The sequence below is a fragment of the Haemaphysalis longicornis genome, unplaced genomic scaffold (genome assembly GCF_048455015.1).
Source record: "Haemaphysalis longicornis isolate Haplotype H1 unplaced genomic scaffold, Haemaphysalis longicornis Haplotype H1 scaffold_1, whole genome shotgun sequence".
NCBI classification, from domain to species: Eukaryota; Metazoa; Arthropoda; class Arachnida; order Ixodida; family Ixodidae; genus Haemaphysalis; species Haemaphysalis longicornis.
In genome coordinates, this window is record NW_027526203.1 from 196,528,943 (window position 1) to 196,644,004 (window position 115,062).

The 115,062-nt window shown below is 47.4% G+C and overlaps 3 protein-coding genes across 4 annotated transcripts; 1 reads left to right on the forward strand and 2 right to left on the reverse strand.

Annotated features, from left to right (window-relative positions):
• Nucleotides 1-3,858: 3,858 nt before the first annotated feature.
• LOC144140808 (serine/threonine-protein phosphatase 1-like) lies at nt 3,859-7,554 on the forward strand. Its single transcript, XM_077672326.1, has 2 exons — nt 3,859-4,486; nt 6,584-7,554. The coding sequence occupies exons 1-2, from the start codon at nt 4,085-4,087 to the stop codon at nt 7,079-7,081; spliced, it is 900 nt and encodes a 299-aa protein (XP_077528452.1). The 5' UTR covers nt 3,859-4,084; the 3' UTR covers nt 7,082-7,554.
• Nucleotides 7,555-22,065: 14,511 nt separating this feature from the next.
• Nak (Numb-associated kinase) lies at nt 22,066-87,431 on the reverse strand. 2 transcript variants are annotated; one of them, XM_077672333.1, is made up of 17 exons: nt 87,395-87,431; nt 86,049-86,201; nt 78,870-78,988; nt 75,580-75,685; nt 71,827-71,966; nt 69,568-69,689; nt 66,979-67,060; nt 64,002-64,134; nt 58,466-58,569; nt 58,270-58,352; nt 57,762-57,943; nt 51,703-52,078; nt 48,761-48,931; nt 43,714-43,904; nt 39,228-39,317; nt 38,322-38,399; nt 22,066-24,860 (listed from the first exon to the last, which is right to left on the reverse strand). In XM_077672333.1, the coding sequence occupies exons 1-17, from the start codon at nt 87,414-87,416 to the stop codon at nt 23,278-23,280; spliced, it is 3,735 nt and encodes a 1,244-aa protein (XP_077528459.1). In that variant the 5' UTR covers nt 87,417-87,431; the 3' UTR covers nt 22,066-23,277. The 2 variants fall into 2 exon arrangements, with proteins under 2 accessions (XP_077528459.1, XP_077528463.1); XM_077672337.1 differs by lacking the exon at nt 87,395-87,431 and adding an exon at nt 86,445-86,793.
• Nucleotides 87,432-88,018: 587 nt separating this feature from the next.
• On the reverse strand, nt 88,019-93,219 carry LOC144140837 (treslin-like). Its single transcript, XM_077672348.1, has one exon. The coding sequence runs from the start codon at nt 92,959-92,961 to the stop codon at nt 89,341-89,343; it is 3,621 nt and encodes a 1,206-aa protein (XP_077528474.1). The 5' UTR covers nt 92,962-93,219; the 3' UTR covers nt 88,019-89,340.
• Nucleotides 93,220-115,062: the final 21,843 nt, after the last annotated feature.

Below are 115,062 nucleotides of genomic sequence, written 5' to 3' on the forward strand. Positions count from 1 at the left end.
GCACGAAGTTTTTTGGTCCCCGCAAACCCCGCCACCTCCTCCATCTGACGACTACATGGGTACACCGAACCCTGCGCTTGATGCCCCCTTCTCGATTCAAGAATTGAAGCAGGCCCTCACCCGCATCACGCGCAATACCACCCCTGGAAAAGATCGAGTAACCAACAAGGCCTTGCGAAATCTCGATGAAGACTCCCTCAACTCCCTCCTTGCCCTCTTCAACAAGCACTGGGCAGCCGGCACCCTTCCTCCTCAGTGGCGCCACGCCGACATCACCCTCATCCCGAAACCACACAAACCAATCTCCGTTGACAACCTTCGCCCTATTTCCCTCACATCATGCCTGGGTAAACTCTTCGAGCACCTCGTTCACTCCCGACTTACGGCATTCCTGGAGGACAATGACCTCTATCCTCATACCATGTTTGGATTTCGAGCACACCTGTCTACCCAAGATGTGCTTTTACAACTTAAAGAGCAAATTATCGAAAACTTAAGCAAAACGCACCCCAGTTCTATACTTGCATTAGATGTACAAGAAGCATTTGACAATGTCACGCATGCCGCAATACTCCAAGGACTGCAAACAACCAATTGCGGGGAGGCCACATACAACTTCGTCCGGGCCTTTCTCAAGAACCGCACCGCAACGCTTCGTATTGGCCCCCTCCAGTCTGACCCTTTCCCGACTCCGCCGAAAGGAACACCACAGGGTTCTGTAATCTCTCCGCTCCTTTTTAACATAGCCCTTCTTCAACTCCCAGCCCAGCTTTCTGCCATCCCCAACCTTCAGCACGCTTTCTATGCGGATGACCTCACGTTCTGGACTAACGCAGGATCCCCAGGAGATCAACAAGACATTCTCCAGCAAGCCGTTGATTGCACACTCGGGTACCTGCAGCAGCGTGGTCTGACATGTGCACCACATAAATCCGCACTCCTCGTTCTTCGAGCCCGCACCCGAGGCCGTCCCCCAAACCCCACTCCGGACCCGTCAGTCACGATCGATTCTACGCCCGTTCCCCAAGTGCCCTCACTCCGTATACTTGGTGTGACGTTCCACGCAGATGGCTCTGGGGCGGCGATTCTCCCACAACTTCATGTCACAGTCACCCAGCTCACACATCTCATCAGAAGAATCTGCACCCAGCGCCATGGCCTAAAAGAACCAGACACCTGCCGTCTTGTTCAAGCCCTACTGATCAGCCGCATTACATATGGTACTCCCTACGTCAACCTCAAACCAAAGGAACATGCCAAATTAGACGCCCTTATTAGGAAATCATACAAAATCGCCCTCGGCCTCCCTGCCTTCACGCCTACTGTCCGCCTTCTGCAATTAGGTATCCACAATTCCCTTTCTGAGCTCCTCGAAGCACAGCGGGTCCAGCAACTCACTCGCCTTGCCCTCACCCGAGTCACCCCTACGGGTCGCACGGTACTGCATAAACTAGGCTACCCCATTCCTCTTCCTTTAGACACCCCCCAGCGTATCCCTCCGTCACTTCGCGCTCACATATTCGTGTCTCCCATCCCCAAACACATGCACCCTTCCTTCAATCAATTAAGGCAGATGACAGGCCCGCGTCACCCGCCTCCGGGCCGAATACCACAACAAACCGGACACCCAATACACGGACGTCGCTCCGTATACATCCCGCCCTGCTCACGCACTGGTTGTCGTCGACTCCAAATCTGTCAATGTTACCTCCCTCAGCATTCTCCACGCAAGCACCATGACGGCTGAAGAGACAGCCATCGCTCTAGCAGCGACCACGGCTTCCTCTAACTACGTGGCAATCCTCACAGATTCGCAACAGGCTTGCCGCAACTACTGTACAGGCCGCATCTCTCCCTCAGCGCTGAAGATACTAGAGAGTAGAGAGTTTTAGCAGTCCGTTCGTTACGTTCGTTACGTTGCTACCGGGTTTACCGGGACCCGACTGCGCATGCGCCATTTGTTCCGTACGCGGCCCGCGTCTCTCCCGGCGATCTGCTTCCGTGTTACCGTATCCCGCAACCGGCTTGCGTTGCTCTGCTCGGCTCGGGTGTTGGAAACTTTAGGCTTAGCGTCCTGGCAAATATTTGATCGCCGCTATCTGTGCAACTGCGAATGACAATCCGTAACACAACTTTTCACCACACTATCATCCGCTTTCTCGCATGTGAAACTTTATTTGAGCTACAACTGCCGTGAGCGACCGGTGACCGAGACATCTGCGTAGCCTGTTTCGATGCTTCCGCGCAGGTATCGCCATCTCTCGGCGGCTCGGCGCACCGCGCGCAGCGGCATCCACGGCCGGTCAGCATAGACTTGCATCGCGGCAGATATATCTGATCGCCGCTTTTAAAATAAGCCCTGAGAACAATCACTAGCACAATTTTTCACCACACTAACACCTACTTTCTCGCAGGTGGAACTTCGTTTTAGTGATCAGATTGATTCGGAAGAGCAGCGACAAGCGGTTGCTACCGTGGTCTGCGCTGGTTCGAGCCGCTGAGTGTGCCGAGCTGGCAGGCGCGACCGGCGTGTGCGCGGACTGTTTCCGATGCAGAAAACGCTTCACGATTGCCTGCTTTATCCATTTCTTGTGTACAAACGCGCGGAATCTACAAATTCAGCTCAGCGATCGTCGTAGTTGACCATGGAGCAAAAACAGTGGGCGGAGCGGCGCCGACGAGGCATCGCACACCCGCATCGGGCCATGTGTCTCAAATTCACGCGTACGACTAGCCGGGGTGACAGTCGTAACGATCAGTCGCATACGAATCGCGTGTACCAATCGTACATGTGTTTAGCGCTTCAATCGGGCAAGGCCAATGCCATTCCTCTACGTGAACGGCGCGCGACCATGTCGTCACCTGCGCTCGCTCTGGTGCCGTCGCCGCCGCCGCCGCAGCCCCTGCCTCACAATGCGTCCGGCCGAGCGCGATTTATTTTAGATTTGCAATGCTTTAGGGGAAACTGCGTTCTTTATTTACGTATTTTTAGCGTGTGGATTTTTGCAACAACTCGGCTAATCAGCCGTCACACGGAACGAACGGTATACGGAAAGAGCCCAGTACGTGCGCGCGCATGCGCAGTCGGGTCCAGGTAAACCCGGTAGCAACGTAACGAACGTAACGAACGGACTGCTAAAACTCTCTACTATCATCAATCAAGGATCCACCCCACATCCAGATTGTATGGACACCAGGCCATTCTTCCCTCGAGGGAAACGAGGCGGCACACGCCGCTGCCCGCGCTCTTACATTCCGGGCGTTTTCGTCGACGGAAGAGGACCTTTCCGAACCCTCCATCTATCCACCGGTCCCTCCCCGATACACTGAAATCCTATATCATTATCGCCAACTGCGGCTTCAATACCCTCCTCCTCACCCATCCCTCAGCACACAGGCGGCTCGCATTTGGCGTCGACTGCAGACCAACACATTCTACAACACCACGATACTCCACCACATATCTCCCTCCACTTACCCCTACAACTGCCCTTCTTGCTCCGTCCCAAACACTACCTACCACCTAGTCTGGGAATGCCCCTACGCGCAAAACCCCCTCCCTTCCCCATCCCCTGAGCAGTGGGAGCGCGAGCTGGCCAGCTCACGGTGCGAGGACCAAGAACGCCTCATCACTCGCGCCCAAGCCCCAAGCGCCCAAGCAACTGCGCTAGCTCGCGGCTATCTGGACTGAGAAAGCCACCCACTTTTATGCTCATTAAATATTTTCCAATCAATCAATCAATTTCCTCACCTAAAGTTGAAGGTGCTTTTAAGTTTAAATCCAATTCGTTTAAGAGGTACGTTTAAATCCAAATCGAGCCACGCAAAAGAAGACAATTCAATCCGATTTGAGTCAATCCAATTAATTTTTGGCTTGCTGGCTCGCACCTGCCACACCTGCTTCTTATCCCTCTTCTTCTGGTTCGCTCTACTCCTCTACACTCTACCTAAATGGAACGATGCAGAGAGATAGAACGATACAACGATGGAACCGATCTGTAGCCAACCTCCGCCCGCGGAATGCGAAGCGCGTGGCGCCTATCCTGAGACAGCCGGAGACATGTTTAGCGGTCGTCAACATTGAATGAACAGCCATCTTCTCAGATTGTCGGGTCATAACCTCCTGTGGTCTTGTGGTCGCAAAATGGGAGCGCTAATGTCCGTGATGGTGTCAACGGCGAGAAACTACTTCAACGAGCCGGCCCGCCCCAAGCACCCGTTCGGTTTTCCCGTGCCGCCAGAAATCCACAAGACGCTGACTCCGGAGTACTTGGAATCTTTCAAGCAGGTCTTCGTCATCGGCGACGTGCATGGCTGCTACGATGAGCTCATGGATCTGCTGGCCGTGGCCAAAGCCAGGGAGAAGGACACCCTGAAGCTGTTCGTCGGCGATCTCGTCAACAAGGGACCGAGGAGCCTGGACGTCCTCGACTTCCTCATCCAAAATAGTTCCTCGTGCCAAGCTGTCCGGGGCAATCACGACGAGGTGCGTGATAGGAAGCTTGTATGGCCCCATCGCGCTGAATGGCCCGGGAGCATGCACTAATCTACGTAGATTTAGCTTTGGGCCGCACGCGCCTCGGTGCGTGTACAATTTGGAGCGTGGGATAAAGCACCTTTCTAGATGCGCGGCGAAACCAACTTCACCGCAGCTGTTGCAAAAAAAAAATTAGGTGATCTACTGGGCATACAGTTTCTTAGTAAGTATACTCTGTGCTACTGGAAGCCCACGTAGGCCTACTCCGACATTGGTCCTTTTATCTCAATTGGTTATTAATTGGCTGATCAGCCGCATTGTATATATTTGATCCTATAAAAAATACAAAACAAACGTCACATTGCCACTTACCCCAAAGCGTGGTTCCATCTATAAAAATAAGAGAGCATCTCAACCAGTGACTTATAGGAGTTTATAGTTTCTACACAAAAACAGGTACAATCTTCCTGGTTTTGCTTGTGCAAAAAAGCTACAAACCATTGCTTGAACAAAGACGTGTTGCAAAGAAAAGGACAGGTAAGCAGGATGGCTATGCAAAGGTGTAAGCGTCGCATGGAGTTTCAATTTGAAAGTGAGTCATTCCTTGATTTGGGGACATCATCCTGCTGACACTCGTGTGAAGCAGTACCATGATCCCTCCTTGCACGATACGGGGATGCGGATGCAGATATCGTAAGCTTTTACAGCAAGCCCTTTAATGTGCCAAGCATTAAAAGTCTGACATAGGCAGACGACATGCAATCCAACATGCCATAACGTTGCACAGCTGGTTATTCCTAGAGCTGAATAATCTAATCATAAGCTGAAACCATAACCTAGGCTGCTAGGTTACGGTTTGCAAGTGTTTAATACTTATAATCAGTGCGGGATGCTGCTCAGCTTGCTTCGCAATATAGACTAAATTTTCTGCAACCGGTCTCTTGCCATGCAATTTTGCTCCGTTAATATAGAAACCCTCAGTCCAGACTATGGACGGCTATTTTGGGGATGAAACGGGTAAATACAGGCATTTTTGTCTCGTTATTATGGACTCGGGTGCACAAAGCAATAAATTACTGGTGTCCCCCAGAGGCCCCTGCGCGTACCAGGAAACTTATATGCTTTGGCCAAAGCATACAAAGCCGAACCATGCATTATCTCAAAATGCTCCTCCTTCCAATACAAACCATTAAATTAGATCGACAATATTTGTGATCAGTGAACAACACTCTAGGGTAGTGACGGCAGGGTGACACCCTTTCCCTATCAAACAAAAAATTGCCCGGCGCAGCATACGCTGAAAAGAGCAAGTACTGAGGCTCAGGACAAGGTAACGTTACAATGAAAGTTCATGCCAGTATTCGCTGTGCATAAAAGGCAAGGTTGTATGTACGCTTCTCTGATCAGTTCGGCGGAGCTAGTGGTTGGTGTCAAGCACAAATAGAGCTGACGTGGTGCGCTTTTTGGCAGTACAGTAGGATCGAAGGCATCAGTGCAAACCTACATCTCGTTTTTTTTTAATAAGCCATGTTCTTTTTTGGAACGGTTATTTCTTAATGTTTGTGTTTTTTACCTGGATTCGTTATTATGGACGACTTGCATTATGGACGATTTTTCTAGGGAACAGAGGTGTCCATATCAATGGGACATGACTGTAACTTGAATTTTTTTTATTAGCATGCGCACTACTATCTTGTCAAGCCACCCCTACACAGACTTCTGATAGTAAACTGTAGGCATGGAAACAAGTAAATAAAAATTATAAAAAGTTATTCACGCAGGCTTTGCGTTGTTGCAAACAGGGCCAGAATGTCATTCCACAAAGGCAGCACTTCTGCAAGCGGTGCATGTGCCCCATAGTACTGTGCATGAAAATTTTCATTTTGAAAAAGGAAATCGATGTTCGCTGCAATGAAATGTCCCTGTCACCATTGGTTTCAGTCTGCCTGGGAGATGGTAACGAGGCTGTTGTGTTTGTAGCAGTGTGTTATACAGTGCTGCCGCTGCAGGTGTGGTGTAAAAACAAATGTGCAGCAGTGGTGGTTTGTGCTGCTCGCTGCAAATGGATGCCGACACATTTCTGTGTTCCCACCGCCCCCGATGCAGGTGGTTCTGAGGGAGTACTATTCCTCGCGCAGCCAGTCGTACGCGCTCGCTCCGGACAACGGCTGGATCAAGCAGCTTTCATTACGGCACATCCGCTACCTGGAAGACCTTCCGTACACCTTGCTTTTGCCAAGCCTCAACACGGTCATTGTGCACGCGGGCCTTGTTCCCGGCCAGGGGCTGAGCACCTCGGTGGTGAACATGGTCACTATGCGGAACGTCATCCTCGATGACTACTGGGAGAAGGGTGGCATCCACGCCACCTGCACGGATGAAGAGCGCTCCGAGCCCTGGGGCCAAGTGTGGAATGGTCCGCAGCACGTCATCTTTGGCCATGACGCCAAGCGCAAGCTGCAGAAGTGGCGTCACTGCACAGGCCTCGACACAGGATGCGTCTACGGTAACGCACTCACGGGCATGTTCATCATGGGGCCACAGGCAGGTGATCTGGTGTCTGTGAATGCCATGTGCGTGCACCTTAAACCGGGTGAGAAGTGAGAAACACATTCTGCCATCCTCGGCAATGGCTGCTGTGGGTTCGCTCCTGATGTACGGACGACTTGTTCCACAACTAAGATCCGCTCCTTTCTGTCTCTTCCTAGGCTGCAACGACGTCCACTTTTTGAGCTAGTCATGTCTTCGCTTCGAGCCTCTCAAATTCTTCTGGCAGAAAATCACTCCAGCTGTGGAGCTTAGTGGAGCTCAACCTATATACTGTGATAAGGACCTGGTGATATTTTTGTACTATCAAGCGGGCATGCACACCCAGAAAGAAGAAAAGGTTCTGCAAGATGTGTCAGTGACTATTGTTTGCACTTGTTTCAAGGGTTTCATGACTGGAGTACAAAAATTTATGAAGGTGTGCCTGTGAAGAGGGGCTTGTGCAGTATTGTCACAACCGTACTCCTGTTTCCCCTGGTGGACCAAAAATCTGCTTTGGTATGATGAATAAAAGCTGCTTTTCTTTTACAGTGACAGTTGATGATCAGTTTATAGGGTGCATTTGCCACATGCCTGTCGTACTGTGCGCGTTGCTGCGTGCCCATTGCCGCGTGGGGCATCGCCGGTGTTCTTGTGCATGCAAGGCCGAGCACAGAGTTAAAAAAAGTGCTTTTGCAAGTTTTCAGGATTGAGGCTTGGTCCACCCTGTTCCTGAAGTGGTAATCATAACCACTTGGTGTAATCTGTCTTCGTAGACTAGATAAGGCCTCAGAGGCAGTAAATTTCCCACGGCCTGTAGATTTTACAGAAACTGGGGAGGGGGAAAAAAAACAACAACTGAAAATTCACGTTGTTCCTGCTCTTCACCCAAGCCAGCACCCGACATATCCGCACGGAAGATTGAAATCCAGAGCCAGTATGTGGAAGGCCATAATCCTGATTTTAAATCGGCTGAAATTATTAGTTTAATCAGCCACTTCATCAAGCTGGTGTAGAATTTTGCTACTGTTTTGGTAATGTTGGAATCGAAAGGGGAAGAGGAGGAAAAACGATTTTGAGCCTGGTGTGGGGGTGGTTCCCGAGTCCTGGAGACCGTGGGGCGACCGTGCTGTCTCAGCCCTGGACTCCAGGAGTTGCTGGGCATCCGAGCCGGCGCTGGTCGTCAGGTTCTCCCACACCTCAGGGAGGGGAAGTGAGTAAAGGTAGGAGGGCGAAGTGAAGTGCGCACCCCAAGATCATATGAATGAGGTTGCATGGATGGGTTAGGGCAGAATTTACATGTGGCAGGGCATTGGGTGGGGTACATTCGATTTGGCCAAGTTGGGTGAGGAAAGGTGTTTGTCTGAAGCCTCCGGAGTGTCGCTTCACTTTTAGTAAAGCTGCGGGTGAGGAGGTGGAAAATGTCTTGAAGTGCGTGTTGGGTGACGTCTTGAAATCTAAGCAAGGGAATGACGAGACTGTGTTTCCTCAGAGGCCTGAGAGGAAGGTTCGCAGGCTTGTCTGTGGGCACCAGGGTCCACAATATGTCGATCTTCCTGTTGGAAGCGTGTTGAGCGAGGAGCTTCCATGTAGTAGAGGCCATGTTACCTGCTAAAAAGCTGCAACAGACCACTTGACAGTCCGTAATTACAATTGTTGCGGGAGTTTGATGGTGAGGGCTACAGCAAATTCTTCTGCGGCCCAGATACAGTTGGTCTTGATTGAGGCGCAGGTGATGATCTTGTCTTAGCTGGTTACCATGGCTAAGTGATGGGACGGAATGGAGTAAGGGCTGGCATTTGTGTACGAAAGATTAGAATTGGATCCGTAGATTCATTTTTGGGCTTCGCTACGAGCATGGCGACGACCGCAGTGCAAAGTGGGATGCATGTTTTTGGGAAGGGAGTGGATATGAATGGATTGACGTCAATTATGGGGAAAAGGTTTTTTGTCCATGGTCTGAGGAGTTAAAATTTTGAGGTCCTGTAAAAGTGCCCGGCCCGTTGGTGTTTGGTTAGGTGGAGACGCTGACTGGAAAGATGCCCTTCGACGAGTTCCGAGACCGAGTTATGAATGCCTAATTGGAGCAGTTTAGTTGTCACGGTGGACATACAGAGATTAAGAGCTTTTTTATAGAGCTTTGCGGATGAGGCGATCAATGGCTTTCATGTCACTTTTGCCGAGAGTTAGGTAGGGGGCGATGTAGATGACCCAAGACATGAGGAAGGTGCGGATAAGGTGGAGGAGGTCTTCCTCCTTATGCCGCGATGTCATTTGGAGATGCGGCGAAGCATGTGGGTGACTTGAGTAAATACTGTGGTGAACTTGGATGCTGTCTGATCGTTCCGTGTATTGGCCTGGATAGTAACACCAAGTATCTTGAGTGAATGTCTGGGACATATTCCCAGCTGGGACATTCCCAGTGAATGTCTGGGAATGTCCAGGGTAATTTGAACTGATTCTTTATTGGGTATGAATGAATGAATGAATTTGAATTTTTTTGGCGCAGCAGCCAAATTTGGCTATAATGCGCCAGACACAAGGTAATATATTAAATTTGAATACACTACCATAAAAGGCTCATGTAAATACGAAAAAGTTTCTGTAAAAGCTCGATTGCATTCAAAAATTTAAAAACCTTTTCCAAGGGAACTAGGGGTTCATCGCCTAGTAGTAAAACAGGGTGCAAGGGAATGTGAAATTTATAAAAGTGGGAAAAAAATTCACGCCGCTTGTTTTCGTAACTAGGGCACTCTATAAGTATGTGTATTACTGTAAGGCGCTTCCCACATTGCTCACATTCTGGAGGGTCTTCTCCCAGCAATAGGAAGTTGCGGGTCAAGCGCGTGTGCCCAATTCTTAGGCGACATAACACCACCTCTACAAATCTTTCTTTATGTCTGCAGCTCTGCCACTCTCTCAGGTGTGGCTTCACAAGGTGGAGCTTGTTTTCGTTAATTTCTGCCCATTCAGACTGCCACTTCTTTGTTATTGATAATTTTAGCCTCCTTCTGTAGTCCTGGTAGGGTAAACGAGTTTCCGTCACCTCAAGCTCTTTTGTCTGGGCTGCAAGGGCATCTGCCTTTTCATTGCCGACAATTCCTACATGACTCGGTACCCAACAGAACCTCACATCTAAGTGATTTTTGCTACAGTCCATCAGTTGGTTGAGCACTTGTTGAACAAGAGGATTTCTGGTTTTGTTTCCTGAACACAGAGCTGCTAGCGCGCTGAGAGAGTCAGAGAAGGTGATTGACTGCGGTGTCCTTTCAGTGCATACTTTGTTTAAAACGAGCTGTATGGCATGCAGTTCGGCAGTGAAGATACTAGCGTCAGGTCTGAGCCGTTGGCATTCTTCGTAATAAGGTCCAATTGCAGCTGCTCCCACATGCCTTTCTCCTTTGGAACCATCCGTGAAGTAAGTAGCACATCCGGCATACCTGAACTGGATATCTAAGAACTCTTGCTGCAGTAGTTCCTTGGGAGTGTTGTACTTATTGTACTTCAGCAAGAAAAAGTCACATTGTGGCTTGCGGTATTCCCATGGAGCATAACCAGTACTGTGGGTGACCAGCATGGCATCATCTACATAAAAAAGCGGTACCTGAAAAACATGGTTGGAATAGTCCGAGGCCTGTTGGTAAAGAGAGTTTCAAAGTGAGGTTTCAGAAACAGCTGTCGACAAGGGTGAGTTGTGCAGGAAAGAATTCTCATTATGGACATGTTTACGAGGAGTACTCTCCGTTTGTTAAGTGACCATTGATTGGTTTCTGCATACAGGCTTTGTACCGGAGATGTCCGGAAAGCTCCGGTGCTTATTCTCAAGCCCGAGTGGTGAACAGTGTCGAGCGCTTTGAGTACAGATTTGCGACCAGATCCATAGATAAAGCAGCCATAATCCAACTGGGAACGAATTAGACTGTTGTACAGCCGCAAAAGGCAGGTACGATCTGAGCCCCACGTTCTGTAGGATAAATGTTTTAAAACATTCATTGATTTCAGACATTTGTGTTTTAGATAATTACAATGGCTTTTAAATGTTAACTTTTGGTCAAATATTAAACCAAGAAATTTGTGCTCAGTTCGAACAGGGATTTGGGCCGATTGAATGTGCAGCTGAGGATCTAACACAATTCCTCGGTACAGACTGAAAGGCACACAGACTGTTTTTTCTGCACAAAAGTTGTATCCATTTTCCTCGGCCCACTGCACTAGACGGTTGATGCCAATTTGCAGTTGCCTTTCACAGGATGCTAAGTTGCACGAGGAAAAGCTGATCTGAATATCGTCCGCTTAAGCGAATACATAAGAGATTTCAGTATTACACGTGCGACTGAGTTTAGTTTGATTAGGAACAAGGTAACACTAAGAACACCTCCCTGAGGTACGCCATTTTCCTGAGTGTACACATCCGATAATACTGTTCCAAATTTCACTCGAAAGGAGCGATTGGAAAGGTAACTTTTCAGCATCCCAAGCATTCTGCCTTTTACTCCATAACCCTGCAGATCTAGCATTATACCATGTTTCCATGTGGTGTCATAAGCCTTCGACAAGTCAAAAAATGGGGAGATGCAGTGTTGTCGTTGAACAAAGGACTCCCTAATTTTAGTTTCTAAACGGAGAAGGTGGTCAGTTGTTGAGTGCCTTGCACGGAAACCAAACTGAAGGGAATCAATAACGTGATTTTCTTCAAGAAAGTGAGTGAGCCGCTTGTTGATCATCCATTCAAAACATTTCCCGAGGCAGCTTGTCAAGGCAATTGGCCTGTAGCTTGCTGGTTCACTACGGTCTTTACCTGGCTTCAGTAGTGGGAGCATAATGGTTTCCTGCCACGCTACTGGAAAGTAGGCTTCAAACCATATTTTATTGAAGAAATGTAGTATTACTTTTAAGGTTCCTGGGGTCAGATGTCTTAACATTTCATAATGTATTCGGTCCGGTCCTGCAGCCCGACTGTTTCCCTGAGCAATCGCCAGTAGTACTTCAGCCATGGAGAAAGGTGCATTATATGCTTCTTCATTACCCAAGTTTACCTTAATTATACTTTTTTCAGCCCATTCATTATACCTGAGGAATGATTCAGAGTACTGGGCTGAACTAGACACTTTGGCAAAATATTCAGCTAGAATGTTTGCCTGCTCGGCAAGGCCTTTGTTACCATCAAAAAGTGGCATGGTAAATGCACTGTAAGTTCCACTCACTTTCCTGACCCTATCCCAGACCGTTTTTTAGCTTACGTTACTACTTATGGAACTTACAAAGTCCTGCCATGAAGCCTTTTTCGACTGCCATCTTATCTTGCGCGCCTCTGCTCCGAGTCGTTTGAAGTTTACTAGACATTCGGCAGTGGGGTAGCGTCTGAAACGGGACCATGCACAGTTTTGCTTCCTACGGGCGTCCCTGCAATCAGAGTTCCACCACGGCTTTGACCTCCTGGGGAGTGTCCCGGAGGACTCAGGTATAGACACTTTTGCAGCTTCCAAGAGCCGTGAAGTTATTAGGCTGCAAGCTTCATCTGCACTCAAGTCCTGTATTTCGTGCAATTCGATTTCACATGCTTGTTCAAACAGAGACCAGTTGGCCTCCTCCAACTTCCACCTTTTGGTGCGCTCTGGTAGCATGGGTACTGCCGGTGTTGAGTCCAGAAAAACTGGGTAGTGGTCACTCCCGAGAGGGTTTTGAAGTGTTGACCAAGTGAAGAAGGCACTTAGGGATGGCGTTGCAAGAGAGATGTCGATGCATGATTCGGTGCGGGTTGATGAGCAGATGTAAGTGGGACTCCCATTATTGAATAAATGCAAAGGAGTTGCCGACACTACAGCCTCAATAAGTCGGCCTCGTGTGTCACTTCTAGCACTTCCCCACAGTAGATTGTGCGCATTGAGATTCGAGCAACAGGAAAGGCTCAGGCAACTAATCTATGAGTCTGAACAGATCATTCTGGGTCACTGAAACGGTTGGTGGAATATACAAGGAGCAAATCGTGAGGGCTATTCCAATGTGTGTTCTTATGGCTACTGCCTCCAAAGTGGTTTGAAGCTTCAGTTCATTCGTTGGGATCGACTGGGGAGTGACGATTGCCACTCCTCCAGAAGATACAAGCGAATTTGTCCTGTCTTTGCGGTAAAGATTGTGTTTCCTGAATGGATTATTGTGCATAGAAGACAGATGAGTTTCCTGCAGACAGATAATAGACGGTTGGGACTTCTCCAACAATTCGTGAATATCATCTATGTTGCGCAATAGCCCACGACAGTTACACTGTATGATTCGCACCATACCTGTCTTTTCGGGTTTGCTCTCCTGTATTCAAGGAGGTGTGGGTGGGGTCACATCCATCTCCTCCTCCGCCTCTTTTCTACTGCCTCCTGTTGGACGCTTAGGCTTTCCGCGGCCCTTCGGTATCCTTTGAGGGTTGGGGATTTCCCCAGGCCGTTGCCGCGTAGGAGCCACACCTGCAACAGTGCCAATTCTCGGCGGCGCCTTCTGGGGCGTGTCGACCGTCCCCCGAGAAGGGGAGGTCGATCGTGCAGCCAGGGCAGAACCCGCAGAGTCAAGTGTTAGCACCGAAGCCTCCTCCACCCCATCAACAGCTGGTACAACGGCTTCTGGCCAGACTTGTGTAGAGGGCTGCGAGACGGAGCAGTCCGCTGAATGGTCCACTCTGTCCACCTGCGTGGATCGAGTCAGTGCCGGGCGTTGGGGCAGCCCAGCCTCTGGGACGAGCGGGGGCCGTACCGCCGACACCAGGTCCCTTAGTTCGACCTGAGTGCCTACAGACACCAGAGATGGCGCCGGCCCCCGCCGCACCACCTCCGCAAAAGTTCCTTTTTGCTGGAAACTAAGCCTTCTCTTAGCCTCAAGCTATGACACATTCCGTGTGGTTTTGATCGTCACGACTTCTTTTTCATTCTTCCAAACCGGATAGGATCTGGAGTACGCACCATGGTTACCAGAACAGTTAACGCACTGGGGTTCTTTTTCGCACCTTTCGTTCTCATGCACTTTTCCTCCACATCTAGCGCATGTGGGTTTGCCGCGACATGATCCAGACCCGTGCCCAAACCGTTGGCACTGAAAGCACCGCCTAGGGTTTGGGATGTAGGGCCGCACTTTGCAACGCAGATAGGCTGCATTCACTGAGTCTGGTGGTGCGGTCGAATTGAATGTCAAGACTACATGCTTGGTCTTCACTTCCTCTCTATTTTTCCTGATCAATATTCTACGTGCTGCGATCACTCCTTGTTCTGCCAGTTCCCTCTAAATCTCCGCGTCAGAGCAGTGGAATAGCTCGGACTCGGAGACCACGCCTTTAGAGAAGTTCAGTGAGCGGTGAGTTGCCACTGTGACATTCATGTCTTCGATTTTTGAAAGCTCCATGATTTTTGCACTTTGTTCTCCGGTGTGCACTTCTACCAGTACGTCACCATTCTGGAGTTTCCTGGCATTGTAGTTCTTCCCTACTAGTTGACTGATCGCCTTGGCTATTGCAAAGGGGGATTTCGTCTGCATGGGTTCTTCAACTCCTTGAATAACAAAGAATCGTGCGAAGTTGTCACTGTTTTTTTGCGGGATGTACTGTGCAGTCACTTCGGTCCTGGCCCTTTTCAGGGACCGATCAGGAGGTGTTTTGCTTTTCGCCATGTGGATAGCTGGTGTTTTTCGGTAGCCACACTGGACGCCCACCACGGAGCCCAACCAGGGGAGTGTGCAGGTAGTCACGCTAGCCATACGTGGCCACTATAACCTTATGAAAAGTGGTCTAGGTAGGCCATTGCGCACAAAGTTAACCCTTGCCGCCTGAGGGTAAGAGGAAAAAACAGGAAAAGAGTAGATGACAGGACAGCCATGGAAAGATGACAGGACAGAAAAAAGAGAGTGAGGAAGATAGGAAAAGGCGACTGGCTGCTTTCCCCAGGGCGGGTCAATCCTGGGGTACCGTCTGCAGGAAGCAGGGGCCAAAGTGGCGTGTTGCCGCCACCAGGGGGCCGTAAAGGTCCAAAACAACCCTGGCTTTGGCTCAGCCACCAGGATGCCCTTTTCCCTGGACACGGCTAAGCCACACACAGCCGGGGCGTGGGTGGGTCCAACCCACATGGGCTCGGGGTCCGCGGTGTCGCCACTACCGTCACCTTGAATAGATAAGGTGCCCCTGCAGGCTCTTTATTGGGTGCAGGGAGACATTTTCATACAATGATGAAGTCAGATTCTTTAAGGGAACAGCGAAGGCCAATTGATGAGGCATACTGTTTCACAGTGTCAGTGGCTCTTTGACGGGTATCTTGAATTTCACCTAAAGAACCCGTGTCAGTCCAAATGGCAATGTCATCCACATACAAATCGTGATGAATACGGGGAATGGCTTTAAGCTGACGAGGGAGGTCTAGGAGAGCGATATTAAAAAATTGCTGTGGTTTAGTTTTGGTTAACCACAGCACAAAGGGGATATGGTTTGACCTCTAGCTCTCAAGGTCAAAACTGGTCACCCCGCTAAGACTTCCCAAGGTCGCATAGTGTAGCTTTCGCTACAAAAGTACAGGTGAAAGAACAGAACCTTGAGGGGTGCCTCGATCTCCCAGGGTGATGGGATCAGATTTGACATCGCCTGCCTGCTTTCGGCAATGTAGGAGTAAGTACCCAAGCCACAGCCTGTTTTGTTGAGACGAAGAGGATGGCAGAATGAGAGACGTTACGGAAGGCTCCCTTTAGGTCCAATGCAAGAATGGCACGAGGTGAATTTCAGGAGGCTGGTATGAGAATTTCTTCCTTAAGCAAAGGAGGATATCTTGCGTGCACAGATGTTTTCGAAAAGCATAGGAACCGAGAGGAGCCACTGTCTGCCTCTGCAATGGTTGTGGTCCAGTGCTGCTGGATTCTGCCATAAGGCACATTAGCACTTCTTTGCTACTCCTGAATTATGACAATGAAGGATGTTGTAGTATACAGACAAGCCTAGCTATCATCGAAACGGGCGCATCCAGCCTCGGCCAATAGCAAATCTTCTGCACAGGTAGGTGCCCTTTTGGTTTTGTTTATGAACAGCACCTCTGAGTTTTCTCACCTGAAGCCCCATTCAAGGATAGCGCTGCGGTACGAAGAACAAAAGGAGGAGACAGCACAAACGCTGCAGATTTCCATCAAGATTAGACTGATTTAGCTTTTTGGCTAAGTGCACGTTGACAATGACGACAGTCATTTTGTGAAACATGCGGTGAGCTCTCAACATTTAGTTAAATGCTGCTACTTCATGACACTATCCAAGTAAAAACATAAATATACATGGAGCCTAAATACTAGGCCGTTGAAATGTTCTCACTGAGTGATTACAACATCCCTATGGCAAAAGCCCAGAGCTGCAAGTCTTTAGTACATCGACAAGTGTTTAGTGCTCAAGCCAGTAAACGAGGGCAGCAGTGCACTGCTGTTACACAAGAAAAACCAGCGCAAAAATGACTGTTGAATAATTCCATACTTGCTGCAAAGAGCACAAAGAGTGGAGAAGGCTGGTAACAGGCAACTTGCTTTGACCAGATCCACTAAAAAAATTATTCCAAGCCTGAAGGAAATCTAGCAAAAATAAGTTTACAAATGATCACCCCAAGGGGATGAGATCTACAGTGACAGCTGTGATGTACAGCTGTGGGGTTACAATGATTTTGCAAGGACAACATTTTATGTGGTACATCCTGTAGTTGCAGCTTTAAAACGAGGGATAAAAAAACATGGGTGTGCAATGGGAGATGGGTAATGGCATCGTCCATGGCGGTGTATATTTACCTGGGGCAGGTGAACTTTCAGATCTATCAGTAATGTATGAACGGCGCCATTTCGGTCAACCTCTCCGGTGGAACGTTGTGGGCATGGGTACAGTGAACCAGTTCACTGTAGCATGGGTCTAGTGCTGCAGCGGCATGCACTTTTGGCACCCATTTGTGCCAAATTCTTCAATCCATAATGAACTCTTTACTCTACTTCCTATAGACTTAAAACAGGCCACAAAAGTTAAAGGGGCCATGCAGACAAAACACAAATTTGGTTCATTCGAAAGATTGGCCTCGTTAGAATCATGCTGATACCACTTTTAACGTAAACTTCGCTCAAATAAGCTATATAATTAGGAAAAAAGAGAATGGCCATGTGACTCGATCACTAGTGCATTTCCCACACTAGAACCTATGACGTAATATGCACAGCCGTGTGATTGGCTGACGCCAGTAAAAGCAAACAAAAGTTAGGTAGGGCTTATAATCTTGCAGAATGAGCTATTTGCACTTGGATGTAATGCATATTCATTTTATAGCAGTAAGAATGGTGGGGTAAACAATGGAAGTTACGAAAGCATACGTAAACATAAAGGCAGCAGTGTGTGCTGCTGTTGGTACTGCGTGCCCAATGCTTGTTATAGCTGCATAGCTGTCCGGCACTTAGGGGTGGTCTCGCACGACACTGGCCGATAGGCGTAACCAACGTTGTCTTACGGGACTCCGTTTGCCGAGCATACCCCATGTTTCACGAAACGATTACTACCCACCCGAACAAGAACAAGCCAGGTGCAAATATGGTCAGAAATAAAGCAAAGGCGGACAGCGGTCCTGCCCAGTATGGTGACGCCATCTAGGAGGCATGACGGTAAACAAGGTGCTCCGCAGTACGCCGCTGACTAAACAGTGCACTAACATTCGCTTGAATACCTATCCTGGTTACATCATCGCAGACGTCACAAAACACACAATTTGGCGGAAGAATCAAAATTTTAACGTAAACTAATAAATTTCTGAATAAAGCATCGTTTGCTGCCAGAGAAGTGCTGGGGGCACCACAAAACACCAAATCTTTCGAATAAAACAAACTTTTATTTTGTCTGCATGGCCCCTTTAAAATACAAAACCTTTGAAAGTAACAATTGTAAGTGAGGACTCCTGGCTGAGAAGACTCATAATTTAGCAGCAGAGGGGCCTAGGTTTGATACTCAGACTTCTCAAGTGACGGAGGAATTTTATTTTGCAGATGTGTGTTGTGATACGAGCACACACACACACTGCGGTGAATGCGTGACCATGCCAACATGGTGACAGCATCTGGATGGCGCAAGCCACACATCAATAATGCAGTAGCCTGGGTGCCACCACTCGCGCATCTAGCCCAGCAGAGACGTCCACTGTGGGCCTTCCGTCCAGAAAGGACAATGCCAAGTAGCTGCCAGGCCACTGAAATGCAGCATCATGTGGTCCTCACGTCACTATCGATACCTCGTAACTGGGACCAGATATCACCAGTTGTTTAGTTACTGGGACCAGTTCAAACCAGATGACCCATCATCACCAGCCTATCTATGCCCACTGCAGGGCAAAGGCCTCTCCCATTATTCTCCAATTACCCCGGTCCTGTGCTAACTGCGACCAATTTATCCCCGAAAACTTCTTGATCTCGTCTGGCCATCTAACTTTCTGCCACCCCCTGCAATGCTTGCCTTCTCTAGGGATCCACTCTGTTACCCTTAATGACCAACCCATAGATGACCCATAACTGGGACCAGATCAAACCACTAAGAAACCACTTGGCCATTTTCACCTGAATGGGCAAGGTCCATACGCTGCACATGCCCCGTGCTGCAGTTACCAACGCAGCAGGAAGTGCTGCCATGGGAGTGCTGGAACTGTGTTGGGCTGTGGGGGACTTCGGATGGGCACCTGCATCCCCACAGCTGGAAGGAGTGCTTTCGACGGCACGTGCTGAAGGCATCGAACTCCTCCAGCCTGTATGGCCACGTAATGTACAGACCTCCCTCATCGCAAGGGCCGCCTCGGTCGTCGTTGGGCTGATAACAACGACCACCAACTTCTCACGCTAAAGACAAGCTCAGTTTAATAACGTTTTCTCTCTCTCTCTCTCACCCACACCGCTGTCATATCATAAAGCGTGTTTTGCATTAGCATGGCAGTAAGATGGAGCAGATAAGACACAAAATTTGAAAATCTTGCGGATAGCAACATAGAAATACACGGGGCACTATTTCTTTCCAGGCCCTGCAGACCTAATGCAAGCCTGAAATACTGCAGTGTATGAGGGCAGCTGAAAAAAAGTACCAGATACAGTGCTAAAAGAAACTAATCACGGCAACTTGTTGCAGTAGCTCAACAACAGCTGCCCACCCTCCCCTGGCAACCAGCCTGATGCTACACTGGGCTGCCTTCGCATGTAGCAGTCCGGGTGCGCACCATGCCTTCAGGTGGCGGAACGTTGCACCTCATCGGTGCAGACGATGCTCTACAGTGCATGTGCAGTGCAAGTTGCCCCATTGCGCACACCAGGTGTGCTTACAAGGCATTCCTGCCGCAATCTGGCTCGCCTCTAGTTTCACCATTCTATTTGCACAGGGGCAGTGGCTACGGTGTCCTTGCACTGAACTGGTTGCGCTACTGCTGGACCTCGCAGCAAGGGGAGGCACCACCTCCTATGCTGTGCTACCTTTGGCAGTGCATGGACAGTGATTCCAGTGACAGCATCCTTGAAACACATGCTACCAGTACATGTACTCCCCAGAAACTCATAAAATTTGAGCACCCTGCTTCTGTGCATCACAACACACCAGTTGAAATCACCACACAACACACTAAGTTAGCTAAATGGCCATTCGGCAGCCCAACCCGCAGTAGGTTCGAGGGCCGCAGTGGGTATTGACGGGGGAAGAGTAAAAGAAATGCCAAGCTAAAAGGACACTAGGCAGACACACACTGGGGGTGACAGACACAAATCACCACCACAAGCAGAGAAAGCAGGCAAAGACTTGCCAGTTTTTTCTTTTTCAGACAAGGCCATTGGCAACTCGCCCTGACATTTGCACCTTGGCCTGCCAGCCCGTCTGGGTAAGTGCCTGCCTTTAGGGATTATGAAAATGAAGTGCACAACATTGGAGAGCCACATTTGGGTTTCTTAGTGGGTGAAAATCCAATGAAACAACAGATGTGGACCGAAAGCCACCCATTACTTGAAGATTGACTTGGTTGATAATGAGGCCGACGTTGCACTCAAAAACAAGTGGGGATCACCAAATGTTGCAAAAAAAAATGCTAAAGGTCAGTTGTCACACTTGCTTTGCTTCAAGTTTGCTTCAGTTTAGCTCAATTACATTGCATCATTGCATTTATGGAGAAAAGTTTCATAAAGCACATTGTTACATTGGCCGTAGGGAATTCTATGGCTACGTAGCATTTTCCGACAATGAAACCATTTGGTTGGTTGGTTACTTCCTGCCCCGATTAAGAGTGCACTCTTGCCAAGGAGGTCCACAAATGAATTGCCTATAGTTAAGTGACATTTAAATGGCCAATTGTTGAATGTGTCTTATCACTTTTGGCTCCTCTCGGTTAAGACTCGGCACATACCCATGTATGTATCGCGGTACAAAAACACTTCGCGGGAAGTACTTTGCTACTTCTGTAATTACCGTGCTTAAATTATTCGTGCAGGCCTCAGTACATTTTTAATGCAGGTTCCCAAGTCAGAGGCGACAACATATTCGCAAAGTCCACTTTCATCCTTCTCTTTGGGTCTTTCCTCTCTTCTCTCCATTACTATGATGTGGCACATGTGTCGGCACCATTAAGCAAAGAGGACATTTAGCGACAGTGTGCTTTGTTAGTTCTGTAATTAGTGTGCTCAAATTACTCGTGCAGGTTTGGGTACACGCCTCTGACACACGTTTCTGTCAAAGGCCAAAACTTGTTCACTAGGTCCAACCTTTAAGCAGCTGGAGTCGCCAAGCATGCCAGAAAGAAAAAAAAGGGGGGTGGGAGCCAGTCCAGCATTCCGGCCGCTTTAAGACAATTTACAACTAAAACAAACCTTTCCCCTGCTAAACAACATTTTTCACTCTCCTCCTAGTCGAAGCATATGCATCACCTGTGAAATTCTAAACACTACTGACCCCATTCCATGGACACACCATCAATTTCAAAATACAGATTCTCCTTGACACCCTTCCCATGAACTTAGACCGAGTTTCCTTGAATGATCTCCTTCATCCACCATACCCACCCAAATCAAAACCACTCCTTTGGTTCGAATCTCACACAGACTGGGACTTGCAAAATTTATTTAATTACACCCCCCCCCCTTCCCTATACTTGAGTAATGCTTTCACATGAACATTACTGAGGTCAGTACAAAACATGCAAAATTCAATTCAAGAGTACGTGAGTATCTGGTTGCACCAAAGGGAAATTTTGAAGGACAGACCACAGGATGTTACTGACAAGGCTTAACTGCAGGTTTCCAGCCGCTGCACTACCAGCTGTCTTTTTCCAAACTGTTGGCTTTGACAAATGCTATGAACGTATTCAATCGAGAGAGGCAGAAATGTGCAGAAAACATGGTACTATTGGCACTATCCCAGGCTCTTTTCACCAGCCTCAGGACAGTTCCCTCAACACTGCCGAAGACCTGGCCTTTTTTTTGGCATATATAAAAAAATCAGCATGCAAGTCCCACTGCCAATAATTAATACAAAATAAAATACCGTGTGATGACCTAGCTCGAGCAAGTTGCTGAAGGTTTTATCACAACGCCACAACTTTTCCCCTCGCACGTTGGTCAGCCCAGTCTAGCTAAAACAGAGTTGGTCTCGCCAATTTGTAACTGCCATGGGAACTGTCTAGGCTCCAGTATTTCCAAGGGCACTTCAATGGTTTCCGAAATCAAGGCTGTTTGTTCAAGAAGCTGTACCACTCCTGGCAATAAACCACGCAAAGCATCCAAGCACCCACAGCAAATGACCAATCGCACAGCAGCATTTATTTTATGCTGAATGAGGGCACTCTTCCGCATCAACCTGTTGATGTCCTCCGCAGAACAACGGCCTCTTCCGTTACGACATTAACCTTGCCACAGGAAAACAAGAAAATTCACCTGACCTGATGCTTTGCACAACCTCTGGTGCACATGGGCGCACAGCAAATGACTAAATTAATCCAGACACCATTTTGGTGCAGCTCGCTGTTGCTCAGTATGAACACGAACACATCATGACAGAAAAAAAAAGTGATTGCTGAACACACAAGTTCGATGGTTAGCAGTTTTTTATTAAATACCTACAACTAATCTATAAAACATAGAGCAAGTATTTTCCTATAATGTATACTCGTAAACTGATCTTTCTCGTCATATATAATATATATATATATATATATATATATAATCTTTTATTCAACATCCTATGGGGTCTTCCATTTAATTCAAGAAAAAGTCTAGGTATTGGTACAATCCTAGCGTTAATAAAACAAATAGTAGCACATGGAGCAAGCTGCACTCTTAAATTAAAACACAACAAATTGAAAGACACAAATCAAGAGCACACATTTAAAAAGCTGCATAGCCTAGATAAGTAATTTCGTCACAAGTGACATCAAAAGGTGCCCAAATTATAAAAGAAAAAGAAAATGAAAAGAAACACAGCGGAACACTTGACAACACCATCACTGAACTGAGTGCACGTGATTATGGCAAGCCGTCGTGTCTCTTGAGTGAACTGGCCCAAGGATATAGCGCACAAATCTGGCTCCCTGCCATGCCTGCCTTGTTAAAGAGCCCCTCCCCTGTCTTGAATACTTCATGTTAGCTCCATGTGCAACCACCTTGTGCACAAATAAATAAGAACCCTCGACATCAAGCTCCTGTCACAGACAGTGGGTTTGAAGTATTTTTCCAGTTTGGCAAACAGCCGCCAGTAAAAGCAGGCCCGTGCCTGAGACGGGCACTGCCTCGCCAAAGGTGCACAACATGTGGGCAAGCACCAATAACGGAAAACTCTGCTGCCTACAAGCAAACGGGGCTCACAGCCACAAGAACCCCCACAGGCCACAGCCCATAGCAAAAGCACCAGCCTCCAGAGGGGCACTTGTTCCTGCAACATCCCGTTACGGAGTTCTTTTGATTGAGCTGCGTGCTACCCCTATTTTCAGTAATGGCAGCGAGGATTACAAGACAAAGAAGCCAACGCATTTGAGCTAGTAATGCCGAACTGTTGTCTAGTATCGATTAGGGCAAACGCAAAAGATTTTTCTTCCTAGTAATAGAACCATGTAGATCTATGTGTATGTATGTATATATATATATATGTATAATATATATATATATAATATATATGTCAATGTGTCATCAACACAGTAATAGTAACAATAATAATACATATAATCATCGCAATGTACAAATAGTACTATCACATCTTGCTTCATAAGCTTGCACTTTCATCGCTGCCGACGGGGGCCGAGGATTCACTTGCTCAGTGCCGAAGTTCTGAAATGGACTTCGGTCACAAAGCTGCTCGTCACCGCATCCTCCTCGCTGCCGATGTCCTCAAAGCTGAGGTTGGAGAAGGCATTGCTGGCCTTCTCCGTTTTCCGCTTGTCCTTGCGGCTCGCCGAAGGCCGGAGATGAGCTGCGACCCGGCGGCTTCCTTCGACCAGATCCTCCGTCGCGTCTTCCTCTGTCCTGAGTTGCTGGTAGCGCTTCTTCTCCTTGCGGAACTTCCTCAAGCTGCCCTCCTCGTCGGAGCTGGCCGGGCTCCCAGGCGAGTCGGGCAGTGCCTTGGGAACATTGCCTGCACGTGCGGCCAGTGTGCTGGCCTCCGCCGCAGCCTCTGGCAGCCCGCCAGCGCTCTCGACGGCAAACGGGGTGGACCCAAACAGGTCCTGGTGGCTCTGCGTGCGTGTCGGAATGGTGGGTGCGGGCGGGGCTGTAGACATCGATGCCACAGAGTGGTGCCGGCCCGCGGGCTGCGGCACTGCGGACAGCCCTTCCCCAAAGAGGCCCTTGCTGCTGGCTGGAGCCCTGAGATGCGTGAAGGGGGCCGAGCCAAAGAGGTCGGCCTCGGAGCGTCCCCTGGTCAGCTCGCCCTCAGAGTTTGCATGCACGGCAAGGCGTTGGTAGTCTGCTCGGTAGTCCTGTGCTGCCACCCTGTAATCCGAAAAGACCGGACGCACGAAGCCATGCTGCTGCGTTGTCGGCAAGGCTGTAGCAACCGAAGCAGTCAGCGCTGCAAATGGTGGCATTGAAGACGCTGCCGGCTGGACCACAGAGGATGTGCTGGTGGCGTGTGCCGAAGGCCTGGCGGGCTCGGACAGCTTCCTTGCCGGCCGCGGCTTACGAAAGGGAGCTTGGGTGAACACGTCGGCACCGTCCCTGCCAGCTGCTACTCCTTCAGTCGGAAACGACTCGCGCTTCGGCAGAGGGAGCACGCCTGGCTGCACCTGGCCAACAATGAGTTGCTCCTCTTCTGCAGCCGGCTTCATGTCCGGCTCCGAGAGCTGGTCTTCGTCCTCCAGCAGCGGCTTGTCACCCTCCGTGTGCCCAACAAACATGTCCTGGAAGCCACGCGCCTGCAGGCCGCCCGCCTCTGGCACTGCTGCCCGCACGGGCCCTTCCGGAACAAGCACAGGCTTGCCCACTCCAAAAAGCTCCTTCTTGGGGGGCTCGGGCCTCTTGCCTGCCTTCTGCCGGCCAACCTCTGAAGCCTCTTCCTCCTCGCTTAGCTCAACCCTTGCCTGGAGGTCACTCGCCGAGCCTATCGAGTCCTTGTCGTCCTCCCTCGCTGGCTTGTCGCCGCCCCCCTTTCGGCTGGACTCGCCTCGGCCGTAGTCCTCGTCCACATCGTCTAGAAGCTTTTCGTACTTGGAGCGGTCCTCAACGGGAATCCTGGCGAATGCTCCGAAGGACGCCAACGCTTCCTTGGTTGACCGGCCACCCTGGCTGCCTTCCTGGGAAGCGCTGGAGTTCTCGCTGCAATGCCGGGCCCGAGTGACAAGTCCGTCGCTGTCGTAAAGTGGCACGTAACCAGCTGCCTCTTCATCTAAGGGTCCTGGAAAGTAAGACACAGCACAAGGTTGTGTTCACTGGTTGGCTGCACAAGTGCCACTGCAATAAGCAAGAACAGGTAAACACCCAAATGCCAGTGGTACACTCAACGACATTTCTTGCACGTGCCAAGCAATTGGGAAGCCTCCACAGCACTGCCACATAACACATAATAGAGCCAATGCATACCGTCTCACCCATGACGGAAGGTCCGAGACACAGATTAAAGCAGCCACCGCGGCCATTTTGGTTTGTACTGCAGCCTTGAACCAGCACTCCACACAGTGGCAACCTGCTCTAACAGCGTCCCATCCCTTCTACCACTCTCTTCTTTCACACGGATGCATCACGTGGCATGACACTCCCTATCAAAGATTTTGTTTATTCCGCCCTAGTATGTTAGGTGTGCGGTTGCTCTTTTGTGTACTTCCCCACGCTAGGCCTAGCCAACTCGGAATTAGCTGCCGCGATTTCCATGCAGTGGACTCGCCCTCATCACACACGGCAGCAGATCAGGCTTTGAAGCATGGAAAGCACTACCATAGGTTGACAATGCAAGGGAGGTGTTAAGAGTGGTGCTATGTGTTGAAGACCCCTGTCGGTAATGACGCCAGCAACTTTGTAGGCCCCTGCTCTCCTTAGCGCTTTGTTTTTACTTGTACCCTCACCATTTACACCGAATTAATACCAAAATAAAATTGTTTTCTGCGTGCACTCTTTTCTTCAGATAGCCCTGTTTTACAGCAGACAGCCCTATTTTTCAGACGTCACGGTCTCTAGAAAGTCGGACAAACTGATCACTGACAGTACAATTTATTGATAAATTAGCTTCTGTGCACAGCCACTAAATGTGCTTCCATTGAAATGCATTCAAGCACACACGCATGCCCATGTGCTCAACATCCCCCGCACATTTGGTTTATCTGCATTGATGTTGTCATATTGTGGCAGAAAATACGATTTTAACAGAATATGACTCCATTTATAAAGGACTGCTACTGCTTGCACAAAAAGGCACGATGTAAGAAGTTCAAGAAAATTCTTCCCTAGCATGCTAGAACTTGAGTTGTACCAACGCAACCGATATGAACACAGTCACTGGTGACGCTAACATGAGACAAACATGAGACTTATTTCTATCCATGAAGACTAAGTAAAAACGTTCATCTCCCTTCCCCGTATACAGACCTTAAGGCTTCCTCGTCAAATAAAATGTCTTCATTCATTCATCTTCAGTAACAATATCAAGACTAAGTAAGGTGCTTAATTACACAAAAGCTAATTAAACTTTCTTAACAAAGAAAAAGTGCCTCTATGCTTCCCTAAAAAAGAAACTGACAAAAGGATCACACCCGGCACAAAATCAATGCTTAGTCCTCAACCAGACTTGTAAAGATACAGCCCCACCCTGGCACACAGCCAGACAGGAAAGCTAGGCCTCTATGGTGCACAAAAGCAAAGTCCCACCCACCAGCCCACTTTCCAAGAAAGCTATAAAACGATCCTGGACTAATTATGGGTTCGAAACAACTGATGGTAACTGAGATCACAACAGTGCCCTTAACTGGCTGCTCAATGCAAGTAAACCATGCTTATTGTGCAGGGATAAGTGATACATACAACTCCAAACGCCTCACTCAAGTTAACTGTCTACTCAAGCAATGCCTTTGTCTACCTGCCAGATTCTCCCGGATGGCATTAGGGAGGTCTAATCGGGGGGGGGGGGATTAGTAGCAACAGAATGGAATATTTTACATGCATTTTTACTTTAGCTACAGCAAAGCAGGAACTGAACTGTCTCAACTAAACTACTAACAAGCTACACCACTGGTCACTTGCTAAACCTTCAATGTGGCTGCCGCCACCCTTACCAGGTAGCCCTAGGAATACTGCCGAGCATAACAATGTTTGCCCTGTAAAATTCTGCCAAAAGAACGTGGCCAATGGTTGTCAGACATGGATGCTCCAAACTGGGTGCAATTTTTTCTCCTAAGCTCAACTGCTTCTCGCATTCAGCGTTGCTGTGGTACTGACCAGTTCAACCTGTACGCATTGCCAACTATGCCTTTTAAGCTCTTCACTGATAACAATGCCAATTGGTGTAAGCTTGGATTGAATTGTCAGGTATCTCCGGCACAATGTGTCCAGACTGGGAGAAAGATTTGGCCAAACATAGGTGTGTTTTCGGAAGATATTTGTTTCTGCCGCGCAACCGCACAAAACCATCAAAATTCAGGAGTCTCTGGGACAAATCGGGAAACCTGGCAGGTATGCTTTTGTTTGGGTCCCTGCACTACCAAACATTTGATTAGGGGCTGCATGTACACAATGTACACAATTGCAGACGGAGCTAGATTTCGCTCTCACGTCAAAACATGCAGTTTTTTTTTTTTTTTTTTCACAAACAAGCGCAGATGTTGTTTTACTGAATTTAGTGTCACTAAAGTACATTAGTCCCCGATTTTAGTCCAGAACAGCCAACCGAAGAGGTTTTCCGGAAGGTCTCTGGGCAGCTAGTTGGGCAAGCAGGGCCGTACCCAGAGGGGGGGTTTGGGGGTTCGAACCCCTCCCGAAATCTTTTCCAGGCAGCACGTAAACAATACTTACTGTTGCTTTCAGCAAAAATACCCCCTTCCCAAAATTCATAACCCCCCCCGAAAAAAATTTCTGGGTACGGCCCTGTGGGCAAGCGACTAGCTACCCATAGCTGCAGAATGGCTGCAGTGCTCCATGCAAGACGACGACATGCACAAGGCATGGTGTGAGCAGGAGGAAGGGCAAGCATGTTCACAAGGCAGCACAAGTCAGTGCATCCACAGCACCCGTACGTCCCTGCAGAAACTAAGGGAGGAAATTCAGCTTCTACACTGTTTCTTCCTTTTCTCAGATTCTCTGTGGCAAGCCAGAAGAACAGCAGCAAAAGGCTCTGCAAAGCACTTACTTACAAAGGCATATCTCAAACAAAAAGCAAAGGGAAATTTTCCAGTACTTACTATCATCATCTGAAGAGAATCACGTCTGCACAATTAAGACTGTACCTGCCAGCAGGCTTAGGAGACTACAGACGTCAAACAATATACATTACCCGTAAGAGCAAAAAATACTTTAGCACAGAACAACGTCCAAGGGTTTGTATTGCAGAGCGGCTGAAGGCAACATAACTCCAGCAGCTCGCCTGCAAGCCAATGTGGTCAACAAAACACTGCACGTGCACTACATGCTGTTCATACTTTATTTTCATGATTATAGCAACTTTGTCGCGACTAAGTATTAGGGAAAACCCAAACAGGGAACAACAGGTTTACGCACATTCAACCCATCAGACATGCAGGGAGCATGCAAGCAACATGCCCGAGTTTGTGGGAAATACAGATCTGCATGCGATGTTTCCCAAAAATGTGAAAAAAAAAAACCATGCACACTGAGCATGACCAGACAACACCACATTGTGAATCTCAATAAAACAGGCTTTTTTCTTTGTTTTTTTTTTCCATGCACTCCAACCACAGAAAAAAAGCTTTTTTTCGCTACTAAAATAGCGCAGGATTTTTCCTGCAGGCTCGGGTGATTACATTCGGCAGCTCTTGCCAACCGCATTACTAGAGGTGACAAGTGCTCCGGCAAGTAGCTGAAGTGACCAGCTTAAAACAGCACTAAACCTACACTTGACGGATTACCGACCCGTGTCTCAGTCAGTTTCATAACTTCACTGTTTGACATGGATAACCAGTCTACAATCCCAGGTTACACTGAAACTGACATTAGGAAAACAGACAGGGTTCCACAATGATTTCAAAGGACGCACTAAAAGCACACTCATGGGTCCACATCACAGTATACAAGCAAGAGCTGTTAACCGAAAGCACTGCCGGGAGAGGGGCTAACAACACTGCAGGCTCTACAGCAGCATCTCCACAAACATTCACAACAGAAAAAAGGAAAGTACAGGCCGATAACAGAGTGTGATTGAATGCTTCCAAATGCAAGAGTAATGCTGCTCATTATTACCTGCTAAAGTTGTCGCGCTTCCAATGACTAGAGTTTGTCTGGGAGAGGAGGGAAGAGGACAATTCCTTCAGTCAAAAACAGCTTGTCATTTTTTGCTGTTTTACAGGTGACACACCGGATTTAAGAGCCGGGCTACACTAGGTACAGCTGGTACAACCCTGTCTGTTTGCTTCCAGCGCTGCAGAAAATCAGCTCGACACTAACAAATAAAAGCAGCGGAACACCACAGGACATAGTGAAGAAATCGCAGAACAAGGTGCTACAATAAAGCCTCCTTCTGCTCGTTTTTTGCACCACTCTGTCTCCTCACACTGCTTTTATCCACAAGTAAGTGCACTTTAACCCAAAACTACAAAACAGCAATTTTCTTTTAAGAAAACGTTAACGCAGGCTGTTTTCTTCCAACCTGCAGCAAAAACCTGGCTTACAGAAAGAAGCTGGTTCGTAATAATTTACCCCTAGAGTTTTCAAATTGGCGCACAGTACTCTAGTCATGCGTTATTCAAAGCGCTGACACAATTTACTTTTATAAAATGCCGCTCGTTATTCACTGAACAGCTTATTTAGAAGGTACTTCTGAGACTTCAAAACCGCTACTTGCCTAATGCAAAGTTTGTATTTTCGGCCATGATGGAAACAGGTGAGACCCCACCAGTAGCAAGAGATTGAGCCAAGATGAAAATGACTAGTGCACACGCACAAAAGATTAGGAAGACAATTTCGGTACTTAGAGGGCACACCCGTTCCAGGGCTGAAAGAAACGACAAGTGCCCAAGAATTACAGACAGCAGAGGAACAACTAAAGAGAGAAACAGGCAGTCTGAGTGACCCAGCTCAGTGCATGCACAACAGGTAGGCAAAGGCAGGCATACAAACTGCACAACAGAACCATGCGCTCACACAGCCCGGACACGATTTGGTCTAGTGCACCACTTTACTACGCAGCACTCACGAGGAGCCGCCTATAGACGAGAGTTCATTTCCTGCTCCACAAAGTAAACTGTGCTCCGCAAACGTACCACTGTTTTCAGAAACGCACCAGTGTGTGTGGTACCCTTGATCAGGCAGAAGATCTCAGTATTACGGGCTTTCTTTAGCAGTTTTTAGCAAATGCGCTTGTAGTGTAGAAGGACTGACCTTGAATTTTTGAAATTCACACAAATGAAATTCACCGACCAAGTAGAGATAGTGTGTCATGGTACAACAGATACGCAAAATCTGAAAAAAATTTTGTGCGTGTACGGACATCAACAAAAGGGGAGAAAAGTTTAAAAACACTAATAAAAAGAACAGCGCATAGGGGGGAAGTGGGTCATAAAACAACTCTTTTGCATTTTTAAGTAAACTACGTAAAACTTGTAAGTCTTGCTGCTTTTTACCCCACTCCTTTCAAATATGCCACTATTTTTTGAGTCAGCCAATTAGTTCCCACGATAATTAGAGATAATTAGCCATTTTTGGAGGAACAATAGACAAAACAGTGTTGGTCATAAAACTGTAATCTCCATATTTCCTAATATACTATGAAATCTGGTGACTGCCCTATAGGAAGCGGTTTTTTGGTGCATCGCTTGGACCCAGTTTTACAGCTCATTAAACTATGGTGTTTGAAATGGTTCCTTGCCCTGGTGCCAACAAGTTTAACGAGCTGTAAAATTAGTTCCCGGTGATACATAAAAAAAACCACTTCCTATTGGATTCACCAGGATTCATAGTATTAAGAAATATGACGACTACCCTTTTATGACAAGCACTGTTTTGTCTATTGTTCTTCCAAAAATGGCTAATTATCTCTGATTTTGGGAACTAATTGGCAAAAGCAGCAAAACTGACAAGTTTCACGGAGTTTACTTGAAAATTAAAAGAAGTTGTTTTAAGACTTATGGGCCCCCCCTTAAAGGGGTCACAAAGGTGGTTATAATAACCGCCTTCTAAGGGCACAGGACCCGGTACTACATTAACAGCTCTTTCTCCGTCAGGGCAAAGCATTGTCACTAAATAAAGACTTGGGCAAAGTAAACTTTTGATTAACCTAATGACAGAACCCTTTGCAGACGGACCTAATTTTATATTATTGATACCGTGACTGAAAGTGATGTCACTAGTGATGTCACTTACAGTTGCAGTGACATGCACACTATGCCTAACGGTGTGCAGTGCAGTGCAATGAAGCAGACGTGTGGTACGGTGGTGAACTAGTGGAATGCCAAAGAAAAACTAAAACAAGCAGAGAAAGCTTGCAAACACCACTGCACAGAACCACATTACCAGCATCGGAGGTCAATCAAGTCCTACCTAGGGAGATGACCTCATAATTTTCACCAGATAAAAGTAAAATCTTCAATTCAGCCATTTTTAAGTCGCGTCTGTAATATAAAAAAAGAATTTGGTATAATTTGTAGCACTTTTTGGGAATGTAGTATTTGCTTTAAGGCACTTCTAACGCACTGCTTCCCCACAAAACACCCAAAAGACCAACTCATTAACTGATCAAACAATTGATCACAACGCCGAGTATATGTTGACTCGAAAAATTGGTGTGCCCCAGGGAGCTAAGCATGCAAAGGATACTGCATATTATAGTATACCGCATAGTTTAGACTATATTTTTTCGGCTAATCATATGCTTATCACTTGACAAATTCCCTGTATTCTCCAAATTTTCTATAAACTCCAGCTGTCCTGATTCCGACTGGAACAATCCGAGGCACGGTAAAACTCGTAAAATACTTTGTAGTTATATGAGACGTTTGTACAATGATTAGCTTTTTTCCTGTTCCTATTAAGGCAATAGTTGCGACACTCCCAACTCCATCAGCAACTAATGAATGGCGCATAGGACACAGCCAGTATAAAACCACATGGCTAATACTGGGGTGAAAAAAGGACAGCAAAATAAATGGGCAAAACTATCGGCGGCAAAAAGATGCGTCTGCAATTTTCACAGCTTCAGAAGGAACGAGGAGTGCTCACTATGCGGGCACATATGGTATGCCACAATGCTAGGACGACGAAGGAGTGATGACTGCATACGTCCTTAGAGCTTGTGCAAGAACATAGAAAAGAGGAAGGTACGGCTGAGGCTGCATCGCCCTGTTGACTAGGTCTCTCCTGCATGTCTGTATGCATGTTTTTTGCTTATACGAAGGAAATTAACATTCACTTTCCCCAACTGAGACCTCACATTGCTGAAAGCCTCACACTCCCTGTTGGAAGGTGCTTCGAGTATTCCTACCGATCAGCGTGATTTTTTTGCTCTCCAACTAAATGAACACATAAAAAGAAACCTAAGCTTTGGTGAAAAAAGTGGTTAGCACAGAAAACAGAATTGCAAAAAATTATGCAATTAAATAAATGCTAGCAGTAATATTGGTGCAGTCTTAAAGAGTTTCCCATGACAGGAAAAGAGTAAGCCCTATGCTACCATTACAGAAGATAAAAAAAAAAAGCGCACGCGCCCACACACATACACGCCAGTGCATATGGGCACACCCACCGTTAATGCCACTTAGCTCAAATTCCGCAATGTGCCAGACGGAATAAAAACAGATACACGCACGCAAAGCTGATTCATTAAACATTAACGAGTACCTAACACTCATCACAGCACGTCAACTTTTTAATTAAGCTGTGTTGGCACCCAAGACAGGAATAAGACCTTGCAGTGCCCAAACCATAGCCAGCACTCAACATTTCCACTTGCTGCACTGCTCGTGAAATGAGAGAAACAGACCGAGGGCACGAACAGCCACGCCTCAGTAGACGGTCATGCCACCCCCACCTTAGCTCGTCTGCTGCCACAACCTCCGCGATTAAGCATACGGGACACAGGCCTCCCACTTTTTTCGGGGATGCACCTCACACAGCCAGATTTGTATGGTGCATTGCCGAAAAGCCACCTTGGCCATTCACATTTAGTGTATTTTTGAAAGAAAGACTGAGGAAATGTGTCTCATGCATATTCTTTGTAAAATAAGCGCAGGGCAATAACTACCTACGCAGTCCAACCTGCTAATAGCTTTTTGTATTTGATATAATGAACAACTGCAGCACTGTAAGCTGTAAAATCTGCTACCTGGCAAAAGAACCAACTTACTATAAAGACAGAACTTGCCATTATTAGTTACAACAATTTGATCTGATAGTGCAGGCTCTTGAGAAAGGTATTATTGGGAAGCAAATGCTAAAGATGTGGTGCACTGTCATGGGCTCTTATGTGAGACTGTGTTAACCAAATGAAGTATGAAATCTGACACAGCCACCGGTTGCTCACCCTGTAGCCCAAAAATTGTGCAGCCCAAGAAAAAGTCGCTGGACAGCCACAGCTCAAAATATGTTTAGGCCCTAAAAATGGAAATTATGAAAACAAAACAAAAACAAACAAAAAACCATGCAAAAAATAAATGCAGAAAAGACTGACGAATATTATCACTTATTTACGGAATGTGGCAAGGTTGAGCCAATACAGATTTCGTTTTATATACATTTTGCCAGTATCCTTTGCCCGTATCACTTGTTCCATAAAGGGAAATATTAAACAGGTCCTGGTGAGTTGCTTTGACAGGATGTCTGCTTTTGTCTGTGTACAGTTTTGTGAAAACAAGCTGTCCCCACTGTGATTGTTTGACGGTGCCCCTTAAAGGAGTGTGACGCCAAAATTTTGTGTTCCTTTTTTACTGATTTTATCAATGCTTAACGGCCCGGTGAACCCGAAGTAGCACTTTAAATACTTGAGGACGCGATAATTAATTACATTGAACGGCCTGAAAATCGTCTCTTTTGGTTTCCCGCGCTTTGAGCCTGGCCAAAAGGCGCGTGTGACAGAATCACGGAATTACCTCCCCATTCTGTGCGGACGTCAAAACACCGCTAAGGCCGGAGAAGGCGTTGTTTCGACAGCCACGCCGCCGGAGCTGAGCTGGCTGAGCGGACGAGCTGCCCGAAGGCGTTAGGCCTAGCACTGCGGCGGAAATTTGATTACCACTCTCAATAAGACTTGATGGCGCCTTCTGTTGCAATTCTGAGCTTTACTATCGGCCCCTTTCCCGCATGTGGAACTTTATTTTTGGCAAGAGTTTCTTTCTGGGCAGCGGTTATGCCTGTAGCTCTGGGTACACGTGTATTACTTTGTGAATGTGCCAGTGCCCAATCGCCGCTCGCCAGGCTGCGCGCGTGAAGTGACGTCACGAGTTTCTGACGAGCGTTACGAGCGTCGGAGGCAGACAGCTACGTCACTTCTTTTCCTCTCACAGAGTGATGTCACGCTGATGTCCCATTGCTGTGTACCGCTCCGCGTGCTGTTCCGTAGGAGCGATAAATCAGATCAAGATGAAGTATGTTCCACGCATAGCAGGCCGCTCATACTATTTCAGCCAGGGTATACTGCTGAGGAAATGAAGCGAACCGTGTAATAATATATTAAAACTAAAAATTGGTGTCAGTACCCCTTTAAAGAAACGGGAAAAATCTCTTACAGTGAACTCTCCCTCTACAGCATGAAGAAAACACTACCTCGAGACAACACATCAGCACATTAAAGGTAAACAATATCCACACAAAACATTGGAAAAAAAAAGGCAAAAACATCTTCCACTGGCTGAACAATTCTTCCCACCACCGCAGGTTAGGTAATCCACCAGACAACCAGCAGCTCTTCCATGCAGCCGCCATCGAGCATGCTATTCGATACAAAGACAAGCGCCAAACAGACAGGCTACACCTGCACGCCACAGAGCACAGCTGCGGGTGCCAAAAGTACCAAGACAATGCATGCAGCAGGCAGGCGTGCAAGTGCAATGGTTTCCCAACATCATCATGGGCCTATCTAAGTCCACTGCAGGATGGAGGCCTTTACCACAGCTCTCCAACTACTCCTGGTGGAATACTGCTACCTAAGTATTCTAGCCAGAAATCAAACTGATCACCCCAAGTAGCGAAACACTTATAATGTAGCACATATGGAGTTCGTACAGCTCGCGTTCAGTATTTGAAGCAATGAGAATTTTCATCTGTGTGCACTCTTTTAAAAAGTACCTTTGTGAAACAGCCCAACATTCTCGCTTATTTCTGCTTAATAACTTCAAGGGTAAAAGTAACTACACATGAAGGGCATAGAAATACTTGATTTTTCTCCTGAATGATATTAATGACGATATTTTGTGCTCTAAGGGAAACGGTTGATTTTTATAAAGTTATTTGTGATATTAGACAGTTATTTGCACAACAGGTACATTAAAGGAGCCCTGAAACACGCTTTGAACGTGGTAAATAAACTTGCACAATCATGATGTGTGCTCAACAACACCCCAGATGAATATCCCTCTCTCAATACTGATCGCATTAGAAAAAATTCTTGCAGGAGGAGATCACTCAAACAATACTGTGTGCAACCTCGTGTACTCCACAGCAATGGTGAAGGGTGCTCAGGACCTCTTCAGGCAACAAGTTTCAAGAACTTTCTCTTGCTCAAAATGATTTTGCAACAAAAGGAAAGTCTTGCGACTGGCAGCCGACAAAGTGAATGTTTTGCTCAACAGATTAAGCAGGTTGCCAAAAATTGCAATTACACACAAACTTGCCTGAAAAATGGAGTGCACTCAATCATTAAAAGACTACTTGCACAAAACTTTTTTTACATACGTTGCACCAAACATGCACCTGCCTTCTGAGGTAGACTGTACTGGAGGGCTGTGGATTAATTCACACTACCTGGGGTCCTAACATGCACCAGAGCCACCTATGCACGGGGTGTTTTTTGTTTTTCGATTCTCAGCCATGATTGCTGTTTTTAGGAAAACGACAGCCATAGCTGGATATTGTACCTGCAGCATCTTGTTTGGCAGCAGCACATGATGGGTGCACAAATGTTTCCAGGAATAACTTAAATTAGGTTAATACTTCAACAATATAGGTTTAATTGTTATGAAGATAGAAAACGGAGCCCTGACATCTGTGCTATGAAATGTTCTAATACATACTTATCCTTCTGATTTTTGATAAATTATTTGTGGTATTAAAAATGACAATTATGCTGTTATTTAAAAAATGAAGAAGAAAAAAGAGAAGAAAAACTAGCCACTCCTTTAACAAACACCTGATTCGAGAAAGGATAAACTGGTTTTATGCCCCACTGAAAACTTTCACACTATCTTGTAAAAGCATAGCACACTTTAACGCTCCACGAAACAGGCTGACAGACAAAGCAAAACCTCACAAAAATGGAGACTCACAAAGGTTTCACTGCAGAGGACAACCTAAGCACCCCATCAGTGTAATCCCAACACTTCACAGCCATGGTATACTTAAAGGCAAAGTCCTAAACAATATAGCTACATAGGTACCGTATTTACACTACACGATTGTAAGTCGACTGGAATGTAGGTCGAACCCCCGAAAATCGCATCTCTCTATCTCTCTCTCTCAAAAAAGCGAGCTTCGCCTAGAAAACTATCACAAAGAGAAGCTCTTCCGTCAACCCACATGGCGGCTCTACCATCAATGATCGATGCTCCCACAAGAGCCGTGCGCTTGCGGTATGTGTGGTAGATGTTAAAAAAAGAAAAGCTTTTGTGTAAGCACCCGGAATAACCATGCGCTGTGGGTTGAGCGAAAAGAATACATTCGCTGCGAGATGACAACCATCGAAGCAACTGGCAGTGGCCACTGCCGCGCGATACCAAAACAAACATGGCGGCTGACAGAAGCGGCCGCGCGCGATTTACTTTTGAGCGACTAACCTCCCACCATCGCGTTCAGAAGTGTACTGAACAATGTGATATGATTTGGGCTACGTTAGCGCCACGCATTGATTGATTGATTGTGGGGTTTAACGCGCCGACGCAACGCAGGCGATGAGGCGCGCCGTAGTGGAGGGCTCCGGATTAATTTTGACCACCTGGGGATCTTTATCGTGCGCCGAAATCTCGTACACACGGGCATTTTTGCTTTTCGCCTCCATCAGAAAAGCGGCCGCCGCGGCCGGGAATCGAACCCGCGACCTCGTGCGTTAGCGCCACGCATTGAATCAAGGGATTCGCTAATACTCATTTTGTTTATTAGAGACGAATAAAACGCTTCTTGACGCGTTTTTGCACGTGCTTTTGCATGCGATTCTTGCGCGTCGGCATAGCGCGGGCAACTTTTTGACACCCGTGTCAACGACTTCGCGCGCACGGCAGCTTCTACTGCTTCTAAGTTCTACCTCGGTATGACGCGTGACGAGCGCGGCAGTGAAAGGAGCCTGACGACTTGCCCCAATGGGGAGGCATGCTCTTCATGGCGGCAGTTTGAAAGTGCTCGGGACAGCCGGCTGGCGCCGCCGGAGATGTTTAGGCTTACCATGGTGGCGGATATTTGATTGGCGCTTTCCCTAGCGGCGCAGATGATGCTTTATAGTGTCGTTTTCAACCACATCATCAGCTCCTTTCCTGCACAAACGCCTTCGTTTGTGCCTTCAGTGATGTCTTAAGCGGTCACTGGTGCTACGCGCACCTCTTCGCGGCTGGTGACGCCGCCATGTTGCCGCCACCGATCGCGTAGCATGCGGGTGGTATTCACGGCAGCGTCAGCGCGGCCATTTTCGCGAGCAGGAAATGCCCCATATGGTTCACACTTTAGACCATAACCATGGGAACGAGGGTGCAAAGCTGTCCCCACCTCGTAGCACCCCCGATTTCTCGTTTCTCTTGCCGTTACTGGTGGTCGACGGTTCAATTTCGATTCTAAGTTGACCCCCCAACAATGGATTGTTAAATTTGAAAAAAAGGTCGACCTACAATCGTATAAATACGGTACATTTGATATTTTTAAGGTCGCCACAAATTGCTCACAAGCCCTTTGCACTAACCACATTCGCGAGTTTGGCATGAGCTTTTCATCGAGTAACAGTACAAGGCTCAAGAACGACACAGCAAGCAAAGATGAAAATTTTGAAAACAGCCCTAGAACAGATAGTGCCATCCTTCGCCTCGCATGTCCCTTCTAGTGTGCACAACTGTCTGTAGAGACTATCAACGAGGTAACGACGAGGTAGGCAGCCGAAACTTGATGCTTCCTCGTTCAATTCTATTCCAAGGGCACCTTGCTGTCCCAGCACCCAGTGAGCCTTTTCGATTACCAGTCCAAGACGCAGTCAGACCGCTACGAATGCCACCTGGCATTCCTTCCTCCAATGCATTACTACGGCACCTCTACCTTGGGCTGTCTGCGGGCTACCTACGTTCGGTAAATTGAAGAGGCCTAGTGTTTGCTTGACAAAGATGTGCCCACTTGGCTTTGAATCTTGACTAGTGTAATCACGAACAAAATTCCTCTCCACAGCTATGTTAGTGCAAACAGTGCAAGGCACGACAACCATCACAAACCCGAGCCATACATAACACCCATGCCAGAAGATGGTAGTTGAGCAGTCAGAGCAGCAGTGGTGCTGGTGGCAGAAGAAATTAGCGCCAGGGATTACCTCCAGGCTGGGATGGAATGGCGGACAGATGGGGCAGCAAAGTCTTCCCCGAGGAGTTCCTCGCGCGTCCCGGTTTACCTGGAGGAAAACACTCGGCAGCTTTGGTGACTAGCCCCTCAACTCTGACCTTTCCCCTTTCGCTCTGAAACGCCGACTCGACCTATACTCAATGAAGGAGCAGATCTGCTTCCCGGCATCCCCATTTCCACTGCCCCAAATTCTAGCCCCCAAAGCCTAGCTGCTGTTCTCTGGGCCAAAAGGACCAGTTGGCAACACCAGACAATTGCACCAGGCATTTTCCAGAATGTAGAGCATGGCTATATAACTTAAGGTTGTTCCAGCTGCTGTACATTACAGTCAAGCTTGGCACGAAGTTCCCAATGGGTGCCTCCAAATAGTACGAAAAAAAAAAAAAAATCTGTCGACGGTAAGGGGACAAGCTCATTCATAATATCCGAACAACAACAAAAAACATTTATGCCAACTGCACACTGAACTCTAAACTCCACTAATGGGTATGCCCAACAAGTGTTTTCATGTTTTTCGTTCTTTTATGGCTCAACTCAACTCGTGAGGCACCCAATTACAGCAAGCAGGTAAAACACCTGATGAAACTCTGGCAGTCATTGGTTGCCCCACCGAAGTTTTATAGAAAGGCTACAGATTAGCAGGTGACAACAGCCCTTTCTGAGAAGGCATGACTAACAGGATAAAGTAACAAAATAAAAGACAATAAGGTGGTTTGCTCTTCTTCAGCACGTTAATAGCGGCAGAAGCATTACATAAGCATGGGAAGAAGTATATTAGCTTCCCTCCCTGCTGACGTGGAGTAATCCATTACCCCCTCCCCCCCCGCCACTCACCCACCCACCCACGCTCAGACAAAAAAATGCACGGCTCCCTCACCTGAGCGGTTGAAAGGAGCAGCCCCAAATGGATCCACCAGGTCTCCACTGCTCATGACTAGACTCTCGCGACTTTTCACATTGGATATGCCTGCACAAGAAGAAAGTCAAAAAGCACACTTTTCCCAAGCATTCTGCAGATGTAGCAAGCACTGAGCCTCACGAATACACACTTTACTGCCCCTACAGGAACAGAAACAGCTACCATTAAAGGGGTCCCGAAAGGCATTTTGAGCACACTAAATGAACAAGCGCAGTCGTTAGATTGGGTGCTCAATGTCATCCGTGCCAAGTACAGTCAAGTCCGCTTATAGCTATACCGTCTATAACATTATATCGGATATAACGATGAACACCTATGGCACCGTCCACTTTTGTAAGCTTTCTATGGTAAAATAAACCGTTTATTACCATGCTCCAGTGCCGCGATATCAGTTCAGTCACAGTAGGCACCGAAAATGCGAGCTGCCGTCGGCTGTCGGCATGCGCAGCAAGCCGCGATGCGTCTCGCATCCCTTCCATCCCTCGGAAAACGAGTCGACTGCACCACTTATGACAAGGTGAGGGAGGAGGAGAGCAGTTTTCCCCTCTCCCGGCGCTGCTGCTTTGGCATGGTTCTCACGCCCGCTTGCGACCGCGCCAACCTCGCACCGCTCGCTCGCGCATTCGCTTGTTGTGTCACGTGCGCATCTCTTTGAATTTGACTGGGTGCCTCTTCAATTGCCAGTCTTTTCGCGGATGCAACGTCAGGGTCAATGTTTGGAAACGTCCAAGTGCCTCACTGAAAAGGCAATCGTTGTGCGGATATATGCTGCGGACAGCAGTGACAGTGACCACTCTGGCGACACAGTTGTGCAGCCTACTCAGGCAGTGTCTTCGCAGTAGGCCCAACACATGATTCAGTCCCTCAGGGACTTCGTTTCTGCCAAGGACCTTTCGCTCAGCCAGGTGAAGCCCGTATAGATGCTCTTGAAAAAGATGTGTAGCAGCTTTGCGTGGAGACAAAGCTGACCAGCTATGGTTTCTTCGCTGCAAATGAGTAGTATTACGACCTTGCTTTCATGCGAATGAAATGGTCTAAGCTCTGTTTCGTCTTTTTTTTTTTCGCAACCCGCTTATGACAATTATCGGTTACAACGATGGGATTTCCTTGGCAGTTGGATATTGTTATAAGTGGACTAGACTGTGTAACTTTTTTATGTGCAGCGGAAAGCTCACATTTTCATTGCAAAGTTTTTCGCCAGTTTCCCGCCTTTTCCTGCGTGTTTTTGGACACCGCCATTTAAACACATGTACATCATCGATACTCCCATGCGTGTCACGAAGCAGAAATCCTGCCGTTGGACGGCTTTTTCTCGCACTTCCGGCAAGAAGCGTCGTTTGCTTAGCGTCAGCACCTTTGGTTAGTGCTTCATGCAGCGTGCTGACACGCTATTGTGTTCATCTATATCTTTTTTACTCTATTACCATGCTTCTTGTTAAGGCGTGCTCACGGTAGGCAGACACGACGACGGCACGACGACGACACGACGGCGATGCCGCGAACCCAGTTGGCAGACCGCGATGGCAATGCCGACACAAACAAGTTGGCCCATCAAAAGACCGTGTAGTGGGACTGGCTCACCGACCGAAGACGCCGGCAAAACCAGTCAGCCGGAGGAATCAATATCAACAAGGAACCAAGATCTGCCAAAGTTTTTAGCATAAAGCGCAAGTACGGCAAGCACTATCCCGCAGTGCGAAATCGCAGTCGCAGATAGGCACACTTTTGCGATCGCTTGTTCTGCTCCGAAACAGTGCAGTTGCCAGTGATCAGCTAAGGTGGGGGCTGCAGGGAACCCTACTGCGCAAGCGCCATTCAATAACTTCAGTTTACTAGTCAGGAATTCTTGAAACCAAATAGGAAACATTGACGTTACATGAAGGGAGGGTAGCTATCTAGTATACAAGTTTTTTCCCCTCCTGGCTCTGGAATCAGGTGGAACAGCAGAATGAACAGCATAAGGATGCGATCTAAGTGGGACAGGATGAGGAGGCACAGCATCCTGTCTCGCTTTCTTTCATGTCCCGTCTGTGTGCCGTTTGTTCTGCCACTCGAAATGCATGAACCGGCCTCGCTCACCACCGCTGTCCGGGTGCAGATTGTGCACCTCTGTTCACCCGAAGGACTGCACACAAGACGAGAGGGCACTTACTGAAAATGTGAACGCCCTGTTGGGGCACAGCGGTCTAAATCGTCACTCCCACTCGGTCAGTGTGGCGGGTTTGAATTCTGGCAGGGTCTTGTTTTTTCTTTTTCTGGGGTGGTTTTTCAAGAGGCATGGTTTGCATCTCATACATGAATTCAAATCTGAACTTTTTGATTGAACTGTGGAACTACCATATCAAACGTCAATACATCGTTGAAGTCATTGGCACGATTAGTTCAGTTTTGAACTCGTGCTTTGTATACAGAAAAATTCAATTGTTCTCTCAGAGGAAGAAATATTTATTGTGTATTTCGCGAAATTGGTATGTCTTTATATAGATTACATATAGTTTTCTTCCATCCACTCAAAAAAGACACAAGGTATAGCTTTGGGGCTGGGGGAATGTAGGGCTGCGGCCGGCAACCAAACCTTCCACACATCGCAACTGCCAGTACTGAGCATGTAAAAAAATGAACGAACAGCCTTTATAGAGAGAAAAAGGCCTCTAGGAGATAAGAGAACGAGCGCGGGTGGATTAATTGCTTTGTGCGATCAAATGCAGGGTAGAACAAAGGGGCAGGCTCGGCCCCAAAACTCGCACTACTCTTCCGAAACCACTCGCATATAGGTTACGATGTACTCATCTAGTTGATAAATGCAGGGCCGCGTAGAAGTTTCCGGGGAAATAGATTCAGGGGAGATCGATTCAGGGGAGATCGATTGCACGATGCACGCTAGAAAGGAACGGCCCTGCACTGTATCGTGCAACATTTCGGCTGCTTTTTTTTGTTACGGTTATACATCTTTACAACTGATCAGAATAACGGAGGGGAATGCCACTACTGCCTGTGTACGCATGTGCATTGTGTCACTACTACACGACCAAGCTCGACATTGGCGCGAACGAGCGGCCAATTAAACATCATATAAACTGGCATCGGTTCGGAATGCATGTACGTGCTCACTTTAACCAATTTTGAGGCGATTCTTTAGTAAAAACGCTCACATATTTTAGACTCAAATACGTACCAACCCACGGCGTCACCACGTCTGCGTGGTGACTGACAGGGCCATTCTCTTTTCGCGCTATCTTTCGGCATGGTGCGGGAGCGCAAAAGTCCCGCCCCATTCCTTCTGCCAGCTTTCCCAGTCGAGTTGCGGTGTGCGTGATTCATAAGCAGGATGATAAAAATAAATACGGCGCAAATGGAGCTCAGAAAGTAAGACGGCCCCGTTCCAAAGCGATGCTTGTGGTGCAGAACTATTGCAGTAGCAGATGCGTGGAACTGGATGTTGTTGCAGACGTGATCAAGAAGTGAGGCATCATGGGCAAATCCGAGCGGAGCACTCGAAGAGGGCGAGCAGAAACACGAGACAAGGTGAAAACACACCGGGGCAAAAACGTGCTGTTTTGATTTGCAACAACTCCAGTAATACTCATTGCTTCAACAAAATTATTGAAGGACGTAATTACTAGAACATTGATTCACCTAAAAATGTGAACACCCATGTATCGGCCAAGCCTCTTTCATGACCCCTTTAAGTTCCAATAAAATGCCTAACCCAGAATATAGCCCACTTCCTTATGGGTTGAAATGCCGAGTTTACTAAAAGACCCCAAGCATCGCCCACCTCTAAAAATTGCATTAGCTTTGAAACCTTCAAATGTTTGAGAAGCACCCGGGAAGCAGTACTGCCGCCCAAAGTATGAATGAGTAGCGCCATCCAGCGGCAGCCAGGAAAGTCAGATGATTTAAGCACTTCCAGTGCACGCTGCCCGCTGTAGCCAGTTGCGGCAGCACCTATCTTCAAATTTTCGCTATTTTATACCTTAGTTTTTCAAAAAAGCTACACGTAGGAGTGGTATATTTGTGTTCTCAGTGAGCTCAATCTATCGGTTTAGAGCAACTTGTATTTTGACTTCAGTGTCCCTTTGATTGCATAGATGCTCCCTCCCGCCGGGCTGCACGGGCCCATCTTTGGCGTCATCGACTGGGCAAACGGAGCTGTTTAAAACTACTCCCAACAGCCCCTGGCATGTGGTTGTGCTGCAGTGCTCCAGACAGCGGCTCTGGAATCAGGTAGAACAGTGGAACGAACAGCACAGTGATGGGATTTAAAGTGGGATAGGATGAGGAGGCGCACCATCCTGTCTCGCTTCTTTCATGTCCTGTCTATGTGCTGTTTGTTCTACCCCTCAAAATGCATTAACCGGCCTAGCTCACCACCACTGCCCGGGTGCAGATTGCGCGCCTCTGTTCACCTGAAGGACCGCACACAAGACGAGAGGGCACTTACTGCTCTGCGAGCCCCGGCGTATCTTGTCAAACTCCTGGCCGAACAAGTGGTCCTCGGGGTCTGTGGGGTCCACTGCAGCAGGGGGCTCAGCGAAGGGGTTCCAGTGGGGGTTGCTCTCCTGCGGGGACGGTGCCCGGCCTAGAGAGACCTCAAAGGGCGCCAGGAACTGGGAGGTCTCCTGCACAAACGGCCTGTGCGACCACCCGCGGCAGCACACAGGTCACTTCATGCTCTGCCCACCACCTCAGTGACAAAAAAACGAATCAGGTGTCAATTCAAGTTCAGTGGCAGTGGCATGTCCAGCATGATCACCACCATACACAAACACATGCGGTCAAGCATCTGAGAAGTCACAGCCTGCCATGAAAGCACAGCTCCTTGAACTAACATCCAACTACCAAGGTTCTCCCTGAGCTGCAACACACCTTAGGCACCACTGATGGTGGCGTTGCAGCACGGACAGTAAGTCCGTGCTGGAAGCTCCTTTCTTTCTTTCTTTCTTTCTTTTTTTTTTTTTTTTCAAACGACGGGAGGTTGGGGTGGTTATTCTTTCATGGATGTTGTCTATTGTAACTGTTGCTGCTGTTTCTGGCGGCAACAGGAAAAACACAACAGCAAACGATGTGACATGTGGCTGCACCACCTGGCGGCTATGAAGGAGTTTCAGCTGTTTTCAGCCCTCTGTCATTAGGGCCGGTGTTGCCCAAGTGTGGCCATGTCCCAATAAACAAAATGTTTCCTCAGGCCCACGCTATGTAGCAGTGGTAACACTCTGATTGGTGCACAGTAATGTTCTGATTCCACTTGGATGGGATAGATTCAGAATTCAATATTATTGCGCATCATACGACAGAAAAAATGACAAGCGTCAGGAACCACTAGTGGGCTAGTGAAAGTGATGTGAGACCTAACAAAGAGAAGAATGGCAGTGATGATGCGACACACTGTGTGCTCAGAAGATTCTGATATGCTTGTCCTGCATGTAACTCTCCCGCATAGCTTTGCAAATACGTGGAAAAGCCAACTAAACCACGCATACTGTGCAAAGAAGCTGGAAGGTTGTACAGTGTAGACCGCTTATAACATGTCACGAAAGCCGCAAAAATCCGCACTATAAGCGTTACCGCCCTGTAACCAAAACATGCGGGAATCCAACCACATCGCCATCTACCTCTCAAGTCATCCTATATTTATCATCACTCGAACGCACAGCACTTAAAGACGAAGGCACGGGTCTTATTTCGTATTATTTTTAACATCAGCCGCTGCGGCAGGGTCTTACACATGGCAAAAGTGCGGTCTTACAAACAGCGAGCGCGGCTTTAACTTGCGTTGTGTTTTGAAAGACCATGGCTGTATTTTTAGCGTCTATGAATAGATGCTGCAGGACATAATAAGAACACCAGTGGGATTTTTTTTTTTTTTTTTTGCCCCACCTTGTGTTCACGATGCCGAAGGCGGCTGCTTATCAGCGCAACGTACTGGTGGTGGAAATTTTCAGCTTCGCGCGGCTCGCTTGTTCGGAGAGGGAAAGAGCGGTGGCTAATCTGCACAACGTTCTAAAGCGTGAACCGCATGGAGCGATTTCTCGCAAAAACGTGCAGTGCACATCGCAGGCGCAGCGACACCGGTGTGGATACAACTGGCCTGGTTTGTGCGGTGCGGTAAGAGGCAGCAACATGGTGTCGGCACTGGCCGTGAAGTGGTGCAGGCAGCTCCAGCGACCCCTTGTGCCACTGAAATGCCGCACGAGGCGCAAGCGAAGATGATCATGCAAGAAAAGAGCTGATAATGTGGGCGAAAGGTGGAATTTAAACTGCCATCCACGCTCCTTGTGAAAGCGCCCATCAAAAAATACCGCAGTGGTAAGCCTAAACACCTCTGGCGCGGCTAGCCAGCTCGGAGCGCTTCGAATCTCCCGCCATTAGATGCGCGTTTCCCCATTGGCGCAAGTCATCATGTTGCTCCCACTGCCTCGCAAAGAAGCCACCGCGAGCGCGGAATCGTCGACATGAGCACGGGGGGGGGGGGGGGGGGGGCGGGGGGGGGGAGAGAGAGAGAGAGAGAGAGAGAGAAAAGCACGCACAATGCCAATGCGCACGATTAATAGAAACAACTTGCCGCGTGCAAATGGGGAGGGGGGTCGCTATCTTCCGAAGTGCATGAAACAAGGACAGTTGTGGTTATTACGTACACGCGAACTCAAGGGTGTTTTTTTCCCCCTCTGTGTCGAAGTTAGAGGAGAGCAAGGGGTGCGCGCTGCGTCAGGTGGCCAATTTAATTTTTTATTGTTTCTTTTGCTACCCTAAAACAATGCCCCAGCTGCGCCGGTCGATCAGCAGAGCCGCCGAAAAATTGCACTATAAACGGTATTGTGCTTCGGCCAACCGCATCCTAAGCGGTATGTTTATGCATTGAGTTCTATGGGAGGCAAACCGGTGGTCACAAAAACCCACGTTATATCCGGTCCCGCACTATAAGCGGTTACGTTATAAATGGTCCACACTGTATGTGCTCTGCGACAAAGCCACCAAGGTCTCTCTGGGTGCTTATACAGGGTGAACCCTTCCCTGCTCCGTGCTTCAGAAGCAGGCCTACAGCTTTGGGCATTACAAGCTCGCGGAATAAAGCAGCCATGTGAAGGGTGTGCTGCCTGATGCAGAAACCCATCATGCGTGAAATGGCACTATCGTTACAGGAGCGGGGTGGGGCACTTATACCTTGGCAACACAGTTTTGCTTGAAACTACGTAACATTCTCTGCGGATGGCGTTCTTCATTATCTCCTTGCACAGCTAAGCAGCTCTAAGTGAGCTGCACGGTCAGACCAATTAGCTGCTGAGGGAGATACATGAACAATGAGAAGCACCAGTAAAGAACTTTTTGAGATGTGGTTTCATGTCAACTGCAATGTAGTTTCACAGACACAATGTGCCAATACCGAGATTTCTTTATACAGTCGAGCCCACTTATATTGTTATAAACGGTATCATTATATCGGATATAACGATGAACAACTATGGTGCCGATCGCTTTTGCACGCGTTCTACGGGAAAATAAACCGCTTATTACAATGCTCCAGTGCCGCGATATCGGATATGACAATTGAATCCGGTTACAGTGTGCATCGAAAATGCGAGCTGCCGCCAGCTCTCTGCGACAAAACCGCACTGACGGCATGCGCCGCGATGCGCCTCGTATCCCGGCCACCCCTCAGAAAACGAGTCGACTGCGCTTACGAGGAAGTGAGAGGAGGAGGGAAGCAGTTTTCCTTCCGAATCTCCCTCCTGGCGCTACCGCTTTGGCCTCATCCCCGCGCCCGCTCACTTGCTCACGCTGCATGCACGTTCGCTTGTTGTATCACGTGCTGCGCACCGCTTTGAATTTGGCTGGGTGCCTTTTCAAACGCCTTTGTTTTTCCGCGGAAGGGATTTCAGAGCCTGTGTTTTGGAAACATCCGAGTGCATCACTGTTTCTTTGAAGAGGTGATCATTGTGTGTATACGTGCTGCGGACAGTAACAACTCCGATGACGTGATTGGGCAGCCTACTCAGGTAGCGTCTTAGCAGCAGGCCTAACGCATGATACAGTCCCTCAGGGTCTTCGTTTCTACCAAGGACCCTTTGCTCAGCTAGGTGAAGCACCTATAGATGCTCTTGAAAGAGATGTGCAGCAGCTTCGCGTGCAGTAAACAAAGCTGAGTAACTGGATTTTTTTCTGCAAATAAATAGTAGTACGACCTCACTTCCATGCGAATAAGATGTTTTGAGCTCTGTTTCAGCTTTTTCTTTCGCAACCCACTTACAACAATTATCGGTTATAACGATGGGATTTCCTTGGCACTTGGATATTGTTATAGGTGGACTAGACTGTAGCAGTGCTCCCTTATCAATAGCTCTGTCATTGTTACAGATATAGAAATACCGAATACCGAAAACCACACAAGATTCACCAGTAATAAAGATTGGATGCTTATTAGAACCAGCCATAAGCTACAAATGCCAGTTTAATGTTAGCTAAATTAAGATGCAATGCAGCATGCTAAAATGACCATCAATACAAATACAATTCCACGCCTAAGAAACACAGAAATGACTAATACAACAATAAAAGAAAATCGGCAGGGGAGACAAGACTGTCAGTTTTTGTCTACCTTGCCCAATGCCCTCTTTTTTTTTTCTTTTTCAGGATACCTCTCCAAATGGTGTACTAGACAAGCACCATATCAGAAGATTCTAACATGCCCTCATTTCTTATGCACACACGATTTGTCAAAAAAAAAAAAAAAAAAAAGAAAGAAAAAAAAAAAAGAAAAGAAAGAAGTGGTGCAAAAATTATCAGCAGAGGGTCCAGTGTTTCTGGAAGCCACAACATTGCTTTTTGTTAAGACAGCTCTTCACCCCTCCTGTATCAATATACAGCCAGCAACCCTCGATTCAAACCGAAAAAATAGAGAGAGAGAGAGAGGGGGGGGGGGGAAAGAAAAAGTTCTGCCAGCAAGTGCCACGAAACAAAATTCCTTTCAATGCAAAAAAAAAAAAAAAAAAAAAAAAAAGAGACCCACTGAGCAGTAAATCAACAGCTCTTTTTCCCCCAGTGTTGGGGCAAAGTTGTTATCTGCACCTGTTTTTTCATGGCCTCCACATAAAAATAGACAGCTTGTTCCCCACTGTGAAGCATTCCGGATCCTTACACACACCTGCACACTGCATGGGGCCAGACCGTGGAATCTGACAACACGCTAGTGAGCACGGCTGCAGTGCAATGCTGATAACAACAGAGACGGCTGTTCGTGGAATTTCAGTTTGTACTTGATTCTAATTTTGGGGCACTTTTTCTGGGAAAAAAGGTGCATGTCAGCGTCAAGTAAATTTGGTAACCGTTTAAGAAGAGCTTGATTGGCAGGCTACTCCATGGCAAGCAGAACTAATGCTACTTCTCCGTTAAGCACTGACTCAACAGAAAATGTCAGTGAATGGCAGCCCATGAAAATAGCAGCAGCCGTAAGAGGTCTCAACAACGCCTATCACTTGGGCGGCGGGACTCACTTGACAAAGGCTGAGGTGTCGCTGACATTGCGGCGATGGTGGCTCCTCTGGCTCGGTGTGGGCGACGAGGGTGGGGGAGTCGTCAGGACAGGCGGCAGGCACTCGGAAGATGCCCCCAACACTGGCTGGCCCATACTCGTGCCGTCCGCAGAGGTGTTAGGAGCCTGGAACCTGCACACGGCCGGCAGCAGCACACCGTGAACAGCACTCCCACAACAGCTACCCTTTCACAGGTTGCGCAGCACTCTGTACCGCTTGGCATTCAAAAATTGGGTCGAGGTGAAAAGAAGGGGCCAATCCCCCTCTGTGAGCTTATTTTGAGACAAGGCGAAAAGGTGGACGCTATGCTGACGGGCCAATTTTCGGACCACTGCTCTCATTTTTAACCAGACCGCTACTAAAATACAAACAAAATTTGGTTATTCTAGTGCAGCTGTGTATGAAGTTATGCCACCCACAATGAAAAAATGCGTGTGGCAGCTCGGAAAAACTATTTAAAAATGCGATACCCATTTTTTTTCCCCTTTGTAGGTAGCCTCAGGTGAGCCTATAGTACAAGACAAGGGTAAGCAGTTGCTGTTTTGTGCTTTTGTTAACACCACCACCATCCTTTAGGAACTTACTTTGTTTTCAGTGTATTTTACAAATTGAATTTTTTTTAAAAAGCTCTAAGGCCGGAATTGAAATGATACCTACCTTGTCTCATGTCTTACAAAAGTTTAGTTCAGAAAACACAGAAAACAAGTTTTGTCAAAGCTGCATGAAAATGGCAAGTCCCCTAAATGTTGGGTAGGAAAAAAATAAAAATTTTGAAAAAAAAAAAAAAATCATGCTCAAGATTTGAAAGCACGTTTAACTTCTGGGGTGTTCGTGATTGATCGAAGGACCCCGCGACACGTTAGACCTCCCCTTTCCACTCTACGCTGCTCCCAAGCAAATGCCACCAGCCTCCTTTTCTGTGCTCTGGAGCTGTTGAGTGCCAATCCGTGTACTCTTGAGGTGCTTACTCTCGTTGCTTTTGGAACATGCTTTGCCTGAACAGCATAAACAGAGCAGAATAGTCCCACTGCATTAAATTCGAAGGCCACATTGAATAGTCCTAGATAGCCCACAGTGCACACAGCTACACCAGAAGTGCTGAACAGCAGGAGGTTCAACTGGTCTGCTTGGTGCAAAGCTACCTTCTTAGTGCGACACTGAAGCAGCGCTGAAACACGCCTACACCCTTTGCAGCATGCTGAGGCTAGGGAGCAAGGAACCCTAACGTCGAGACTAATGGCGAATTCCATTGGGAGAACAGGAGCAAGTGGAGCGAGCAGCCAGAGCAGCACACGGGAGTAACGGGGACGTGAGCTTTCGTTCCGCGAATGAAACATTAGCGCTGCTCCGGGAGCAGTGAAAAGAGGGGGAGGGCGTGATGTCCAGAGTCATGTGACCAAACTTTTCCCGCTCTCGCTTCCCGGAGCATTTCGCGCGCTTGTGTTGTCCGCACGCTGTTCCTCGCCAGTTTTGCCAGATACGTGCCGGTGGTTTTGTGTCTGCTTTCCGCATGGCAACGAATGAAGAAGCCAGGCGGATGTTCATGTCCATGATAGGGTCACCATCGTATCTCCCAAAAATTAGCTGCGAATGATAACACCATCCGCCGTCTTTTCCAGATACGACTCTACCTTCGGTCGCTGCTCCGGCGGGGTGAACAGGTGCTCGAACATAAACTCATGCAATGTCAAATCGTCGTCGTAGTCGCTGCTGCTGTCCAATGATAAGTTTGCGCTTGAATCTGTGGTGCTTTCATCATCTAAAAGTAGCAGCATCGTCCAGACGGCCGCGCTTAGCTGCTGCCGTACGCACTGAGTGACTATCGCGGCTGCTGGATTCCGCCATTTTTCCTCCGCCACCTGGAGATAAAGCCAGAAATGACGTAAAAGAGGTCATGTGACTTCCTCGGCGTTCCCTGTTACTCCGCCACTGACGACGGAGCACCGAGAACTGCTCTCGGCTGCTCTCGGCGCCAAAAAAGTGCTCCTCCTCGACCAATGAAACACAACGCCCCTGCTCCTGCCCGACCACTGGAAGACGCCAGAACTCGCGAGAGCACTTTGGGTGCAGTTAAAAGTGCTCCTGTTCGCCCAATGGAAAGCGCTACAATTCTTGCAATAAAAAGGTTTGGATTTGTTCGTTTTGCTGTCATTCCTTATTTCCACCACATTTTGCAGTCCCGCAAGCCAAAATAAAGGTATTAAACAGTAACTAGCATAAAAGAGCCCCCACTGTACAGAGAAGCCACGAGGAGCCACAGAAAGCATACATGAAATGCCCTACAGCCTTTCCTCATTAAATTACTTTGACAAGCTCTTCACTATTAATGAAAATTTAGCGAGATCCAACAGCTGTGTGGAGTGCACGAGTCTGGTATAGAAGATTTCTTGCACAGCTAGTTCAGATTTAAAGTATAAGTGCAACTGAAATAGTACGTGGATTATTTTTATTGTAAATGCTCACGGCTCTACTTTTCCATAATTTTACATGAAACCAAGTTCCTGCCTCAGCGAAATAATTATGTTTTGGTGCGTTTGACCCTGCAGAATTCACGCAAGATTTCACAGGGCTTGTCCCAATCAGTTATGGAATTGATACTAAACTCCAGATACCTCAAAACTACTAGACGCCATTTTGTCACTGTGTCACTTAACTCTACCAATTTTATAAATTATATTTAAAGACAGCCAGAAAAAGAACTGGGATTATGGAAATTATTGGCAAGCTATGCTAGTAGGCCTGTCATGCCTTGTCCATCAGGCATCCAATTTTATGCAACTCAGCACGGCTCTGTGGCCAGCGGCACCAGTTTCTACCCATAAGATTAGTGCCGTCTAAACTCCGGCAATGGTTGTGACCCCTAAGTGAGCAGAGTGCAAGAAAGGCTCGCTGGTGCCACTGACCCTTGCTGTCCAGCCAGCACCACAGCCGCCGTCGCCAAGGTCGACGCTGGCGGCACAAAGGAGGAACCGCCCACAGCCACGGGCCCGTTGGCTGCTGCGGCCGAGAAGGGCACCTGGTCTGCCCCCCCGGGGTAGGGCGCCCCCCCATTGCTGCCCTGGGGCGTGGTGGCTGCGCCGGCGAAGCCCTCGGCGGCCGCGTAGGGCGTGAAGAAGGCCTCCAGGGAGCTTGAGCCCAGCTTGGGGCCCGGCTGGCTGGGCTGGCTGGGCGTGGTGATGGCCGAGGAAGGGGCCGACGCAGACGCCTGGGGGGGCGGGGGAAGCAGGCCCGGCTTGGCCCCAAACGGTGTCGTCGCTGCACACGGGCTCCGCTCGTAGTCTGCACAGGAGGAGGGGGCAGAGAGGAGAAAATGGGGAAGAAACGGTTAGGACCCAGTTTTCGTCCAGTTTTAGGACCCACTTTTTGTCCTTTAGTGTGCTCAGAGAGGAAATTCAACTGACATCCGCTTCTCACAGCACCTTTCACTACTCTTGGTCCAGTGCTGCTATAAACCTGCACACTCTAGCCACTCTGTTAGGACAACCCAAACATCAGTGCCACCCTCCAGTTGAAAATCTCTCATGCAATGTTCAGTTCTATCAGTACATAGTAGCAGCCCCTTAGACACAACACCTACACCTGTGATCCCCTTCCTTCCTTTGTTTCTGCACAGACCCTGGCATGAAACTACACTTGATAAAATTACACAACAATGTGTCAACCCAAAAACTTGTGCACCTACATGAATGCTTACATGAAATTCGAATAGCAACTTCGAGTAATTCATGAATAGTGCCTCCTATTCACTTGGATTCGTAGTACACTTTTATCACTCCAAGTACGCTATTCTTTCAAATATTTGAAACCTACAAATAACCGAGGGATTCACAAATAAATCCAATAACGAATACAAATAACGAAGGGAAACCTACTAATAACAAAGGAAGGCTGGCTATGCCATACACCACATAAACTTTTCGAGCTCAACCAAATGGCACATGCCCTTGGATTTGCCTTTGTGCACGACATCAGCTGCGCTAAAAAGCCGGAAACAAATAAACCTCGCACAAAGGGGTACACTAGTCTGGTGTACGATGGTTGCTTGACAAGTCCGGTAAATTCTACGAGATGGTACCACAATTCACAGTCTACACCTAGTGAAATATTATCGATGATTGTGGCTGTTATTCTGTGATCCTGCATAGCAGAGGGACTCAACAGCCACTTAAGCAATACTCCGTATGAAACAATGTGATCATTCTATTGGCCTGTTCTGCACACTAGCATACCTGCCAACCTGGTGACACGGAAATTCGGAATATCTGCGGACTGGGGGAAGTGGCGGGCAGCACACTAATTTTTAAGTCTAAAAGGATTCACATTTTCTGACACGCGTTCTCACGTTTTCCGAACCATACGTGAAAACCGTCAGTGTTGAAGAGCAATGAGCAGCAACTCCATTGGGAAGGGCAGCGAATTCGGATATGTACGATTTTGAGAACACTTGGTAGTGCTTTCGCGGCTTCGAGCCCGCCACTGCACAGCAAAGCAACTACTGTGGTCGTACCACGGGTCTTACTGCACAGGACGCAGCAGTCATACAAAGAGCGCCATGAACACGGAATTCGTAACCGGCCCGTGAACAACATGATAGAAGCAGGCTTGCCGAGGTAGCAGTGAGTTCTGGATATGGATGCGTAGCCCACCCCGAGAAGACGACAGAAATCGCAGCTTCGCAGATGGTGATAACAACACTACGTATTGCTTTCTCGTGGCGGCGCAGGTACCACAGTGTCGGTTAAAGAGATGGTTCCATTTTTTCAAAAATTCGTATAATTTCAGGCACGATTCGTAAAATCAAAAGACAGGTCAAAATTTGTACAATTTACAGAAAATTCGGAAGAGTTCGCAGGTATGCACTAGCAGCAGTTTGGCAGATGGATAAAAAAAATTCAACATGGAAGTCCTTTAGCATAAACAGGCTAAAGCTGTGGCATAAGTTTTGGCTCTTGAGCGGCTCTCCACAGCAGCGGCTATCAGCCTGCACTTCCACAGAAAAAGCAATACCATTTTGCGGTTTACTCTCGCAGCCTTGTACCAGTCACACATGATAGACACAATGCAAAGCCCCAGTGGTTCTGCAACGAGGACAGACACCTGTTACACATTTATTACCACCCCCACACCTGCCTCCACGGGGAAAAGCCACAATGCACCAACCTCAGATGTCTATGAGGAGCTTCTGTCAATATTTTAGCAGGCATGTGTTGCGAAGCACACCTCTCAACAAATTACAGTTAGTCTGAAATAGCATGTGTGACCATGACAAACAAACCTGCAAGTGAGCACCTCCAGACTGCACCAAGCACATTTGATATGAATTCCAAGCTGCTTGTGCCACACACAAAAAACAGACAAAACACAAAACAAGCCATCATCACAGAACAGGCTAAGAGAACTAGAAACTGCCACACCCTCTCAATCCAACCATCTGGCCAAGAGACACTCAAGGGATCCGGCAAGCATGTCTCTTGTAACCAAGGGCTCTTGTATGCAATGTTGCTCACATAGCGAACATAGGAAAACCAACCCAACTGTTTTCATTCAAATGTCTCTTACAACCAAGTGTCTCTTGTAACTTATAACGAGGTTTTACTGTATTTGAAAGTGTAGGCACTTTTAGATTTTTAACTACCTGGATATTTTATTGCGTCAGTGAAACAGCCACAAGAAAACATCAAAACCCTAGCCCTTAGGTTGCAATGCATTACAAGCAAGCACGATTAAGGCGCGGTCACACTAGCCCGACCATCGGCCAATTTGGCCGGCCAACACCGCGTCGGCGAGCTGTCGGTGGCCACGTCACACCGCGCCGACGCCGAACGTAGGCCAACTGTCTGCGTCGGCGAGAAATCGGCGAAGCGTCGGTGTTGGCGCGCTGTCAGCCGGTGCACTTGTCACACCACGCCAACGATTGCGCGACGTCCCACTCCGCCGCCTCGCCTCTCCGCGGGGATCTTTCTTTCTCTAGTTAAACTTGGAGTATTGTGTCGCCACTGCAAGCGACTGAAGCCGTTTGTGCGTACTCGTTTGTGCGCTGCTTGTACTGTGTGTACTCCACAACTTCCTGTTGTATCACGGACAAAGAAGGAAAAAGCTGTGTTCGCTGCTGCGGCAGTAATAATACAGATGTTATGGATGAACCGACCTCTATAGCACGTATAATATGCACATGAATTAGTGCGTACGTCAGCAAAAATGTAACCGCCTCTAATAGAGAAGGTCTTACAGTGCACCACGGTACCGCATTTTCGAGAAACGCGGTGCAAGAAAAGTAAAATTGATTGTTGTGGCTCGCTGTTTCGAAAAAAAAAAATTTCCATAACAAAGGTAGTTCAAGAATAATTTTCCATAACAAAGGTAGTTGCCTCTCAAAATCACGCAGAAAATGATTCGTGAATTGGACACGCAAATTATGCTCCTTAAAATACTGCTTATTAAAAAAAAAAGGGGGGGGACTCCGCCGGGAATTGAACTTGCAACGTTGACCGAGTGGGTGCGACGCTCGAGACCACGGCGCCACTGCACAAATGCTGCGCTGTTGCAAATAGCCTGTGTACTAGATGGAGGCTCATCCTTCGAGTCGTACGTCGGTGTTTACTAGCTACTTTACAGAATTCTTGGCTGGTAAACTGAAATTTCTTAAATAGCGCTTGTGCAGTAAGGTTCCCCGAAGCCCCCACAATGGTTAATCACCATCAACTCCGCTGCTTCGCGAAAGCGCTCGCAAAAAATGTGTGCCCGGCTGCGACTGCGATTTCGCACTGCGGGGATAGTGCTTGTCGAACTTTGTTTTTACGTTTCATGTTAAAAACCTTGGCCGATATTGATCCCTTATTGCCGAAATTACCCTACGTAACTCTTCTTCTGCACAAAACTGACCTTAGATTTTTTACAGGCAGGCCGATCGCACACGCATATGCAGTTTGCAGCTCGGATGTAGCGTCGTCGTCGAAGAGCACGGCCGAAGCGTCGAAAGCCAAAATACGGATTGCATAAGCGCTAGAGTTGGGTTGTATCGACTTCATGGACCTTACTGAGTTTATTATACTCCACAAACTAACAAAATAGAGCCGCATTCATTACGGCACGAATGTTGTCGGTGCGCAGTTTTCGCTTCTCGGTCGATTCCCGACGACGCGTCAGGCGACCGGTCGGGCGACCGGTTTTTGTTGGCGTCTTCGGTCGACGAGCTAGTCACACTACGCGGACTTTCCATCGGCCGACGCATTTGTGTTGCCGTCGGCGTAGTATGACAACGCGGTCCGGCAACTCGGCAGCTGGCCAATGGGTCGGCTGCCGTCACGTCGCCGCCGTCGTGTCGGCCTAGCGTGACCGCGCCTTTACCAGAACCATACACAATGTCTATAGGTTGGATTAACTGGCATGGAACGCAAGCGGGCAACCATGCGCGTGCGCCGCCATGCTGTTGCCCAAGCATCTGTGTTGCTAAGGCGAAAGTCGCACTCATGTCGGGCTCCACGAGATAGCAGTACTTGTCCGTGCTGGCGCCTGATAAAGCACAGCACATTACAGCTAGCTGTTCGATGTTCCAAACTGTGCCCCACCAAACGCGAAGTAACACCTCGATGCCAAATACTGTCACATGCAGCACCCTACGATCTACTTATCACAAAACATGGTTGAAATTGTTGCACGACTAGGTAGAGTGGTAAAAACTTTGGAGCCCACGTATGCGTGAAACTGCATTGTGATGGACCAAGTTGCGTGCATATGCAAGTAGAAGCCGATTGCCATTCAAGATCTGCCACCTGTTCAAGGACAACAATGGAAATATTGTTGCAGAAAATTTTGCCGTGTGAAAGCCAAACTTGAGTGATTTGTTCAAAGGTCACCTGCGTTTCGCCAGTGCTTTGTGCCTGCTGGGCAGTGCAAGCATGGCACGGCTCGACAGACGGCCTCGCATCCACTAGCTGCTATGGTACCATCGTATCTAAATCGGTGTATGCGTGAAACACACCTTCAAAACCATTATTTGGTTTTTGTACTCAACCATGCATTAGAGGGCAATTGTGGCAACATCCATGGTCGCAGGCAACTGCAGCGTCGGCCTCTTAAAAGCCAAGTCGCTTTCGTTCGCAGCCACGGCTTCATTCTCCGGGGATGCGAAGGGCTCAAAGGCAAGTAGAGTGCCACCACATAATGTGAGTACAATTAATAATACATCTTTTGAAGCCACCACCATGAATTGGGTTGAAACACGGCAGACGATGCATGCTGGTGTTTTTTTCTTCTGCAAGATGCAGGCGCAAAGCGCACGCGCAGGCACAACATGCACTGTCGTGGCGGTTTCCAGTGTTGCCAAGCGAAGGAATTGCCAGCTAAACTTTTCAGTGAATACCATCTATAAATACGGAGCCCAGGTATGCAGCTCACCTTCAATTGGCCGACTTGAAACGTCTGGCATAACTGTTTTCTCTTTCGGATCATTCCCTGTGCTGGCAGAACTAGTCGTGCAAAATCAAGGTGTTACGAGTAGGCAATTAGGAACACTTATGAAACAGCCATTGCTTTCAACAGCTTTTTCATTCACAGATTGTCACAGTGTCCCACTGCAGCAGCCTTCACTTGTGATAGCCCTTCAGTGACCTCACCCGAGCCCTGCACCTAAATGCCCCGTATTTTATTTCATAGACTGCCTTTCCGCCCAAAGATGTTTCCCCAACACACTCGATCGCATTCGATAGTTCCCACAAAGGGCAGTTCCTAGCAAGGGGGTTGCGAAAAGAATTCAGCCTCAAGGACGCAGCCCTGCACGAACAAGAGAGGGGCTCACATGGTGAGAGACAAAACGAGCACTCGCAAGTTGGCCGTCTCTACAGCCCGAGGGTGGATCCGTGGGAACACTTCCACTGCCGCTTTGGTCCTAGCCACCGACACGCAAACAAGACAATGAAAGCACGCGGCAGCCAAGTCAGAGAAGGCTGTTCTCTGCACTCACCGGGGTTGGGCGTGACGGGAGGCACCTGCGGCTGGGGCGTGGTGGGCGTGGGTCGACGAGAGGCTGGCAGGGTGTTCTGGGGAATGAGGGGCAGACCACCAACGCCCGGGGGAGCCTGCGAGCCTTTGGGCCGCTGCCGCGGGGCCACCGATGTGCCTTCCGCCACTGGCACCTGCAGCGACCTGGGCACCAGCCAGAACAGTCCTCTGGTGAGCCACACGAAATCATTTCCAGCCAAACTGGGACAAAGCTAGAGCGTCGCTGAAAGTGTAAGCATGCATTTGATTAACTCTTGAGAGGCTCTTAGCAGGACGCACCTCTTACAGCCCTAACACTAGACCTCTGAAACCCAAAACAACAAACCATGCAAGGGAACTTTCATTTTATTAATCCTCAGTCATTGTCGCAAGGGGATGCAAAGTTGACCGCAACATGAGCGAGCGAACGCCAATTTGTGGACAATGTGACATTCTTAAACAATGCTGGAGGAGAGGAGGAGCAATCTTACCGTGGTGGCTTTGACGAAGCCATCCTGCCTTCGCTCTCACACTGAGGCACCGGCAGCTGCTCAACGTTCGGCAGAGGCGAATTCTGAGTGTTACGGACAGAGAGAGACAGAATTAGACATCTAAGGTAGCCAGTCAACACTATTTTGTGAGGCACAGTTTTCAATCGACAAGGTAGCGATGCAGTAGCCAACGTACATGAAGGTTCTGTACAGGGCATTCCCGGCCTGCCAGCAAAAACGCCACGTATGAGACCTGGAAGATGTCTGGCCTCTTCTCAGGCTGGACTTCCAACATGTAGCCTGAAAAATAGACAAAATAGACAGATGAGACTTTCAAGACAAGCCAGGGGCGCAGCCAAGGTCCTGAAAAATAGTTTGCGTTCTTAGCTTCAAAGGCTTGGAAAAGCTTGTAATTTTACTTGATTTCCTTTCTACACCCCTGACAAATTGTAAACAAAAGAACTGGATGCAGATTATGCACAATAGAAGAGTTTGGAAGCCTGTGGGAGAGGCCTTTGTCCTTAAAGGGACCCTGCAACACTCTTTGAGCAGTGCAAGTAAACCTGCGCGACGTTTACATTACACTGCCATGAATGCCTGAGCCAAATATTACACGTGCACGTGAAGCGGTGAGCGTGCAAATCGATGTTCAAGACGCGGAAAAACCAACCGCTCTCTCTTCAGTTTTCCTCATTATGCAACCCCTGGCATGGCCTAAGGGACGTCACATAGGCCATGGCTGCCCGATTCGGCTGTCACTGGTCAACTTCGCGGCTAGATTCTCCCATTTCCGTCGTCGTCATCGCCGTGTACGAACCTCTTCTATGCCTGAAACTGTAGGCACAGTTTTGCCATTTCTTTCGTGTTTTGAGTGCGCGCGGAGCTTGAGTGATGAACTCAATACTTCACTTTCAACGGGACCACTCGACTACAAACGTTTATTGCTTCAAAAACGCCCTACCAGCCCGAGCACGCACTTGCGAGCAGGCACCCATGCCTGCTTTTTTGTGGCACCAGGCCGGAAATAGGCCCCTCCGCGTTGCGGAGAAAAGGAGAAAACTACCCGGCATGTGATATATCGAAGGCCGCCGAAGAGAACGCCGCGTGCCGCCCCCCTCTCCGGGAGAGAGCGCGCACCTTTCGTCGCGTTGTCCGCGGTCGAGTTGAGAGGGAACGATTATGCGCGATTTCTCATCGCGCGTAGTTTCGTTAATTGTGAACGGATTTTCATAATTCTTGCGGGAGGAGATTTCTGGGACAATAGACTTTATCCCAAAATACATTACTAGTAGTCGATGGCAAGTGTTGCAGGGTCCCTTTAAAGGAGCCATGAAGACAAAATACAAGTGTGTTATCCGAAATACTTCTTGTTTTATAGTGCCCCCAGTGCTTGTCCGAATGCAAACGATGCTTTATTCACAAAGAAATTGATTACTTTAAGTTAAAATTTTTATTTTCCCGCTAAATCGTGCATTTTTGTTGTCTGCACTGACATCACAGGAACCGACTGTTCTGCTACTAAGGACCATAGCTTTGCAGCCGATTGGGAGGCCTTGTTTGCCGTTAGTGAACCTAGATGGTGCCACCATACCCTAGCAAGCCGTTTTCTGCCCTTGGCACAGAGCAAGAATTTTCGTCTCCATGGCCTTTGGTTTAAATTGTTTTTGACCGTATTTAAACCTGGCTTGTTTTTGTTCACGGAGAAAATAATCGTTCCGTGAAACATAGTGCTCGCTTGACAAATATGGTCACGTAAGACACCCTTCCTTGCGTCAATCGGCAAGTGTAGTCTGAGACAACTCCAAAGCCCTGCAGTCCTGTGCAGCTAAACCAAGCATAGTGCGCGCAGTACCAACAGCAGTACGCATCGGCACTTCTGTTTACGTGTGCTTTCGTAACTTCCACTGTTCGTCCCACCATTCTTACGGCTTTGAGAAGAATGTGCCCTAAATTTAAGCGCAAATGGCTCGTTCGGCATGCTTATAAGCTCTGCCTATTTTCGTTTGCTTTTGCCGCCCTCCGCCAATCCCAGAGCTGTCACATGTGACATCATAGGTTCTGTTGCGGGAAATGAGCTGGTGGGTCGAATGGCCATTCCCCTTTTTCCTAATTATGTAGCTTATTTGAGCGAAGTTTACATTAAAAGTGGTGTCAGTATGATTCTAACGAGGCAATCTTTTGAATGAACCAAACTTGTGTTTTCTCTTCATGGCTCCTTTAAAGGGACACTAAAGGGTAAAAACAAGTTGGCCTGTATCAATAGATTACGGCCTGTATCAATAGATCGCTGCCAAAAAACGTGACCCCAGTGAGACTGAAGAACAGCGCTTTCGAATACACTAAGTGGCACACCAGGAGGTCGAGTCTGCCCTTGCCACAGTTTATGGAATAAAGAACTCAGGTTTGGTGAAGTTCGGCATTCATTATTCCCACGCATGATTGATTGATTGTGGGGTTTAACGCGCCGACGCAACGCAGGCGATGAGGCGCGCCGTAGTGGAGGGCTCCGGATTAATTTTGACCACCTGGGGATCTTTATCGTGCGCCGAAATCTCGTACACACGGGCGTTTTTGCTTTTCGCCTCCATCAGAAAAGCGGCCGCCGCGGCCGGGAATCGAACCCGCGACCTCGTGCTCAGCAGCGCAACGCCTTAGCCACTGAGCCACCGCGGCGGGTTATTCCCACGCATGCATCGTTTCCATTAAGTTGGATGATAAAAGATAAGAAATGCCTCAAGTTGGGGGAAGGTTCCCATCCATCGTGTGCAATCTGCCGCTGGCCGTGCGCAGTCCAACTGGTCTAACTTCCGATTTCACAGCCATCCATCAGATTATTTAGCATAGCTGTTTTACTGACCAGACTAAAATAATTAAAAATGTGGAAGCTGCTTAGGGGAATGCCAGGCAGCGATCCTATTTGTTTAACGAACGGTTTCGGGCAAACCTGCCTCCTAACGTAGGGTTTGAAAAGAGCCTGGCAAGTTCTGCTGGCCATGACTGATTTTTATAGCTGGTTAGCAACTGCTCCTAATTACACTGTTGCTTTATTTTCTCAGCTTAGCGTGCGTCTCTACACACTCGACCACATGTGCTAGGCCTTTGCAAGTGCCAGCGCTAAGTTTCAAAAACAGCATTAGGCAATCATTTTCTTCCGTGTGAACGCTGTGCAGAGATAAGGAACAAATTGTCTGTAGCATTTAATACTGGTCAAAGTCCCCACTTTACGCTCATATGCCCCCCCTCTGTTTGGATTAAGAGGGTCTGTCGTAATGGGCGTAGACTGTACATCAAATCAACCTCGGCAAGCACCAGAATACCGACAGAACACGCTCACTGCCAATACATGGTGATGTTACACACGTACAGCTTGGATTAAGAGGGTCTGTCGTAATGGGCGTAGACTGTACATCAAATCAACCTCAGCAAGCACCAGAATACCGACAGAACACGCTCACTGCCAATACATGGTGATGTCACACACGTACAGCTATCTATACCTGTAAATCTTGTAAAACCCGTATATCTGTAAAACCTGTATATCTATACCTGTAAATCTGTAAATCTTTCAAAATTACAGTTCTATCGTTTTTACAAAACTTTTCACTCAGTCGCTTCAGACTAGTTGCATCCCTGACGACTGGAAAATTGGGAAAATTACACCGCTTTACAAATCTGGTGATCGATGTTTTCCTAGTAACTACAGGCCTGTGTCATTAACTAGTATTCCGTGTAAAATAATAGAACATGTCATTTATAGCCACATTGTAAATTTTTTGGAGTCTAATTCATTTTTCAGCCCAGCCCAGCATGGTTTTAGAAAGAAATATTCTCGTGAGACCCAGCTAGTGTGTTTCACTCATGATGTACACTGTGCTCTTGATCGTGGATGCTTTACAGACTGCATATTCCTAGATTTTTCTAAAGCGTTCGATTCGGTTCCGCATGGTTTATTTATAAAACTTTATAAACTAAACTTAGATCATAATATACTTCCATGGTTGCGTTCCTTTTTGACTAACCGATATCAGTTCGTAAATGTGAACAATAACCAAGGTGAACAATGTGAACAATAACAATAACAATGAATGGTTTCTTCGGTTCATTTAGGTGTACCCCAAGGATCCGTCCTGGGGCCTCTGCTATTTTAATTTATATAATGGCCTTCCAATTAACATCAGCTCATCTGTCAGTCTTTTTGCCGATGTTTGTGTTATTTACAGGCAAATAACTAACAACGACGACATCCAAATTCTGCAATCCGATATTGACAGTATTTCAGATTGGTGTGAATTATGGAAAATGAAACTTAAAAATGCGCATTTCCCGAGTTAACACTACACCTCCTGAATACTCATTAAACAATGTCTTGAAGTTGTGCCGTCGTACAAATATTTAGGTGATATAGTGTCTTCTAACTTGTCATGGAAACCTCCCATAGATTATGTTGTAAGTAATGCCGATCGTATGTTACGATACATTCGTAAGAACTTTAATTCTTCACCTAGCTCATTGAAACTAATTCTCTATAAAACTTTGGTTCGTTTGAAATTGGAATATGCGGCTGCTGTTTGGCATCATGGTATTGCATCGCTCACCAACGAATTGGAGGCGGTTCAAGATCGTTCATGTCGCTTCATACTTTCAAATTATCATTGCACGTCCAGCGTCACCACAATGAAAACGACTTTATCTCTACCACTACTCGAGCACCACAGGCAAATATCGCGTTTGTGCCTATTCCACAAAATATATCACGGCAATTCCATTCTTAAGGGAAGACTACTAACCAATACATCGTTCATGTCAGTGCGCGTTGATCATCGATTCAAAGTAGGCATTCAATCTTGTCATACAAAGTGCTTTCACGGTTCATTTGTAGCGAGCACATCTGTTAAATGGAATCAACTGCCACGTGCAGTTGCCGAAATCTTGGACGTCGTGGCTTTCAGGCGTGCAGTTTCCAGACTGAGTGAAAATGTGTTTGCCGTTATGTTAACTTACCCTGAATTGGGCAGTGTTTATTTGTTTATTTAGCCTTCTCAAGTGAAGATCCGTTGTATTTGTATTGTCGCCAGCCAAATTTGTGCAGTGTCGACTCTGTTGGAGTAAAGCTGGGTTATATGACTGCTTGCGCCAACTTGTGCAACGCATGCTACCTTAATAAGGAGCTGTTGATATAACTATCACAGTGTCTGTACTGTTTGTGTAAAGAGCTGTTGTCATCATATTATTGCTTGCTGTACATTTCTCCAAATATTTTGTTATCCCCCACTCCCCTCTGTAATGCCCCTGGGCCCTGAGGGTACGTGAACAAATAAATAAATAAAACCTCTCACTAAAGGCCATCACAGCAATGGCCAGGGCCACACCAGATTGTCGTCTTTTCAGTAACCCGTCCCTTCCATCTGCCTCTACAGCTGCACACAAGCCGCACACATGACCAACTGCGTTGGGAACTTAACAGCCCCATATCTGTGCCTTTTGCAGCAAACTAAAGCCAGCGGCCAGGTATTCAAGGGCAGAAGGACTAATCAACATCTGAAAAAGCCCACAGTGTAGCCCCGCTGTGATTTTCAGTATGGTAAAAAGTGACTGGTCAGGTCTTTTGATGCAGTGGCCTGAACCCCTATCCACTGCCAGTAAACACGCTGGCCCCCGGTCCCCGTGCAACGAATTCCGCAACCAGCAGATACGGCCCCACTGAGAGGGGGAGAGAGAGAGGCGGCACTCACGAATGAGGGAATGCATCTGCTTGGAATAGCGCGAGTTGTCCGGGATGGTGAAGTTGCCGCTCTGGATGGCCAGGGCACTCTCGCCAAAGGGCAAGCTGAAGAAGCACAACTTGTACAGCAGGCAGCCCAGGGCCTGCGCGGTGGGGCGGCACAGGTGGGCGAGGGGGGTTAGCCTCAAAAACAGTGCACTGCACAAGGCAGGGGGCAACTTCTCTAACTTTCAAGCGACTAGTGATCAGCAGTTACCAGTGGCAGTAGGGATAACCACATTTACTCTAATTTAATGTGCCCTCAATTCTAAGGCGCACCTAATGTTCCAGACCGAAAAAAAGAACAAAGAGCAAACATTTTCTTCACAGCACAAGCTGTTTATGGATGCAAGAGCTTCATTTATTATCGCACTACGACACCTTTCATCACCCTCAAGTTCAAACATACCGCACGGCAAACCAAGCATACGGACTGCCCTTCCAAACGCAAGTCGCGAAAACTTAAAAATATATAAAAATGTTCAGCAAGAGGCTGTCACCGAGCGGCTTGGGCTTGCTATCTAGAAAGCAGTGCCTGCTATCCGCTAGGGGTTCTCGAACTTTTTCTGGCACAAGAAGCACTAGCAAGGTACCGCGGAGCCCCTCACACCAGCTGTAAACGTCTTTTGCACCTTATAGATAACATGCCCGCACACACTATCCACCGGAAAGGTATATATAATTGCCTCCCGAGCATGTGTGTTTTTTTCTGCGTGTGTGCTTAGCTGCAGTAAGCGCCTTTTTTTCCAACACAAAAAGATATGCTTCCTTTTTGTCTTTTTGGTGTTGCCACAGTCCTGCGCAAGATTTGAGGCTTTGCTTACGCAAACGGGCAATTATGGTCGCCCTGCTATGTCGATAATGATAAGCAACCACCAGTTGATTGATTGATTGATTGTAGGGTTTAACTCGCTGACGCAACGCAGGCACGCCGTAGTGGAGGGCTCCGGATTAATTTCGATCACCTGGGGATCTTTAACGTGCGCCGAAATCTCGTACACACAGGCGTTTTTGCTTTTCGCCTCCATCAGAAAAGCGGCCCCCGCGGCCAAGAATCGAACCCGCGACCAGCAACCACTAGTGCTGCTTAGGTTGGTACTTGATTCTTGATGCGATTTAGGGACTTATTTTCTGGGGAAAAAGGTGCGCTTTAGAATAGAGTAAATACAGTAGGTTTTTGAAGCTTATTACCCCAAACCCACACCTAATGTCGAGGTATGTCACGTTATGTATAAGCTCAACAGTCTGTTCGCCAAAAAAACTCCTGAATACTGGTGGATCACCTGTGACAAAAACAAAGTGAGGTGGGCTTGGGGCCCATTCTTGGCATCAGGTTAGAACCACTCCCTCGCAATACCAGAGTCTACTTCCCCTAAAAAATGTGATTTTATCAAAACGATGCACTAGGTGCAGTTGTCCCATCCCTGTGAGCCAAACAGGTACACAAACAGGTACGTGGTACATAAGCCATTACTGGGTTGGAAACCCACTTCTAATCCAAGCACGGCTGCGCACGCACAGCTTGGAGGGCAGTGAACACAAGAATTCACGGCGCAGCGGCCAGGACAGGACCGCGGAGTGTCCGCAAAAGCCCTTGAAGGTAGCAGGCACCTTGTGCCCATGGGGGGCGGCCCAAACGCAGAGAGACTGAACAGTCCTCTTCCCAGCTCCCTTGGGAAGCAGCCACTTGCCTTTGCAGCAGGCACCAGGCAAGGCGATCTCTGCTGTGCCACACGCTCTACCACTTACAACAGTTCACCGCACCCCTGTAGATTATGCCCTTTTAAGTAGTGTGAATTTGGCATGAAAGGGCAATCTTCGAAGCTAGTGTTTCTGTCATTTAAAGGGACGGACAACCGATTTTTGTCGCGTATATGTTCTCTAGCTCATATGAAAGCCAGCGTTTTATATAGCCCGATAACCACAAGCAATTTCTAAACAAACTGGCGGAAATAATTTTAATTTGGCAGCAAACTTCCTGAAATCGGAAGGGTGGCGGTTCGTAGTGTCGAAACTTGACACTACTATATGTGTCCCTGTCACGTGACCTGCAAACCTAGCAGCTACTGTAACTTCTGAAACGTTTATTTGCGTATTGCAAACCTTTTAAAACAAGTATTTGTACGAGGTTAAATTGCATATGTATTTCTAAACATTATTCTGAAATTTTTAAAGACACGCCGCCCGCCGTCGCTGGGTGCCTCTCAGCATGCCTCTCAGTGTGGCTAACTGAGCCTCCATGCCCAGAATCAACGGCAGCGTTCAGTAAACAGACCCAGCGAAGGAGCTTTGACGATTCTGCCTGAGTCAGGGGCGTTTGTTCTGCCAAAATATTTGATTTCAGTTTCCAAATACGCCAACGGCAGCTTAAAAAAAAAAAAAAGGAACGTCGCGCCCGGGGAGAATCGAACTTCCCGCCTCCACAACGTGCGGCCAGATTCTACCTATCGTCCATCCCAACAGATGGCGCGTTCGTGTAAAATAGACCGTTGCATTAAAAAAACACATAAAGGAGTAGGAAAGCCTGCCATTCAAACTTTTTTAGCTGGGAACAAGTTTTTAAATATCGTTTTTTATTTCGCATACAAATAAAAGTATGTTGCCAAGCTACTCTATGTCATGGTTGCCAGCATTAGTTTTGGGAGGGACACATACGGCTCGTAGATAAAAAAAATCGGTTTAAAAAGTTCTAGGGCGTTATAAGCAAAAGCGTTTCTCGTCAAGGTGCTTTAAGTGATGCCCTTTCATTTGGGATAGAAAATATATACTCGACAAATATCGGTTGTCTGTCCCTTTAAAAGCGTAAAAAAAAAAACTGACCTCTTTACCCAAGGGCAACGGTATTGCACAGGGTCTGTCCACAGCCCTGACCTGAATATAAACTATAGCCAATGCATCACCTTCAGTGGGAGAGAAACAAATAAATAAGGACCCCAATACTTGCTCACCCAAATGTCTGCTTTTGTCGTGATGAGTTTCCCACTGTAGAGCTCCACCATCTCAGGCGCCCGGTAGGCTAGCGTCGTGTATCTGAGCATTGGAAACAGCGAAGAGAAAGTTTAGCATCAGTGACAGATCACACGTGAAGCTACTAGCTAACCATGTACCCAAGCAGGTGACTTGTTAGCTGTAGGCAACCTAGGGGCTCATCAGTGCGTACACGTGGCGATGGAGGTGTTTTTTTGTGCTGACAGAACATACCTTAGCTACCGTATTTACTCACGTAATGAACCCACTTTTTTTCCAGAAAATTCGGCATGAATTTGGGGGGAGGGTTCATTATGCAGGATAAATTGCAAGAGATTTTTAAAAGTTGAAATTTCATATAATAAAGTTGCTAACAGAAGCGCGTCAGAGCCTTACCATTTTCGTAAGAACACCTGGGTGATTATGTAATGGAATTTCTTTTTCATTCTGAACATGCCAGTGGCCCCCTACTCGCCATGGAGCTGTCCTCGTCACTGAAGTCAGTTGCGGCTTCACATTCGTAGTCGGCCCACAGCGCATCGTCTTCCATGCCGTCAAGGCACTCCAAAACTTCTTTTCTCACACCCGAAAACTTCGCTTTTTTGGGCCCACGAAATACACGATGATCTTTGTTCACCGACCAAAAACCTTGTTTTCGTCCTAAGCGTACACGAAAAAAAAAAGTTCCTGCGCTTTTGCAGCCGCCCTTTCCATAGGGGCGGTTTCCCGTGCAAGCCGGGTGAACTTCCCAAGCGTTGTAGTCCCACAAGGGCCGAGCGCCAGGCCAGAGAGTCGCTTGTACCTATTTTACCGGTAGGTGCCCGGCGCCACCAAGGCACACGAATGCACATGGTGCCTTCCACAGCCACGGTGGACGCTCAACTCGCAACCGCCTGTGGCAGGACATGCCGCCAGACTCTTCCACCCCCGGCAATGGCGCAACGCGGCATGATGGCCGGGGGCCCCGCCAGATGGACAAGGGTCAGGGGCCCCTCGCAAGGGTCAAGGCAGCTTTCCAGACGTAAATTCCCCTTTCAAGGGTCCGCACTTGACCAGGGACGCCTGTACCCGTTAAAAAACCGGTGGGTGCCCAGATTTGTTCGTATGTTTTGCTCGCACGCCGCCAAAACCAGCCGGAACGGCAAAGAGCAGAGAAGGAGTGTGAAGTGCGTTTTGCGCTTTGTTCGCACGCCACAATGTTTTTGTGGCACAAAATTTGTTTTGTGTTCAGCAGGTGGCACACCGCACGCGCGCAATTTTTAAATTGTGAGCCACAACATTCCCGCTCACGTCTCCGGCTACTGTTGAGATTTCTTTTTGTTGGAATGCGTTTTTAGCATTTCTGCGGGTACTGTGGCGTGATATCAAGTTACTGCGATTGTCTACAGCATCAGCAACTGTGCTGAGATAAAAACATATCCCCGCTGCATTTTTTATTCAAAGTGACAAAAAAGTAAATTCTCAAGAAGAAAAGTGGGGGGAGGGTTCATTACGCGAGTGGGTTCATTATGCGAGTAAATACGGTATTATCATAACAGTCATCCCTTAGAAAATGCTGTGTCTTACCAAAATTTTGGTGTTCACATTACTAACAATCATCTTGGAAACTTTACTCAGCTTCTAAGGTAAACAAAACTAATCTATTTGGTTTGATATTCGTATGTCGTGCAAAAAAGAAAGAAAAGCCAAGAGGGACGTGATAAAAAGTAACAATAAATAATAAAAAACACAAACTGCAGGACAAGTGGGACAGGACCCTACTTAACTTTTGAAATGCTCTTTTTTTTTTTTTGGCTGATCATTGTGGTTAGAGCTAACATCACAGCTGCAGAACCTTGGTGCATCCCTCACAAAAGCTCAGGAATAATCTGTAGCCTGTTTTATAATCTGCATGCCTTGCCCACCTGAACACTGTTTCCTGAGCATTGCTGCCTTTAGTTTCCTTAACCCTAATTTTCTTTTCTTTTTTTTTTTTTTGGGGGGGGGGGGGGTATTTGAATTTTAGTTTTTCATTAAAAAGTGGGGCACCGATTGTGTCAGTACAATGTCAGTGTTTGAGGGAAAGTGAGTTTAGGTCACTATGCAGTGGACGCTAACAACATGTGGATGCTGGACTGACATGTATATGCCATGATGTTTTTTTCCGAATAAACTACCGTAGTTGGTAGTGAGCACTTGTCTCGTATGGCTGTCATTCCTTCTCTGGCCTGCCCTACTGTGCTCTATTTTATTTTAGGCCCCAAACCAACTTGCTTAGAAAAGTCTTTTATTAAGTGACAAGGGAGGACTGAAGCAGCCCCTCCTTGAGTCCCTTGTAAACTTAAGCCCATAAAATGAAGGTAGCATACCAAGCTGTATGCCTCCCCCATTTATCATACTTAACCGCGCTTTTTTGCATATATGAGCTGATCGCTATTCAAAACTAGGCATCCATCTGTGCGCACCCACTCGCTGTCCCATTTTTTTTCTGCAATCCTTTCAGGGCACGATGAGCCATTTAAATGTCATGGTGGCACGCTGTTTGCACAGGCTACAGCAGCATGAAATTGAGGGTCAAAAGTAAAGCTCACTTGAGGATCTCCTCTTCAACCGCTGCCACCCCTTGCACTTGAGGGTTGAGACTCTTGGCAGTGGCACTCCCAAAGTCGCACAGCACGTAGTGGCCAGAGTCACTGATCAAAATGTTCTCCACCTAAAAAAACCGTGCCAGAGTGCCACACAGAGGTTATAGATGTCACTCAACATAAGCTCTAGCTGGGTGTGCAAGGGGAAGTGCCAGTTCAGGTGTAAACTTGCCTCCTGCATCGTTTTTTTTAATGGGGAGGTCTTTAAAAATAAAGTTCTCTGGTTCCTGATGAAAATAAAAGCTCTGCAAGGTGAGCATGGCTCGTATGAGCATGGCATTACAAAAAGTGAGCTCTGTTTGAAATCATAACACTTATTGCCGCACCTAATGAATAAATACATCCTTTAAAGACATTTCAACACATTAGCTACAGCCAGAAAAGGGGCCCGATTATAAGGAACAACTCACTTGGGAAAAATCCCCAAGGTACAGTGACAATTCTAAATAACCAGAACTATTCATATACCTTTCTGTTTCTATCTGAACATTGAAACAATGATAGACTTGTTTCCTGGTTAGCTCAACAGGTACAGCATCTGAAGTAGATAAGTCACAGTCCCGATCCCGAGTTTCTGCATAGATCAGAGTGTTTTCTTTCTTTCACTACGAACATGACGCGTCCAGCTGGCTCCTGAGCAGCCTTTGGCTGCACTTTAATGGGCATTATATTTCTATTTCTATCTAATCCGAGTAAAGAGGCCAAGTGCAGTGTCCAGATACTAAAAGCAGCCTCCCAGGGCCCTAGCCCTCTACTTAGCAGCTTTTCGCAGTGGCAGAAAAAGAACAACCACTTGACAACAGTGATGGACACAGCAAAAGCCTCACCCAGAACATTTGGGGGCCAGTTTCTTGTCACATAACAGCCAGTTTAATATGAAACACCCCAGAAAACTAACCTCAGAAAAGCTATCAAGGAGGAGACAACCCATCATCCTTCCTCAAGCAGTCACTACCCGTGCACGCTTTCTTGAGATTCCACAATGTTCAGGCGGCCTCAAAAATTTCTCCTAGGCAGTAAAGTTGGACTGGGGCAGCCTTCCTTTTATTCAATTCAACCATTGCTATTTATCGTAAAAAATCGCGTATAATACGAGGCTTTTTCCCAATTTTACTATGTAAAATTTGTGCCTCGTATTATATGTGGATCCCAAAGTTTTCAGCCGAAAATTTGCACTTTCGGTTTCGGTTTCAGCGGAGGGTGCGCCATCTTGCGGTGGCGTTAGCTGGCTGCTGCTTCTCTCAGCTGGCGCCATTTTGACTGTTTTGACCACGCGAAGCATCGGCTCGTTCACCGCAAGTCTATCACGGTGTCGGGTGCATGAAGGCAGTATTCGGCTGCAATTAAAAGAAAAGTTATTTTATGTGCCGAGACCATCAGGAATTGCGCCGCAGGACGGCAGTTCGGCGTCACCGAAGGCAGCATTCGCGGGTGGAGAAAGCAACTGGTGCTTGACTGGATAAAGTCTGTGTGGTGTCGGCGGCCTGGAGCACAATTGGGGGTTCCCGTCAGTGCTCATGTTGGACGCCTTTCGCTGCCACCTGGCCGATTCCGTGAAGAAGTTGTTGCGCGAACCCCGCACCGAACTCATTGTCCTTCCAGGAGGAATGACATCCCAGCTCCAACCGCTAGACGTTTGCATCAACAAGCCTTTCAAAGACTGCATCAGGTCCGGCTACCAAGAGTGGATGAGGTCAGGAGACCCGTAAGTGACAGCTACCGGATGGCTGACGCGGGCTTCTCCAGTGGTGCTTTGTGGCTGGATCGCGGATGCGTGGGCCAGCATCTCAGAAGAGCTCGTCAGTCGCTCTTTTAAGAAATGCAGCATCTCGAACGTCCTTGATGGCACTGAGGACCACTTTCTGTGGGAAGTCATTTCCGACAAGGCGACTTCGGGAGACAGCGGCAGCGAACCTGACAATGACTGAACAGACGTCAGGAGACAGTGCCAGCGAAAACTGACAATGACTGAACGGTAACTGCAGTGCAAATAAATGTTTTCTGTGCTCTTTACCTCGCATTATATGCGGATGAAAACTTTTTTTCTGATTTTGCTGTCCCCGAATTACACCTCGTATTATACGCGGGTTTTTACGGTAAACGTCGCAACCTGTGGAGACTAATCCCAGACAGATGCCCCATAAGTGCACTGCCAATGAGCTCAGAGGTTGGTAGGGTAAGTGAGGATGTTAGCAAGCCACTCACCTTGAGGTCCCTGTGCACAATGGGCGTCTGACAATGGTGCAGTCGGGACACTGCTTCACAGATGTCGCAGAAGATCTTCAAGACCTCCTGCTCGGAAAATCCCGTGTGCAGCTTGTCATTCATCAGCTGCAGCACATGCCCTGCACAAAATGTGAGCATTCAACACACAGAGACGACAGAAATAAGCGCACATGGGAAGCCCAACTGCAAGAATACAAAAACCCAATCGAAACCAGCCAAAAATGGCAGGTAGTTGAACAAAGAAATGTGAAAAAGAGAAGCAGGGCTCTGATCAATCAGGGCCCAGTGCTTTGACAATGTTCAAGATTAGAACATTCATTAGTTAACCCTTTCAGCCCTGAATTTTTTCTTTCTACTGAAAAGATTTTTTCTATGTGTTTTTTTAATATTTGTACCCTATTAGTTCACAAACAAAAAATCGAGCTTGTGATGCATGTAATTAGGGATCAACAGGCATGACAAATAATTAGTTTATTAGGCAATTAAAATTTGAAAGTCGAGTAGAAAAAATATTTTTGCTTCCAAATTTTGGGAAGAACTTAACCCACATACAAAAATTGAAGCTGGTAGTGCAAATATTTTTCGATTGACAGCCATGTAATCTAACTATGACTTCAGTCTTTGGAGTCACCCTGACGTCAATTTGGTCTCCACTGCAATGCCTTCCTCTTTCATGTGTTCAGCTATAGCAAAAAACGAACAATAGTTATATCAATCAGAAGGGACATCCTTAAAGAACTATTTCCCAGAAAACTATCTGTTTTCGTTTTGTTCTGAAATTGCCAGAAGACTTTTGGTTAATGTCCTAAATATAGGACACCAGGGCCGAAAGGGTTAATCAGATTTTTATGCGGTGGAAAGCACTGATCCTGCAACCATGTTTAGAGTTAGCAAACACATCCTAATGGAACAGCTTCAATAGGAACTGTTTCTACCGCCTACTGCGTCAGAGCACAAGAGCTGTAATCTTACACTTTTAGGTAAAGTTGAAAAGTTCCAATTGTCGGAAATTCCTACCCATCACAAAGAAGTAAAGCAAAGCCCTACAATTCCCCTCCAAAAAGAGAGCACATCTAGATACATGCCTCCATTTTGACCTTGAAAAAAGCATAAAACATGCTGTGAAAATGATGAATCGGGTGGCACAATCTATCAATAATGCCGTCTTGAATACCTGAGCGACAATCACTGCTTTTCTTCGCTTCTTTAAAACATACGTTCCTGCACCAAGATGCACAGTGGAGCCAAAGCTGCAATAGGCACTGCTTGCATCAATAGTGAAAGGTATGTTTGCAGTGGAGATTCTGAAGAAATCCCCGAGGGTAGTCCAGTGGAGCTGGCTAAATATTGCAGGGTTAGCAGTTTGGCAGATACTTCGCAATCGCTTTCAATCGCTGCACGAATAATAATTAGCCACAATGTATTTTGTACAAAATTAGCTCCTTTCGCACACGCAGCATCTCGTTTGCGCCAACAAACCCACCCTGATTAGTAACCACAATTTGGTAACTGCCCCTGCCAAGGTGTGATGCTACACCCCCTGCTCTGTACGTCCTGCAGCATTGCTCGGTCTCAAATGTGCGTGACAAGTTATCGCGAGCACATGCGGTTCAGCCTTACAAACTTGCCATTCACCCAGTACAAATAAATTTAGGACTCCTCAAGCAAGCCCAAAATTGGCAGAACAAAAATTTAAATAAATGACAAGTGCCTCAGCTTGCAAGAAGCTGTGGTTCCTAGCCAATAAGCCAATGTTCCGCTTCCAACTGGGCACAGATCACAACTATGGCAGTGCATGATCTGGTAACAATAGCTTACATCACAGTAAAAAAAAAAAAAAAAAAGACACGCTGGCTGAAAGCAGAATAGGAGTCCTCATGGTAATTTGTTTCCCCATTTGTAGTCCACAAAATTCTCGCCGGAAGAGATCACTGGACAAAGTGTGCTCCATAAACGCTGCCAAGAGGCCCTGCCCTTTACATTTGCCCTGAAACAAGTGTTTCAGGGTAGATGTAAACTCAGAAACAGTTCTACAGATATCACATGTTTAAATGGTATCTCTTCAATTTTGTTCCGAGTGATAAATTTTGATTTATCACCGCAAAGCAACACCTGGCCTATGCAGGAATGCTGGGAACTTTGAAACAAGCACTGAGCATCTTGGACAGCGCCCCCCTCCCCCCCCCAATGCCATCCTGCTTTTTCCTTGTTCAAGCACAGTATGCGCTTTCTCTTTGACAGGGGAAGTTTTAACAACAATGCTACAGAAGCAGTTAAATACTCGATTGGCTGAGTGGGCAGGCAACAATATTACAAACAGTCAGACTTTCAGTAACGTCTTAAGTTGGTTACAGAGGGACACATAGTGCTTGCACTACATGAAAAGAAGCAAGACAAGTGACGCATTTCATTTAAAGTGACTTCGAAGCTACCAAGTGCCAACAACAAGAAGATTGCACAATGGAGTATGTAAATTTCATCCTCAGCTGGCCACTGCTGGGCAAGCTGGCTGACAACTCCCGCCGTGCACAGAGAGATGGCGCTGCCTGTCCAATCGCCATCTGCCCCTGAACACCGCAACAGCTATCTAGTGAAGCAGCGTGTTCCCACCATCATCACGCCCTCCGCCTGCTTCAATCCAAAATGCCACAATATCCTGGTATAAAATCAAACGACGTGTGCCCTAAACATTAAGGCCGTCAGCCTGTTTAGCTTTGGCCCCGAAAAGAGCAACCCAAAGCACACACATTAGACGCTTTCTGCATGTAAAAGAAAGCTCTGAAAACACCCCATTCAACCGCACCCACGCTAACACGCGGACTATGCTCAACACATCTGGTGCTACACTAGCCCTGGCCATCCCACTGCAAGAAAGGAGCGGGCTCTTTTCTGTTTATGCTCTACCAGAACATAAAGAAATAGCCACAAATGACTGGTTTTGAACCAGCAACTCCCTGCATTCCAGCAGAACAAGTAAATAATGCAACATATAAAAGCCACCACACCATGGCGTAAATATTTAATGCATTCGTTTTAGTTGTGCTCACTCTGTAGCAGAAGTCGTGCCAAAGTAGAATACAATTTTTCCATGATTTATGTACATTAGTTTTCTCACACTTATGTGCTAAAAAAAGTATAAAGCGGTAAATGTAGAAACCACAAATCTGCAGGATGAAGGTGACAAATATGAAACAGTTTACGCTTCGATCCTTTGTTGCGTGGCAATACTAATGAATCAGCAGCTAAAGAAATAGCAATGACTTCCTCGAGTTGAACACATTTGCAATCTAAACATTAAAAAAAGAGGGGTTGAAAGCAGCGTAACATCCGATCACATATAAATAAATTAGAGGTTTTAATGTATGGATAAATGTATCCTTATTTTTTTTACACTTTTCCTTTAAAAAAAAAAAAAAAGCTCCTTTGCAAATTACTGAGCAGGACGAAGAGTAAACTTTACTCATGCGAGCCTTAGGTAGGTTCTGATGTCTGGGCACCCATCTGGTGGGGGGTTTACCCTAGTAGTTCCTACAAATACACAGTAAACATGGACACAGGGTGTTTAACCTAGACCACCGAGGTGTTTAACCTGCTACCATCAGCACCCTGTCTTTGATGTCTCGCAGCTATTTTTCGGCTGCAGACCCTTAAGGTCAGGTGGAACGAGTCAACCCCCTGCTGAATGGGACCCAAATGTGGCCCACGGCAGCCCGCATTGCGCAAGGAACTCACCTTTGTAGTAGTGCATAAGCATCAGGACCTCGTAGACTCCGCTGCCGACATGATTAATGACAGAGTCCACAAAGCCAATTATGTTCTTGTGGCCACTCAGGTTACTCTGAAAAAGCAACAGCAAAAAAATACGGAGAACAAAGCATTGCTGCTGACCCGAAAGACTGTGCACAGTGATGCTAGCAAACCAAAACTGCTCCAAAAATGCAACTACTGGGTCGACGTGAAGCTTCACATGTCCCAACTTGGGTTCTAGGCACCAAAGTATCCATGCGGGCCACGATGCAAGTGGCAGTGAATGGCTCGAGATTATTTTTGACTGCACCTGGGTCCTTTTATGTGCCCCACAATTTCGTACATACAGATGTTCTCATGTTCAAACTCCATCAGGAATACAGCCTGTACAGCCACAATAATGCTTAAAGAGCTGCACGCATAAGAAAGCATTATGGAAGTTATGATACAGCAAACAGGAATCTATAAACTGATTGTATGGCTCTGAAACACAAGGCAGGTTACTAAAGCATGTTCACTGTATACATATAACTTTCACACTTCCAAGTCAGGGTATTTGGTGCTGCCTTTTAAACCAGTTTAAAGCACTGCGTGCCATTACCAAAACCTGGTTCCATGACAATGGGCTATATACAACACACACTGAGACTCTGAAGTTTGCTGGACCAGAAGTTACAACACTACCCATATGCTAATGCATTTTTCTATGTTACTATATACCTTCCTTTTCACTTAGCGCTGTTGTGAAGTGCATACAGTACTTGGTTTACTATTCCTCTGAAAGTGCAAATTGATTACAGCTGGCCTCTAAACTAAACACAGTTTTGTCAGTGAAAAGCCACTCAGAGAGCGCAAACTTATGCTATGCTACAGGCACTAGCTATTATCTTCCTGAAAACATCAAAGATGCACGCTAAAACGTACCAGTTGGAAGCAACATGATGATATAAAAACAGACGTCTGCCTGCAATGTTGCAGGATCTTAACTCTTTTGTTACTGCGAGAAAATTGATCTATTTTTAGGGGTCTAAGAACACATTTTTTTCTGCTAAAAAAATTGGTGGAAACACAAAATGCAGATTATTTAACGCCATTTCCAATAATAAAATGTTTTCATACATCATAGTTGAAAAAAAAAATCAAAATCAAAATTTTTGGCAAGTAGCGAAAGAAAATGATAAAAAGAAGTTGTGCATAAAAAACCACCGATAGAAAAAATTTCGAATACACATTTTGTAGGGAAACATTTCAAAAACACGTCCTAGAAAAAATGTTGACTTGCACAGAACAGTTTGTCAGATATAAAAAAAAATGTTAGCAAGCGTGGTGCCCGTGCCATGCGGTGAAGCCCAACCTCCATTTCAAAATGTGCAATTTCGGGTGGTTCCCCGGGAAGAAATCTGGCGGCTTCACATTATCAGAGGCACCAATTTGTCCCCATGCGACGTAAAAACACCTTGTCAATGACAGACTTTGCATTTATGACTATCACAGTATTCGAGACAAGCACGCGATGTGGAAAAACATGCATGAAGTTGAAAACGAAACTCCGTACTTGATGCTTGTTGACGTTCAGCGTCAGTTATCTCTCAAAACATAAATGTGTAGCCTTGCTCACAGGAATGAGGTGCGATGAGCTAGAATCGTACCCTGTAAACTTTGGCCGAATAGCTGTTGCGCGATAAAAAAGATTAGCACTACTAGCCTCTTGCATTGCAGTGCCACCTAACATTTTTGAAATGAAACAGTACAAAACTTATTGGAAACTCAGTCCGAATGGTCAGTTCAACTAAAGTCTACACTAGAGCTCTGGAGAGACCCTCGTATGGAAATGAAACGGGCAGGCGAACAGTTGGAGGTGTGTCAGGCCGGTTTGAAGCGCTCTCCTCATTGGAACTGATATCTGGCGACTGGGTGTTATCTTTTGACTTGCATTGGAGGTTCTTATCAGAAATCGGGTTAGGCTGGGGCTGAAATCAGGAGCGTTATGCTTTTTCCGAGGATCAGTAGCGGACGCTCAAGGCGCCATGGCAGGTAGCCTTGAAGTTGGGTAACTGCGTAGTAGCACCAAATAGAAATTTAGTGATTCAGAAACGAAACCAAAACTAACGCAAAGGCAATAAAACTGCCTAAAATCATAAAGTAACTTTGCAGACAGGCACTGCTTGATATTTTCAGCTGATTTCAGGGATTATTACTGTCAGAGTGCAAACTTGACGATTGAAAAATCATCATCTGAGTCACCATTCATGCTCTGATAACAAAAACCAAATGCTGATGCAGAGTAATTACGAGTGGCACACCTTTTTGGTAGCAGGGACGCGCGATGACCACGTCCCCTTTTCCACACCCAGGTGATACAAACGCATGTGAAAAATCCCGTTTTTGTTGCAAAAATGAAAACAACTCATTTCGAAACGGCATTTTCTGAGATAACCCCACATAGCTTTACTTGTTCCAGAAACGCCCGAAACGCTATGAAAAGGGGCTCCAAGGTATAGTTCTAATTGAACGATTTTAAATAGGTGCGGTCATGAAAGAGTTAAGCTGTACATGAAGGTAAGTGTAATCGAGCAGCAATCAAATTATGTGTTAAGGTTGTCAGATACTGCCTTTTCTGATTTGCAAGCACCTGTCTTTAAAGCTCTACCAATCCTCTTTCACAATTCATGACATCACAATCAACTGCAAAAAATGGACTAGTGCGGTAGGTATCACTGCCGTAAAATTGTTGCATTTTTTTAGGTTAATTGAATAGCTGCGAACACTAACAGCAGTCTAGCTGTTGTCTAGTCACATTATTCTATAGACTAAGGCCAACTTACATTTATGTGGACGGCAATTTCCGAAGAAATGGGTTCTTAACCTACCAAGGTGGCCCTTTTGCTGTCATAGTTTTCGAAATATGTGGCAAATCTTGATAAGTGGAGTTTATAATGTGGCAGACAGGTCTTATTACTTTTTTCGTACAGCAAAAAAAAAAATAATAATAAATTAGATTTCTTCAACTATGCTTTGCAACAGCCCCACACAGGCAGTGAACTGTATTCTCTTATAACCTACCACTACACAAATTACAAAGAAGAAATGCAAGAACAGAATACAGACAACACATGTAACCTGTTCCGTTTAGCTAAATTCCCACGGTGACATAGCAAAGAAGATGCAGACATCAGTTACTTTCCACTGTGCTGGCATTCTAACTGTTTGCAACCATCCAAATCTGTGGCAGCCATTGAGAAAATAGCAGCGCAGCCTCCCAGAAGCAGCCTTACCGCAATTTGTATCTCACGCTTGCAGACATTCAGGCCGTGTTCTTCATTGACAAACATTCGTTTCAGGGCGTACCGTACATTGTTGGAACCTTTCACCAGGAAGACTATTGCAAAGCCCCCTGGAAAAAAACGCATAGAAAACATTACGTATTAAAATGAGACACACGAGCACTTCTAGCAGGTTATGCTTTTTTCGCCACAATGCTGCATAACACAAACTATCGAAGTTCACGTCCCTTTTAGACTCTTTATGTGAGCTTTATGTGCGGTAAGTGAGAAATCACGCCATTACAAAGGAAACATCCTTCAGCAATCCCCTGACTTTCATGTTGCTATCTTTGTTTGAAATAAAGAAAAAAAAAATTTACTTTTTTGAACAACCTCCCACTTCACTTTGAAAAAAAAAAAAAAAAAAATCTGGAATTTTCCTAACACCTTTAAGAAATTAGAGTTTTATGCAGAAGTGAGAACCCAATAACCAGCAACATTAGCAGCTTTTGGGAAGGCAAAAGATTAAACACCAGTTACACTTACTGATAAAATGGTAAAAGTGCGAAAACAAGCTTTTTGAACTAGCCCGACCTCTACAAGCATCTTGGGCAACATCATTGCCTTTTTGTTATGTTAGGACTAAGAGCCCCTTTAATTTGTAATTAAGATTCTTGTAGGCTGCCATAAAGCCGTATATTAATTTACTGAGATACATATGTACTGTCAACTCTCCTGAAACCCAAACAGGGCAAAACTCCCTTTTTAAGGGGGCCATGAAGACAAAATGCAAGTTCGGTTCATTCAGAAGATTGCCTTATTTAGAATAACACTGACACCACTTTTAATGCAAACTTCACTCAAATAAGCTGTACAATGAGGAAAACAGAGAACAGGCATGCGACACCCTAGCTACTTTTTTGCACTGAACTTATGACATACTATGGGCAGCTTGTTGCGATTGGCTTAGGCCGACAAAATCCAACGCGAATTAAACAGGGATTATAAGCTTGCAGAATGAGCTATTGGCACTTAAATTTAGTGCACATTCTTTTTATAGCAGCAAAAACGGTGCGGTAAACAAGGAAAGTTGCAAACAAACACAAACACAGAAGCACCAGTGGGTACTGTGCGCACTGTGACAGCCATAGCTGCACAGCCGTCCAGCGCATCAGGCTTGTCTGACATGACACTGGCCAACTGGCATAAGCGATATTGCCTTATGTGACCATGTTGGTCGGGAATATCCATGTATCATCACTCAAGGATTACTATCAACCGTAACAAAAATAAGCCAGGTACAAACTCGGTAAAAAACAAAGCGAGTGCGGACAGCGATCCTCAAAAGGCACTGTCGCGCAATCTAGGAGGGAAGACAGTAAACCATGTAAACAAATCACGTTTTGCCATTCACTGCAGCCTCAGTCAACATACTAACATTTGTTTCAGCACCTGCCCAGGAAACACCATTGCTGACAACAAAAAAATACACAATTAAGTGGGAGAATTGAAATTTTGGTTTAAATTGTTTAATTTCCCAGTGAATAAAGTATAGTTTGCTGCCATAAAAGCGCTGGAGGCAGTGTAAAACACCAGATATTTCGAATAAACCAACTTGTTTTTTGTCTTTACAGCCCCCTTTAAGAACGTTTCTGTGGGTCTTCGGCAAAATAAGAATTTTGCACTATTGTGTTACTGCATGAAATGACAGGGACGAGATAGAAAAAAACAGAATAGCACCATGTTCTTTCCACTTTGCCTTTTCTTTTGTAGTGTTGTAGAATACCATCAAATGTGTAATCAGCTTCTATACACTACAACCCTGTAGAATTTGGCAATCATCGAATGATTACCTGCGACAACATATTATTTAGGATTTTCCTTTAATTTTTATGTGTTCATCTCAGTTTTTCTTTTTCTGAAGAATGGCTAGAGGCCCACCTTGAGATGATAAAAATTTTTGTTCGCACATTTTGGGGTGGAAATGAAGTTAAACAATTTTCAAGACGTTGCTTGGAATGCAATTAGTGGAAAACATTGAACTTTATTTCAAAAATTGAAGGCCCTATACGGTGACACAAACATTATCTCCTGCCTTTAATCATTATTATACTTACCAAGTGCCCCCTATTAAGGCTTATCACACCCCAAAAAATTGCAGCTGAACTAAAAAATCAGCTTTTTCCTTTAATGGCACGGGACGAGCTCGCAAACATTACCACAATCTTTGAACAGCTGAAACAATCATTTCGACGAACTAAAAATGCAGAACTGAACTGTGGAAAATGCACAAAGGCACTTGACTGGGTCAAAGATTTCGCGTCCTTGAAATTTTTTTTTTACTTAAAAGGCCCACGGATCATGATTGTACCCTCGCATTTGATTCAAAACTGTGCCATTCTTCAAATGTGACAAAAACACCTCTGCGTGCAATAAAGCAAATGACCAAGCAAACAATCTCCTTGAGCAACTGACTCCAGTAGCAGTCGAATTAAACATGCCACCACACTCCTAGATATGCAACTTGAATGACCATGGGCTGATGTGGAATGATAGTTTCATGCCCCACTGCTAAGCATGGTGTTAGAAGACAAGCTTCAGTGGAGGGCTCTGAATTAATTTAAGCACCCTGATGTTCTACATTCTTCTAAATTCCGTGTGCAAAGGAACTTCTATATTTTACTCTATCAGGAGAATAGCCAGCATCAGCAGGAACAATCAAGGCCACAACCCTAATGGCAGCAGTTCCCGCTGAAAAACGAGCTCAGAATGGCCCAATGCGCACACAACACTTTGCTCCTGTCCTTGTCACATGCACTGGTCATGGGCACAGAAGAAAAGGTCCACTTCCCTGAACAAAAAATGACCCAGAGGCAAAAAGGCAACCTTTCCAATCCGTAGACAACACATAGCAGCCAAGCAGCAGAACTGTTAACCCTAAAATTATGTGATTATGTAGCACTGCTGGCTTAATAGGTGCGACTAAAATAGCCAAATCTTTTGTGTTCGAGCCGAGTGAACACCACTGAAGCAATAAGAACATGAGTAATGAGAAAACTGCAATCAAGCATGCAATGCCACCTCATCTGATTAGCCCCCAACTACCACCATTTGCTGTCTGACTGCAAACAGGTAGGTCTTCAATACCATGTATCACTTGACGCTGTGGTCTGAACAAGTTCACTGTGACTGTTGCGGTTGAACACTTCAATCTCCCTTTTTACCAAAGAGGCAGCTAGATACTGAAACCAAAGCTCCAGGTGAAAATTATTACAAGCAGCATTGCTGCAGGGATGTTATCGTTTTCTTTATACTTTGGCACGGCCTTTCATCCAGTTGTCACGGACGCAAAAATGTGTTTTTAACAAAAGAATGAATACAATTTGCCCATGTATATTGAACAACCTTTTCCATGCAACTCACTACTTTGACGTCATTGTCGGTAATCAAATAAAATTTTGTCATTCAAAGGTATCAGACAGTTTTTCCAAAATTAATAGAGGAAATATATGACAATATGCCTAGAAAATGTTTCCAACAAATTAGGAATGTGACAATTTAGCACCTTGTTTTGATTAACCTTGCCTCTGGTAACTGCAAGTGAATTTGTTAAGGCCCATAAACTAGTAGCTAGTTACTAAGTGCTTAGCGCAGAATGCCCTGTAGCAAACATTTCAAAGGAAAAAAAAAAAAAGAATATGCAGAATGGGCAGGGGCTGGGGAAAGGAAAGAAAACAAAGGTGGCTGACATACTGTCAAACATTATGCTCATGCTTGGTGCTGGCGGATTGAAAAAAAAAATAGGTAAAGTGTTTCAGGAAGGGAAGCTTGTGTTCACTATCCATTAATTAACGCTGACACTTTACGCGACACACAACAATCAAGTGTGTTATCACAGAAATCACCTGACGATTTTTTCCCTGAAAAGAATGCGTTACCTATAAACTCTTCTGCGACCTTTACCCTTTTAGTCGAGTATCAGAAGCCAACACATTTACCTGCACTGAGGCAGTTCCGCTTTCAGAAATTGGTATCTCGTTTTGCAAGTGCTCACGAAAGAGATTGCTGCCCACTGTGGTGAATAAGCACTTCTCTCGCTGTCTGTCTTGTCGCCCAAACACTTTAAAATAAAAATAATTTCTTTGTGATGCACCATGCTGTGTGGTTTGTCAGTGCCAATGTGGTATGCATACGACCCTGCATCGACTGATCGCAAGAGAACACCAGGTTTTTTGCTACGTCTCAACGTGTTTGGACTACGGTCAGATAGTTTTGTTCATAAACAAAAGAAAGCTTCTCAGAGCAAGAGAGCGGTTTACCAATTGTTCACAAAGAAAAAAGAAAGGGCAGTTGAGGTCCCATTTGTTATGATGAGAGGTTCGCCTTCTAACAACAGCAGACAGTATATTTACCTGCTTGTGGACTGTGATAATTTAACTCAGACCTGTAAGTACACTTATGATTACATATGATGTAGTTATGTTAAGCTGCAGAAAGAATGCAAATATCTGTGCACAAAGAGATGAAAAGCTGATAAGCACACCTGTTCCCCTTGCAAGCATATCAGTCTAAGAGGTGAGGACCACAGCACTACCCATCCAAGCTTTTAAGAACTCATAGGATCTATCTAATCTTCGGAATTTTTCACAACTGCTGCAGCTTCCTCAAACACAACACTGCATGCACTTAAATTTTTTGCATGACACAATGCTATGTTCCACACAGGGCTTCATGCTGTAATACCTTGGAACTGGTTAGCTTGAATAAACCCCCTATCAGCTCAAGCTTACCTGAAATTTTTCAAACTCTGCCCACAACCTATATAACGACTAGCGAAAGAGCGGCCGTCTTTTTTCTTTGTAGAAACTTTTCAAGCCCCACTTGTGTGTGGAAGTGACTGGGCCTATTATGTTTGGCCCAAGCACAGTGCCAGCTGATTTTGAATTTATCAACTTCAACTTTGTGGCAGGTTAGTACATTTCCACTTCTGTTTCAAAATAAAATGGGACGAAAACCATCTAAGCTTGCAACAAAATAGTAAACAGATCTGCATAACTTTCAACACAGCATGGCAAAAGCCTCTTGACTGATTGGTAAAAACTGATATATTATTTAAAGTCTTACTTCAATGTGTTGCTAGCCAAAAACGAAAATGTTCTTGCCTCAACAGCTCACAACAACACAACCTTGTTTCATTTGGTTTCAATAAAAGCCTCCGTTACTGAGGGAAAAACTATTGCTTTAATGCAATGTTGGTCAGCAGGAGAATATATTTTTAATGGAGCAGGGCGTTTTGTCGCTCACAAATTTGCCATTACGAGGCGCAAGGTGCTTGATTCGAATTTGTGAGCACTGGAGGTAGGTTTTTCTTATTTTTAATAGGGCGTCGAAGACAAAATACCAGTGATTCATTCAAGAGTTCCACATCAAAATAACAGCCTTGACAATTTTACCGCAGAGTCATCTCAATAACAAGGAAAACTGATGAAAATGCGGCAGCTCACCAGCCACTTTTCTGCACTGCCCCTGCTATGTCACAGGGACCAATTTTGCGATTTGCAGCCACGGGTAAGCCAGTGCTCGTAAAATGATTATGCGGCTGTAGTGGCCCTCTTCACCCTTCCGTTGAATGTTAGAATGCATTCAACGCGCTAATTACTTGTTCTTTGCACCTCTCCAATGATGTCACTGCTGAAATTGGAAATTCTGCCAATATTTCATATTTTTTTGGCGATAGCACCCATTGGGGCCAACGTCTTGTTTACTGGGCCAGAACCTTGCCTTAATTTAAACAACGATGTAGGCTGGCATGGAAGTGTGCAACACACTGTACACCCAAATGCATGCCATTTTTAACAACGGCATGGGGATGCCTTCGTCTCAACACCTTGGAAAGTTCAGTTTCCTGCCACAAAAAGAAGGTAGGCTGAATGCAACTACTTTTCACTCACTGGACACCTGTCACTGGCTAGTTACTAGTGGTAGTATTGCAAAGGTAGTACGAGATGTCTGCAACACTCCAGGTGTGCAAGTGCCACAGTATGAGGGTTACATAATTTGGGAACTGAAGTTAAGAAATCACGCATAGTTGGGACTCCAGATGTGACAAGACTGTTTGCACAATGACGTCATACATTGACAGTAATAAAAAAAAATAGAAAACATCACTCGGCCAACACGAAAGTAATACGCCGCACTTGCTTCCCAACTCTATTTGAATGACCTGCCTTCAATTTCAGATAATACCAGAGGGCGTGTGAACCATTCTTATCTTTTTTTTCCACCACTAGTGGCATTACTCATTTCCAAGTTCGTACGCGAATGGAATCTCCCGGAGTGCTTCTCAATGAGAGTGGCACTTTGCAAATGGTTCCTGTTGGAGGACAACGGTACTGCTCCTTCTGCGTGACGATTTCACGCAAGGTACAATCGCAGACGTGGTGCACAGCGCTTTGGGGTGAACAATTTTTTGGCGGTCGCACTACTGGCGGTAGGAGCAGCGTGCGGTGACCCAGTTTTCGGCGCTCTCGTTGTGACCCCCCCGCACTGCATCCTCATTGGAAATTCAAGGCTCATGCGTGTCCCAACGCAGCGACCGCCTGTCTGCGTTAGCTCATTCCGACAATCAGTCGCTCACGTATTTCCGATCGCTCAGCGCACGGACGTGGTTGGGTGCCGGAAGAGGCGTTTCGCACCACCCACGTATGCGCGCTCGTGCCGTTACTGAAGGCATTCGCCGCACGGAAGAAACAAAGAGCATGCACTACTACGGCAGCAGGCAATGATAAAGCGGTGCGACCAATCGAGCTCGGGGGGCGATTTCTAGAATCACGAGGAGCCCGACGTCGAAGCGCGGCAGGTGTGTGCCGGGGCCCGAGTCGCGGTGGATCCACGATTCATTGGACGCCCCGAGCGAGCTGCGAGTTGTGACAGTACCTAGAGTCAATCGATCACTGGAGGCGAAAGAACGGGGAATTCTGCCAAGCTGACACTTGTCAGGGGGTGAACAGGGTTCCCCGCTCGGGCTACTCTTTCACGTTTGCGCCTCGCTGTCGCAACACCTTTCGTCGCAGCACACCCCGCGAATACCAGACGTGAAGGCACACACAAACGGATGTTTCGAGCACAGCGCTTCACTGGCCTGAAGCAAAGCTAAGCGGAGGCAGAGAGAAAGTAGGTAGGGTGACTCACCTTCAGCAATCACGTCTTCGACTGTGACGACGTGCCGTCCCACGGTGAAAACTTTCCCAACAAAGTTGTTGGCTTCCCTAGCTGCGCCCTGGTCGATCCTCTCGAAACGCGAGAATAGCTTCTTCATCTCGAAAGCAAGCAGACGCGACGGCCCTGAGCAGAAAGGTGCGGGGACCTGCCGCGAGCTGCTAGAACATAAAGGCTCTTGTCACCGTGCGGGTGAGGAAAAAAAAAAAAGAGAAAAAGTCGCGTCGCTGCTACGAGCTTCGCGAGCTGGGATAGCTGCGACGGCAGCTCACACTGGGGCCGAAATGCTCTAGATAAGACATCTCAGGGGCGGGGGATCCAAGTGTGGACGTCGCGCCGTGCAGCGTACTACGAGCGGCAGCCTTTTACCTGACATTCGGCCCAGCGCTGGACGCGAGCGACCATTGGGTTTTCGGGAAAACCGACGTAGCGGTGCCTGCGGCGTCGCTCTAGGCCTAAGCGGCGCAAGTGGTCGCCCCCCAAACCAGCCAGCGTCAGCGGCGGCCTGCCGCCTGCTGCCAATCTCCGGTTACGTCTCCGTTCGACACGGCACGCGCCGCCAGGTCGTGTCTCATGGTTACCGGCGGGACAGGGATGCGAAATGTACGGCGCTTATTTTGGTTTCACGTCGCGGAGAGATGCTGCCGCCTCGGAATAGCTTGTTTATGTTTGCCATTCAAGCACAAATAGCGATGATGGCGGCGCCGATCACCGGCAGCGGAAGTCCCTCGAGGGCGCATTTCCGGCCGCGCGGCGGCACCTGCGAATCGCGGGAAATACGACTGCCGAGAACGGTATGCGCCACTGCGCGAACTGAATAAGCGCGAAATCACTCCAAAAGTTACCTTTGGTCCAGCTGCTGTGCAGTGCGCTGCAATTCTGCGCTCACGGGCTACAGCGACCACGAAGCTTTCTTCAAGGGATTACCAAGCACCACGCGGGGAATCGGGCAGTCAAAAATTATCTGCTGCTATTCAATGCGCACAAGTGAAACCCTACAACAGCTATATAAATAACGGCAGTATTTCCGTTCTGGTGCTACCGGCATGCTGCAAACCTCCCCAAAAAAGACCTAACATCCCGAATTACACAGAACACCCAGGCGGTACTACTCACTGTCCCAATGGCTTCCCAACTGAGCTGCAAAGGGTTAAAACACACACACACACAAAAAGCGGGAGCCCTACCTTGCTAATAAGGAAGCCTTACTAGCAAGGTAAGGCAACGGCACAAGTGATCAGTGACTGGTGCATGCTTCAAGTAGGCGCTACTCAAATCGTCTCTCCAAAGGTAAACAGCATCAACGTTGGCTAGGATACCTCCTTTGTTGAGGAGTAGCATTCCACAGGATTAGCCCAAACAAATTTTATGCACAGAAACTGCACTTGAGCTGTGATGCACTGTAGCGGAGGGCTGTGGATTTAGACTGCCTGGATATCTTCAACGCCTCCCGAAAGCTTGACATTCAGGCTTTTTTTTTTTTTTTGCTCATTGCCTCCATCAGAAAAACGACTGGAAGTAGAAACTGCGACCTCATGCTCAGTAGTACACCATTTTAGCCACTGCAGCAAGCGGGGTGCATCACCTCAAATTTGGTGGCGCCCTAGAAACCAAACTGGAACTGTTAGGATAGGGATACCAAGAAGCTATGCTTACATTGTTCTTCAAAATTTCAAGATGACAGTTTTGCCTTTGACACAATTACCATGGGCAGCCTAGTGGATATGTGGGACACAGCAAGAGTGAAGAAATTAAGGAAGCTATTTATGCTATTAAGCACCAACCAACACCAGGCTATTAAGCACCAGCCTGGTGTTGGGCCTTTTCTCTCAGGTCTTCAGAGAAAATGATGCTTTAAAACAGCAGCACTTAAAGCAGTGCAACATTCAAGATGAACATGTGCACTACTATGAATCCTCTTATAGAAATGAAGTACAGCTCAATCAGGTGTATAACATGTTTATGCTGGTAGCATATGCACTGCAAAAAAAAGAAAAGAAACAGGGCCAATTGCATCTCACTGGAATTCCAAAGCAGGACGTCGATGAAGCATTGGCCTATGGATGTCCTGCTTGGGGGTTTTACATTACCACACATGCTGGCACAATTCACACACTTCCATGGTTTGTTCCCGTAGTCACTTTAGAAACATGCTCTTAACCAGGTCATGGTGACAACCATCATTTTTTAGTACAACTGCTTGCTGTGGCAATAAAAATACACACACCGCACATTTCAACAACAATGTACAATGGTGCAAAGTCCCAAGAGAGAGCACCAAATGTTTTATGGCCGGAGGGTGACCTTAACTAAGTACACCGCATTCACAAGTGGTCTCAGTAAGCTGTCCGTGCTCCCCAAACAGACATCTAAATTCACTGGCCCAAAACTACAGACTATACTTGGGAACAAGTTAAGAACGGCAAGAGCTCATGTACGGTATTACTCGGCCTAAGCGACGGACCCAGATGTCAACGGGCACGCGAGTTTTGAAAGGACATTGCTATGAATGTGCGATATCATCCGCCTTTTCTCATGTAGTTTGTTTGTCATCCCTGCAGTATTTTATAAGCGTATTAAGTCCAAAAAATCACAAAAACGGCTCGTGCCATGTTCAAAATATTCCCAGTAATGCACTACTTGCGTTGGGTGGAGTAACATCCGGCTGCGGTGATGAGGCACAGCGGCAACTTACATTGCCGTTCTTAACTTGTACCCGAGTATATTTCTTACCCGAGTAACCGTTCTTAACTTGTACCCGAGTATATCAAGCCATATAATATATTTTTCCAAGCATCAAGTACTTACCCAACAACCAAGCACGAAGCAGCCTCATAAAGTTGTGCAATTTCAATGAATCGAACTCAAACGGGGTCAACATTTTCTCACCATGGCTGTGTTAGAACTTCTGAAAATTATATGAATTTGCATGATCCTGACAAAACATAGACACCAGTGTTGATTAACCTAGAGATTCGAATTGTCTGGGCCTCACTACACAGTTCATGCCACGGCGATCCACCTGTATCCACACTGGAAAAAAAGGCACAAGAGGCATGCATCATAAAGCACAATGACACTGGTTATTCCATGCATACATACAGCACAATTTTCTCTGCACAGAGCCAGTAACGCTCATGTGGGCACAAAACGCGAGCAGGGTATGTACATATTTACATTAACTGGAAGAAAGGCAGGCAAAAACGGCAACCCCAATGTTTCTTAGGTGCAGCAGACAAGCAAATGCACAAAATAAAACCATCCATCACTTGGACTTCTTCAGCAGCATGGGAGAGCTAGTGAGGTGCAGCAAGCTGAGTGCCGAAGGTGGAGTGTAGGAGACTTTTTGTGAAACACCGTGCCGGGGCGTCCCGCCCACGGTATTGTTTGTCCTTCTCTTGGACGCAGGGCTTCGGTCTTTCACTGGGCTCTTCTGCGACAAAATGAACAGTTGGTGCGGCGTCAAGCCTGTCTCACGAGATTTGCTCCTTGTGAACCGGGACGTGCACTCGGCTAAAACTGGTGAGCTGGCTGAGGACTGTGAAGACCCTGTCGATGCGGCACCACTGTCCACAGGCAAAGTCTGTTCTGACGAAGTGGAGCGCAAGTGTTCGTCGAAGCCAACTGACGTCGTAATCGCTATGTCCCCAGTGTTAAGCACTCTCAACGCTGGGCTGTCACACCTTTTCAAGCTGAACAGACGTCTTGGCGTTTCAGTTCTTGGGGACAACAGCTGAAAACTGGTGCTCGGCGACTGGGACAGCGCCCGCTTCATAGCTGGGGAAGCCTCCACGGCACTCAAGTGTGAGAACGTAGACTTAGGTGTGGTCGGGGAGCTCAGCAGTTTCTTAGACACTCTTCTGCGTGGCGTTAAAAAGCAGTGTTCACTGCCACTCTCTGAATCGTTTCCTGTGGAAAGGCCACACTTATTTGGCGTCTTCTCGCCCCTTGGCAGCCTCTCAAGTGAGACTTCACTGGCGGGAGAGATGAAGAGGCACTCCGAGCCATTCCATTCAGGGGGAGTGGTCTGTAGTTGAGAGAAGAGTGTTTTTGGACGTAGGCTTCTCTTTGGTGTAGTGCTTGCCTGGGCGCACTGTACTGCAGCATTTCTCAGTGGTTCTGGCGTAACAGCTCGGAGAGGTGTTTGAGACTTTGAAGTTGTTGGAGCTGATGGATACTTCTTCTCGGGAGTCTCCTCTACTACAGGTAACGTGACGGTGACCCTAAACTTCTTCCGTAGAAGTTCCTGTCGACGTTGAACAGCTTTCCGCCCCTGTTTGCGATGAGGCGTCTCTGGTACAAAAGTTGTCTTCAGAACACGGCGACGCTTTGCTTTCGGCGTTGAAGGAGGATTCTGTTTTGGCCTCTCTCTGCTAGCCTCATTTTCACTACCCTGTGCATCCTTTGTCTTGGCCTTCTTTGCAGGTTTCTTGGCAACCATTGCATCAGTTGCTTTGCGTTTTGAAGCTTGTTTCACAACAATTTGACGCGTTTCAGGCGCCAACGGCTGAGAGAGGCCTACTCTTGTCAAAGTCTTGCTTTCTGCAGCGTTTGCATTATTGTCAGCGCCCCTTTGAAGATTCAGTGATGACGGAATGCTCGACAGGTAAGACTCCTGCGAATGCAGAGAGGGAATTGAGCCAAGCTGAAAAAAGTCCCCTTCAGACGCGAGTGAGGAATCGTGTTCATCAGAAAAAATTGGAATGTTCAGCTCCTCTCCAATCTCAATAAGAATGTCTTTAAGTGTGGCCAGGTAGGTGCTGCATACAATTCCTTTTAAGAACTCACTAGCACTTGCCGGGTTGTAGATAAACGAGAGTGTCCGGAGAAGAGACGTCACCCTTTCCACACAGTTGCTGGTCTCCCGGAAGTTGACTTCCTCCTCTAATGCCAGCAATGCTTGCAACTGGTACTCTCGCACCCGGTGCTTGAAGCTGGTGTCGTCCTTCAAGTTGGCATACTTCTCTGCAATCTGTACGCAACCCACAGTGAAGTGAGCCCTGAGCAAATTGCGAGCTGCTTCAGCACTATTTAACTCATTTCCTTCACTCTCGGCAAACCGCTTGACCACGCTGACAATATTCTGAGCGCACGTCAGCAGTGAAGCCGGCAACTCTGAATTGAGGGCACCATCGTAAGAACGTCTGAGCTGCGCCACCAGTTGGTCAATATCAGAACAAGACCTGGTGGGCACAGCATCTCCCCGGCTGGGCAGTGCAGCTTCCCTGCCGCCAACAGTACTTGAGGCACTGCCAATGGGAACAGAGGCACTGTTAAACTTGCGCAGCTTCTGTGCAGCCGCTACGGGCCGCAAGGGCTGATCACTCATCAGCCGCTGCTCGGCCTTGTCCTTGCCTGTTGAAAACTTTGCCCGGTACTCTTGCTGCAATGTCCTCAACATGCTCTCTTGGGAACTGGATGGTCCCTGTCTGCAACTCCCTTGGGTCCGGGGGCTGACGGATGCAGGAACAAACCACCTTTCGAGGACATCCGCCGTAAAGGGCTTGGTAATGAGTGAACCTGCAGTAATTCTTTGCAGGATGCACTTTAATTCACTTCCGCTGCCATCTGAACATGTACTGCTGATGTCTTCCAACAGTGCACCTGACACCCAGGGGCCTGGTTCCGAAACTATGTGCACACAAAACAAGGCACAGTCAATGGGAAACAGAAAGCCGAACAGCGTGACAGGTGACTGCTCCAACGCCACTTCAACAAAGAAGGCACTGCCATCGTTTGCTAGGCGTGACAGCATTTCAGCAAGGCAGTCCACAGGAGCCGCAGAGCCCTTGCCCGCTTCAACGCAGCAAAATGTCTGCACTCGACTCGACTGAAAAATGCACATTTTGGGATCTTGGCGGGCCCTGCAGAGAATCCGTATTTCTTTCCAACCCTCCGCAGCGGCTGACCCTTCAGGTGCGGAGCCTGCACACAACACGGCAGAGCCAACTTGGGTCTCGCGGTACACAACGGTGGCGGTCTTCTGCGGAGACTTGACGGTGGCCTTCGACAGGTAAAAGTCGGCAACATCGGAAAACGGGACGGCGCTGAGAGGCCTTTGCAACGTCGTTCCTCTTCCGTCCGCCACATGGCCGACGCTCCCGGCAGACACGAGCGTGGCGACTGATATTACATGCCCACCGAGAGCGGCTACAGCTGCCCGAAGCTTCGGGCTGGCCCAAGCGCCGCCCCCGACAAAGACCTTGCGTCCGCTCTCCAGAGGTGTGGTGTCGATCCAGAAGAACTTCACCGCTGCGCTCGCGAGAAGCAGGTGACGAAGGTGTGCAGGCAAAATATAATCTGCAACTTCGCCTTCGGTTGCGGGGGCTTTTCTTAGGAAGGCGGCGACGTCGCCGTCGGTGCGCGGGCAGGGAGAGATGTTGAAGATGTAGTTGACCTCTTCCTCGCCTTCGCAGGGTTCGGACACGCAGTTTCTCTTGCGCTTCCTCGACTTCCACTTGACCGGCGACGACAGGCTGGGGGCATCCCACTGGTACTCGGAGAACACTTGCGTCAGCGCGGCTCTCAGGACGCTGCATGGGGGGTCTTTTTCGGGTACGTTGCAGGAGCCGCTGCGATCAATCGCCTCGCACGCCTGCCTGTAGTGCTCGAACCGTCTCACTAAGTCATCCTCGAAGTCCTCGAAATTTTCTAAATTGAATTCGCAGAACAGGCGCTTCTCCATACGTTGGCGGGCTAGGCCGTTGCTGCTGTAAAACTTGTAGCCCCATCGGGTCCTTTTTGTTCCGAAGTGCGTGAGAAACTTGAGACAGCAGTACTTCACAGCATTCACGGCGTGCTGGTAATTCGCCACGCACAGTCGGTCATCGCGGCTGAAGAACGACGCCACGTCCAGTAAAAAGACAACTTTTGTCGACTGCGACATGTTCCGCGGACACAACCATCACTCGCGAACTTCGTACGGCCACACACAACGCGCCGTTAAAGCCATGACGGAAAGACGGAAATGGCCTGTTGACGGTCAAAATAACGTTGCCTGGTGGTCTAACATTAATATCGCTAAATAACAAAATATTTAAATAAAGTACTGACTAAAGACTTTTTATTTGAATAAATTATAGTGCTTTTGTTGAGATTTTGTGATAAAAAACGAACTTCTTAAAAGGAAACAATGTTAGCCGCAGTTTAAAGTTAAAAGTAGTGCGCCGACTTATAAAGCCTCACATGAACTTTAGCACAAGTTTTATGACGCCACTAGTGGCGCTCTTGACGAGAGCTTTTCTTACAAACTGAATTCAAGCGATTCAAGCCAATTTAATATATTTTACCAAGATTTTTAAAATAATTTGTCAATTTACTTATAATTTTTATTTTTTTCGGCAGTTTGACCGCAAAGCAACGACAACAATGGCGACGCACAAGCCAAAAGTAGTCTAAGAACGTTGGCACAAGCGGCACAACTTTCGCCTGCTCTATACTAGTATAGTGTACTAGAATTGTACTAGTATTATGGTCCCTAGAAATATGTGCTATATATTTTTTATAGTCTGCCGTCCGCGCGCTTTCTCTATGAGAAGGCGTGTCCGCGCCGCTGATGCACGCACAGCGCTGCGCAGAGGGCGCCGCGAGCAATCGGAGCGCCCGAGCATTTGCTCCCTCCACTCGACTGAGGGGACGATTCCACAATGCTTATGCATAGGGAATAGGATTCAGAATACCAGGGATATATAGACCCAGGGGGGTAAAGCGAGCTCCGAGACCGTACGAATCGTGGGCGCTGACATGATGCAATTCCCATGGTTGCCAGATCAATTGTATTCAGTTTTGTAAAAACTTGTTCGTTAATAATTTAACTAAAACAAAGAACTGAACCAAAATAGTTACAAATAATTGCCTCAGTAATTAAAACTAGCTCTAAAAAAAACTTTTAGTGTAATTAAGCTCTAATTAGCGAACAAAAAGTAAGTGCGTAGCTCAGTTTTGGTTTTGATTTTCTTTAAGTGTGCTAGGAAGTGGCGAGGCCCTTGCGCCTCAGTTGCGCAAGGCCTGTGTGTGCGTGTGCGTGCGTGCGTGCGTGCGCGCGCGCGTGCAGTATCCAGCTCAGATCTGCGTGCGTGCAAAACGCGTACAACTGGTACAACTCGTATGCACGCGGTGAGCAAGTGCCTCCCCGGGCGCTTGCGAGGCCGTCATTCGTTCCTATTGCGCCTTAACTGACGCCGGAACAGCGATTCCGATCTGACCTTGACTACCGCAAGTTCACTGCAGGCCATGGAGGAAAAAAAAAGCTTAGGAGAGGCCCCCAGCTATCCCCGGGCATTGGCAAAAGTGTGGAGGAAGTCACGTGTTTTCGGTGGCCATTGGAAGTCGCGTTAGCAACGGCGTCCTAGCAACAGCCCGCCCGCCGTTCGCCAGTCATGGAGGAAAGGCAGCGCCTGCCTTGTCGTCCGATTGCGAAGATTGCTGCTTCGCTTTGCTGCGCTGTGGTCTTGCTGAACTCGAAAAGGATGCTGCGAGTTGCGACAGCTGCGCCGATGTGAATATGTCATTTAATTTCTACTTGCAAGTGCACCTTGTACCGCGTCAAGCTATTGCTCCGGTCGCGATCACGACGCGCCTATTGAAGTGCAGATATCGTGAACGCGCCGTCCCTTCGTACGCGCGGACACCCGTCTGGTAGATTTTCGGGAAGTGATACACGGTTTGCAGTACGTAGGCGACTTGCAACCGAACGATTCGCAACTGAATTTTTTGGTTATCGCCGCTGCAATATACAGTTTGCTAGGCCGGCAATGCGCGGCAGTGCTTTTGCAAGGTAGATTCCCAGTTGATATAATTCCATCGTCCTATTACCTTAGTAGGTGTACGTCTGTTGACTGGAAGAGTGCTGGATCTGGAATCTGGATCTTTTTGTGGTCTCGCTCTGGATTTCGCTTTTCAACGCTTCATACTGCGAGGTTAGTGTATGAACGTTTTCAACTGATATCACCTTGAATTTATTGACACTGAGACAAGTTGAAACTTGGCGCCACCCACCCACTGGCGTAGTTTATTGACGCCACCCACCCTCTCATTTTTTTTTTTTTTTACTCAATAAAACGTTTTGCCTCCTCCTCCTGCTCCTCCTCCTCCTCCTTCGCAAAAAATTCTATCGAAGGCACGCGAACAACGGTAAAAACATTACACAATTTTTTAGCGTGAAATCTGCATGAAGTACTGCTTACCTATATATATAGAACGGCCGTTTAATTGACTAGTCATCTCTAGGATTGCTAGTGAAACTGCAACGCAAACTTGGGCACTTTCCAGCCCGGTAGCCGCACGGCGGTCGCCCACTGTTTGCGGCGTTCTCCATCGCTTGGGAACCTATAAACGGCGGCGATTGCAAACAAAGGATGAATGCACACCAATGTACAGCAATACTTGTCAGCGGAATGATGCACTAACCGGTGAAAAGTGACGCCCAATTTCTTGGGTACCGATCGCGACTTGCAGCCTGGCACCGAGCATTGCGGCATTGTTAGAGCGAGCCGCTTCGCAAACCTGCTGTGGCCACACTGAAGACGTGTAACAGTGTAACCGCGCGTTTAGGTTCACGGTCACGCGCTGCAAAACGGCCTTCTATCTGCCTATCAGCTGATTTCCGCCGGCTCGGCGCTGGCAGATGCAGACGACAAGAGAGGCGATACAGGACGGGGGAGGCGGAGAAGGTGCACCGAGAGAGAGAGGCGAAAAGAGTCCGCCAATGGCATGCAGGGCCAATGGTCCGCCATTCGACTTACAGAAATGGCGTTTCCGGCTGCGCTGGGTGTGACGTCAGGGCCTCTCCTAAGCTTTTCTTTCCTCCATGCTGCAGGCCAACGTTTTTAGATTAGGTCAGTTTGCAAACTGCGCCTCGAGAGGCGGCACCATTTTGTCGCCATTCCGAGAGGTGGCGCTGGCGTTGCGTTGAGATCTAGTTTGGGGGGCGAGGCTCGCTCCGGCCATGTGTTTTCGCTGTGCTGTTGGCGCTCGCCTGTTCGTCACGTCTGTATTAACGTATTAGCTCTGTGTTGTCATCGTGCATACATATTTTAGTGGATCTCTGAAGTGTCGGTGCGGTTTGTTGACGTGCTGCGCGCCGGGCTGCCGTTCGGGGTATGCTTCGGAAGCGGCTAAGTCCGTGCAGCGGCATTTCTTCAAAGCGCCGAAGGGTCCTGACGGATTGAAGGCGTGGGAAAGTGCGATTCCGCGGAAAAACTTCAAGGTTACGCCATATATACGTTTGTGACATTTATTGTGAGTCTTCAGACATCGTCAACTGTTACGAACAAGCCGTGAACGTTCAAACTGTAAGGATACCGTAAGGCAGGCGGACTCTGAGGGACGGCGCGGCGCCCCGTATTTTCCCTGACATACCTGAGCATCTGTCGCCACCAAAGACGTCAAAGTCATGCCAAAAACCACATAAATGGATGACAGTGGTCCCCACCTATGTTGCGTCCTGCCAAAATGATGGGTCTTTGCGCGAGGAAACTGGCGTAAGTGGCGCGAGTGGTGTAGAAAGCGCAGATGTCAGCACGTACGTTGGGAACTGAGCTGTGGTTCGCAGTTATGCAGGAATTCAGCAAATGTCCGACATTTAAATCGTAGAATGTGAAGGCTTCGCCTAGGTTATCTTCTACAACTTGTCAGTTGAACTTAATTCAAGAGGTTTGCTTGTCCCGCCGTGTAGCTACAGCGATGAAAATGGGAATATTCACCCTCAGCTGTCAAGGCAGACGAATGTAGCAACATTTATTCGCTACACTGTTGCTTAAAGATCAGCCCTTGGAACAAATGTTAACATGTTTCCAGACGTTTTATCCGCAACAACTGCCGTGAAAGGGCATGAAGTGTGTGTGGCACAACATATACCCCTGTCAAACGTGCCTATTTAAGTGCACTTCCGCCGAGTGCACTCGGGCTTCCCAAGTGACACTTAGGCTGCGCGCTGCTAAACGACGAAATAAAGTGCCCTTGGCCGTGATGTCAGTGACGATAGCCGGCGTAAATATTACGCAAAATTACTTGAAATCCCCCCTCTTTATCACGTGAGGAATATTGTAAACAATTCGTTGTGTTTGAATTGTTTAAAATCGCAATCGGCGCATCGCACAAGACCACAAAAACAGAGTCGGGACGGCGACTGAACACCGGCGCTTTTATCTTCACTGTTATTCACTGCGCAGTGAATGACAGCTGCATTATTGTTCGGGGGAAATTATCTGAGAGCGTTGAATACAACGGAAATAGGCTGAAACACGAACACAATCACAGGGCCACAAGAAACCACCTACGAGAACGCCGCAGAGAACGGCTGCCATGGAGCAAAACACCCACCAGGCGGCGCTGGCACGTTTGGTCTCCTTGGGTTTGAGGGCTGTCCCTATCCGCACGCCTCGCGCGGATTATTTTTAAAACTGTCCGCACGCCTCGCGCGGATAACTTTTAAAACTGTCCGCACGCCTCGCGCGGATAATTTTTAAAACTGTCCGCACGCCTCGCGCGGATAACTTTTAAAATTGTCCGCACGCCTCGAGCCCGAATGCAGCCAATGCAGCGCCGTGTGCCGAATTTCTTTTTCCTGGTGTTATTATGGACGCCCCAGTTTCTTCCGCACTCAACTTGGATGCTATCCCCGCGTGTTACGTTGTCGTGGCTGGTTACTTTAGTGTTCGCTAGTAAGATGATTTCCTTACCTAAACCAAGTGCAGCGTCGATCTGCTAACGCTCGGCTTCGCGTTGTGTGCTGTCGTGAGCCAGCCAGCTCACGGGTGAAGCCGGCGTGCTAAGCCCTCGTCGGAGAAACAACGACCACGACGACACCGACCCATCTCCTGAAGAATCGAGGACGAAGTTTGCCATCGCTAGTTCTGCACTTCCTATCCTACAAGCCACGTTGCAACAATGTGCCAGAGATCACCACACGAACAAATGCCGTGCTGTGATATGGCGAATACTGTGAGGTGAAGATGATTGTGTGCAACGGGGCGTAGAGCTCGACGTACTACCACATTCGGCTTGTGATTGCGGTGACGGCGTAGCACATGGTAAATGCGCGAATGAGGTGGGGCCGAGTGCAGGGTGCGTTCTCTGCGCTATCGCCCTTCATGTCGGCGCATTCGGCGGCTGAGTTCGATGCTTTCATGGGCAGCGATTGCTGCAGGCAGCCGTTGCAAGCAATGCGCGGTTGCACTAGTCAGCTACGGTCGCCTTGGCGTTTGTTTATCGCCCGAGGTTCTTTCTTTCAACGTAGCTGCTACCTGCGTAACATTGAAGGGGAAAAAAACGTTTATCGCACGGAACTGATAACCTGAGCATGCGTGTGTGGTATATTCTGTGCAGACCTTGAGTTCTTAGTATTGTTCTGCTTGCTTGCTTGCTACTGCGCGTATTAGTTTTCAGGCTAGAGGAACAGGCACAGTGCCAAAGCGATACTGAATCAAGTGTTCATGCATTGGTTTTGAAAACAACACGAGGTACGTAGAATAACGCTCACAGCACAAAATAAAAACAACTAGTGGAAAAAAAAAAACTAGCGCTGTTTGCTGTCCTTTAATGTGCCCGTTTTTTTTTATTGTGAGCATTATGGTTTACCCACTAGCTGGCCCCCTCATGTCCTAGCTGTGCTAGATGTGATGAGGCGTTAAAGACCCTTCGAAAACACTGCGTATGAAAAATCAGTCGACTTCTTGCCTATAAAAATTTAGTTCGAAATTACAAGCGCTCTATTTTAAAGCACTCGCTTTTGTGGAAACTGCTGTTGTGAGAAGCGAGTCTGATGCATTTAAACAACACACATCATTGCCACATTTTTGCTAGGTAGGGCACATTGTATGCACTGCTATTATGAGCGCGTTAAAGCATTATAAATGTGGTATTCATGCCGAGAGAGAAAGAGAGAGAGAGAGAGAGAAATCTGTACTATATAGGCAGCCATAGTCCAGGTTGCCTGGCCGTCTCCTAATTTTCATTAGAAGACGACCAGTCTGCAAATCTCACAGAGTTCCACACTAACCCAAATTCCATGACCACCAGAAGTTCTTGCATCGACTTCACGTCCACACCATGATCCGCGCTCAGCCAGTCTTCCCAGGAAGCGTGTGGCGGCAGGTATAGTGGATGGCACCCCCAGAAGAGGGGTAGTACTGGTGGGGTGTGAAGGGCAGTTGGTTGTCGGTCAAGTGGGGCAGGAGGATTACATTTATATAGTGGACACGAGGCTGGGCAAGAAGGGAAGGGGTTTGTGCATTTCGGACCATAGATGCAGCTTCACGAGACAGGGTGAGGTGAGGGACCCGGAAAGACTGCCTATTCTAGCACATGTGCAATATGTGGGCTTGGATATACAAAGCTTCTCAGCAAAACTGTACACTACTCAGGATCTGCTATGATGCCAAAGAGGGCACTGGCAAGCATTTCATCACGCGAGTTCTTGGCGTGTTACGTCTTTCCTTTGTCATTGTTCCAGCCATGCTGTTTTTTCCTGTTGTGCAGAACCAACACACTGCCACTGTTGTATATTTTATCACATGATGCGACATGCGTTGACCCCTAGCCAAAAATTCTGTGTGCGTGCATCATGTGTCGGTCCAAATTTTTCTGTTCAATATACTCTATATGGTAATAGAGGAGCTAGAGCCAAAAGCAAACACTTCAAAAGCTGATAATTCCAACCTGTGCCACATTCACTCTTGAGAAGGGTAATTATATCACAGTCATCACAGTGTGTGCCTTTGAAAGTTCTTTCCAGAGAGGATGTATCCGTTAATCTTTTGTATTATGAGTGCATAAGACGGCACACACATTAAAAGAGTAGTTACTCATAATGTTCAGTTCTTCCTACGAGACTGAACTGGGCCAATCTTGTTAGACCATAGGCAGTGCAAGTGTTTCAAGATATGTACTCGCTCGTGTTGTGGTGTTTATCAATTTCCTTTTCTTGGGTTGGTGTTCTGCCTTTTTTTTGCACCGTTTTGCCTTTTGAATTCATGCGAAGCTTGAAATTGTTTTATGAAACAGTAAAGTTCCAACTTCTAAAAGATTACATACACAAGAAGCTATTTGCATAGTTGCTCAAATTGGAAATTTCATGTCAGTAGTCCTTTAAATCACCTTTATTCTTCACAGGGGCAAGGAATATGAGAACAGGGCTGCTTTCGACATAGGTGCCTTAGTAACACCACTCTTCACTCAGCACAAAGGAAAAAGTAAACACAAAATTTCGTTTCAGGTTGCTATAAAAAAACCATTACCTTGTTCATAATTTTGTAATGAAAAGGGAAATAGGTGACATCAGTGCCAAAGAAAGGTGCCCGGAAATTGTTTTCATTCATGTCAAGGGCAGGTAGAATGCAGTAGCTTCTGGTGGTATTATGCAAGGGGAGGGGTAGTAATGTGGAGTCATATGCGTGATTGTTAAACACATTATTGTTGCATTTTATTGAGTGCTGAAAATACCACAGTTGAAACACCTTACATGATCCAATTTTAATGTCGAGGCAGTGCTGTTGCCTAGCTCACCGTGCTTGTGATGTCAGCTTGTGAAATGAGAGCAGCCTTAGTAAAACTTTACTGAAAGAAATGCTGAAGATAAACTAATCTGAAATCCACTTTCACTCGCTAGTAACTTTTTTTCCGAAAGAAATTGAGCACAATAAACCTTTTGCCCAAACAGCATAATATTGTTTTCATTTTTGTTCTGGATCATGCTCCTCACCTTTTCACCCACAGACGATAGCTCCGGGTGGTTGATGTTAGCCTCAACTGTAGCTTATGGTCTAGTTTTTAGGTGAAACTGTGCAGACATTAGAGGGTGTTTTTTGGATGGAATCGGTGGAACAGAAACGAAGAGAGGGGAAGAAACATAACGACGGTCGGTGGTCTAACAACTCATGTTACACATGTTGGATTTATCACGTAGCCATAGCTTTAGTCATGAAAAACATTATGGCTTCTGAGTGCACGACAAACTTTCCCACTGCACTACAACTAACCTGAAGTTGATATTTGAAAGTGTTTGGTATTTTTCAGCAGGCTATTCGACCGAAAATGGTACCCTGGAGCCAATGTGCAGCGAGTTCATACATAGTTTCACTAAGCCTGCCTGTGCAGAAGGAGCTAACATGAGGCGAAATGTGAAAAACATGCAAGATTTTTCAAGTGACAAAGATTTAGTCTCATCTATATGCATTAAGTTGACTTAATTCCTGAACCATATACTGGGTCTTTACAGTGACATTTCACCCTTTGTCCACGGATAGTCACAAGATTCTCCACACCACAGGAATACATGCGAGCAAGAAATGCCAGATTCGTGGAGTTCGTAGAGAGTCCAGGACTGATAATTGAAAACCCCTACCGTTGTTGCATAACGACTTCTGTTGAGCACTTTTTGGCTTGCAAGTTTTTTCTACTCCCTCTACGCATTTTTTTCTACCTTTACAGGTTTCCTTTTAGAGTAAAAAAAGGGAGACCTAAATGGGATTGAGAAGAAAGTGAGCGAAAGGCTGGGAAAGGCAGTAAAGGAGAGGACAGTGAAGAGTAATCATAGCGGGAACGGTGCAGTGCTATCAGCAGTCTCTCACACAGGTCAACAACCAATAGACTACCTTCACTGCACACACTGCCAAGAATGGCCTTGGTCCCACAGTGGATGATCAGCACCCTCCTCAGCAATAAGTCGGCCGGTCAAGACTGCATTTGTGTGAGAGGAGCTTCCTCCTCCTGGAAACAGCGCAAGGCAAGGAGTACGACATTAGAGGGCAGAGATTTTTGAGCTAAAGAAAACAACAGAACCTGACGGCAGTAACTTGGCAAGGATTCACATAAGGGAAAATGTGGTCGGCAAAGTGGTTACAAACATTCAGGCTGTGCTCTTGCAAATACCTGTATAGAGATCTTGAACAGCGACCATGGATACGCTGACAAACTCAAAGCATCACCAAGTTACTTCAGGTGCTTCACTGTGTTGATTGAACTAGCATACACGTTATCTTGGGTCGTAAAATGCTTACAGCATTGACAGCACAACATACGTCTAAGAGTACGAGTACAGGTGACTACGTCTGGGTGGGTGAGGTTGCGGGGGTGATTCCCCCTCCTCTCAGTGGAATGGATGCTTCTGTGTGCAACACAAAGTGGGCCTGAGAAATAGTAGCAATGACTGTACACCACCACGAGGGAAGGTGTTACGGTCAGAGAAGGCTCGCTGTGAAAATGAGGATAGAGCACCAAGGCCACTAGCAACTGGAGGAACTTCGCTCTTTTTTGCTCTCATTTACAAAGTTTACGCCGTCACCGCAATCACAAGACGAATGTGGCAGTACATCGAGCACTACACCCCGATGCACACAATCATCTTCACCTCACAGTATTCGCCATATCACAGCACGGCATTTGTTCGTGTGGTGATCTCTGGCACATTGTTGCAACGTGGCTTGTAGGATAGGAAGTGCAGAACTAGCGATGGCAAACTTCGTCCTCGATTCTTCAGGAGATGGGTCGGTGTCGTCGTGGTCAACGTTACTAGATGTCGTGGTCACCGTTTCTCCGACGAAGGCTTAGCACGCCGGCTTCACCCGTGAGCTGGCTGGCTCAGGACAGCACACAACGCGAAGCCGAGCGTTAGCAGACCGACGCTGCACTTGGTTTAAGTAAGGAAATCATCGTACTAGCGAACACTAAAGTAACCAGCCACGACAACGTAACACGCGGATAGCATCCAAGTTGAGTGCGGAAAAAACTGGGGCGTCCATAATAACACCCGGAAAAGAAACTCGGCACACGGCACTGCATTAGCTGCATTCGGGCTCGAGGCGTGCGGACAATTTTAAAAGTTATCCGCGCGAGGCGTGCGGACAGTTTTAAAAGTTATCCGCGCGAGGCGTGCGGACAGTTTTAAAAGTTATCCGCGCGAGGCGTGCGGACAGTTTTAAAAATAATCCGCGCGAGGCGTGCGGATAGGGACAGCCGGGTTTGAGGAGGGTGGCTCGGTGGACATGCGCGCTGTGGCGCGGACAAAGTGCCGCCTTGAAATGTGGAAGAGGGCGACCCTTGGCACACAGTAGTATGGGGCATAGTGTGGCGTGGGACTAGGACGGTGGGTTCGGGTTCTTCGGCCACTGGGCCTTCACGGGTCCTGAGTTCTTGTATATAGAGTGCGTGCGTAGTGTTAAACTTTTTTTTTTTTTTTTGGTTAGGGTCGAGACCTCTCACCCGCCCGCTACAAAGGGTACAACCGCAATATCATCATCATCATCATCATCATCCTCGATTTGGCTACACTTTCTGCACCAGTACAGGCGGTGCAGCACTCGCGCACTCGATTTACCAGTGCAGCTTGCGCCACCTGCACTTCGGCCCTCGATTTGACGCCGTGCTGCACCAGTTCTTCTACACTTCTGCACTAGCCCCTGTGCGAGTTCTCGTCTCGTGAAAGGTGTAGCGTGCGAAAGAACTGGCGCTGCACTTGCACGGCACTTTTGTGAACTAGTGCAGAAAGTGTAGCCGAATCGAGGAGACCCGTTGTTGAGAGAGAGGTTATTTTCTTATTTTTCGTCGCTGCTTCAATTTTTGTAAAAGTAAATAAGCAATATATCTATAATGAACTTTTAACGTTACTTATTATCATCTAAACGCTCGCGGTTTTACGTTAATTTTTCCGATTTTCGGACTTCTGTTCACGAGATTACTCACTCGGCGAGCTGGCCCCGGTAAAGTGTGTTTGGGGACCACACTCAGCTTAAAGTGCGTTCCTTGTAAAGTGTCATTCGCATTTGCCGTTTAGCTGCTCCCGAATGACATTTTATCCAAGTGCACTCCGTGTAAGTGCACTTAAATAGGCACGTTTGACAGGGGTGTATATTCACGGTGCTGTCAGACCAGATCCCTACGCGGCGCGGTGGCCAAGGCGCCGTGCTGCTTGGCGCAAGGACTCGGGTTCGATTCCCGGCCACGGCGGCCGCTATTCTGATAGAGGCGGAAAGCGAAAACACGCGTGTGTTCGAGAATTCAGCATATGCCAAAGATCCCCTACGTGGTCAAAATTAATCCGGAGCCCTCCACTACGGCACGCCTCATCGCCTCTGAAGCGTTGGCGCGTTAAACCTCTTATAAATCAATCTGACTAGTCAAAACTGAGAAGTGTTGCCTATCTGTAGATTGCAAAAAGAAACGAGCAGGAAAAATCAACGCAGAAGACAGCATAAGCGATGGCTCAGCGGAAAAACTACCAGGCTGAATGCTTTAAAAAATCGGCATATCAGGGCTACAAGAAGATAAATGAAGGCTAAATGCTTTATAAAATCGGCATATCAGGGCTACAAGAAGATAAATGAAGGCTAAACGCTTAAAAAAAAATCGGCATATCAGGACTACAATGAGATAAATGAAAGTTTCTGTGACCCTAACAGACAGTCCATCAGATTTACGAACCAACAAAAATGAATACCAGTATACGACAAACATTCTCATCCGAGAAAAAAACGTTTATTTCTTTTAAGAAACCACATTTATACCTGTCAAAGAAATAAAAAAACATTGGTTTAATAATTGGTTCAATTTTCTTTGTTAACAGCGCAGCTGCTTAACAAATCGTAATTTTTCGTGTACGCAGTTAAAATACCAAAAATTTGCTGAGCGCGTGCACGTGAGCGCGCACGTCAGCACTTGGTTTCCAATCGGCTCACTTGATCAGTTTTGTTGGGGTTGTAAATATGTTCTTGTGAAAACGTACCTACTGCATTTGCTTCCACAGCATAAATAAAAATGTCGAGGCGTCTTTTCTTGATTCCAAGTAGATGGCTGACTATTGTAGGCTTTCCCGCAGTTTCAGAAGTGTAAGACGTGTTCGGGTATGCTTTAAACATTATTGAGCTATAAAGGATCCCGTACTGGGGAAAAATAAATGGAAAAATAAATAAATGGAACGGGAAGCAGCCGAAGACAAGCGGACTGTGCAGTATTTGCCTTGCCTTTTTTTTTTTTTTCTTAAGTACAGCTTGTTTCTCGTTATAATGTCGATAAAAATGTAAAGCTCTTGTCACTAAAGCGTAAGAGTAGAGCGAAGTTGGATTTCGCATGTCAAAGAAGAGCATTAACGGTGTGCGGTGGTCGTTCACCGGCGCCTTTCCAAGCAAGGAGTAGCAGACGACGCGCCGATACCGATCTCAACGCTACCGCAGCGCCACCGCCTGGTCGGCGACAGCACCGGCCCGCGCCGCGGTGCTTGGAAGGCCGCGCTCTTTGCCAACTGACCTAATCTAAAAACGTTGCTGCAGGCTACGGAGTGGCAGCCAGCGATTGTTCCCGTTGGAAGAGAAATAAAAGGAACTTTTATAATCGTTCGGTTCAACTGTTTTATTCATGAAACTTCTTGCAGCTCTCCGTGCTTCGAACTTTCGCGCAAACGTTCGTGAAGGTAGAGCGAAAAAATAGGTAACGAAATGCGGTTTCTTTTTTAATCAATCACAATAAGTCAACAAGTCAATGTTCTCTCCTCGCGCGCTCTGTGCGGCAAATTACTGTCCATTCAGTTCCGCAAGCTTTCCCTTTGAAGTGGTGGAAACCAGCTAGAACTTGACGAATACCGACGGGACACGCCGCTGACTGTATTTCGCATACTCCCTTGGCATGCATTCTGCCACTCCGTTGGCCTGCGATCGACCGCGGTCTTTCGTTCCTGTGCTTCAAAGGGCCTCAACTCACCGGCAATATCAGCGTTGGCTCATGCGATAACGTTTTTCTTTTTTTGTGTGTCAATAAAGGTTTTACATCCAGCTACAAAGCCACAGTTCTTCACTTCACTTCCTTTGAAAAGCATTGAGCGACTCGCAAAATGTCACAGAATGGCAAGCAAAGGAGCACAGCGCAAAAATGCACGGAGATCATACGGAGATCATTTTTCTGTGCGCCCAGTACGGATCAGCTGACTCCTTGGCGTCCTCGCGCATGCGATCAGTCGCATTCGAGCTTGCGCGCAAGTGTTGTGCGAGCGTTGCCACATCTTGCTCAAATAGTCTCAGTACATATAAGTCACACGTACGCTAAACAGAAAACACGTCTGTTGTCTACCAACAGGAGATAAACTACGCAATGCTGTCGACGCCGCCTACACAAACTCCGTGGAGGAAAGGAAAGTTACAAACTCCGCCTGGCATGGCCAGCGTTCCGCCATGTTACAATTATTTCCGGCATGCTTCGCTAGCCGGACGCGGAAACGCCACAGTAGCACGTTGCCAGATTACAACCCATCGCTTTCGCCGTTCTTAGTAAGCAAAAGCTCAACTGGCAACCTTCAAATCGTTGTATCATGTCTGCTGCTATGTGTCGTACGGTTCCAATGCATTGGCTCAGCGGCGCGCTTTCCCTCTAGTATACACCATTTTCCTTGCTAGAGATGGGCGCCGCCATTTGCTTTTTCTGACCGGATGCTAGCGCCGTCTATGAAGCGACCGCCGAAACCTCCGCGCTGGGCTGTTAAGTGCTCCGTTCTTTCCGTGCGTCTGCTCGGTACCCGTGCATTACCAAGTGAACCGTAGTGGTTTGGCGTTAAGTTAGCGGTTGCAGTGCTTGTGTGTGTGTGTTCTGTTTTGTTTTCATCATCTGCGGACGGATTTTAGGTCTTAATTTGCTGCCAGAGCGGAAAATGCCCATCCCGTCTGTTGCGAGCAGCCGTAGCAGTGTGGTGGTGGTGCCGGTGGTGCTCCGCAATTTCGCGATGCAGACGTACCGGTATGGCACCGACTGACATAGAAATCGATATCGGGGAGTAAATACGTGTTTTCAATGCCACCGTGCTTGTTATGTTCACCGATTAGTCATGTTTACGGAAGCGCGGACGTCGAATACGAAGCGCGCACAGCATATGTGGGTCACGGTGATCCGTGCTCGCGATGGACTTTCGACGAGGCGATCGCTACGCTGTTGACATTGCAATGTAATGTAATCTTTCTTAACTATACTCATGACGGTTACTGACGAAACGAAATTACCTGGGCGGAAAAATAACACGACCGCACAACCAGTCAAATTACTATTCGAAGGTTGAGCAGAAGGGTCGACGTTCGGGCGAGTTAATATTGGTTGATCATGATCGTGATCATGATTTACCTAACTCTGCGCAGCGCATGTGGCCTGTCGCTCGGAGCCCACCTTTGTGAAACCGCTGCTTGCACCGCGAATGCTTTACGCGACCAGCAGTAACTGTTTTGTAATTGTAATACTTTAGATTCCGTGGCAACGCAAAAGGATTAGAAGCTTTTCCTTTGACCGCGTTGTGAACAGGTTGAGTTATTTTCCAAATGCAGCGTTCACGCGTATCTCGAGCTGCGTTTTCACATTTGGCTGCCTGCTTATCCTGCTATCGACCAGCAGTGTGCGATGGAGAAAGTTATTCTTTCATATCGTTTGGCAGTGTAATGAGTTGGCCTGAAAAAAAGTAAACAAAACGCCGTGATTTCAAAGGTTAGATTAGATGAAAAGGGGATTGTTTAATGCCAATCGGCTGTAATGACCAAACAATATATGGTATTTTAGATTGACTACAAGGAAGCAGAAGTTATTGTAATGCTGTATTGTATCGGCGCTCGTGAAAGATCCCCAGGTGGTTAAAATTCACCCGGAGCCCTCCACTACGGCGCGCCTCATCACCCATGAAGCGTCGGGGCGTTAAACACCATAATGAATCAATTAATTAATCAACCAATCAATCAATGCTGTATTGTAAAGGATAAAGTTGCTTCTAACATTTCAGGGGGTTCCGTTCCCTGTCTCAGCTTTGCGTGTGATAAATGGATTTTGCTCCGTCTGCTTGCCGTCCAAGTGCACCCAACAAACCCTGGAGTTGGTCGTTGGTACAAAGTCGTTGCGATTTATCAACGGCATTAATTAATATCTCAACTCGGTGGGTGTTGGGAAGCGATGCAGCAAAAACATGCCGCAACCGCACTGCATTTTCTCCAGGCAGTGTTGTACACATGCGTGCTGTCAGCGACTGTTTCTCGCTTTCTCTGGTTGTTCAATAACCCACCACCGCGCAGTGCTGACCAAGCGACATTTGCGCCTCGAACGGCATCGCAGCATTGGCTAAAACAGTTGAAAGTTCCGCAAAAACAAAGCACGCGGTGCGAAATACCCCTTAACTATGCAGCGGAGCACACCGCGCCGAGAGATGTTAACAGCCCAGCGCGCACAGGCAACACTGGTCGGCCGCCGAGAGAACTGGTTTGAGAGTATTTTCCTCCTTTCCCGGCTGCTTATGGAAAATGGTGTATAGACCTGTGCGCCATAGAGTTTCATACAATAATAACTAGAGGGGAAACTGGCGCTAGTGTCAACGCGAATATGGCAACGGCGCTTACGCTTCAATGGGAACATAGAGTTTCATTAGTATGAAACTCTATGAATGGGAATGATGGGTAATTGTGGAACCGGATTGCGTAGGATCGAAACAAGCTTCTGGCTGCGCAAATTGTGTTTTTTGACAAAAAAAAACTCTTATTGTCCGGTTCTCCGTTTACAAATTACATGGCGAACAAAAAAGTTAGTGACAAGAAATTGGTTTTGTACGAAATAAAACGCCGCGTTAAATAAAAAGCAGACGCGGAGTCGAGGAGGTTTGCGGAGCAGGTTTGCCATTTGCCGCCAACTACAGCAGGACGCGGACTTCTTTAAAAACTACTTGTAAAAAGTTTCGGCACTGGTGGTTTGTAATAGGAAGCGAAAAGTTTTGTGCTCATAAAAAAAAAGAAACCGATTACCTTTGGAGAAGTTATTCTTGCCTGAATTAGTGACATTCATCAAGCTGCGTTCCTATCAACCGCCGATACTGCTGGTCTACGTTGTAGGAGCCGGCGTTCGCACGGAAGGTGTGGCTGTTCCAAGCGATTCGCAACCGTCGTTAGCTTCGACAATACATTGCTCTGCCGAATAAGCAGCGCCGCAACTCCTTATTCGCAGACAACTTCACCGCACAGAGCGCCGTCATTTGTGTTTTCGTGCTCGCTGTGCCGGCAACGAATTGATAACCCACCCAATTCGCAACTCTAGTTAAAACTTTCTACTCAGGGTGGCGTCAGTGCGCGCGCGGCATGCAGTTCAAGCAGAAACGTATTTTTGATAGCTTCTTCCAACACACCGCATAGGCAAATGCGTTCATGTAAATCCAAAACGAAAACGAAACTGCCTGCAATCCATAGTAACTTCCGCAAGCCATTGAGCGCCAATCCGAATCCACAACTACCCATCACGCCCATTGAGGCGTACGATCGCAGCGCCAGTTTCCCCTCTAGTTATTTGTATGAAACTCTATGCTGTGCGCCGGTCAGAAATAGACCTGTGCGCCGCCGCGCCACGCCGTCGCCGCCGCCTGTTTTGGTCGCGCCGTCTGCGCCGCCGCCGAAGTCGCGGGAATGAGCACGCCGCCGCCGCCGCCGGGCAAAATTTTCGGCGCGCCGCCGGCCCCGCGCCCCGCCTATTATGCGACTCTTCTGAACAACGAAGCAGTATGAAAGGAAAATACGTCGCTTTGCTGGAAGTTGTCGTTTCTCCCTCTGCAAGAAATGCCTCCCTCAGCGGTGCTGTTCGTCGGGAAATAATCGCGATCCACCATGCATAAACGGATGATTTGTACTTTCAGCCTGGAATCAGTCATTCTGCTGCTCTTGTGGGGAGACTTCTAGTCCCCTTCCTTCTCCTCCTTCTCCGAATACCTTTTCTTCCCGGCCCGTCCGCCCCGTACCAAGCCTCTTGCATGCGTCCCGCGACCTTGTTAACAAATGATAAATGCGTGATTGCCTACCGTCTCGACGCGCTTGACTCGGAATCCTCTTGAAGCACCCCAGCTTTTCCCTCTGGCAGGCAAGCACGACATCTTTCTTGTTTTATCCGCTTTCTCAGAAACTATAAAATGACCAGGCACCCATGTTACTCCAGGCACCCATGGTTAAATAGGCCCACCCGACTCTCTCTGTGTCAATAGCCCTCTTTCTTTCTTCTCCAAAGGGAAGTAGGATGGAGGACAGGAGCGAACGCAAACTTCAGCCCCTCAAGCCATATTATTTCTACTGTACAAACATGACCAAAAGTGTTTGACCACCTTCCTTCTTAATAAAGGCCGGTCCCTTAGCGTATTAATAACATCGTCATCCAACGGGGATAAAAGTATACACTGCAAGGAAAATAAAACACTAACACAAAAGATGCGGTCTCAGAGCGACTGACAAGAATAAATGCGGATGAAAGCGAACGACCGAAGTACACAAGTCTCCAAAATCAGTGCGCCAGCTCCTCCAACCACTCGTCGATTCTCTCAAGGGGACAAGCGGCTAGCATCGAATAATATATGAAACCCCATAATCAGCACGGGAACAGTGCACAAGAAACCGCCGCAGTAGCGCGCACGCTTGAATGGTCAGCGTCATTACGGGAAGAGTGCACGGGAAGTGGGTCAATAAATGAACTGTCCAGGTACGCAGGAAGGGTCAATGAAAGCGCAGCTAGGATCTCCGGAACTGTGAGCCTGGCACAAGCATTCACAACTCATTAACGTCAGCAACGCATTACTTAAACGAATGTGAAACACAAAATTGGAAGGAAATTCTAATACCCGCACAACTTCAGACAACCAATCTCGTATTTGAGCACTGTGATAAAATAGCGTCCCAGAGGGCAGAGGAGCGTACGTCATGCTGCCCTTTCTCGCTGTAGGCCAGTTAACTAGACGATTTGGAGAAAAAGAATTCAGAAATAATGGTGAAAGGTACCATAAGAAAATCTACAGAAATTCAGAGGGTTGTCTACGAATGCATTCTTACTCCTCTTGCCTTCATTGCGAGTTCTTTACAGCCGAATTAGGCTATCCCAAACAGAGCTTCGACGAGCAATGTCCACGCTCCGCAAGAAAGCTATGATTTTGAAACGTAAAAAGTTGTATAATAATAGCGCGTGCTGCGTGACGTGTACGTGATTGATTGTGGGGTTTAGCGCACCGAAGCTACACATGAGCTATGAGAGAGAGAGAGCGAGACAGAGAGAGAATACATTTCGTCAGCACAAAAATTGCGGAGTAGTGTCCTCATTTCAGGACCCCATTCGTGGTGCCAGCTGCGACGGCCATTTCCACCAACCGAAGCTGGTCGTCCGCACTGGATCAAAATTAATCCGAAGCGCCTCATAGCCCACGTGTTTTTTGACACCTGTGATAAAAAAAAAACCATGGGCTATAGAGGCGCGCTGTAGTGGGGGGCTCCGGATTAATTTTGATCCCCTGTGGATTTTTACCGTGCGCCAACATCTCAACACAATGGGATTTTCGCTTTTCCACTCAATCTGAAAAGCAGCCACCGTGGCTGTGATGGGTGAACCCCGGAAACGGAAAAAATGGTCCCATACTCTAGTCGATGTGTAAATTTCCCTTCAAGTTAGATTTGAACATTTTTTCACTTTTGATTTTATCCCTTTGCGTTTTAGCCAAAGGGTTGAGGAAGAGATGGAATGCTTTAATTTTCCTATAGGGGCAGAAATTAACGCCTCTGGAGGCTAAAACCTAACAAACCAAATTGGGTCGACAGACGGACGGTTTGATGGATGGATGAATGAATGGATGGGTGGATGGATGGATGGATGGTAGGGCTGAGCATCGATAAAAAAATTTAATGCAAGTAGTTGGATTAAAACCACACAAACAACAATTGCGAAGCCAGGAAGCCTGGAACCGTCGGTTTAGTAGCTTAGTCGGACACAGCTAGCCTCTCAGTGTCTGGAATGTCATAGAAGCTCTACGCTGCGAGGTTTCATCAGTATCGGTGAAAATTGAACTAGAAGCCGTGGGAGCTCCACCAAAGAAGCGCACAGCGTCGTCCCAGGTCTAGGCCATTTCGGTGTACGGACGTATCGGTGTACGGACGTTTCGGTGCACGGCATTCCCTTGCGCGGACATTTCGGCGACCGTATTATCAGGGGCTTGTTTGCTTGAAACAGCCGTTATATTTTTATTTTCGCTTAACATGGGTTTTGGACAACAATCTAGGGCAGCGATTGCCTTTAATAGTGATGTCGTGTTCGCGATTTTTTGCCAGGTATTTTTAGAAACTGAACATTTTTGTATTTTTCTTTAATACCTAGTTCAGGGAACACCTGTTTTGCAGCCAGCTGATTAAATTCTTCTGCACATGTTTTTTTTTTTTTAATTTACGACAAGACGTTATCTATATTCGCTCTTTTTTGAGGCATGCTAATCAGCAAAGACAATTTAGCCGATGTTTTCGATGGCTAACGCATTCTTTATGTATTTTCTTCTAAATAAAATGCCCACTCTCACAATCCTCAACTTTACAAACATATGGTTGCCCCTAAAAATGCAGACAATCTTATGAAAAATTTATTTAGGCTGCGCTGTCATGTTTAAATGAATTTGGAGACACTGTTCTCGCCAGCTTTTTTTTTTTTTTACGGACAAGTTTAGGATATTGTCGCGGAGGAAGAACGGGCCTTTTAAAAACCGCTGCAGGTTCTATATCTCATCAATGCTGATCAAGCGCGTACAGGTTGTGCGTACAACTACCACCAATTCGGTTCGGTCAAACCAACCTCCGTTTTAGCTTTACATGCTTACTTTCATTTCCTTTTAATTCGCCAAGCCCCCCCCCCCTCCGTCTGTCTGTAAGTTTTAACCTTTCCAGATATCTTTTTCAGTAATATTATGGTTATTATGTTCAATTTCCCGTGGAAATCTTACAGGCAAAGCGGCCGTCACCTTCTCCAAAGAGTCACCGCATTGATGCAAGAAAAAGCGATACATTCGGCGTGAGCTCACACGACCTCTGTAGTGCACAACAAAAAGCCACCCGAAAAGCCGCTGAGGACACAATGACCAGGATCGTTGGCGCCTGTCGCCCCCATCGAGGAGCAAGCTCGCTGGCTGCATTCTTCCGCGCGTCGCGGCAGGGTTGCCACTGAGTTTTGGGTCAATATCGCCAGACGGCCAGCAAAAAGTCGCCGAAAGTCGCCATTTTTGCTTTAGAATTCGCCAACAGTGTCGCCACATAGATGTCTTCGGGAACGCCTAAAAATAAAAGCTCCCAATTTTGTATAACCCCATAAAAATCAGCACTGTTCAAAACACTTATATTGTATTGATGTTTTTCAATGCCAGTCGTATAGTACGCTTCATAATGCCTGGTTCTTCGACTACCCGTTAGCCGGCGCCGCAGGAAAAGCCCACTCTGGAGTAAGCAGCGGCTGTAGTATTGGTGGAAAAAAAGCAGAGAAGTCGATAAAGTGTCATCCCAAGTAGGGGTAGCGGCAGGGCAGAATTAAAAAGAAATCTGAGTTGAAGGTTAACTAAATTTTAGATGGCGCATGCCGTTACGCCGATTCAAAGGGGAGGGCTTTGATCATCATCATCATCATCACTTTGGCGGGAAAAGCCCACTTTGGCGGCGGTTTGTGCGCAGGCGGCCGCGGCCGCGGTGCAGCAATCCTCCCTGTTCTGTGAGACTGTAGCACAACCAGCACAACCACAGCTTGGGGAGCGCGCTGCTCTTCGAGGCTCGAGCGGGAGCTCTCCGTACTCTTGTGCGCTCCGTACTCGCCACTCTCGGGGCGCGCGGTGGCCCCGCGCTGTTTCACACCGGATACGTCACCGCTGAAGGCCTGGGTCGCACTAGAGAGGCTTTCTTGTCGCACAGGCCACCCGTTTTCGGGAGCAACGCGGCAGTAGACCATGTACGCTGTCGTAGCCTACGCGGGGGCAGCGGAGGCTCGGTAAGCGCCACTCGCCAACACCAGCGGGCTGGGCGCACGAAATCTCCGGACAATCCGGCCGCCGAGCCACCGAACGACCAGCGAGAATTTTCTCGCCCCGCCGCGGACCCCTCGCCGCGCACGCAGTCGTTCCTAACGGAGATGCTCCCCTAGATGCAACCTCGTTGTTGCAGCAAGCCAGTAGCTTGATCGAGTCCCTTTCAGGCGCTCTAAAGGTTTCCCTGGAGGCACCGAAGCTGTCAAGGCTACTGGTGAGGCTGGAAATACCAGTTTACCGCGGTTACGAGGATACCATCAGCGTGACCAACTTCACTGAGGCTCTCACGCACTACCAGACAGCCATGGGACTCAGCGACAGCGATATGCTCGCTCGTGTCGTGCCAGTCGTGCTTACGAAGCGAGCAGCGCAGTGGTACCAGCTTGCCGGTCACCGATCCGCCACGTTCACTGAACTCAAGGCGGCAATCCGTCGCTAATTTCTTCCAGTGGACTGCCATCGGAGGACGCGGCGTGAACTGGAGCTGCGCACACAAACTCCCTAGGAATCCCTCCTAGTGTTTGTGCGGAGTATGGAGAAGCTATATCAAATCGCCGAACCGACAGCCCCGAACGATGAACGCGTCGAGAGGGTTATCAGGCAGGCGCAACCCACTTTTGCGGCTTACCTGCGCGGCGCTCGGTTCCGCGACCTGGAGGAGCGAGCCGCTGAGGCGAAGCGGATACAGGGCCACATATACTCGCTTCCCGAGCGTATCGCCCTCTTCCTCCGGCAAGCGAGGCTCTTGAGCCCCGCTGCGCGTGGACGGGAGCTTCCTCTTTTTCTCGCCACCCGCCGGACGCCGCACACGCAGTCGGAGCGGAAGACAAAGGTCTGTTGGAAATTAGCGAACGAGCTTTGGACCCATACACTTACGGACGCCACACGGCCAATGCCAGGAAAAAGCCTGCAACAACCGCCCTGAACTCCCAGGTCCGGCGGCAGGCGGAGACACTCCAAGGGATGCCAATCGCGGGAATACCCGTGGTGGGCTGCGCTATTTTCGTTGCAGAAAAGAGGGCCACATCAAGCGCAACTGCTCCCAGCCGCCGGCGCAGTTGGGAAACGCAGGTGCCGGCCGAGCGGGAAAGCCCGTTCGGCCCTCCCTAGGCCGCCTGGGTTACCCCGTCGGAGGGCCTGCTCCGTTCATCAGTGTCGTCATTGCGGGCCGAGAATCCCGGCTTTATTGGACACGAGAGCTAG

Coding starts and splice junctions, on each gene's coding strand:
- Nak (XM_077672333.1), bottom strand. CDS start 87,416: ATGCTACTCCTCAACAAAGGAG. Junction 71,967..75,579: donor GCTTATGCACTACTACAAAG/GTGAGTTCCTTG, acceptor CATTTTGTGCAG/GGCATGTGCTGCAGCTGATG. Junction 58,353..58,465: donor GCCCTGTACAGAACCTTCAT/GTACGTTGGCTA, acceptor CGTAACACTCAG/AATTCGCCTCTGCCGAACGT.
- LOC144140837 (XM_077672348.1), bottom strand. CDS start 92,961: ATGTCGCAGTCGACAAAAGTTGTCTTTTTACTGGACGTGGCGTCGTTC.
- LOC144140808 (XM_077672326.1), top strand. CDS start 4,085: ATGAACAGCCATCTTCTCAGATTGTCGGGTCATAACCTCCTGTGGTCT. Junction 4,487..6,583: donor TCCGGGGCAATCACGACGAG/GTGCGTGATAGG, acceptor CCCCCGATGCAG/GTGGTTCTGAGGGAGTACTA.